Raw genomic sequence first — 144179 nt, forward strand, 5'->3', positions numbered from 1 at the left:
GAACCATACTACCTTATTGATTTCTAAGATGGATCCAGTGAAATACATCTTTGAGAAGCCGGCTCTCACTGGACGTGTTGCCCGTTGGCAGATGATCTTAATAGAATATGATATTCAGTACACGTCGCAAAAGGCTATCAAGGGTAGTGTTTTGTCAGATTATCTCGCCGAACAACCGATCGACGACTATCAGCCTATGATGTTTGAATTCCCTGATGAGGACATCATGTATCTTAAGATGAAAGATTGTGAAGAGCCTCTTGTCGAGGAAGGACCGGATCCTGATGACAAGTGGACCTTGATGTTTGATGGGGCTGTGAATGTGAATGGTAACGGTGTTGGCGCAGTGCTGATCAATCCCAAAGGTGCTCATATACCTTTTTCTGCCAGATTGACGTTTGATGTCACCAACAACGAAGCTGAGTATGAGGCTTGTATCATGGGGATAGAGGAAGCCATTAATTTGAGAATCAAAACTCTTGATATATTTGGAGATTCCGCTCTAGTGATCAATCAGGTCAATGGAGATTGGAATACGAACCAGCCGCATTTGATTCCGTATAGAGATTACACCAGAAGAATACTGACGTTCTTCAAGAAGGTGAAGTTGTACCATGTCCCCCGGGATGAGAATCAGATGGCTGATGCTTTAGCTACTTTATCTTCCATGATAAAAGTTCATTGGTGGAATCATGTGTCACATGTTGCGGTGAATCGACTCGAGAGGCCTGCGTATGTGTTTGCAGCCGAGACTGTTGTTGCGATTGACGAGAAACCGTGGTATTATGACATCAAGAACTTCCTCAAGACTCAAGAGTATCCTGAAGGTGCGTCGAAGAATGATAAGAAGACCCTGAGAAGGCTAGCTGGAAGCTTTTACTTGAATCAGGATGACGTGTTGTACAAGAGGAACTTTGACATGGTCTTGCTCAGATGCGTGGATAGACACGAAGCAGACATGTTGATGCAAGAGGTGCATGAAGGTTCGTTTGGTACCCACGCTGGTGGTCATGCAATGTCAAAGAAACTGTTGAGAGCCGGTTATTACTGGATGACTATGGAATCCGACTGTTTCAAGTATGCTCGGAAGTGCCATAAATGTCAGATCTATGCTGATAAGGTGCATGTACCACCAAGCCCGCTGAATGTCATGAACTCGCCTTGGCCGTTTGCCATGTGGGGCATTGACATGATTGGGAAGATTGAGCCTACTGCTTCGAATGGACATCGCTTCATCTTGGTCGCGATTGATTACTTCACCAAGTGGGTGGAAGCAGCTTCTTATACTAATGTTACCAAACAAGTGGTTGCCCGGTTCATCAAGAAAGAAATCATCTGTCGTTATGGAGTCCTTGAGAGAATCATCACTGACAATGGTTCAAATCTCAATAACAAGATGATGAAAGAACTGTGCAGAGATTTCAAGATCGAACATCATAATTCTTCTCCTTACAGACCAAAGATGAATGGTGCTGTAGAGGCGGCCAACAAGAATATCAAGAAGATTGTGCAGAAGATGGTCGTTACGTACAAGGATTGGCATGAGATGCTGCCTTTTGCTTTGCATGGGTACCGTACTTCAGTACGTACGTCGACCGGGGCAACCCCGTACTCCCTTGTGTATGGTATGGAAGCAGTCCTACCTGTTGAAGTGGAGATCCCTTCTCTGAGGGTATTATTGGATGTCAAGCTGGACGAAGCCGAGTGGATTCGGACAAGGTTTAATGAGTTGAGCCTTATCGAAGAGAGACGGCTAGCAGTTGTGTGCCATGGGCAGTTATATCAGAGAAGGATGAAGCGAGCCTTTGATCAGAAAGTGCGTCTTCGGACATTTCAAACTGGCAATCTAGTTTTGAAGGGGATCCTTCCTCCTGGTACAGATAACAGGGGCAAGTGGACTCCTAATTACGAAGGTCCATATGTTGTGAAGAAGGTTTTCTCCGGTGGAGCCTTGATGCTTACAACTATGGATGGTGAAGATTTTCCGTCCCCTGTCAACTCAGATGTAGTCAAAAAATACTTCGCATAAATTGACCCGCTGGACAAAAAGAATGAAAGAGTCCAGGCAAAAATGGGCATCCTGGCGAACCAGAAAACAGAAAGAAAAGGTTCGGGCAAAAGTTAGGGATAAAAATGAAAAGAATTTGTACACCCGGTAAGTCGAAAACCCGCAAGGGCGACTTAGGCAAAAATGGGTATCCCGGTGGATTGAAAACCCGAAAGGGCGATCCAGCCAAAAGAGGGATTAAAGCGAAGACTACAGTCTGAGTTATTTGTACTTCATCGCGATTCATTCGTCTGCCATCTCGAAAGATGTGATCGGTCCAGTCATTCTTCTCAGAAAGCAAGGAGTTGGGAGGAAAACTGAAGATCTGTGAGTTATAACAGAATTGGGAAATAGTGGATGCCGTATTCACATTGCCATTAGGATAGTTTATTTTCCTTTTGTGCGCAATTACCTCTTTCTAGGAATTGCTTCCCAATGTATTTGCCTTTTCAGGCACGTTTTCAATCAATAAAAGTCGTTATTCAGATAAATAGCTCTCTTGTTTTTATTTTTACTGTTTTGTTTGCAAAAACGGCCGAATTTTTGATAAACATTGCATATAATAAAACATGAAGGCTGAACAATAACTTGCAGAAGGATGAAACATTTGAAAATCATTTTGAATGTTGAGGACACTTGTGTGTATCTTGTCCATGTATCCCCCGGGGCATTGTGTTTTGCTGTATTGCAGGTCGACATCTGTGAGCTTTTCCCCAGCAGATCCTTCTCAGAGCAAGTTTGATATCCGTCAGAGTTGTGTTCCTCTGCAGAGGTGTCTGTGGATGGTACCTTCTTTCCTTAGCAGATCTAAAGATTGCCTATCCTCGGCAGGCCGGTGTTTGCAGATTTCCTCAGCTGAGATCCCCGCTAAGTACCTGGTAGATGTTATCCCCCAGGAGGGTTTCCCCAGCGGAGTTTGTTATGAGGATGTTGTTTCCCAGCAGTCGGGTTTGTGACATTGGTATCCCCCAGCATGACTGTAAGTGCTTCTCCCCAGCAGGGTTGCAATGGTTTACCTCCAGCATGACATGATATGTTATCGTTCCCCACCAGAGTTGTTCTCCCCAGTAGAGATTGGAGTGGGTTTTTCCTCAGCAAGTTCCCCGAGTGGAGCGGGTTTCAATGAAATATTTCTCCAGCAGAGTTCATCCCACCAGCGGATTGGGCGAGTTCCCGTAGCAGAGCTGCATACCCAGCTGAGTTTATTCCAACTCGTGGATTGTGTGGGTCGTCCCCAGTGGAGTAGCAGTTATTCCCCGAAGCAGAGTTTGCCTACCTGAGGTTTGGTGGGATCTTCCCCAGTGAAGTCGCTTTATCATTCTGGCGGGTATTATTCCCGAAGAGTTGCCTGATTTACTCCCCCCAGCGGAGTATTGTTTGCTTCCCGAGCAGAGTCCTCGAGTGGATTTGGATTGTGAAGGATGTTCCCCAGCGGAGTTTATCCTGTTCCTGGCAACAGCTTTGTTCTCTCCAGCATGAGTGAGAAGTCGGTGCTTTCTCCGCAAGGCATTCCCCGATAAGAGTTTCCCCGCAGAGTATTCTTCAAACAGAGTTTCCCTGCAGAGTTGAAGTATTTGATCAGTTTGGCTCTTTAGCCAGTTTTGCATCTTGCATATAGTAATCATTGCATCCTCAAAAATGCGTAGCATTTCCATTCGAAATGGAGCATTACGCCATAGAAAAATTCAAACATATGCATTCATGTGTTAACCCGATCAGACCGTCTCCCCGGCAGAGGCAGCTTCTTGTTCGACGTCTGTACAGCGCTTTTGCTACAGTTGCTCCTGACGGCACTCAGGATTGGTACCCCCAGAGAGGTTTATTTCCTCATCCGTTGGTTAAAGAAAAACCTGGTTCTACCCAGTAGCCTCCTAGTAGATGTGGGTGTGTCTGATCTCTCCATGTAGAGTCTACCTCTTAAGCAGAAAGTGTCCATCCTTTCCTGCCATTTCCCCACTGAGATACATCCTCGTGGATGACGGTTGCTTCCGTTCCCTCCCTAATGGGATGGGTTTTCCCTATTGAGTTCTTTCCTCATTAGGATGAGTCTTGTTTCAGTTTGCCTTTTTGGATCGATCCTAAATTGGCTTCTTGTTGACTGTCTCTTGTGTTGCCCTGGGGCATGAATGAATAGTGGCTTACTAACCGGTACTCATTCATCTTATCCTCAGCGGAATTTATGGGCTTCTACCTACAAACCGGTAGTTGTAAGTCCTATCTTTGTGGTTTTCTACCCAACCGGTAGTTGTAAAATCCCACTTTCATCCCCTAGCAGAGGTAACCTTTGTGGTTCATTCTGTCGGTTGGCTTCTACCTACAACCCGGTAGTTGTAAGTCCTATCTTTGTGGTTTTCTACCTACAAATCGGTAGTTGTAAAATCCCACTTTCATCCCCTTGGTGGAGTTAACCCTGTGTGCTCATCTTATCGATGACTGGTTACTTTCCCGTGGTTTTCTACCTACTAACCGGTAGATGTAATCCCCTCTTTGCAGTTATCAGTATCCAGTTTGCGGTATTGATATTCTTTTCCCCTCTGGATACTTGCCTTGATCAAGCAGTATTGTCCCCAGTGGGTCTTCCCCTTTCTTTTGGGTATTTGCTCCGAGTCAGCAATTTTATCCTCTTTTGATTGGTCAGCTTTTGCATACCTAGTCCTGGTACCCTGATGCCTTTCTTTTCGGTCGTTTATCCATCTAACAACCTACAACCCGGTTATGGATAATCTGCCATGCGAGTATATTATCTACGTTTTGATGGCTATAGATAATATGCCTCATGCACTCTCTGGTCAGTCTTTTGATTGTTTTCTCCAGCAGAGTAAGATTCGTATTCCTTGCGGAATCGAATATCCATCCTTTAACAAGTTTGCTTTCGCTCTCTTCAGGATGATGTCGGTCGTTTATCCATCTAAAAACCGGCAACCCGGTTATGGATAATCTTCCATCCGAGTCTATTATCTACGTTTTGACGGCTATAGGTAATCTGTCTCACGCGCTCTTGGGTCGAAGTCGTCCTCCCCAGTCGAGTAAGATTCGTATTCCTTGTGGAATTGAATGTCCATCCTCTAACAAGACTGCTTTTCTAGCCCTCTTCAGGATGTTGAGTGTTTTTGAACACAAACCAATTCACGTTTGGTCGGTCACCTGTTTCATACCTACAACCCGGTATCCTTGGTGTTCCTTCCTGTTGGCTCGCTGTCGTGACCTTGATCCCCAGTGAGATCCCCTGCAAGTGTGTAGCCTTGCCTTGACATGTGTAGATGCCAGTATTCTGTCAGCACCCGCGTGTGTTATTCTTTGGTGTCGGTAAACACCATCCTCTGGTGATTTCCAGTCATGCGTAGTGTCTGGTTTGCTTTTGGTGTCGGTAAACACCATCCTCCGGTGATTTCCAGTCATGCGTAGTGTCTGGTTTGCTTTTGGTGTCGGTAAGCACCATCTTTCGGTGATTCCCAGTCATGCGTAGTGTCTGGTCTTCTTTTGGTGTCGGTAAACACCATCTTTCGGTGATTCCCAGTCATGCGTAGTGTCTGGTCTTCTTTTGGTGTCGGTAAACACCATCTTTCGGTGCTTTCCCAGTCATGCGTAGTGTCTGGTCTTCTTTAGTGTCGGTAAACATCATTTTTCGATGTGCGTAACGTCGTCCCTTCCCTAGAGAAGTTTCCTCCTCTCCGTTGGTGTCGATAAACGTCGAGTTTTTCCTATGCGTCCGTTGGCGTATAGTTGATATCTTTCCCCACAGGGTCGTCCCCAGAAGAATCCTCCTCTCCGTTGGTGTCGATAAACGTCGAGTTTTTCCTAGTCGTCCGATGACGTCTAGTTGTTTACCCCTCACAGATCATTCATTAATGACTGTTGATTCCCCTCAGAGTTTCCTCCTCTCCGTTGGTGTCGATAAACGTCGAGTTTTTCCTATTCGTCCTATGACGTCTAGTTGTACCCTTCCCCAAGTGGATTTACCTCTCCGTTGGTTTCGATAAACGTCGAGTTTTTCTCATTCGTCCGATGACGTTTGATTGTATACCCTGTTCCCAGTCATTCATTAATGTCTGGTTGATTTCCCAGCCAGAATCCCCAGTAGACGTCCTATTAGGTTTCTGATTGTGGTGCCTTTCCCTCGTGAAGTGGCTTTCTCCTTCTCCGTTGGTGTCGATAAACGTCGAGCGTCTCCCTTTCGTCCGATGACGTCTGGTCGAGTCTTCCCAGTTCATCCGTCGTCCTTTGATGTCTGGTCTCCTTCTCCGTTGGTGTCGATAAACGTCGAGCGTCTCCCTTTCGTCCGATGACGTCTGGTCGAGTCTTCCCATTCATCCGATGATGTCTGGCAACCTCCCCGTTGGTCTTGGTAAACGTCGAGTTTTTCCTGGTCGTCCCAGCTGATTTACCTCTCCGTTGGTCTTGGTAAACGTTGAGTTTTTCCTAGTTGTCCGTTGGCATCTAGTTGAGATTTCTGTTCCCATTCATCGTGTGTCGATGTCTGGATGTGGTTGTACCTCTAACGAAGACAAAAACAGAAAAAAGACAAATCCCAGCAGTGTGCAAATTTCTACGGTTCTTGGTATTCAATCCCTGTTTACCCTGAAAGTCTGACAGTCGTTGCTCTCATCCCTTAGGGTTCCAAGTTGATTGAATAGGGGCAGTTGTAGCACCTCAAATTTGCACCTACCTTGTGTACATACATTTTCATCATTAGGTCATTAGCATAAAAAAGTCCATTGCATAGCATTGCATAGCCATTTGCCCAAGTGCAAGTTCAGCTGACAAATTAGGTCAAACTGGTCAGGAGATCAGGTCAAGCAAGCAAACATGTGTAATTTCCATTTAGACAAGCCCCTAAGGTTGGTTATCAAGTTCATGTGATTATGCGATCATTTTGAAGTGATTTGGCCAAAGGTTGGATGATCAAAGCTCAACTGTCAGGCTGAATTTCATCTAGAACCATAGAAAGTCAACTGTGGTCAACTGTGCCTGATTTAATGGATTTGGAGGAGGGAGAGTGTTGGATATACTTCATTCATGTTGAAACAAGTTTCATTTGACATTTCAAACATCAAGAATGAATAAAATAAAGTCAGATGGAAACTTTCCAAAAATAGAAAGTGACTTGTAATTGAAAATTGCCAAAAATAGAAAGTTTTTCTCCTCAAAATTACATGTTCAAAAATGTTTCAAATGAAATTTTGTTCAACATGAAGGTTGTAGACCTTGCTCTCACCTTTCCAAAAAGTCCAAGAACATGAATTTCTCATTTGTGGTTGAAAAGTTATGGATTGATCATTGTCCAAAAAAGTTGATTTTCAAAGTGGCATAACTTTTTAACCATAAGGCCAATTGGGATGGTTCTTTTTGCAACATTTCTCTCTTGACATGCACTATCCAATACATGCATCATAAACCATGCATTGTATTGCACAAGTTGTCTTCACATGAATATTTGGAATTTCACTTGATTTTTGGGAGGAAAATGTGGAATTTAAAATTGGTGAATTATTTGAACATGGTACCATTTCCATTGGCTCAAAAACAGATTTTTGAGTGAATTTGAAGGGAAATTCATGCACTATTCACCATGCATTTTCATGCATAGGGTGAAAACTCAATTTGCCAAAACACTCCATAATTCATTCGTTTCATTAACATTTGGCTTAAACATGATTAGAGAGTGATTAGTAGAGCATATATATACTCTAATCATAACAGAATTTAGGAGGTTAATCACTTTTTCCCCATTTTTGGATCTTGAAACTTTTTCCCTCCAAAATTTTCTCTCAATCAAAACTTGAAAATTCTCCACATAGCATAGCATTTTTCTTCCATATTCTGGTTTATTGAGTGTAGTGGATGAAGAATCAAGCATTGGATCATCAAATTCGAGCAAAATTTGTGTACATTTCAAGCAAACTCATGAAGATGGAAGTGGAAAATTAATCAAGATCTAGTTCGTTTCAAGCTTCAATTCACACATAAAGCTTCAAGTTATCATCTCAGGAGCTGATTTGGATCATTTAAAGCCTTGGATCGTGCACATTTAGGGACTGCTCTTCAAGAGGTACATTAAGTTGCTAATATTGCTTTGCTTTGCTTGATAAGCAATTTGCACTGAGGTATAACATTCTTGTCTCCATGTAGTCTGGAAGACCTGGCCTGTTACTTGGCCAGGCACCTGTCTGAAGTCCTCCTTAAGAGGCAATGTTTGTGATTGTTCACTTTTGTCCCCATGCAGGTAAAGACCTCTATGAGGCAATTGGTGGAACCCAAGGGATATGCAATCTATCCCCCGCTATTCTGTTGAGTCGTCCCTCTGCTCACACCACTGTGTTGATGCATTGGGACACAAACCCAAGATCTTGTACAATGTACAGTTGTGTCAGAGTCTTGAGTGTAGAAGGGTTCCTCCTTTCTGAACCCACGCTCCTTTGTCTGAAGCTCTCCCTGACCAGGGATAAGAGCTGTGAAGTCTTATCTTCACTCTCCTTTCATCAGCTTCACCTTAGCCCCTCAATGGCAAGGTTAAGAGCTAACGCCACCCTTGTACAAATGACTTACTCTTGCAGTCTTACCCCTTTGATTGAGCCCTTTTGTGTGCATATAGTGTGTGCTACTTGTGAATGCTTGATTTGCTGTTTATTTGTGTTGAATAGGATAGGCTTGCATGATAACAGCTAGGCTCGAGTCGTAGTCTCCCTAGTTGTGTTTCCCCCTGTCATCTGGTTAGGCTAGTCCTGTGTCCCTTCGTAGGGGAACTACGTCGCCCTGATCCTCATACCAGATGAGGTACGTAGGCAGGAGATGAGCAGATCTCTCCGGGCGCCTGTGTCTTTGTTTTGTGTTGTTGTGTGCTTGGAAGCTGATGTAAGTCCATCGAGTGGCATTCGGGTTCCAGTGTGCGTGTGTTTTGGTTCGGATGCTGATATAAGTCCAGTGATTGGCATTCAGGCTCCACGCTTGCCTCCTTGTGTGTGTTTTTGGTTCGGATGCTGATATAAGTCCAGTGACTGGCATTCAGGCTCCACGTTTGCCTTTGCCTGTGTTTGTTCGTATGCGTGTTAGCCTAGCTACGAATGCTCTGATTCTCCTTCGTCCAAAGGAGATACGTATGCATAGGATGCGACATCCTAGCGAGCATGTGTCGTTTCCCCAGTCCGAACTACTCCGACTCTGATGTCTCTGTCTGATGGACTAAGTAGGCCCAGGATGCGATATCCTGCCGAGTCAGTTTCAGTCTGTTTTCTTGCGTCTCTTTCAGCCAGTGTGTGTGTGTTTGAGCAGTGTTTTAGCAACCATTTTCCTTCCTATTGTGCGTGGATCCCGTCGAGTACGACGGATGCGTAGGGGTGCTAATACCTTCCCTTCGCATAACCGACTCCCGATCCCATTCTCTTTGGTCGCGAGGCCATGCTTTTTCCAGGTTTACTCTGAGCGTTTCCTTTCCCTCTTTTGGGATAAATAACGTACGGTGGCGGCTCTGTTGTTCTTGTTTTCCCGCCGGTTTTTCGTGTAATGCGACAGTACCCACACGCGAGGACGATAGTGGGGAACTTCCTTACCAAATCTCTGCGTATCGTATTCTTTCCTTATTTCTCTTTACGTTTTCAACAGTTTTGTAATTTCAGTTGGTGTATAGTGGCTGTACCTTTTGTGATACAATAGTGGAAAGAAAAATTCTTTATCTAAACCCCACCATTGTTCATCATTGATCACATACACACCAACTGTTTGACAAAACTGTCAGTTGAGTTTTTATTCATTGGAATCAGAATTTAGTGTTAAGTGCATTTAATTTGATAAGATTTTGGTGTTAATAATTTCTATCGTTCTAATTCAAATCCAGCAATAAACTCGCGTGTCCGGTTTTCTAGTAGCGGTTCAGAATAAACGGAAGTCGATTCGGGACTATAATTTTCCGCTAAGTTTCAATAACTCTGATAAGATTTTTTAAATCCGTTTATTTTAAAGAGGTGATCTATTCACCCCCCCCCCCTCTCGATCACTAGCCACACCGTCTAACACTATGGTTAAACCTGATGATCATGATCTAAAAGAGGTTCCCATAGTCATCATCTCATCTTTCAGAGATTATTGGATAAAACGACTACTCGTACTCCAAAAATATTCTCAAGAGAGACTCTTGTGAGTGTAGTATCGCGTAACAATCGTATCAAATCTTACACTTGAACAACCTTCACACTACATCCTAAAATAGGACAAGATGGGGTAGGTTATCTAAGGTCCTTGGCTTCTAAGGTTTATATTGGAAGGAGTAATGTCTAACCACGACTACTCGTGTGACATTATTGATCTCAACAAGACCTCCACCAAGTGAATGGGCTTGCAAGTCAACTTGCTAAGGAATAACTCCACACAAGTCAACAAGACTATGCCATTCTCCTATCATAAGTTCACTCGAGTTTGGGTATAGAACTCATCTCACAAGAAACTACCAAGCATACAAGCAAGTAGTATATCAAGCAATTCATACATTACAAACAATACATTCATCCCAAATTTGCACAAAATTATGTCACAAATAAATATAAACATACAATACAACAGGCAAAAAGTAGGCTAAACCCACTAGGAAGTTCATGTCCCCAGCAATGTCGCCACTTTTCTATAGCGGGGTATTCATTACCTTTAGATTTATTGACTAAATCAAAAGTAAACATACAATTCGATTCGCCACCGCACTTTTATTTGTCCAAAGGAAAGGTTAAAAAGCGAACAAAAACCAAGTAAGAAGTTTTATCAAATCAAAAACTAATAAAAATGTCAGAGATCTAGGTAAGGGGGTTGGTTATGAGATGGGAAGGTTTTACGCACCCAAAACATCCTTAATACTCTAAGGGAACCTCTTTTTGCAAATATGTGTTGTAGGTTGGTATTTGTGAAGATATTTGTGCAAACAAGATGGAGGGGATGAGAAAAGAATATACATTATATTTACAATTTTGTTATTTGAATGGATGAACCCATTGCCTACGTACCATCACAAAAGGTAGGATCAAAACCTCGTAGTTCGGGGTAAAAATATCAAAGATTGGCGAATTGATTGATCAAAAGCCTTAATGTTAATACCTCAGGATTGGAATTAATTTTGTAAAACAAATAATGTAATCATCTCTGTTGTTTTAATATGTTGGGTTGAAGAAGTTCAACATCTGGACCAACATGTCATGTACGATGTCACGACATCATACCTGTGACATCGTACATGTGTAGAAAACTGAATGAATTAATTCAGTATATATTCTGGGATTAGTGAGGATATTTGGTGAATATCTTAACTCCCATGTGGAGGTCTTAAAGACTCAATCAGAAGATATATATGCTCAAAATAAGGAGATATATATGGAGAGATTTTAGGATTGAAGACCTTATTTGTAGCAGAATTTTTCTGCTGTATTTGTAACAGCAAAGAACAAGTTTGCTGCGATTTCTGAAGGCCCAAATCCAGTTGGGTGATTAGGTTATAAATAGCATATTGTAACCTAGTCTTTGTAAGCCTCTTAGAATGAATTTTTAGGGGTGTGTGTGAGGTAAACCTCCCAATCTGTGGGAAGGTTACCATGTGTTTCTCAGTGGTAAAAGCTGAGAGTATTTGTAACTCAAAGCCTGTAGGCAAGAGTGATTATGTTCTTGAATGAAGCTGTGAAGGAAGTTCAAGGTGTTTGAACATTACATTGTATTTGTAGTGATAGGAATGGAAACTGGAGGTTTCTATCTAGGAGTTCCTAGGTATAGATTGCATTGGGTAGGGATTAAGTGAAGAGTTGTAAACGGGGGAGTTTAACTCTGAATTAATACTGCTGATAGTGGATCTTCTTCCTGGCTTTGTATGCCCTCAGATGTAGGTCATGTTGGACTGAATTGGGTTAACAATTTCCTGTGTTTGGTTTCCTTCTGTATGTTATAATCATGTGTGCCATAACTAAGCTTGTATTCCAGTCTGTTTATCAAGATAATATCAGACCTGATACAAAGCCTGTAGGTTGAATGTCAATCAGAATGTCTTGACATTCATCGTGAACAGCATATACTGAATAACTGGCAGGTTAGTATTTCTGCTTCAGTTCAGTATGTTTCTAAGTCTGGTTTTCAAGTGGAAAACAGACCTGGCCAAAGGATAATGGTGAAACTGTCTAACTGAATGTCTAGACCGTTGTTCATACAAGCTGATACTGAGTTAGAGGCTGGTTGGGCTTTCACAGTACAACAAAGTTAGCACAATCTGTTTTCAGGAACGTAACAGACTTAGCATATGGTCCTGGACTTGAATGTCATACTGAATGTTGTGACATTCATTCCTGACAGCATATGCTAAATTGTTGGATGGTTAGTTTTTCTGTTTCAGGATTTTTCTCAGGCTATTCTTCAGGAATCCAACAGCTGATCTAAAATCTAGGAAACTAACAACTAAGCTACAATTAATGAACCTAGCAAATAGACTATTTGTTAGCTCCTTAATAAGTGGAGATTAGTTTAACTTGTTACAACCTTTAATTTAGGAAATACAAGTACATGACCAACAAACTGGAACAACGTAACAGATGATGTCCAAATCAGGAATGAGACATCGTGCTGATAACCGTGTAGGAAAACAACAGAAGTGAATGCTATGGTGCACAGAACTAGGTGTTCCTCCATTCTAGGGTGTCATACAAGGAGATGTCGTGACATCTGTGAAAGGGTGCATATTAATACAGAGTGTAATAACTTTCTTGCTGTATTAGGTACAATGTTAGATCAGATGTCATGACGTGGAGTAGAACATCTGAAATCTGACTACGCCAGAATTGCAAATGGTATCAGAGCGGGCATCCTGTTCTGTTTCTGGATGAGATCCATGGGTGATTCTTTCTGGTATCTTGCAAGGAGTTATGATAGCACTGATTTCCCTGAATGGTCCCTTGAAGTAGGTGGATGGACTCTTCATGACAGGAAGTGTGTGTACCTGTATCTGGAGGTTGGCAATTGGCCTTTGTGTGGAACAACTGGGCTAGTATTGAAGCATATTCAAACTTGGTGTGCTGTTGGAGGCTGATCTGGTGAAGTGTGTGTGTTCACAGGTTGAGTTGTATTATGATTTCCGCTGCATAATACCTGGAAAAACTCAAACTCTGATGTAGTTTCCCCTCATGTGAATGAAAGGCTGCTGTATTCAAGATCTCATCATAATCTGCTGAAGATGTCAAAGATACTTGAGTCTCCTCAAGTCCACCCATCATGACGTCTTACTTCAGGATGGTAAGAATCATTTAATCACTGATTCTTTTACTCTCTTAAGTAGTGTATATGAAGACCTTGAAGACTTTCAAGGAAGGTTTGTTCCAAGGAGGTGGAACTTATGTTCTATGTGATGTTAGAACATGTTGTTCAACAAGTATGCAGCTACTGGTTGAAGAGCAGATGTTTTTAGGTATCAAACAAAGGGATACTTCTGTTTGGAACCTACTCCTGACCTGGAAGAGGAGACATCTGGGTGTGCTCAGTTGACAAGGGTAGGGTCAACCGTGTGTGTGCTCAAGAAGGTCACCTTTAGAAGTCTGATCTCTAGAAGTTGAGCTGGTTGAGATGTGACATTGTGCAATCTCCTACTGTTTGGCATATTCCTGTAGATTGATCAGGGTTAGATAGTTGTTCCCTGAAGTACTATGTTGTGTTGGAAGACAAGTCCCCTGGATGTTAGCAGTCAATAATGGGGTACCCTGATTGCTATATCATTTAAGAGGATTGGAACCATGAATCTTGTTATTCAAACACCACATTCAGAAGTGGCAGTTCTTTCAAGGAGTGAGAATATGAAGATTCAGAGGTTGGTTGAGGTAATATGCTCTGGCAATGCATATCTACTATTGACTGGTGTTGTTTGTCTCACTAGTACTTATGGTCAGCTGGAGTCTGATTGGTGTGATTGGAGGAGTTAGTTGCCATTGGTAAGGGATGGTGGATGTCATGTTGAGACATTTGTGTACAATGCATGGATATTGGTGTGGAGTTTCCATGATTGTTAAGTTGAGGGAAAGTTTTGGTTAACCTCCTCAAGTTTGGTCAGCCTAGGTTCTGGTTGGCTGTTGACCTGTGTCACATGGGTTCTGGTGGCTGTGTGACACATTTGCAAGGAAGGATTCTACTCTCTCATTCCTAAGGGTGAATCTAATCTGGAAAGAGTCTCAAGACTGTTGAGGTGCTTGCAAGCAGAAGATGTTGACACAAGAAGTGTACTTTCAAAGTATTCTTATGGTGGAAGTATCTGAAAGGATAATTGGGAAAGGATTTAAGATCAATGTCTACTTGTGTCAAGTACAAGTATTTAATTGATTATCCTTGGAGCTCAAGATAACTGATGTTCTTAAAGATGTTGGAACATCTCTTCTTCAAGACCCTGTGCAGAATCACAGGAAGGATAGTACATTGGGTTATGATCTATCTCTTTGGTGGCAGCAAAAGCGTATGATCTCTGAAAAGGTTTCTTGGCAAGAAACATGTTCAACCTTGGTGTGTATAAGAAGAAGAAGACCTCATAGTCTTGATGGTGGTTACTTGGATCAGTTTATCTCTGATCTAAGTAAGGAAGTGCATTGGCTAATGCACACTATGAAGTTAAGAACAAGTGGCAGCATTCTTAACATCATGGAAACAGCTTTGCTTTAGGAAGTGGAATCCTTGGTATAGCTGAAGGGTCAGTCTCTAACTGGTCCTTCTGAAGACTCATACATCAGAGTGTCTGATGTCTTTGGATAAGAAGCAGGGATTCATTAAGGTGGGAGCTTGGATGACTTAACTGCAAACCTGCAGGATGGAGGTTGTTTACTCAAACTTGATTCCACAATCAAGTCTATGAGAACATTGAACTCTTGTTCTGTGAAGGGAGGAAGTTCCTTCAAGTGGCAGAAGAAGGAGCTGAATTCAACGGCTAGATGTCAAAACACAATATTGTGACATTTGGTTCAACATCAGAGTCTTAGTTGGTGAAGTGGCACATCAACTTGAGATAGAAGGGTCTACAGAGTTGTAGATTGGATACTTCAAAAAGATCGTCCTCGGTGCAGTGCGTTGGAGTTGCTGGATGGAGAGGATGTTACATGTTCATGTCTTAGAAAATCTAAGATGTGTTCAACATGTAGCTTGAAGTTCAAGTCCCACCTGGAAGGTCAGAATATCTTTGGGAGAAGTCTGATAAACGTGGAGAGGTCAATAAGTGGTATCTGACTTTTTCCATATGAGGACTCATGAAGGAGGTAATCAACCAATGGCATTTGGTCTATCTCAGAAGTGAGTTCAAAGAATCAAGATAATCAACATATGGCAGCTGATTATTCTTGAGGAAAGTCTGAGACAAATTACTTTTGAGCAGAAAAGTAGTTAGTTGAAGACAAAAGGAGATGTTTTCTATTCATCCCTTGGAGCTTGTGGTAGGAGTTCTGAGCTATCTATGGAAGATTGTCTCTGGTAATGGGATGAGAGTGTATATATCCCAATTTATGTCTGGGTTCTTCTGGTTCAAGCTGGTGACTCAGTGATATCTGAAGATTATCAAATGGTGGTCTCTGGTATGTTGTGAAGGATGTCCCAACTGATGTTAAAACATCTTGTGAAGTGATCTTCTGTTCTAGTTAGAAGAGAGATTGACACAGAGTGTGGATGTGGTCAGCCAAGAGGGTTTAACAGAGGGTGTGCTCTTGAAGACATGAAGATGCGTCTTATGTTTTCCATTCATCAAGTGGTCTGGAATCTCTTTGAATCAGGAAGTATGTGAAGGTCCAACTTTGGGGTGTTGGATATGATCATGTGTGACCTCCAAAGGAGTAGGTTGTCCATGACAGGGGGAGTTTGTCCGTGTGCTGCAAGTAATCATCAAGCTTGTGGTCTATGTGCTCTCAGATAACTGGGTATGGCACCTTATTAGTTATCAGGATGCTGTGATGTATGCCAAGGCTGAGTGAGCAGAAGAATGTCTGACCGGATGTCATGACATTGCCCTGGACAATGTTGTGATTTCCCTCTGAATCTTAAAGTCATTAGGAATTATGGATGTGAGGTGTCTAATTCTGAGAAATTAGAATATGCCCGATGGTCACGGTTGTGTGGTACAGGGGGAGTAACCATCTACTGGTGTTTGTGATTTTGGCTTTAGCAGTGCCAGATGTCAAGTCTCTACTGGAGGTATGACAGGGGTCTTGGGAAATGTTGAATACTGGCAGAATGCAGGAAAAAGTCGCGTGGAATGTTAACACATCGCGTGCAACGTGTCTGACTGCATATATGGAATAGTCTCCATGCATTGGAACTGCTGTTTTGGAAAAGAAACAATCAAGAGCTATAAAAGGTATTCAAAGAGAGTCTGAGATTTTGTTGGTGATTCTCTGACTGTTTCTCAGCAAAAATTAATGAATCTTGACCAAGCATTTATTCCTACCGTTAATTCCTAAGCACGGGCTGGACTATTTAAAGGATGGATCGGCACTCCTCTTCTCACAAGAGATCCATTCCATTCTCTCGAAACCATAGGGTATGTCAAGGTTTGGGCAAACTGTGCGTGGATCTGGTTTTGTGAAGGGTCCCCTTGTAAATGTTTAGCTAAAAAGGGGGAGAGAAATAGAGTCCTGAGAATGTATCAGAAGCAAGCAAAATACTGTTGTAGCAAACAGAAGTTGGAGTCAGGCAGGCACAAAAGCCACCAACTGAGTATATCACTTGTGTCTTGTGATCTGAGTTAAGAGGACAGTTGTGTCTTGTGATCTGAGTTACATTATCTATGTACTCAGCATTACATATTCTTCCGGAAGCTCTCCTGGTGAGGGGAAGGGTTCTGGTACAACTGATTCCTGTACCTCTACTTTCTCATGTACACCAACTTTGGTGTTTGTGGTGGTAGAGTCAATGACAGAGATGAAGAGCATACCCATATTGGGATGTTTTGTCCAGTGTAATGTTTATTTGTTTTAGCTAAAATTTGCCAAAGGGGGAGATTGTTAATACCTCAGGATTGGCATTAATTTTGTAAAACAAATAATGTAATCATCTCTGTTGTTTTAATATGTTGGGTTGAAGAAGTTCAACATCTGGACCAACATGTCATGTACGATGTCACGACATCATACCTGTGACATCGTACATATGTAGAAAACTGAATGAATTAATTCAATATATATTCTGGGATTAGTGAGGATATTTGGTGAATATCTTAACTCCCATGTGGATGTCTTAAAGACTCAATCAGAAGATATATAGGCTCAAAATAAGGAGATATATATGGAGAGATTTTAGGATTGAAGACCTTGTTTGTAGCAGAATTTTTCTGTTGTATTTGTAACAGCAAAGAACAAGTTTGCTGCGATTTCTGAAGGCCCAAATCCAGTTGGGTGATTAGGTTATAAATAGCATATTGTAACCTAGTCTTTGTAAGCCTCTTAGAATGAATTTTTAGGGGTGTGTGTGAGGTAAACCTCCCAATCTGTGGGAAGGTTACCATGTGTTTCTCAGTGGTAAAAGCTGAGAGTATTTGTAACTCAAAGCCTGTAGGCAAGACTGATTATGTTCTTGAATGAAGTTGAGAAGCAAGTTCAAGGTGTTTGAACATTACATTGTATTTGTAGTGATAGGAATGGAAACTGGAGGTTTCTATCTAGGAGTTCCTAGGTATAGATTGCATTGGGTAGGGATTAAGTGAAGAGTTGTAAACGGGGGAGTTTAACTCTGAATCAATACTGCTGATAGTGGATCTTCTTCCTGGCTTGGTATGCCCCCAGATGTAGGTCATGTTGGACTGAATTGGGTTAATAATTTCTTGTGTTTGGTTTCCTTCTGTATGTTATAATCATGTGTGCCATAACTAAGCTTGTATTCCAGTCTGTTTATCAAGATAATATCAGACCTGATACAAAGCCTGTAGGTTGAATGTCAATCAGAATGTCTTGACATTCATCGTGAACAGCATATACTGAATAACTGGCAGGTTGGTATTTCTGCTTCAGTTCAGTATGTTTCTAAGTCTTGTTTTCAAGTGGAAAACAGACCTGGCCAAAGGATAATGGTGAAACTATCTAACTGAATGTCTAGACCGTTGTTCATACAAGCTGATACTGAGTTAGAGGCTGGTTGGGCTTTCACAGTACAGCAAAGTTAGCACAGTCTGTTTTCAGGAACGTAACAGACTTAGCATATGGTCCTGGACTTGGATGTCATACTGAATGTTGTGACATTCATTCCTAACAGCATATGCTAAATTGTTGGATGGTTAGTTTTTCTGTTTCAGGATTTTTCTCAGGCTATTCTTCAGGAATCCAACAGCTGATCTAAAATCTATGAAACTAACAACTAAGCTACAATTAATGAACCTAGCAAATAGACTATTTGTTAGCTCCTTAATAAGTGGAGATTAGTTTAACTTGTTACAACCTTTAATTTAGGAAATACAAGTACATGACCAACAAACTGGAACAATGTAACAGATGATGTCCAAATCAGGATTGAGACATCGTGCTGATAACCGTGTAGGAAAATAACAGAAGTGAATGCTATGGTGCACAGAACTAGGTGTTCCTCCATTCTAGGGTGTCATACAAGGAGATGTCGTGACATCTGTGAAAGGGTGCATATTAGTACAGAGTGTAATAATTGTCTTGCTGTATTAGGAACAATGTTAGATCAGATGTCATGACGTGGAGTAGAACATCTGAAAACTGACTACGCCAGAATTTCACTTAAGGTCTTTTGTTATCAAAGGGAGAAAACTCAACCTAAACCAACAATCCACCATGTGAGGAGAGCTTCAACATACTAGTGAGGGGTTAATCCTATAATAAGTATGGAAGACTTATAGTCGAATCACTAAGGATAAGGTGAGGTTTACATCAACCACTACGATACCTCAAACCTATGACTAATGTTTATGAAAAAAGGTATTAACAAAGGTGGCCATTAGAACCACAAAAAAAATTGAAGTGTGTTGTATTTACAAGTTAGAAGTATTCACAAAGTGAGGTCAAAGTTGAATTAAGGTTCATTCACAATGAGTATTCATGAAAAGATGTTTGAAAAGTCAAAGGCAAAAGGCATAGGTTTCTAATTTGAAAACAAAGTCAAATTTTGCACATAAATGAGTTTGGCTTGGGTTAGAGTGGAGATAAGAAGAGAAGGGCTAGTCCTAAAGCATTCAAAGATAAGAGAAGAGATAGAACCCTTGGAGTTCCTTTTCTTGAAATCATAAAGATGATTCAAGATGCTCCTTTCCTTTGGACTTAGCAATCACTCAAGCAATCAAAAATATATTTAGATTCAAGCTACTAGGATCTCCATTTGGTTTGTCTCTCTTAACTTGGCTACTCATGACAATGATCCTTCTTACTATCTCAAGATGGAATCCCTATCACACAAGAGCAAACATCAAAAAGTTCACAATACAATAAGAGGAATGGATAAAGAATCAGTTTAGATTAGGGCCCCTTTAATGTAAACTTTAAGATTTAGCATTCTAAAGGCATGAGGCCTAGTTTCTCTTCAACAAGTTTAGAATTCTAAATGCATGAGGCCTAGTTGCTCTTGAACTCCTTTAAGCATGGGTAAGGTCCTAATTCTAAGTCATTTCTCCTTTTTGCATTGGGTTCAAACAAACAAAGACAAAACAAACACAAAGCAACAATATATTTATATACAATAATGAGCTCAAATGAGCAAAAGGAAAATGACATAACATAAAATATGAGCTCAAGTGAGCAAAGTGAAAATGAAATATGAATAAATGAGCAAGAAAGTAAATTCCATTAAAGTAAACTGCAAGAAATTAAATGCTCAAATTAAAGTTAGTAATTAGTGGGTATGTTAGTGTGTCATAAGACAATTTAGCGCTATGTTAAGCAATCGTAAGTGGATTATTGTAGTAGTCACACCTATCTGAGGCTGGTCAATAAAACTCTAGGCAAATAAACACAAGTTAGAGATCATGACTAGTAAGCCAAGCTCCTACAACTTTCCATGCCAAAAGAAAAGAGGAAATGCCTTGTATGGACTTTAGGTTTTTTGTTTGACCAAGAAGCAACCTATCTTGGACACAAAGCAACTGACTTGATCTTGGATCAAGTTGAGTTTGATTTGGATCAAAGAAGGTTAAGCCTCTCATATGTCAAGACCATCCATAAGACATTAACTCATTGGCCAAAATAAAAAGAAATAAGATGAAGATGAAATGAAATGGAAAGAACATTCAAAGGTCAAACCCAATTGGTCAGAAGTGAATCAAATCATCATCAACCAATGTAAAACAAAAGAGAAATGAAGATTAGAAGTAAACAAGTCAAACATAATTTTTTTGGTATTTTTAGAATTAAAATAAATGCAAAAATAAAATGGACAAAATATGGTCAAACCTCAAATTCAATTCAAATCAACTTCAACAAGTCCAATTAAATTCTCATAGGTCTAACATGGTCAAACAAGGTTTGACATATTTTTTCAACAATTTTTGAAATCAGAAACTATTTAAAATCAATTAAAAACAATGAAAAATAACACAAATGAATTAAAATCTCAAATAAATCTCAAATCAAATAAGAAATTGATGAGACCATTTCTCATTGACTTATCATGATCCATATGTGTTAAGACAATATTTTTGGAATTTTCAGATATCAAAAAGTATTTAAACTGAATTAGAAAACTATTAAAAACCAAATAATTCACAAAAAATATTAAATGAAGTCACAAAAATAATTAAAAATCAGAATATGAAACTAGCTTTTTTAAGAAAATTTTTGGTGTTGGTCTCATATTTTTGTGACTTCAAATAAAATAGTTATGAATTTTTTAAATTTAAAGGAATTAAAAGAAATAAAACAGAATTAAGAAAATAACAAATATCCAGCGCTCTTGGATCCATCTCATTAATTGATGTGGCATCATCACACGGTCCTCAGGCGCGGATGAACGATGCTCCTTAGTCAAGCGCGCAACATAGGTATTTAAAACAAGTCAAACAAATCAAAGGCTGAGATTATAATGTTTGAGCCAAACCTGAGGGACACGAAGCATCCACGTGGGAATGGTGGTGGAAACCACCATCTTCTCCGGCCAGAGAACAAACTTCGGCCACCACGCGTAGGGTTTTCAACCTTAACCAAAATAAACAAGCTAGGTACCAAAATGAAACTGGGGTGATGTACATCACCCCTATAACCTTGGATCTTCCTCAATGTTTCTATTTAATGAGAAATTTGAGCTTCAAAATCAAGGTGCACAAATTGAAATGGCACGATTCATGAAATTAAGACCACCACCGGCCTGCCTCTTGCTCGAGGACTTCAGAAAACAGTTCAAACTCAAGCAATTCACATTGTATAGTAAGATCCAGATCAAAATAGTTGAGTGATATACCTCTGAAATACAGCTTTGAACAGCACGATCTCTTCAAGCTTTTGATCCCAATTTGATCTGGAGATGTGATGATGATGCAAGGCTAAGGAATTAAGACTTGAAGATCAACTAAGGATGTTGAAATTCAAGCTTGAAATTGAGAAATGAAAACTAAAATTCCTTTGAGTGAGGTCGGGTTTCCAGTTCAGCACAGTTTCAGATCACCTTGAGGTTGAAATTTGAATGAGCAAGGCCCTCTATTTATAGTTGAACCTGATGCAATGAGGTGATTTGCTCGTGTTCATGAATTTTGGATCCTCCATGCATGGGCCTGTACAGGCGCATGTGAGGCCCAAAAATGGATGGAAAGGCAGATGGTTTGGACGTGTAATTGGAGCTGCATTAGCTTGTGCATGAAGTTACAAAGTGAATTGCATAATTGGACCTAAACATTGAGTTCTTCGAAACTCCTACATGGAAAATCCAAACATGGCGGTGTAAGTAATGGTTGGAAATATCTTGACATAAGGAATAAAAGTTATGTTAGGGAAAAATCCATTTGGAGTTTGGAAATTTATGAAAACTGACATTGAAGTTTGGGGTACAAAACATGTCTTTGAAAAATTTGCCAAAAATAAGCAACTTCAAGCCCTTCTATTTTAATGATTCAAACCTCAAATGGAAAACACCTTCAACATCAAAGTTGTAGATATTTTCAATATAATCAATTTGGAGTTAAATTTTGCATCATTTGGATTGTTAATGAGAAAGTTATGGGCACTTGAAGTTGGACTTTTTTCAAATTCAATGACTTTGGTCCAAAGTGACCTTTAATGTTTTGTATTATCACATGTGTTTATTTTAGGATTATGGAATTTTGTCCAACATAACATTTGAAGTAGACATGTTAAGATTTCCAATGAACGTTGTTTCACCTCAAAATCATAAAAAATAAGGAAGTTAGGTCCTTGGGAAGTTGACCCAAAATTAGGGTTTTAGTGAAAATGACCTATAATGTTTTGAAATGAATGATGACCTTCCGATTTTTATATGGATTTTTGATGAACATGAAATTTGTTCACATGGTTCTTAAGAACAGGTTTACTCTTGGGGTTATCTTCATTTGACAAGCACATAAAACATTGTGTCTCAGTGATCCCCAGTTTAGTCAGATGACTTAACTGGTCAACTTCTCAAGGCCAAACTTCAAATCTTGATGAATGAATGATTAAGGATACTCACATAGGATCATATATGCATAAAATAATTAATGAAAGAACTTACCTTGATTGAATTTGATCATAGGTTGAGGTTGCTTCATGAGCAAGGCACAGTCAAGGCATAGTTGAATTAGGGTTTCCTTGGGAAACAATCCCTAAGCCCTTTGTGTTATCTTGATAAAATTGACAAATTGAGATACTTGGGACACATATATGATGATTAGGAGCTTTGTGGACCATTTTCATGCTTGTTCTCATCCTCATATGGCCACTTCATTGAGCATAAGAGCCTCCTAGGAGTAGGGGATCACATGATCACTTGAGCTTCAAAACAAAAAGGGTTAGTGACATATTTTTGTGCTTTTGGTTAGTAAAAAAAAATAAGAAAAGAAATAATATACAATTCAGGCATGCTTGGTGGTCTCAAACCACTCACACAAGTCCCACCCCTAGGTTTAAGAAGCCAAACATGCTATGATCCTTGAGGCAATGCACCGAGAAATGAGATGATGCCATGAGGGATCTTAGGGTCAAAATAGGGTCTTACACATGTTAAATGTTTGTTTTTCCAGATTATTTTTCCTTTTTTCTTTTTGCATGAAATTGGTGATCACCATAAAACCCTAAAAAAGAGAATAAAATCAATCTTTTCATCTGCATAATGATTTGCCTTGTTTGAATTCTGAAATCTCTTTTATACTCAAAATCATTATGCAGGTTAATCAAACCCATTGAACATAATGATCCAACACCATCTCCCAAATTTGAGTTCCCTGTATTTGAGGCAGAAGAAGATGATGTTCAAGAGATTCCTGAAGAGGCAGAAACTCAGAAGAACTCATCCTGATATGGTAGTGAAGATTAAAGAAGAAGTTCAGAAGAAAATTGATGCGGGGTTTCTGGTGACTTCTACATATCCTCAATGGGTAGCCAACATCGTGCCCGTGCCTAAGAAAGATGGAAAAGTCCAAATGTGCGTGGATTAACGTGACTTGAATAAAGCTAGTCCGAAAGATGATTTTCCTCTACCACACATTGATATGTTGGTAGATAATATGGCTAAATTTAATGTCTTTTCATTTATGGATGGATTTTCTAGATATAATCAGATTAAAATGGCACCCGAGGATATGGAGAAGACAACATTCATCATACCTTGGGGAACATTCTGTTATCGAGTGATGCCCTTCGGTTTGAAGAACGCCAGAGCCACGTATCAACGAGCTATGACTACTTTGTTTAATGATATGATGCACAAAGAGATTGAGGTATATGTTGATGATATGATTGCCAAGTCAAAAACGGAAGTTGGACATGTAGAGCACTTGTTAAAGCTTTTTCAGCGTTTGAGGAAGTATAAACTCCGCTTGAATCCGTACAAGTGTACATTTGGAGTCCGTTCCGGCAAGTTATTGGGCTTTATTATCAGCGAGAGAGGTATTGAAGTTGATCTTGCTAAGGTCAAAGTAATACAAGAGATGCCTGCGCCCAATACTGAGAAGCAAGTCCGAGGTTTTCTTGGTCGTTTGAATTACATTTCAAGATTTATATCCCACATGACTGCCACATGTGCGCCTATATTCAAGCTCCTTCGGAAAGATCAGCGTGATGATTGGACCGAGAATTGCTAGAAAGCTTTTGACAGTATCAAAGAGTATTTGTCTGAGCCTCCGATTCTATCTCTGCCTGTGGAAGGGAGACCGTTGATTATGTGCTTGACTGTGCTTGATGACTCCATGGGTTGTGTCTTGGGTCAGCAAGATGAATCAGGGAAGAAAGAGTATGCCATATACTACTTGAGTAAGAAGTTCACTGATTGTGAGTCTCGATACTCAAAGCTTGAGAAGACATGTTGTGCTTTGGCTTGGGCTGCTAAGTGCCTACGCCAGTATATGTTTAATCATACGACTTGGTTGATATCCAAAATGGATCCGATCAAGTATATCCTTGAGAAGCCTACTTTAATTGGGAGGATTACCCGTTGGCAGATGTTGTTATCTGAGTATCGAGCTCAAAAGGCTATTAAAGGTAGTATCTTATCTGAGTATCGAGCTCAAAAGGCTATTAAAGGTAGTATCTTGGCTGACCACTTGGCACATCAACCAATTGAGGATTATCAGTCTGTGCAGTATGAATTCTAGGATGAGGAGATCTTGTATTTGAAGATGAAAGATGGTAATGAACCTACGCTCGATGAAGGGCCAGAGCCTGGTTCCTGATGGGGTATGGTGTTCGATGACGCTGTTAATTAGTATGGAAATAGTATTGGGGCAGTGATTATTACTCCTCAGGGCACACATTTTCCTTTTACGGCAAGACTAACTTTCAAATGCACGAATAATATGGTGTAGTATGAGGCCTGTATTATGGGTTTGGAAGAGCGTATTGATCTTAGGATCAAGCATCTCGATGTTTATGGTGATTCGGCCCTTGTTGTTAATCAGATTAAGCGTGAATGGGGGACGAATCAACCTAGCCTCATTCACTATAGAGATTATGCGAGGAGGATTTCAACTTTCTTTACTTAGGTTGACTTCCATCATATTCCTCGAGATGAGAATCGGATGGAAGATACTCTTGCTACGCTTGCTTCAATGATTGGAGTGGAATATTGGAATGAAGTCCCCAATATCACTATGATGCGTTTGGATAGACCAGCTCATGTGTTTGCAGTTGAAGAAGTGAAAGATGATAATCCATGGTATTATGATATCAAATGCTTTGAGGAGATTATCCGGCTGGGGCCTCTGTTAAAGATAAGAAGACTTTGAGGAGATTATCTGGCAGTTTCTACCTTAATGGTGATGTGCTTTACAAGATAAACTTCGACATGGTTTTTCTCAGATGCGTGGATAGACATGAAGCAAACTTGTTGATGACTGAAGTGCATGAAGGTTCATTTGGAACTCATTCCAATGGACATGCTATGGCAAAGAAGATGTTGAGAGTAGGCTACTATTGGCTGACAATGGAGTCTGACTGCTGCAAATACGTGAAGAAATGCCACAAGTGTCAGATTTATGCGGATAAGATTCATATTCCGCCAACACTTTTGAATGTTATTTCCTCACCATGGCCTTTCTCCAAGTGGGGAATTGACATGATTGGCATGATTGAACCTAAGGCGTCAAACGGTCACCATTTTATTCTCGTAGCTATTGATGACTTCACCAAGTGGGTTGAAGCGGCATCATATGCGAATGTGACCAGGCAGGTGGTCGTGAAGTTTATCAAGAATTAACTTATATGTCGATATGGTGTGCCTGACAAGATCATTACCGCTAATAGATCTAACTTGAGCAATATGATGATGAAAGAGATGTGTAGCGAGTTCAAGATTGCACATCATAGTTCTTCTCCCTATAGACCCAAGATGAATGGGGTTGTTGAAGCTGCTAACAAGAACATCAAGAAGATTATTCAGAAGATGGATGTTACGTACAAAGATTGGCATGAGATGCTGCCATTTCCTTTGCATGGTTATCGTACATCTGTTCGCACTCCAACAGGGGCAAACCCTTTCTCTCTTGTGTATGGCATGAAGGTTGTGTTCCCCGTGGAGGTTGAGATCCCATCAATGAGAGTCTTGATGGAAGCCAAGTTGACCGAAGTTGAATGGGTCCAAAGTCGTTATGACCAACTGAATTTGATTGAAGAGAAGAGATTAACTGCCATGTGCCATGGTCAGTTATATCAACAAAGGATGAAGAAAGCCTTATAAGAAGTTCAAGCCTCGTGTGCTCCGAGAAGGTGACCTCGTGCTCAAGAAAGTCTTGTCTTTTGCGCCCGTTTCCAGGGGCAAGTGGACTCCAAACTATGAAGGTACATATGTTGTTAAGAGAGCCTTTTCAGGGAGTGCTTTGTTGCTTACAACTATGGATGGGGAGGATTTCACTCGTCCTGTGAATTCAGATGCAGTCAAGAAATACTTCGCCTAAAATAAAATCAGAATAGCTTGTAGGTGTTTAATTGGCTGCATTGTATGGTAAAACACTAGCTAGATTCTAATGTCTTGACTGATGTCATGACATGGTGTGAAGGTGTATGTGTGACTGCATTGTAGGTTAGAATATCTAACTGTACTCTGATGTCTTGACTGATGTCATGACACACTTGAGTAATTACTGCAGGATTAGCTAATACAGGATTTATTGAATGTTAAACTGGATGTTGTGACATTCATCCCTGTCAGCAGATACTGACGAATAGAACAGTCGGTGTTCTGTTAGAACTCAGTATGTTTTTCCAGTCTGGTTATCAAGGAAATACCAGACCTGGCATAAGGCCTACTGACTGAATGTCAAACTGGATGTTATGACATTCATCATTGACAGCATATACTGAACAATAGACAGAGTGGTGTTCTGCTACACTTCAGTATGTTTCTCAATCTGTTCTTCAAGAGGTTAACAGACCTGACTTAAGGCCAAATGTGTAAATGTCAAATTGGATGCTTTGACATTTATTAATGTAAGCTGTTACTATAGAATGGACATTCTGGTCCTGTACAGTTCAGCAAATTTGTACAGTCTGTTTTTAGGAAAAATAGACTTAGCATATGGTCCTTGATGTCAAGCTGAATGTTGTGACATTCATTCCTGACAGCATATGCTATATTGTAGGTTGTTCAGTTTTCTGTTTCAGCTTTTTCTCAGGCTATTCTTCAGGGATTCAACAGCTAAGAGAAAATCCAGGAAATCAACAACCAAGCTACATTTAATGAACCTAACAAATAGCCTATTTGTTAGTAACCTAGATGTGGAATTTGGGGGAACTTGCGTGACCTTAAATTCAAGAGAATACAAGTGCAAAGGCCCAAGTACTGCAATATAAAAGGAAGTCGTTCCTTCATTCAAAACTGGGGTTTTTGAGGCGTGAAGATTTAGTGTGTCCATCATACTTCACTGCTGTATTTTTGTGAGTCTTGTATTAGACATATCTTGTAAGCCAAGCCATTATCACGTAGATGATTGCATTGGCATAGGGTGTTCATTGAGTTGTAAGTGTTGTGTCACTCAAAGCTTTTAAGCGTGAGTGTTGTGTATCTTGATTAAAGATGTTAAGCACAATCAAGAGTTGTTTGAAGTGTGACTTCAAAATTGTCTTTAATATTGATTAAAGGTAGTAATCACTGAGGTGATTGAGGGGGAGTGAGTAGGAACTCTGGTCTTAGTGTAAGATTGAAATTGCATTGGGTAGGGATTAAGTGAAGAGTTGTAAACGGGTGAGTTTAGCTTTGAATTAATACTACTAATAGTGGATTTCCTCCCTGGCTTGGTAGCCCCCAGACGTAGGTCATGTTGGACTGGACTGGGTAAACAATTACTTGTGTTATTTACTGCACTTACTTTTAAGTTCTGCATAATTCTTGTCTGTGCAGAATTGTATGTCATAACAACCTGTGTGACATCTAAAGTCTGGGAACTAGAATTTCAATTGGCATCAGAACAGACACCATGCCTGTTGATTTCTGGGTGAGATCTAGGGAAGTTACTTTCTAGTACCATGGACAAGGATATAGGACACTCAAATAGACCACCCATTTTGGATGGCTCTAACTATGATGACTGGAAGCCTCGTATGATAGCCTTCTTAAGGTCTCTAGATAGCAAAGTCTGGAGAGCTGTCAACAAAGGATGAGAACATCCAACGAAGACAGGTGAAGATGGAGTCAGTGCGCAAATTCCTGAAGAAGAGTGGGACAAGGAGCAAGAGGGATTATCCCTTGGACATTCTAAGGCCTTGAATGCATTGTTCAATGGAATCAATAAGAACATCTTCAGGCTGGTGCACCACTGTGAGATGGCTAAGGAAGTTTGGGATACCCTCAAGATAACTCATGAAGGTACTTCCAAGGTGAGGATGTCCAAACTTCAGATGCTGACCACCAAGTTTGAAAATCTGAGGATGAAAGAGGATGAGACTATTCATGACTTTCACATGAATATTCTTGAAATTGCAAACACCTCTGGTGGACTAGGTGAAAAAATGACTGAAGAGAAACTTGTAAGAAAGATTCTCAGGTCCTTGCCTAAGAGATTTGCTATGAAGGTCACAGCCATAGAGGAGGCTCAAGACATCTGCAATATGAAGGTTGATGAGCTCATTGGTTCTCTCCAAACCTTTGAAATGGGCTTGAGTGAGAATGCTGAAAAGAAGAACAAAAGCGTAGCTTTTGTATCCAATGCTGAAGAGGAGTCAGAAGCAGGATATGCTGGAGTTGATGAAAGCATATCAGAAGCCATAGCCATGCTTGGGAGACAATTCAACAAGTTCGTAAAGAAGATTGATCAAAGGGGTAGACCTAATGTCAAGAACATCTCTTCTGACATCAGGAAAAGATCAACTTATGAAGAAAAGGTCAACCAAGGCAAGGGAATCCAGTGTCATGGTTGTGAAGGGTATGGACACATTAGAGCTGAATGCCCTACTTACCTCAAGATGCAAAAGAAAGGGCTAGCTATCACATGGTCTGAGGGAGATTCTGAAATTGAATCTGAAGGAGAATCTGCTAAACATGTCAGTGCACTAACAAGTGTGTGTGCCACTGATGATGACTCAAGTGCAGATGAACTGACCTTTGATGAACTTGCTGCAGCTTATGAGAAGCTATGTGTCACCAGTGCAGAAGTGCGTGTACAAGGAGAAAAGCAGAAGAAACTCATCAAGGAGCTGGAAGATGAGAGACAGAAGCATCTGACGGTCATAGAGGGTCTAAATGGTGAGATAACCATGCTGACCTCCAAGCTGGATCAAATGACTAAATCCATCAGAATGTTGAATAAAGGAACTGACACCTTGGAAGAGATCCTAAAGGTGGGACAGAAGTCTGGAGCCACATCTGGTTTAGGATTTGTGAAAAAATCCACAGCTGAACTCAAACGCCCAAAGGCTAAAGTTCAAAAATTCAAGCGGAGAATGTCTCAACATCGGGGAACCAGGATGAATAATCATCAGAAGAGGAAATTCCAGAAATGGAGATGTCACCACTGTGGTAGGCTTGGGCATATAAAAGCCTTCTACTATAGGCTTCATGGTTACCCTAACCAAGCCTCTCATGTCAGGCCTAAGCATAAGACATATAAGCACTATGTCCCCATCAAGAAGCGACAATGGTATGCTAGGTTAGCTCACACAGCTCTAAGGGCCTCTACCAGAGAAGATTGGTACTTTGACAGTGGATGCTCAAGACATATGACTGGTATGGAAAATCTATTGGTGGATATTCAACCTCACACTACCAGCTATGTGACCTTTGGTGATGGTGCCAAAGGAAAAATAGAAGGTGTGGGTAAGCTGGACTGCTCTGGAGTTCCAAAGCTGAATAATGTGCTGTTAGTAAGAGGACTAACTGCGAACCTCATCAGCATAAGCCGGCTGTGTGATCAAGGGTTCTATGTTCAGTTTACTAAGGAGCTATATATTGTGACAAATGGTGACAATCAGGAAGTTATGAGAGGATCCAGGTCCAAAGATAACTGCTATCTGTCGGAACCTAAAGTCTCAAACTTCTCCACAATATGCTCCTCAGCCAAGGACGAACAGGAGGTGAAGCTGTGGCATAGACGCCTTGGACATCTCCACTTACGGGGAATGAAGAAGATCATATCCAAGGAAGCAGTCAGAGGAATTCCAAAGCTGCTTATTGATGAAGGAAGAGTCTGTGGAGAATTCCAGGTGGGCAAGCAAACCAAGATGTCACATTCGAAGCTGGGACATCCTACAACTTCCAGAGTTCTGGAATTACTGCACATGGACTTAATGGGACCTATGCAGGTTGAAAGTCTGGGTGGGAAGAGATATGCTTACGTGGTGGTTGATGACCATTCCAGATACACGTGGATAAGCTTTATCAGAGAGAAGTCAGATACATTTGATGTCTTCAAAGACCTGTGCATCAGACTCCAAAGGGAAAAGGACAGTTGTGTTGTCCGAATTAGGAGTGATCATGGTACGGAGTTCAAGAATTCCAAGTTTGATGAGTTTTGCTCGTCTGAAGGAATAAGTCATGAGTTCTCCTCCCTTATAACACCTCATTAGAATGGGATAGTTGAAAGGAAAAATAGAACTATTCAAGAATCTGCCAGAGCTATGATTCATGCAAAGAAGCTCCCTATGCACTTTTGGGCTGAAGCTATGAATACCGCGTGCTATGTCCACAACAGAGTCACCTTGAGAAAAGGAACCTCCTCCACTCTGTATGAAATATAGAAAGGCAGAAAACCCACTGTGAAGTACTTTCATATCTTTGGAAGTAAATGCTACATTCTCACAGATCGTGAACAGAGAAGGAAACTGGATCCCAAAAGTGATGAGGGTATATTTCTAGGATACTCCATTAACAGCAGAGCGTACAAAGTGTTCAACTACAGGACCAATGTCCTGATGGAATCCATAAATGTTATTGTGGATGATAAAGAGGAAGGAATCAATGTCATAGAGGATGTTGAAACATTCCTTGACATTTCAACAGACATTCCAGGAAAGTCTGAAGAAGTACAGGAACCTCCTCCTGAATGTGAAGTAGATGCAACCACCAAAATGCCATCTATCAGAATTCAGAAAGACCACCCTAAGGATCTTATCATAGGGGATCCCAATAGTGGTGTGACTACCAGGTCAAGGGGAATAAGTTCTAATTCTTGTTTTGTATCCAAAGTTGAACCAAAGAATGTGAGAGAAGCCCTGACTGACGAATACTGGATCAACGCCATGCAAGAGGAACTTGAGCAGTTTAAAAGGAATGAAGTATGGGAGCTAGTTCCAAGACCCGAAGGGACCAACATCATTGGTACCAAATAGATCTACAAAAACAAGTCTGATGAGAAAGGAGTAATTACTAGGAATAAAGCAAGACTAGTAGCTCAAGGATACACTCAAGTTGAAGGGGTTGATTTTGATGAGACGTTTGCTCCTGTGGCTAGGCTTGAGTCCATCAGATTGCTGATAGGTGTAGCATGCATTCTGAAGTTTAAACTGTTCCAAATGGATGTGAAGAGTGCATTCCTGAATGGCTACTTGAATGAAGAAGTTTATGTGGAACAACCTAAAGGGTTCTGTGATCCTAACTAACCTAAGCATGTATACAAGTTGAGGAAAGCCTTGTATGGGTTGAAGCAAGCACCTAGAGCATGGTATGAAAGGTTGACTGAATTTCTGACCTCAAACGGATACAGAAAAGATGGGATAGACAAAACCTTGTTTATGAAGGATGAAGACGGCAAAATCATGATTGCTCAAATCTATGTGGATGATATAGTCTTTTGTGGTATGTCAGAACAAATGGTAACACATTTTGTTCAACAAATGCAATCTGAGTTTGAAATAAGTCTGGTTGGGGAACTGACTTATTTTCTTAGAATGCAAGTCAACCAAATGGAGGACTCTATGTTTCTCTCCCAAAGCAAGTATGCCAAAAACATAGTTAAGAAGTTTGGTATGGATAATGCTAGGCACAAGAGGACTCCTGCACCTACACATCTAAAGTTAACCAAAGATGATGGAGGGCCTAGTGTTGATCAATGCTTGTATAGAAGCATGATAGGCAGTCTACTATACCTAACTGCAAGTAGACCTGACATTTCTTATGCAGTTGGAGTGTGTGCTAGATACCAAGCAGAATTGTGTATCTCTGTCCACTGCAGAGGCTGAATACATAGCTGCTGGAAGTAGTTGTTCCCAACTGGTTTGGATGAAACAGATGCTCACTGAGTACAATGTCACTCAAAATGTCATGACATTGTTCTGTGATAATCTCAGTGCCATCAATATTTCCAAGAATCCCATCCAACACAGCAGGACCAAACATATTGACATTAGACATCACTTCATCAGAGATCTGGTGGAAGACAAGGTGATTACCTTGGAACATGTAGCCACTGAACTTCAATTGGCTGACATATTTACAAAGGCTCTGGATGCTACTCAGTTTGAAAACCTAAGGGGCAAACTGGGAATATGTCTCTCTGAGAACTTATAGCAACCACTGATGTTTGGAATGTATTGTTTAATATCTCTGCCTATTAAACAATTGGAACTATGCTCTGATTGGTCAACAGATCATAGCTATGCCACTTGCAACAAGTGTGGCAACAAGAGGGTAAGGAGACACCCTAACGTGAGAAGGCCTATGCACCTGCAGGAATTCAAGGACGCTGTTCATGTAGGAGTGGTTCTGGATGTCAGAAACAAAGTCATGGCATCTGATACGGCTGAACCTACTACAAAGCAAAAGTGGGTGATTACTTGATCAAAGCTGTGAAGCAAGATCAAGTGGGTGCTAACTTGGTTGAAACTGTGAAGTAAAACCAAGTCTGTAGTTCTGTCATTTGTGTGTAATTCTGTTTATGTTGGGTTGTAATTTAAAGTGTTGCTTTGGCAACATTTTTGACAAAAGGGGGAGTAACAGATGATACCCCTGGACAATAGTTTTTTAACAGATATTCATGACAGATTCAAGATTCCCTCCCCTGCAGTTGATGTGTGATGAAGTTTTTATTTAACTTCTGTATGTGTGCTGCAATTAGAAGTGTTTACTTAACTTCTGTATGTGTGCTGTTATGTGAAGTTTTTATTTAACTTCCATGTGTGTGAGTGTGCTGCCACTCTGAGTGTATTAGCTAGGTCTATTTCCTGCTAGATGTGTGATTCCGCTACTATGAACTCTGTTGTGGGGATCAAAGTGTTTTAGCCAAAAATTTGCCAAAGGGGGAGTTTGTAGGTGTTTAATTGGCTGTATTGTATGGTAAAACACTAGCTGGATTCTAATGTCTTGACTGATGTCATGACATGGTGTGAAGGTGTATGTGTGACTGCATTGTAGGTTAGAATATCTAACTGTACTCTGATGTCTTGACTGATGTCATGACACACTTGAGTAGTTACTGCAGGATTAGCTAATACAGGATTTATTGAATGTCAAACTGGATGTTATGACATTCATCCCTGTCAGCAGATACTGAGGAATAGAACAGTTGGTGTTTTGTTAGAACTCAGTATTTATTTCCAGTCTGGTTATCAAGGAAATACCAGACCTGGCATAAGGCCTACTGACTGAATGTCAAACTGGATGTTATGACATTCATCATTGACAGCATATACTGAACAATAGACAGAATGGTGTTCTGCTACACTTCAGTATGTTTCTCAGTCTGTTCTTCAAGAGGTTAACAGAACTGACTTAAGGCCAAATGTGTATATGTCAAATTGGATGCTTTGACATTTATTAATGTAAGCTGTTACTGTAGAATGGACATTCTGGTCCTGTACAGTTCAGCAAATTTGTACAGTCTGTTTTCAGGAAAAACAGACTTAGCATATGGTCCTTGATGTCAAGCTGAATGTTGTGACATTCATTCCTGACAGCATATGCTATATTGTAGGTTGTTCAGTTTTCTGTTTCAGCTTTTTCTCAGGCTATTCTTCAGGGATTCAACAGCTAAGAGAAAATCCAGGAAATCAACAACCAAGCTACATTTAATGAACCTAACAAATAGCCTATTTGTTAGTAACCTAGATGTGGAATTTGGGGGAACTCGCATGACCTTAAATTCAAGAGAATACAAGTGCAAAGGCCCAAGTACTGCAATATAAAAGGAAGTCGTTCCTTCATTCAAAACTGGGGTTTTTGAGGCGTGAAGATTTAGTGTGTCCATCATACTTCACTGCTGTATTTTTGTGAGTCTTGTGTTAGACATATCTTGTAAGCCAAGCCATTATCACGTAGATGATTGCATTGGAATAGGGTGTTCATTGAGTTGTAAGTGTTGTGTCACTCAAAGCTTTTAAGCGTGAGTGCTGTGTATCTTGATTAAAGTTGTTAGGCACAATCAAGAGTTGTTTGAAGTGTGACTTCAAAATTGTCTTTAATATTGATTAAAGGTAGTAATCACTGAGGTGATTGAGGGGGAGTGAGTAGGAACTCTGGTCTTAGTGTAAGATTGAAATTGCATTGGGTAGGGATTAAGTGAAGAGTTGTAAACGGGTGAGTTTAGCTTTGAATTAATACTAGTAATAGTGGATTTCCTACCTGGCTTGGTAGCCCCCAGACGTAGGTCATGTTGGACTGAACTGGGTAAACAATTACTTGTGTTATTTACTGCACTTACTTTTAAGTTCTGCATAATTCTTGTCTGTGCAGAATTGGATGTCATAACAACCCGTGTGACATCTAAAGTCTGGTAACTAGAATTTCATAGCTCGCTAAGTTGAAAACCCGAAAGGGCGACTTAGGCAAAATTGAGTGTCTCGGTGGATTGAAAATCCAAAAGGGCGATCCAGACAAAAGTTAGAGACATGAAAAAATAAATATATATCCCGCTAGACTGAGTACCTCACCCTGGGGCAATCTAGGCAAAAGTTAGGGATTTGGCAAGTAACTGCATCCTGACAAGACTTTGTTCTATAACTGTCCTGTCAAAGATTCTCGCTCAGTCATCATCAACTGAAGCTTCGAATGCAGTGGATTTAGAGTTAGTGAAGAAATGGTCGTTATGTTCAATGTAGCCCTTTTTTCCAATATATATCACCAATTTCAGATTTGTAAAGATCCATGGAGTCTCGCTATTTACGGACTACCATTCTATTAAATAAATTTGAGCCTTTATCCAATTCTTGGCACTCTTATTTGTTTTTGTTTAACAAATGTTTACATGTTTTAATTGATAAATATCATTGTTTTAAACAAATAAAAATTTATAAATTGTTTTAAACAAAAAGAACATTCATAATGACTGAAAGGATAGTCGAAACGTCTTCAGTGCTCTCCCAAGGATAGTACGATTTCCAAAAGGTAGACATTTGTTCATTTTCTGGCATGTTATATCCTCTTCATCAGCTTTCAGTTGTTTCCTCAGCAAGAAGTTGTCTAGAACATTTGGTGAAGAGCTTGAGTCCCTTTTCTTCCCCAGCATGGCACGTGTTGACGAAGGATTCGCTTCCGACTCCCTTAGCAAAGGCAGTTTCCTCTGATGGTTGCCTACTGTTTATGCCCTGCAGGTTTGCTTGACCCAAGTTTGGTAATTTGTATCCCCTCTAGCTTTGAAGTTTTCTTTTGAGTAATGAGAGGTGTTGAAGAAGATGTGTTATTTCCTTCTCCAACATAGCGAATTGTTCTTTCTCCCCCAAGCAGAAATGTCTCTCCAACAGATAAAAGGGAGTGTTTATATTGATGAGTATCTGTTTCGCGGTTGTTCCCCACAAAGTTTCACATCATTCCTTGTTAAGTTCCCTAGTAGAGTTTTTTTTCTACGACATATCTTATTGGTATTCATCCATCTTTTCCTGAGAATTGTTGGAAAATCCTCGACAGTCGGAAGCTGTGACTTTGCCTATCAGCAGCGGTGGTCTATGTATCCTAGCATTAGATCATTCCCACTAGAACCAATTTCTCCTATGGGCCTTGATCTCTTTCTGAAGATGTTGCACCAAATGTCCGTTCGTGGCTCTGGATCCTGTTTGTGTTAGACATGTCTGTCTGTCAGCATTAATCATACATAAATCATGCATATACATGCATAATCATAGCATTCAGATATTCATGCTGCATTCTTTGCCATATTTCTTTTCTTGTTATCTCCTGCTATTGGGGAAATGTTCTTCCCTAAGCAGATGCTCGTGTCTGATCTCTCCATGTAGAGTCACCATCATAGGCAGAAAGTGTCTATCTTTCCTTCTTTATCCCCCACTGAGTTATGTCCTCATGGATGATTATTGTTTCAGTTTCCGCCCCAATTATGTATCGGGTTGGAATTATTCCCCTGAGTTATATCCTCATTGGGTTAAGTCTTGTTAATTGTGTCTTTCTAGTTTGTTCCTAGATTGACTCCTTTATTGTTATTCCCCTATAGTTCACTGTGGATCCGTTGTTCAATTGCTCAGTAACCAGCTATTGTTCATCCCATCCCCATCGTATTTCTGTGGCCTTCTACCTAGTAGCCGATAGTTATAAGTCCTATTTCTGTGGTTTTCTACCCAGTAATCGGTGGATGTAATCCCCTATTTGTTAGTTATCTTTACCTAGTAACCGGTATTGATATTCCTTTATTTTTTGAGTATACCACCCAGTAGCCGGTGATATATCTCTTGGATAGTTGCTTTTATCAAGCAATTCACCCCCGCCGAGTCATCTTTCATCTATCCTTGTTTGGTAATAATTGTTTCTCCTTCTGGTTGGTCATCATTTTGTGCCCAGTACCAGGTATCCCGATGTCCTTTCTTTTCAGTCGATTTATCCTTCATTAACCCAGTAACCGGTTGTGGATAATCTTCCATGTGAGTATGTTATCTACGTTCTGACGGTAATAGATAATATATCTCATGCGCTCTTCAGTCGAATTCTTTTTCTTCCCCAGTTGAGTAAGGTTCGTATTTCCTTGTGGAATCGAATGTTCATCCTGTAAGTCGAGATTTCTTTTTGGCCCTCCTTTCGGATGATGAGTGTCTTGGATGTTCCTAATTCACGCCTGGTTGGTCACCTATTATATGGCCAGTAACCGGTATCCCTGGTGTTCCTTCCTTCTGCTTCCTATTAATGACTTTTTGTCCCCTGTGCAGTCAGATTTTTTCTGAGTTGAGATGTGCCTTTTGGGTCCTCCTCAGATGTTTCACATGATTGATATCGCTCACCCTTATACCGGTCTTAGATATTCTTTCTCCCTAAGCAAGTTGTTTTCTCACCTAGTAACCGGTGATTTGATAACATGTCTCTCTTTGAGTTTATTACCAGTAACCGGTAATATCCCGTTTTTTCTTCCTCGGCTGAGTCCTTTGTGGACATCTTCGTCTGAGTCCTGATTTTTATCCAAAATATCCTTTCTGGATAGTCTTGCTGTATTGGCATTTTCCCGAATACGTGAAATTTTGCGTCAGCTCGAATTTGTCCATCGATTTATTTTCGAGGAATCCCTTCGTGTCTCCGAGCAAGTTTTCTAGCCGTGACCTGCTCATTCATTTTTACCCTATTTTCCCCCATAGTCTCTGTATCCCTAGTGAGTGTGTTACTCCTATGGATTTTTCAGTTTCTCCTGATTTCTTTTCCTTTGTGGCAATTATTCACCATGTAGAGTTTTTTTACATGCATACATTTGTATCATGAGGTCTCTTAGGGACGAATATTCGTCTCTTTGTTATTATTCAAGCCCATTCTACCTCGTTGAGACAAAGATTTTAACCTTCATACCTCCGGATAGAATGACCTTAAATAGGGGCATCTGTAAGACCCTAATTTTGACCTTAAGATCCCTCATGGCATCATATCATTGCTCAGCGCATTGCCTCAAGGATCATAGCATGTTTGGTTCCTTAACCCTAGGGTTGGGATTTGTTTGAGTGTTTTGAGACCACCAAGCATGCTTGTATTGTATATTATTTCTTTTCTTATTTTGTTTACTAACCAAAAGCACAAAAATATTTCACTAACTCTTTTTGTTTTGAAGCTCAAGTGATCATGTACTCCCATGCTCCTAGGAGGCTCCTAAGCTCAATGAAGTGGCTAGATGAAGATGAGAAAAGCATGACAATGGTCCACCAAGATCCTAATCATCATGTATGTCTCCCAAGTATCTCAATTTGCCAATTTGATCAAGATAACCCAAAGGGCTTGAGGATTGTTTCCCAAGGAAACCCTAATTTCATTGTGCTTCAACTATGCCTTGCTCATGAAGCAACCTCAGCCTATGATCAAATTTAATCAAGGGAAGTTCTTTCATTCATTATTTTATGCATATATGAGCTTATTTTAGAATCCTCAATCATTCATTCATCAAGATTTGAAGTTTGACCTTGAGAAGTTGACTAGTTAAGTCATCTGACTAAACTAAGGATCACTGAGACACAACTTGTGATGTGTTTGTCAAATTAAGATGACTCCAAGAGAAAAACTGTTCTTCAGAACCATATGAACAACTTTAATGTTCAGCAAAAATCCATTTGAAACTTTGAAGGTCATCATTCATTTCAAAACATTATAGGTCATTTTGACTGAAATCCTAGTTGTAAGTCAACTTCCCAAGGACCTAGCTTCCTTAATTTTTATGATTTTGAGGTGACACCAAATGCATTGGAAATCTTAATATGTCTACTTAAAATGTTATGTTAGACCAAATTTCATAATCCTAAAAGAAACACATGTGATAATACAAAACATTATAGGTCACTTTGGACCTAAGTCATTGAATTTGAAAAATGTCCAACTTCAAGTGCCCATAACTTTATCATGAAAATTCCAAATGATGATAAAATCAAGTCTAAATTGATCATCTTGAAAAGATCTACAACCTTGATGTTGGAGATTTTTCCATTTGAGGCTTTCATTATTGAAACAGAAGGGCTTGAAGATGCTTGTTTTTGGTAAAAAAATTCAAAGGAGAACCTAGACATGTTTTGTACCCAAAACTTCACATCCAGTTTTCATAATTTCCAATTGCCGAATGAATTTTTTCCCAACATGACTTTTGTTTCTTATTTCAAGAGCTTTCCAACCATTACTCACATTAATTTTTTCGACTTTCCATGAGTGAGTTTCGAAGAGCTTTATGTTTATGTTCATTTTTGCATTTCACATTATAACTTGGTGTGCAAGCTTGTGCAGTCCCTTGTGCATGTCCAATTCCCTTCCATTTGATCTCAGCATTGATTTTCATTCATTCTTGGGCCTTACATGTGCCTGTACAGGCCCATGCAAGGAGGATTCAAACTTCATGCACACGAGGGAAGCATTGTCTTGCATCACATTCCAGCTATAAATAAGAGTGCATTTTCATTCAAATGGTAACCAAGTGGAGATCTAAATTTTTGTTGAATTGAAATCCAAACCCTCACTAAAGGAATTTTCAGTTTTCATTCTCTTTTTCAAGTTTGAATTTCAACATCATTAGTTGATCTTCAAAGCTCAATTCCTTAACCTAGCATCACCATCACACTTCCAGATCAAAAGTAGATCAAGAGCTTGGAGAATTAGTGATGTTTGAAGCTGCATTTCAGAGGTAAAACCTCAAACTTTTTTGATTCAGATCTTGCAATATAATGTGAATTTCTTTGGTTTATGCTGTTTTCTGAAGTCCTCATGCATGAGGCAGGCCAGTAGTGGCCTTAATTTTGCAAATCGTGCCATTCGGTTCATGTACCATGATCTTCAAGCTCACTTTTCTCTCTAAATAGGAACTATCAGGATGATCCATGGTTACAGGGGTGATGTACATCACCTTAGCTTCATTTTGATATCCTCAGTTTTTATTTTCATTAAACTTTGTTTTCCTACGCGTGGTGGCCGGATCTTGTTGGATCACCGAAGAAGATGGTGGTTTCCACCACCATCCCCACGTGGTAGCTTCAGGGCCATTGGATCATGTTGCTATGTTATAATCTCATGCATCCAATGTTTTGACTTATTTTAAATCATTGTGTTGCGCGCTTAAATCCAATACACCATGTGACCGCGCCCTTGAGCCTTTGATGCCATGCCACGTCAGTTAATGATGTGATCCTGTGGCTGCACATTTTTGCTATTTTTCTTATTTTCTGTTAATTCCATTTAATTCTTTTTATTTTCAAAAATTCATAAATATTTTATTTGAAGTCACAAAAATATGAGACCAATGCCAAAAATTTTCTTGAAAAATCTAGTTTCATATTTTGATTTTTAATTATTTTTGTGACTTTATTTAATATTTTTTGTGAATTACTTGATTTTTAATAGTTTTAATTCATTTTTAATTACTTTTTGATATTTGAAAAATCCAAAAATATTTTCATAACACCTATGGATGATGATAAGTCAATGAAAAATAGTCTCATCAATTTCTTATTTGATTTGAGATTTATTTGAGATTTAAATTCATCTTGTGTTATTTTTCATTGTCTTTAATTGTTTTAAAATGGTTTCTGATTTCAAAAATTATTGAGAAAATTTGTCAAAGCTTGTTTGACCATGTTAGACCTATGAGAATTTAATTGGACTTGTTGAAGTTGATTTGAATTAAATTTGAGGTTTGACCATATTTTGGTTATTTTATTTTACATTTAATTTTAATTCAAAAAATACCAAAAAATATGTTTGACTTGTTGACTTGTAATCTTCATTTCTCTTCTGTTTAGCATTGGTTGATGATGACTTGGTTCACATTTGATCAATTGAGTTTGATGCTTGATTTCTCTTTCCATCTATTTCATCTTCATCCCATTTTATTTTATTTTGGCCAATGAGTTAATGTCTTATGGTTAGTCTTGACAAATGAGAGGTTTAACCTTCTTTGATCCAAACCAAACTCAACTTGATCCAATATCAAGTGAGTTGTTTTGTGTCCAAGATAGGTTGCTTCTTGGTCAAGCAAAAAACCTAAAGTCCATACAAGTCCTTTCCCCTTTTCTTTTGGCATGGCAAGTTTGTGGAGCTTGTCTTACTAGTCATGATCTCTAACTTGTGTTTATTTGCCTATAGTTTTATTGATCGGCCTCAGATAGGTGTGACTACTACATTAGTCCACTTACGATTGCTTAACATAACGCTACATTGTCTTATGACAAACTAACATAACTTCACTAATTACTAACATTAAATTTGAGCATTTAATTTCTTGCCCTTTACTTTAATGCACTTTATTTCTTGCTCATTTATTCATATTGCTTTTAATTTTGCTCACTTGAGCACATATTTTATGTTTATGCCATTTTCCTATTGCTCATTTGAGCTCATTATTGTATATAAATATATTGTTATCTTGTGGTTGTTTTGCCTTTCTTTTGTGTGAACCCAATGCAAAAAGGAGAAAGGACTTAGAACTAGGACATACCCATGCTTAAAGGAGTTCAAGAGAAACTAGGCCTCATGCCTTTAGAATGCTAAATTTGTTAAAGAGCAACTAGGCCTCATGCCTTTAGAATGCTATATCTCAAAGTTGACTTCAAAGGACTTCCTTTCCAAAACTTATTCTTTGTCCATTCCTCTTATTGTGTTGTGAACTTTTTGATGTTTGCTCTTGTGTGATAGGGATTCCATCTTGAGATAGAAAAAGGACCATTGTCATGAATAGCCAAGTTAAGAGAGACAAGCCAAATGGAGATCCTGGGAGCTTGAATCTAAATTGTTTGATTGCTTGATTATGTGCTAAGTCCAAAGGAAAGGAGCATCTTGAATCATCTCTATGATTTCAAGAAAAGGAACTCCAAGGTTTTATCTTCTCTCTTATCTTTGTATGCTTTAGGACTAGCCCTTCTCTTCTTCTCCTCACTCTAACCCAAGCCAAAAATATTTTATTTCAAACTTTGACATTATTTTCAAACTAGAAACCTAGGCCTTATACATTTGACTTTTCAAAACCATTTTTATTAATAATCATTATGAATAAATCTTAATCTAACTTTAACTTCATTTTGTAAATAAGTCTAACTTGTAAATATAACTCACTTCAAGTTTTTTTGTGGTTCCAATGGCCACCTTATTAAAACACTTTCAAAAACATTTGTCATAGGTTTGAGTTATCATAGTGGTTGATGCAAATCTCACCTCATCCTTAGTGTTGGATTATAAGTCTTCCATGCTTATTATAGGGTTAACCCCTCACTAGCATGTTGAAGCCCTCCTCACATGGTGGATTGTTTGTTTAGGTTGAGTTTTCTTCCTTTGATAACAAAAGACCTTAAGGCTTTTGATCAAATCAATTCACCAATCTTTGTGATTTTTACCCCGACTACGAGGTTTTGATCCTACCTTTGTGATGGTACGTAGGAAATGGGTTCATCTATTCAAACAACAAAATTTGTAAATATAATATATTCTCTTCTCATTCCTCCAATCTTTTGCACATATTTTCAAAAATACCAATCTACAACACATGTTTGCAAAAAGAGGTTTCCTTAGAGTAATAAGGATGTTTTGGGTGCGTAAAACCTTCTCATTTCATAACCAACCCCTTTACCTAGATCTCTGACATTTTTATTAGTTTTTGATTTGATAAAACTTCTTACTTGGCTTTTGTTCGCTTTTTAGCCTTTCCTTCGGACAAATAAAAGTGCGGTAGCGACTCGAATTGTATGTTTACTTTTGGTTTAGTCAATAAACCTAAAGGTAACGAAAACCCCGCTACAACATCCAAATATTGATTCTGAGATTCATGGCCTCTTCAAGCCCCATAATGCAAGCTTCATATTCTGCCATGTTGTTTGTACACTTGAAAGTCAATCTAGCTATAAATGGTAGATGCGTGCCTTGAGGAGTAGTAATCACTGCCCCAATTCCATTTCCATATTGATTAACAGCTCCATCAAATACCATGCCCCAACGGGAACCAGGTTCTGACCCTTCTTCTAGCAATGGTTCATCACAATCTTTCATTTTCAAGTACAAAATCTCTTCATCGGGAAAATCATACTGTACTGACTGGTAACCTTCAATTGGTTGGTGAGCCAAATGGTCAGCCAAGATACTACCTTTGATCGCTTTCTGAGATCGGTATTCAATATCATACTCTGATAACAACATCTGCCAACGGGTTATTTCCCAGTTAAAGCAGGCTTCTCAAATATATACTTGATTGGATCCATTTTGGATATCAACCAAGTGGTATGATTCAACATATACTGGCGCAGACGCTTGGCAGCCCAAGCCAATGCGCAACAAGTCTTCTCAAGCATTGAATACCGAGTCTCACACTCGGTGAACTTCTTACTGAGGTAGTAAATTGCAAACTCTTTCTTCCCAGTCTCATCTTGCTGACGAAGAACACAACCCATACCATCTTTGAGCACAGTCAAATACATGATCAACGGTCTTCCTTCAACAGGTGGAGACAAAATCAGAGGTTCAAGCAAATATTATTTGATACTGTCAAAAGCTTTCTGGAAGTCTTCGGTTAAATCACAAGACTGATCTTTCTGAAGAAGCTTGAACATAGGCGCACATGTGGCAGTCATGTGGGAAATGAATATGGAAATATAATTCAAGCGGCCGAGAAAACCCATGTCTTGCTTCTCAGTTTTGGGCACAGGCATCTCTTGTATTGCTTTGACCTTGGCAGGATCAACCTCAATACCTTTCTCACTGACAATAAAGCCCAACAACTTACCAGAACGAACACCAAAAGTACACTTACTGGGATTCAAGCGTAGTTTATACTTCCTCAAACGCTGGAATAACTTTAATAAATGCTCAACATGTTCCTCTTCATCAATCGTTTTAGCAATCATGTCATCGACATAAACCTCAATTTCTTTATGCACCATATTCGGAAAATCCTCAGGATCCATTTTAATCTGATTATATTCGGAAAATCCATCCATAAACGAAAAGACCTTGAATTTAGCAGTATTTTCTACCAACATATCAATGTGTGGCAGAGGGAAATCATCTTTCAGACTGGCTTTATTCAAATCTTTATAGTCTTCAAACATGCGGACTTTTCCATCTTTCTTCCGCACTGGCACGATATTGGCCACCCATTACGGATACTCAGCGGTCACAAGGAAACCGGCATTAATCTGCTTCTGAACTTCCTCTTTGATCTTCACAACCATATCAGGATGTGTTCTTCTTAATTTTTGCTTGACTGGCAGGCATTCTGGCTTCAACGATAATCTATGCTCCACAATATCAGAATCCAACCCAGGAATGTCTTGATAGGACCAAGCAAACACATCTGAATATTCTCAAAGAAGATCAATCAACCCCTTCTTAGCATCTGAACACAGTCGAGACCCAATCTTGACTTCCTTCACATCATCTTCGGAACCCAAGTTAACTAGCTCGATCTGCTCTTCAAACGGCTGAATAATCTTCTCATCTTGCTCAAGAAGACGTGACAATTCATCACTCACTTCTACATCACTTTCCTCTTCGGCTTCAAACATAGGGAATTCAAAATTTGGAGAAGGAGAAGGATCATTGTATTCAATGGGTTAGGAACCAACCTACATAATGATTTGATATTTTGATTTTAGAGAAGTGAATTTGTGACCAAATATTATGCAGATGGACAATTATATTATTTATTTATGTTTTTTGTGATTACCATTTTCAGAATAATGCAAAAAGTAAAAACAAACATCATAGACGTGGATGAAGAGAATTAATTTTATTAACGATCAACTTGAAAATTCCCAAACAATGTTCACTTCTCCCTTAGGCCTAGGAGAAGGATTTTTAAAAAATATAAAAGCAATTACTTAGATCGATTCAAAATAACAGGAATATCAACAACAGTCCAATTGTTGCATGTCTTTCCATGCGTCACAAAATTGGTGCAGTCTTCCTCTTTATTGTCCTATAGCATAGCAACTAAGTGTTGTCCATTCCTATGAATGAACCCTCCGCTACGGAAGCTGAGTTGCATCTCTTAAGATCTAACGGTTGACGAGCCCTTCTAGAACCCCAAACCAGTTCTTCCCTTGTTGTCGGCGACCTCTACCACACGCCCCCATTGATCAACACGACCTTCTTCCGCAATTCTCTACACATCTTTCAGAGAGGACATAGGTCCCCCAACTGTCTTCTCAACAGCAATAGATAAGGCTTGGAACGGAGTTCCAACCTCATCCTCAGCTTCTACATATGAGAAAGATGACAAATGGCTAACCAACAACGCCTTCTCACCTCCCACGATCACCATCTTGTCATACTTGACAAATATTAGCTTCTGATTTAGAGTGGAAGTAACAGCTTCTGCCTCATGAATCCATGGCCTTCCCAATAAAAAGTTGTAGGCCGAGTGAATATCCATTACCTGGAAAGTAATCTGAAAATCACTCGGACCTATCTTGACTAGAAGGTCCACTTCTCCAATGATTGTCTTGCGCGAGCCATCAAAGGCTTTGACAATTACTCCAATATACCTCATGGGGGCTCCTTCATAAGATAACTTTGACAATGTTGACTTAGGAAGCACATTGAGTGACGACCCAGTGTCAACTAGCACGTTTGACAAAGCATCTTCTTTGCAATTCATAGAAATGTGCAAATCCAAATTGTGATTTCTTCCCTCCTCAGGGAGTTCTTCGCCGCAAAAGCTCAAATTATTGCATGAAGTGATGTTAGCTACTATATGATTAAATTAATCCATAGTAACATCTTGCTCCACGTACGCTTGTTCAAGAAATCTCTAGAGTGCTTCTCCATTCGCTTTAGAATTCAAAAGCAGAGACAACATGGAAATCTTTGAGGGAGTCTGGAGCAACTGCTCAACCACATTAAATTCACTCCTCTTAATCAGTCAGAGTACCCCATCATCATCGCTATCGGCTTTCAAATTGCTGGATTCACCAGACTTATCCTTTGAACAGACCACAGGATCTACATTAGGCACTTCTGCCTTCTTACCAACAACTGTTTCTTCTCTATTCTCTGGGAACACCGGTCGAAAAACTCGACCACTGTGGGTCACCTTCGTCACATCTACAATGCTCACCACTGAACTGGTTGTAGGCAACGAGACTTCTTGACCATTCTCAATCATCTTAGCATTGTATTGATACAGTACATCCTTATCAGATGCGCGCGAGACTGGGCCCGCTAACCGTATTACCAACGGCGAAACTGACCTACTGCTGACGTTCTTGCTACTATCATACCGAATCACCAACCGCTATGGTTCCTTGAAAACGGGCACTATGGCATTAACATCATCATCTAAATGACGGGATTGAACAATCTGGATCATGCCTTCATCCATCAAACGCTGGATGTCCCTTTTCACTACAACACACCCCCTTGGGTTCACGCTACAAATATCACAACCATCATGGTCATGTTCACAGTCACTCACCAATAAGATATCTTTATGCATTTGCACCAAAGATCTTCGGATAAACCGGACATCAAAAACCTTGAATTCACCTGCACAACCATCCACCATGTTCACTGAATAATTCTCATGAGCGGGTAAAGGATTGGCTTTCACATTAGGCGCGCGGTCTTCAAAAGACACCATGCCACTCTTCATAAGCTTTTTCATCTCATACTTCAGCGGATAACAGTTCTCAATATCGTACCCAGGTGCATCCTGGTGAAAAGCACAGTGAAGTTCGGGTTTATACCACCATGGAAGTAGTTCTGGGATCTGCGGTGGATTCCTCGGTTGAATCAAATTTTTGAGGACTAATGACGGGTACAATTCTGTGTATGACATAGAAATTGGGTCAAAAGTGACCTTCTTCCTCTCAAAATTCTATTGCTGGTGATGACTGTTGTTAGAATTGTTGTTGTTGTAGGTCTTTGTTCTTTGTTGCGGTTGTTATTGTTTGCTGATTTGAAAATACTGGAATGACAAAAGATACTTGATGATGATGTTGTTGACGGGGTGGTGGATTTCTTCTTACTTGAGGCCTCCTCTGCCTCCCACTAGAAATTGCATTTGTTTCACTATCCTTCCTCTCGCTGAAACTACTCCCATACTTCTTGCTTGTTGACGCCTCATCTTTTGACAATCATCCTTCACGGACCCCTTCTTCAAGTCTCATCCCCATATTTTACCATTTCGGTAAAATCACTGGGGGCACTGGAAATCATGCCTTCATAATAAAATGAACTCATGGTTTTCAGAAAGATTTTTGTCATCTCCTTCTCCTCCAAAGGAGGAGTGATCTGGGCAGCCAACTCCCTCCAACGTTGGGCATACTCCTTGAATGTCTCCTTATCTTTCTGAGACATGGACCTCAGCTGGTCCCTTCCGGCGCCATATCCATGTTGTACTTATACTATTTCACAAAAGCCTCACCTAGATCATTGAAAGAGCAGATGCTTACACTATCTAACCTCATATACCAATAGAGTGCAGCACCTGTCAGGCTATCTTGGAAATAGTGAATCAGCAGCTGGTCATTATCTGTCTCGGTCGACATCTTACGGACATACATCACAAGATGACTGAGAGGACAAGAGTTCCCTTTGTACTTCTCAAAGTCAGGCACTTTGAATTTCACTGGGATTTTCACATTGGGCACTAAACACAGTTCAATAACACTCTTCCCAAACAGATCTTTTCCTCGCAGCGTTTTCAGTTCCTTGCGCAGTTCAAGGAATATTTCCTTCATCTCATCCATCTTCTCGGAGACGTCCGGGCCCTCAAATGGCTCGGAATGATAGATGGTGTCCTCTACACGAGGCAAAGTATGCACAACTAGAGGTGGCACGGACATGACCGGGCTAGATGTCGGCATGGAAGCAAAAGTGGGAGTGAAACCTTATAGCAGAAAATTAGGTGGCATTCCCCAAGGGAATCCAGTAGGAAGATTGGGAGAGAAGTGGGCGGTGGCAACAAGCACTGTAGAGGTAACCACTTCAGAGATGACAGTCCTTGCGGGAGGATTGCAGTTATTGGACAAGCTTGAATCTGAGCGACAAGAACTGACTCCATCATGGCAGTCAGTCGGGCAATCTCCTCTTTCAAGTCTCGGTTCTCTTGCTCAATGTGATCCATGATCTTTGAATGATTAGCTCTGGTGTTGTACCGGTGAGTCAGCTTTGCTAAAGCATAGAAGAACACCAATCAGACACCTAGTAAAAACCTGCTTCCACAAATGATGCATGAAATGTAATGATTGATTTTTTTTCCAAGGAACTTACCATATCATTTGAAAATGTATAATATTGAAATGGCAATTGCAATAATTTTGATATGACCAAAAATCTCTTTTTATTTATATAAATTGGAAGGATTACACTGAGTACAATTTCAGAAACCAAAATAAAAGATACCAGGGCCAAGGAGACTAGTCATCCTAAGGATCCCTGACAACATTGTCAGAAGATCTGGCTGAAGACGCGTACTTCCTTTGAATGCGACGAATCTCGATCTCAAAAGAAGCCTTCATCTGAGTCTTCTCGAGGACAAGATGGTCAACAATCTTCTTCCAAGCAACGCAAGGCTGAGGCATGCTAGAAGATGAAACCTCTGGCTCTCTCTGTCTCTTTGTTACTCGGTCTTCAAGTAGCTCGATTAGTGCATCTTTGTCCTTAGACTCCAATTGCAACTCTTCATGCTTCTTGCTCAAAGCACGAAAACGCTTTTCCCACATTTCCTTTTCTTGCTTCATCTTGACGAGCGCGTCTTCTAACTCCTCTACATCTTGGTTAGGGAGAGTTAATGGCTCAACCTCAACCACAGACATAGGTCTTTCGCAAGTATAAGGCATCTTCAACTCCATAGCTCTCTTCTTCACCCAAAGAGTGTAAGCTTCCAAAGCTACACAATTGTGCGGACCAAGCTCGGATCTTCCCTTCCTATGCACATTATGCCAAGCATGCACAATATTCTGCTTAAAATGTTGGGGATCTTTACCCTCTTGATAGAAAAGACCTTCTAACAACATGTTATTAGGTTTGTCTCTCAAGAGGAACCCAAGTTGACGACGAGCCAAAGCAGGGTTGTAGTTAATTCCTCCTTGTGTACCAATGAGAGGCACATTAGAGAATTCACCACAACTATCAATAATATCCAAACTTCTTAAGGACGAATCATACCAAACCATATCATCGTTAGTGAGAGACATAAGTCTCTGAGACCACCTTAGACATTGTTTGTTCTCCACAAAAGCAAGCGTCTGAGGCAAGTGTGAAATAAACCACTTGTACAGAAGAGGAATGTAACAGACAATAGTTCCAACAGGATTCCCAATCAAGAAAATTCTAATGGCATTAACATCAACAAAACCGTCAATGTTAGGGAACAAAGCTAATCCATTGATGAGCAACACAAAGATAGCTTTAAAAGCATCCACACTACCAGCTTGAGCAAAAGTGGTAGCTTCTTTGATGAGGAAAACAGACGACAACCCAAATAACCCTCCTTTCTTCACCCAATGAGCCTCTATCTCAGACTTCTTCAAGTGAAGAGCATCAGCAATAATACTAGATCGAGGAATCTCCTCCAATCCACTAAATGGCACTCTACTAGAAACAGGTATCCCCAAAAGATGAGAATACTCCTCCAAGGTAGGCACAAGCTGAAAATCTGGGAAAGTGAAACAATGGTAGAGAGGATCATAGAATTGCACCAATACACTCAGGAGTCCTTCAACCACATCAGCAGATAAAATGGATAGAAGATTCCTATGACGTTGTTTGAAGTCCAAGGGATCTAATAGAAAAGGTGCTAGCGTCCTTAACTCTTTCAAGTTGGGACATCTGAAACTATACTTCTTAGTGTTCCTTCGTCCACAATTCCTGGTCTGAAAATATTTGCAAATAATATCTCAGTTCCTTGAAATTTTCGTGTGATGAATGTTATGATGCGCATGAATGCATGAATACAACAATCACAAGTAAGGGATCACACACAAGGCAAACAAAGGTCAAGGGATGAATCAAATCATTGTCAAGATCAATCATCCATTTTGGTGGATTATGGTTTACACCTTATTAACACCCAAGTTCCATTAATATTGACAAGACTTGATTGGATCAACCAAGAATCAAGGGTTTGTTGCAAGTCACGAGCATGGAGTCTGGGTAAGAACCATCCCAAAGGAGTGAACTAAGGATACAACCTGTAGATAATGTTCTAAAAAGTTCCCAGAGTCTTAATTCCATCTATCAGATATTACAGGTTAAGATGACTGACTCATCGACCCATAATATTCTCAAGAGAAACTCGTCTGAGTGTAGTATCGCATAACAACTGTTATCAAGTCTACACTTGAACAGTTTCCACACTACGTCCTAAATAGGCCAAGATGGGTTAGGTGTTCTAAGATCCTCAGATTCTCAGACCCAATTAGAAATAGTAATGCCTAACCACAAATAATTGTGTGACATTTCCAAATCCAAAGGAGTCTCCACTAAGCAGATGGATCTCAAGCCAACTTGTTAAGGACTACTCCACACAAGTCGAACATGACTATACCATCCCCCTATCTTAGTTGCACTAAAGTTCGGGTTAGAACTTATCTCACCACTCAGAGATCACCAAGCACAACAAGCAGATTATATGACAGATACATATATACAAACATCACATATATATAAATATATTCACACAAAAAGTAGGCTAAACCCATTTGGAGAATACTCCCCAGCAGAGTCGCCACTTAATTTATGTAGTGGGAAATTCATGATCATCAAGCTATTGACAAGCTAGAGATCAATTAACAAGAGTCGCCACCGCGCTTTTGTTGTTTCCAAGGGAAAAGGGAAAAAGTACGAACAAAACCCAAAAAGTAAGAATTTTTCAAATAAAAACTAATAAAAGTCAGAGATCATATGTAAGGGGGTTGGTTACACAGAGGGAAGGTGTCCTAGGTACTCCTAGGGAGCCCTTTTTGTATGCATATGTGTTTTGTACAAAGTGATGTTTACAAACAAAGAGAATGGGGGCATGAGAAAAGAATTTATTAATTATATTTTGGTGTTTGACAAGACCTTCGGGCTTGTGCCTACGTACCAACATATGAATGAGGGATTAAGACCTCGTAGTTCGTGCTATAAATATCAAAGTGAGTGTGTTGATTTTAACAAAATTTAAGTTTGAAAGGCACCAATGCCTAAAAATGGTTTGAATGAGTTAGTTCTTTTTTGGTATTTTTGAAAGTTTAAGTCAAATATAGTTAAATTCATTTACATGTTTGATTTAAGAGAAATAAGTTTAAAAATGCAATGGCATAAGGCCAAAGTTTCTATCTTTTTGCAAAAACGGTCAAAGTTTAGAACAAAAATAGTTCACACAAAGAAGGTTTCGAAAATGGAGGGAGAGATTTTGAAATAAAATAAATGGGGAGAAGATGAAGAGACTACCCTATATACAAGAACTTTAAAGTTTAAAGTTGAAAAGATATGACCAAATGGGTAGCAATCCAATAGACAAGTATGTCAATAGAAACCCAGAATTCCCTTTGACTTTAAGAATCAAGCTGTAAGACCCCAATTTTGACCCTAAGATCCCTCATGTAATTCCATCATAAGCATAAGCATTGGGATCATACCTTGGCATCCTCCTTACCCCTCTATCCATTCATTATAAGCTGTTTGAGAGAAGTCATGTCAATGATGTCATGACATCTGCCAGAAGGGAGCCTACATCTCAAGGGAGCTTGGTTGATCAACTAAAAGAAACCTAAAGGAATTGGATAATGGCATAAGGGTGGCCAAGGCTAGAAAAGTAGCTTTAGAAGTTCTTATCTGTAGCCTGGAAAAGGAAGAAGTAGAGAAGGCTGGTAAGGATTCAAATGCAAGATCAAAATCCCAATCCAGTGGCAGCTCTGGAAGCTCTGAAGACTCTGAAGGTCAAGGTGAAGATACAGGTGAAAGTGAAGGTGATACTTCTTCTTCTTCTGATTAATGGTTCCTTCCTGTGGTAAAGAATAGTATGATGAGATGAAGATGGTGTAAAAGGTGTCGTAAGGCTGTTCTGCTGTTGCTATATGGATGTTGAAGTTTTTTTGTTTTTTGGCAATTGTGTAATGTGTGGCAGTCCTCATTGATGTCTGTTTTGTAATATTTAGGGCTCTTAAAGAGTTCCTTGGATTTGTTCATTATCTCAGCTATCACAACTGTGTATAATGATGGTTTATACTTCCTGAATATTATGTTTTAACATGCTTAATGTTATAACATCTGATCAACATTCTCTGCTAGACTAATTGACATTTATTTTGTCTAATTGGTCACCTTTGGTCAATTTTGACTAAAAAGGGGGAGAAGTGTTGATGCTGATATGGAAGTTGTTGGGGAAGTGGTGAGATATATATAGCTGTAGGACAGTTATTTTTAAAGGAAGTGCACAGGTGTTAAAACAGAATGTTATTCTGTTTACAGATGTCAAAGAGGATGTCTGATATGGTGCACAGGTGTTGTTGTTGAAGCAGATGTCAGAATGACATTCTGGCTGGTACAGGTGCTGGAGTTACAGTAGATGTTACGTTCGTGAAGACTATTCTGTTTCTATTGCACAAATTTATGGGGAGGAGAAGTACCCTTGTGCATGTGTGCATTACTAGTAGCCATAGCTAGTAATTGTTTTGCTTCTGCTGCTGATTAAACTACTGTTATGTTGTTTAATTGCTGATAGTTTACCTTGTGAACAAAAAGGACAGATATATGTTTTAGCCAAAATTTGCCAAAGGGGGAGTTTGTTGATTCTAAGTGTTGGCAGCAATTTTGGTAAAACAAAGAGTGTTCACAAAATGTTATGTGTGATGTCTTAACATGAGATAACCTATGTACCTGCTGGAGTTCAAGAACATGTTAATGCCTGATTATTTCAGAATGCCACATACAATGCCATGGCTTCTGATATTGGATGTACCTGCCGGAGCTTAAATGAAAGACATGTTCATGCAGGATTGTTTCAGATGACATACACAAGGTCATGGCATCTGATATGGCTGTACCTGCTGGAAGTTATAAAAGGAATTATAGGATTATGAGGGATTTTTCCAGGATGTCAGAACCGATGTCATGACATCCTGTACACAAAACATTCAGTGTGAATATCTGGTGTTTTGTGATTGCATAATTATTGGCAATCTTTGTATGATTGAAGATCTGATTTGCTGGCGCATTCAATCATGGATTACAACCAGATTTACTTATTTTCCAAGGAGATCTAACCAGCTGTTATAAAAAGATTTGATTGGAAAATAGATTTAGGGTTTTTAAGATGTCCAAATCCAGCTGAAAGCTTCTATAAAGAGGGACTTAGAAAACCTGTTTGAACACACAACCAATACTGAGCGAAATATAGAGAGAGAGCTAGGGTTTGTGTCTGTTTAGTCGTGAGACTTGTAGGTCATTCAAGTCATCCATTGATGATTGAATTGGACTGATTTGTGGTTGTAATTTGTCACTCTAAAGTTGTTAAGTAAGAGTGTGTGTCTTCTTGATCAGAGTTGTGAAGAAAGATCAAGACTGTGTCTTCTTGATTGAAACTGTGAAGTAAAATCAAGAGTGTGTAATTGAAAAGTATTTTCTTTTCACAAGGGATTAGTGTTTAAGATCACTGGGGTGTGATTGTAGGGAAGTGAGTGGGTTCTCATATCTAAGAGTGCTTAGGTAGAAATTGCACGGGTAGAGATTAGGTGAGAAATATTATAACTTGTTGAAGTGTATGGAGAGTCTTTGAACTAATTATATTTTAGTGAATTTCCTTCCTGGCTTGGTAGCCCCCAGACGTAGGTGAGTTGCACTGAACTGGGTTAACAATTGCTTGTGTCATTTGCTTTACCATTCTGTGTTTTTATCCATTGTGTGTTAACAGATATTAGTGTCGTCACATTACCTTCGACATCTTATATCTGATACCAGAATTTCAATTGGTATCAGAGCAGGCATCCTGCTCTGGTTCTGGGTGAGATCGAGGGGCAATACTTTCTGGTACGATGGAGAGAGATGGAAGACCTGTTCATAGGCCACCAATTTTGGATGGTTCTAATTATGACTATTGGAAACCTCGAATGGTAGCGTTTATGAAATCCCTTGATAACAAGGCTTGGAAAGCTGTGTTAACAGGATGGGTGCATCCTGTCATTATTAAAGAAGGAGAAGCCACTACTGAGAAGAAGCCTGAAGAACAATGGTCCAAGAAAGAGGATGATCTTGCTCTTGGAAACTCTAAATCATTGAATGCAATATTCAATGGGGGTAGACAAGAATATTTTCAGGTTGGTAAACAACTGTGAAGTGACCAAAGATGCTTGGGACATTCTCAAGACCACTCATGAAGGCCCCTCTAGGGTAAAGATGTCTAGACTTCAGCTGCTCACCTCCAAGTTTGAAAACTTAAGGATGAAAGAAGATGAAAACATTCATGAAATTCACATGAGTATCCCTGAAATTGCTAATGCCTCAGGAGCCCTGGGAGAGAAGATGACATATGAAGGTGACTGCCATAGAAGAGTCTCAAGACATTTCCAACATCAGGGTAAATGAGCTAATTGGTTCCCTCCAAACCTTTGAGATGCGATTGAATGATGGAACTGAAAAGAAAACCAAAAGCATGGCCTTCATATATAACACAGAAGAGGAAAACAGTCAAGATGTGGATGAAGAGTGGGCCAATGAAGTTGCAATGTTAGGAAGACAGTTCAACAGATTGTTAAAGAAAATGGATGTAAGATCCAAGGCAAATGTCAAGAACATCTCAACTGACATCAGCAATAGAAGAAGAGTAAGGTCAGAAGAGAATCCCAAAGAAGGAAAAGAAGTAAAGTGCTATGAATGTGATGGGTATGGACACATTAGAACTGAATGTGGAACGTACCTCAAGAAGCAAAAGATGAGTCTTGCTGCCACCAGGTCAGTTGAGAGTGATACAGAGGAGGCTGCAAATCTTGTGACTGCTTTTACAGGAAGATGGGGATCTGATGAAGACTCAAGTGATGGTGAAGTAACCTTTGAAGATTTGGCCTCTACCTATAGAGAGCTGTGTCATAAAAGTGTAGAGCTGAGCAAACAGGTTCTAAACCAGAAGAAATAAATAACTCAACTTAAGAATGAGAAGGTAGAATACTTGGAAACCATCTCCAAGTTACAAACAGAAGCAGTGGGTCTGAATGCCAAGCTAGTTGAAAACCCACAAGGTGAAAGTCAGAAGATAGCACAACTGGAAAGAGAGAAGGCAGACAATGTGAAAACCATCTCTAAGTTTAAAACTGAAGTCATGTTTCTAAATTCTAAACTAGAAGAGATGACCAAGTATGTAAGGATGTTAAGCAATGGATCTGACTCCTTAGACAAGATTCTCCAAAATGGACAAGAAATAGGAGACAAATCTGGAATTGGGTATACTGACTCAAAACCTGAGAGCAGTTACACTGGTGCCAAATCTCAAGCCAAACCTAAGTGCATCCATAATAAAGGTAAACTTGTGATGTCACATCATATGTTCCAACATCATTGGAGAAAACAGCAGAAAGGGAAACACCAGATATGGAGATGCCATCACTGTGGGAAGTTTGGTCATTTGAAGTCGTTCTGCTATAAACTGTATGGTTATCCTAGGCATACTCATCATCAGAATCACTATCAATCCAGACCCAAACAGCACAGGCCTATGATTAAGAAATAATGGATTCCTAAGACTAAGGTTACTAGTCTGATAGCTCACATTCCTCTCAGAATCTCAGCCAAAGAAGAATGGTACTTTGATAGTGGATGTTCCAGACACATGACTGGAAACCAAGACCTGCTAACTGATCTGCATCATCATACCATAAGCCATGTAACCTTTGGAGATGGAGCAAGAGGTGAAATCAAGGGAACATGTAAGCTTGATTGTCTTGGAGTTCCTAAACTTGACAAAATCCTACTAGTCAAGGGCCTGACTACAAATCTAATAAGCATCAGCCAACTATGTGATCAAGGTCTGAATGTTAACTTCACCAAAACTGAATGTCTAATCTTTGACAAAAATAGTGAAGTGATTATGAAAGGAATCAGGACCAAAGACAACTGCTACATGTGGAGCTCTCAAATGGATTATCCCTTAAAGTATTGGATGAGTATAGATGCTCTCAAGAGTGATGAAAAACAAGTCTGTGGGAAATGTCAGACAAAGATGTCACACCAGAAGCTCAGAGAAGAAAAGGTTATAGGTGGACATATGACCAGTCATAGGAAGTATGGAACTATTGGGACTTGGCCACAGGGGACATTATGCTTATCTCGAAGCAAAAAGGCCAAGAACAATGTGAAGAAGATTGGAATGACACCTTCTTCTACACATATGAAAAGTATAGAAGATGGAAGCAGTTGGGCTAAACTGGGTTGGATGAAACTATTGATGATAGCATACAATGTCACACACAATGTCATGACATTGTATTATGATAACCTGAATGCTGAAACTAGGTCCAAAAATCAGACTCAACACAGATGGACAAAGTACTATTTTTGCTATTATCATTTCATCAGAAAATTCGTGGAGGACAAATTCAGAGGTCTAAAGCATGGACTGGAACTAGCAGACAGGGTTGCAAGGAATTTGGGTGAAATTCAAATTGAATATGAGGGAGGAAAATTAGGGATTTGGACTCTTGTGAAATTATGGCAATTAAAGTGGAAAAATAAAAGGAATAAAAATAGTGTCTGCCGTTTTAAAAGAAAGAGCCACATTAATGACAAATCATTTCCTAGCATTGAAAATAGTATCTATTCCCTTAGCACACACTACCTAAACTCAGCAATCTCCATTTCCATTCAACTTCTCAGAGAAGCTCAGCTAGGGCAAAGAAACTTTTCTCAAAAGTCCTACACCATGTCTCAACATCCATCATCATCTGGTTCAAAATCCTCTCACCATGCAAAAACTCCCTCCATGGAGTTTGTAGATGAAGACGTAATGGACGTTACTCCACTTTGCATGATACCAGGCGACACCCCAGGTCCTTCCTCCAAGGATGGAGATAAACAAGGTAATACCTCTGGTAACTCCTCTCTTCCAAAAGACATGTATTATGCTGATCGTGCCATAAGGAACCTAGTCACTAGGATTCTAAGTGAAGGACATAAAGTCGAAGGGGTTTCTAGCCCTCTGTCCATAAGGGACCCTTCTAATGAGGAAGAACCTCATGCTAATAAAGATGATGACTCATCTAGATCAGAAAAGGAAGTTGCTGGTGAAGGGCTACGCTCTCTAGGTAAAACCCTACCTAGCAAGAAACCAAATGTGTCTCAGGAAAAGGTTATTGACCTAGAGGAAGAAAGCTTTGGTCCATCTGGTAAAACCTAGTGTATCTGAGAAACTGAGAACTAGGAAAGGGAAAAGTGTGGCTAAAATGAGAACAACACGGGTGAAAAAGGCTGCTGGTGTTGGACCCTCAAAATCCTGGAGCAAGGTTGAGGTTAAGAAAAGGAAAGAAAGAGACAGTTCTGAGTCTGAGGAGGATGTCAAAGACGATGTCCCAGACATCTCCCCTGCAAAAGGCAGAATGTTCAGAAGTCTCCTAGCAAAACTGTTGTTGTGCACCTATACAATATTTCCTTCCATTTAGAAGATGGTGCAGCAAAATGCAAATTTGTCATTCAGAGGAGAGTAGCTATTGAAAGAGAGCTTGGAAAAGAGGATGTAGAGGTAAAGGAAGTAATTGATTTAATCAAAAATGCTGGACTAATGAAGACTGTGGTAGCTCTACCCCAATGCTATGAGGGGTTGGTAAAAGAGTTTATTGTTAATATCCTTGAGGATATTTATGAAAAGAGCAGCAGGGAGTTCTGCAAGGTGTTTGTAAGGGGAAAATGTGTGAAATTCTCACCAAGTATTATCAACAAGTTCCTAGGAAGAGGAACTCATGGAGGAGTGGACCTAGAAACTACAGACAATGAGGTCTGTAGGGTTATCACAGCTGGCCAAGTTAAGGAATGGCCTAGTAAGAATCACTTATCAGCTGGGAAGCTCACTGTTAAATATGTCATGTTACACAAGATTCGTTCAGCTAATTGGGTGTCTACTAATCATATATCTACTATCTCCATTAATCTTGGAAGAATCATTCATGCAATTGGAACAAGGGTTAACTATGATTTTGGCAAGTTCATATTTGATCAAACCATCAGACATGCCTCTGCAAATGCTGTGAAGTTACCCATTACCTTTCCCTCCCTTATTTGCGGCATTATCCTGAGCCAACAACCAAGCATCCTGAGTACAAGTGACATTCCAAGTAGGAGAAAGCCCCCTCTATCCATTCATTATAAGCTGTTTGAGAGAAGTCATGTCAAAGATGTCATGACATCTTCCAGAAGGGAGCCTACATCTCAAGGGAGCTTGGTTGATCAACTAAAAGAAACCTGCAAGGAATTGGATAATGGCATAAGGGTGGCCAAGGCTAGAAAAGAAGCTTTAGAAGTTCTTATCTGTAGCCTGGAAAAGGAAAAAGTAGAGAAGGCTGGTAAGGATTCAAATGCAAGATCAAAATCCCAATCCAGTGGCAGCTCTGGAAGCTCTGAAGACTCTGAAGGTGAAGGTGAAGATACAGGTGAAAGTGAAGGTGATACTTCTTCTTCTGATTAATGGTTCCTTCCTGTGGTAAAGAATAGTATGATGAGATGAAGATGGTGTAAAAGGTGTTGTGAAGCTGTTCTGCTGTTGCTATATGGATGCTGAAGTTTTTTTGTTGTTTGGCAATTGTGTAATGTGTGGCAGTCCTCATTGATGCCTGTTTTGTAATATTTAGGGCTCTTATAGAGTTCCTTGGATTTGTTCATTATCTCAGCTATCACAGCTGTGTATAATGATGGTTTATACTTCCTGAATATTATGTTTTAACATGCTTAATGTTATAACATCTGATCAACTTTCTCTGCTAGACTAATTGACATTTATTTTGTCTAATTGGTCACCTTTGGTCAATTTTGACTAAAAAGGGGGAGAAGTGTTGATGCTGATATGGAAACTGTTGGGGAAGTGGTGAGATATATATAGCTGGAGGACAACTATTTTTAAAGGAAGTGCATAGGTGTTAAAATAGAATGTTATTCTGTTTACAGATGTCAAAGAGGATGTCTGATATGGTGCACAGGTGTTGTTGTTGAAGCAGATGTCAGAATGACATTCTGGCTGGTACAGGTGTTAGACTTACAGTAGCTATTACGTTCGTGAAGAATATTCTGTTTCTGTTGCAAATATTTAGGGGGAGGAGAAGTACCCTTGTGCATGTGTGCATTACTAGTAGCCATAGCTAGTAATTGTTTTGCTTCTGCTGCTGATTAAACTATTGTTATGTTGTTTAACTGCTGATAGTTTACCTTGTGAACAAAAAGGACAGATATATGTTTTAGCCAAAATTTGCCAAAGGGGGAGTTTGTTCCTTCCTGGCTTGGTATCCCCCAGAGTTAGGTGAGTTGCACCGAACTGGGTTAACAATTGCTTGTGTCATTTGCTTTACCATTATGTATTTTTATCCATTGTGTGTTAACAGATAGTAGTGTCGTGACATTACCTTCGACATCTTATATCTGATACCAAAATTTCAAGACCTATGTCTATGGTTGTGGTTGAGCCATTAACTCTCCCTAACCAAGATGTAGAGGAGTTGGAAGAAGCAATCATCCAGATGAAGCAAGAGAAGGATATGTGGGAAGAGCGTTTACATGCTTTGAGCAAGATACATGAAGAGTTGCAATTGGAGTCTAAGGACAAAGATGCACTGATCGATCTACTTGAAGACCGAGTGACGAAGAGACAGAGAGATCCAGAGGTTTCATCTTCGAGCATGCCTCAGCCTTCCGTTGCTTGGAATAAGATTGTTGACCAGGTTGTCCTCGAGAAGACTCAGATGAAGGCTTCTATTGAGACCGAGAACCGTCGCATTCGAAGGAAGTACGCGCCTTCAGCCAGATTTACGGAAACTGTTGTTAGGGATCCATAGGATGAATAGTCTCCTTTTCTCTTGTATCTTTTTATTTTGGTTTCTGAAATTGTACTTAGTGTAATCCTTCTAATTTATATAAATAAAAAGAGATTTCTGGTCATATCAAAATTATTGCAATTGCCATTTCAATATTATACATTTGCAAATTATATAATAAGTTCCTTGGAAAATAAAAAAAATAATCAATCATTGGATTTCATGTATCATTTGCATAAGCAGGTTTTTGCCAGGTGTATGATTGGTGTTCTTCTGTGCTTTAGCCAAGTTGACTCACCGGTACAACACCAGAGCTAATCGTCCAAAGATCATGGAACTCCTCCCACGAGGACAATCATTTCTGAAGTGGTTACTTCTACAGTGCCTGCTGCCACCTGTAACACCCCTTTTTCTACCCATTATTATTTAGCATATAATCAGAGTAAATAAGCACGCATATAAAGAAAAGGGCGTCACATCGACGTTTTCGAAACTTAAAACTTTCAAAAACCAACAATACACCTAGTCATTCAAAATAACACATTTCACGCATCATGAATATTCAAGCAATATGCGTTCGCAGCGGAAAATAAAGAATACTCATGTATTTCATAATATGATCCATGTCCCATACCATGATCATTTCTCAATAATCACTTCAAATAAAATAAAACAATTAATGACATAAAGCATATCAAAATAAGATATGAGTTCAATACCACTAATCTAGCCAGTGTTACATGACCAGAGCATTGACTCATTACCAAATTTCAAACTAAATACGGAAACTCTCCAGCTAATCTTGAGCGAGCTACCGTCCACCTACTCCAGCAATACTACTCTGTAGTATCTGCACGATACCAATGTAAAGGTAACATTCAAACAGAAAGGGTGAGAATTCCAAATCAGTATGAAATAGCATAATAAGGCACAATGAATTAAAACACAATTAAAGGATTCATCACACTTTGTATTATCATATCAATGATATTAACAGACAATCATTCCACATGTTTCAAATGTACATCGCACTCACATCAATACATGCATTCAATGATCACATAACTATAGACGACTGTATGCAAGACAATGTGACTCCATGCATGTGGTACCCCGATGTGAACTCAATGTTTCACCGCTTTCCGATTCAATGTCTAGAATCCAAGCCACGCTTCCGATCCGGACAAGACCAAAGCCCTACGTCTGTTTCCAATGAAGGATCACCGCTTAAAACTACGCCTAATCCCAATTAAGGATTAACGTCTACTACATCTGTTTCCAATGAAGGATCACCGCTTAATACTACGCCTGATTCCAAGTAAGAATCAACGTCAGCTCATGTGAACCCACAGTTTCACCACTTCCACAATGAAGTCAACCATGCTATGAATGAATGCACACATACCAACACATATGCAATTAAGATCTATATCATCTTAACATACCACATACCACCATAACTCACAGTTGGTACGTATACACATTCATCACCACATATCATCTATGATTACATATACACATCCATAACCAGAAATCATTCACAATCCAATAATGGTATACATACACATTCGTACAATATTTTATTCACCAATATAGGCCAACCATCAAATAGGTACACATAGATTGCATTCCAAAACGCACACAACAATTAAATATTAATTTATCAATAATATAACAGTGTTAACCGGTTAACGCCATGTGTTAATCGGTTAACGCAAAACAGAATGCGCTTTTTGGCAATTTTTAACAGTGTTAACCGGTTAACGCCCTGGGTTAACCGGTTAACGCAAGATAGAATGCAATTTTTTCAATATTATAACAGTGTTAACCGGTTAACGCCCTGGGTTAACCGGTTAACGCAAAACAGAAAGCTGTTCCTGCGCTAACATGAAACAGAATGCAAATTTCCCCGCATTTTTCATCGTTGGAGGACTTCCGGACCTCCGATTTCGATTCCGTAAGAAGCTTCAAGTTTAGAAAATTATGACTCATCTAAATATATATTCATTCACAGTTTTAGCATAATTTAATCATCACAATTTAAGAGTATTTATCAAGACCTAATAATTCCAAATCATGTCAATTAAGGATTTCAACCTAAAACATGTTCCTACCCATTAACCCAATCATACTAACCCATAATAATAAGGATTTCCCCACTTACCTTGTCAATTTGATGGAAACCTTGACTCCTCTCGTTTTTGCTCTCTTCTTTCTCTATTGCCTTCAATGCTCCAGTGAATTCTAATTCTCACTCCCTTCACCTCTTACTATTTATAATAGTATTCTAGTTGGGCTTAAATCATGATATCCCTCTAATTTAATCACTAGGCCCAATAATACCTAATATTTAAATACCTCTATTTAAATTCAAATAATTAACCACTCACTATGCACACTAGGTCAATTAATAATTATTTAATTATATCTCATATCCACTAGATAATGAATTAATACACCAATTAATTAATTAACACTCCACATAATTAAATTAAAATAATAATAATAATAGTATAATAATTCAATGCTAAAAAAAAATTGGGTTGTTACAACTCTCCCCCACTTAAAAGATTTTCGTCCTCGAAAATTTACATCGAACGAACAACTCCGGATATGATTTCCTCATCTTATCCTCGAGTTCCCACGTAATATTTCCATTGGCGACTCCGCCCCATATCACTTTTACAAAGCAATCTCCTTACCACGAAGCTTCTTCACTTCTCGATCTTCAATCCGCACAGGTGATGTATCATCAGTCAAATAATCCCGTACTTGGACATCATCTAATGGAACAACATGCGATGGATCCGCAATGTACTTCCTCAATTGAGACATATGGAATACATCATGAAGATTAGAAAATGATGGTGGTAATGCAATCCGATATGCCACTTCACCTATCCTCTCGGAAATCTGATAAGGACCAATGAAACGCGGCGTCAACTTACGCGACTTCAAAGCTCTACCAACACCCGTTATTGGTGTGACTCGAAGAAACACATGCTCATCCTTCTCAAACTCAAGAGCTTTCCTTCTCTTATCATGGTAACTCTTTTGATGTCTCTGAGAAGCCTTCATCTTCCCTTGAATCATCTTAATCTTATCTGTCGTCTCTTGAATCAACTCAGGTCCAACCACAACACTCTCTCCCGATTCATACAAACATAAAGGAGTTCTACACTTTCTGCCATAAAGGGCCTCAAACGGTGCCATTCCAATACTCGAATGGAAACTGTTATTATATGTAAACTCGATTAAAGGCAAGAAACTATCCCAATTTCCTCCTTGTTCCAAAACACAAGACCTTAAAAGATCTTCAAGTGACTGAATAGTCCTCTCCGTTTGACCATAAGTTTGCGGGTGATATGCTGAACTCAAACGCAACTTCGTACCCAAAGCACTTTGCAAACCTTCCCAAAATCTCGAAGTGAACCTCGGATCTCTATCCGAAACAATACTCGACGGTATACCATGCAAACACACAATCCTCTCGATGTACAACTTAGCGAGTCTCTCCATCGAATAATCCATCCTCATCGGAATAAAATGAGCACAATTCGTCAGTCTGTCCACCACGACCCAAATCTCCTCACAATTACTCGATGTTCTTGGTAAGCCCGAAACAAAATCCATAGAGATACTATCCCACTTCCACTCGGGAATATATAACGATTGCATCAAACCAGACGACTTTTGATGTTCAATCTTTGACTTTTGACAAGTCAAACATGAATACACAAATTCCGCTACATCCTTCTTCATACCTTGCCACCAAAACATCTTCCTCAAGTCTTGATACATCTTAGTAGCACCAGGATGAATACTCAGGCCACTTCTATGCCCTTCCTCAAGGATCCTCTTTCTCAAATTCATACCATCCGGAACACAAACTCGGTCACGACACCTCATGATACCATTCTCATCAATCTGAAAGTCACCACCTTTACCTTGGTTAATCAATGTCATAACATCGACTAACTTCAAATCTGACCTCTGACCTTCTCTAAGAATGTCACACGTAAGCTTCAACATCCCAAGCTTAACACACGAAGACGTCGCTTCACAAACCAAACTCAAATCTCTAAATTACTCCAACAATTCAAACTCTCGCATCATCAACATAGACATATGCAATGACTTCCTACTCAATGCATCGGCTACAACATTCGCCTTCCCAGGATGATAATTCAAATCAAAATCATAATCCTTCAAGAATTCCAACCATCTCCTTTGCCTCATATTCAATTATTTCTGATCGAACAAGTACTTCAAACTCTTGTGATCACTAAACACATCAAACCTCGATCCAAACAAGTAATGTCTCCAAAGCTTCAACACAAACACAACGACGGCCAACTCTAAATCATGCGTCGGATAATTCTTCTCATGAACCTTGAGTTGCCTTGAAGCATAAGCTACCACTTGCCCTTTTTGCATCAGAACACCTCCCAAACCCAACAAAGAAGCATCGCAATACACCACGAAGGTTTCTAACGGATCCGGTAAAATCAAAATAGGAGCCGTAGTCAATCTTCTCTTAAGCTCTTGAAAATTCGCTTCACACTGCGAAGTCCAAATGAAAGCTTGACCCTTCCTAGTCAACTGCGTCAACGGTAACGACAACTTAGAAAATCCCTCAATGAACTTCCTATAATAACCAGCAAAACCAAGGAAACTTCGAATCTCAGCAACAGACTTAGGAGCTTCCCACTGAGATACAACTTCGATCTTCGTAGGATCCACAGAAATCCCACCGCTCGAAATCACATGTCCAACAAAACTTACTTCGCTCAACCAAAATTCGCATTTAGAGAGTTTAGCAAACAACTTCCTCTCTTTCAACACCGATAACACAACCTTCAAATGCTCTGCATGATCCTCTTCGCCCTTGGAATAAATCAATATATAATCGATGAACACAACTACAAACTTATCCAGATAATCATGGAAGATTCTATTCATATACTCCATAAACACACCAGGTGCATTCGTCACCCCAAAAGGCATCACAGAGTACTCGTAGTGACCGTACCTTGTCCTAAAAGCAATCTTCTGAATATCCTCATCCTTTACACGAATCTGATGATACCTAGACCTCAAATCAATTTTTCTAAACACACAAGCTCCAACCAGCTGATCCATCAGATCATCAATCCTCGGGAGTGGATACTAGTTCTTAATCGTCACTTTATTCAGTTGTCTATAATCAACACATAATCTCATAGAACCTTCTTTCTTCTTGACCAATAGCACAGGTGCACCCCACGGCGACACACAAGGACGAATAAACTTCTTCTCGAGTAAGTGTTCAAGTTGACTCTTCAACTCTTTCAACTCAGAAGCGGACATTCGATAGTGAGCCATCGATACAGGACTAGTTCCAGGAACTAAATCAATCGAAAACTCGACCTCTTGTTCCTGCGGTAAATCACTTATATCTTCCGGAAATACCTCCGCAAATTCACAAACTATTGGCAGTTCTTCGATCGTCCTCTTCTCCTGAATATCCAAAGTTGCCAACAACATAAACAACTCGGCACCATCTTGCACCGATTCATCAACTTGCTTAGCAGACACACCAGTCTTCCTTAGCATCCACCTCAGGAAAATTAACCGTCTTCTCGAAACAGTTGATATACACCCGATTAACTTTTAACCAATTTATACCCAAAATCACGTCGAGTTGCTCTAACGGAAGACAAACTAAATCAATTCCAAAATCCCTACCAAATAAACTCAACGGACAATTCAAACACACATAGGAAGTAGAAACAGAACTCATAGCAGGTGTATCAATAATCATACTTCTACGCATATCAGATAATATGAGATTCAGCCTCTTAGCACAATCCAAAGAAATGAAAGAATGTGTTGCACCGGTATCAATAATGGCAATCAAAGGTGTACCATTAATAAAGCACGTACCTTGGATTAGTCTATCATCGGGTGTGGTCTCCGCACCAGACAATGCAAACACCTTCCCCTTCACTTGCTCCTTCTTCGGCTTACCACATTGCGAACTAATGTGACCTTTCTCACCACAGTTGAAACAAGTTACGTTCGAACCAATTCTACACTGGCTTGCTCTGTGACCCATCCTGCCACAATTGAAACACTTCCCAGAATCTCTACTACACTACGTAGCACGATGGCCTTCCACACCACATTTGAAGCACTTAAGTGTAATCGGAGATACTCCCCCACTTGGCTTCTTGCCAACACTAGATTGTCTCCTCTTGTCATCATATGGTTTTCCCCGATCTTGGTTTTTCCCCTTCAGACTCTTGTAGACAGAAGCACTCTCCCTACTATCCTCGTCATAAATTCGGCTCTTGTTAACCAATTCTGTAAAACGAGAAATCTGTTGGTAGCCAATGGCCTTCTTGATATCATGTCTCAAGCCATTCACAAACTTCAAACATTCAGATCTCTCAGCATTAGCAGTATTGTAATGAGGGCAATACTTGATAAGCTCCTGAAATCTAGCAGCATAATCAGCAACGGTACCATTTCCTTGCTTCAATTCAAGGAACTCCACCTCTTTCTTCCCACGACAATCTTCTGGGAAATAGTCCTCCAAGAAGGTATCACGGAAAAGAGTCCAAGTAACTTCAATGTTGTCTTCTTCGAACCTCTGAAGAGTGTTATTCCACCAATCTTCAGCTTCCTTCTCAAGCATATGGGTACCAAACTGCACTTTCTGAGCATCAGTACAACTCATGACTCTGAAGATCTTCTCAATTGCTTTCAGCCAAGCTTGAGCTTTCTCAGGTGCATGCTCACCCTCAAAGATAGGAGGATTGTTCCGCTAGAATCTCCCCAAAGCACGGAACTCATCATCATCTTCCTTTTGGTTACCGGCATTCGCATTCGCTTGATGGATCTGACCCATGGATTCAGCCAGCATCCTCAACGCCTCAGCAATGGCATCGTCATTCCTGCCTGCAACCATTGTCCTAAACAACCCGAAACATCAACAAACAGTATGGATCGTGTCAGACACACAAATCAGATACCACGGAAAACCTACTACTATTGACCAACTGGTCGACCATGCTCAGATACCACTATGTAACACCCCTTTTTCTACCCATTATTATTTAGCATATAATCAGAGTAAATAAGCACGCATATAAAGAAAAGGGCGTCACATCGACGTTTTCGAAACTTAAAACTTTCAAAAACCAACAATACACTTGGTCATTCAAAATAACACATTTCACTCATCATGAATATTCAAGCAATATGCGTTTGCAGCGGAAAATAAAGAATACTCATGTATTTCATAATATGATCCATGTCCCATACCATGATCATTTCTCAATAATCACTTCAAATAAATTAAAACAATTAATGACATAAAGCATATCAAAATAATATATGAGTTCAATACCACTAATCTACCCAGTGTTACATGACCAGAGCATTGACTCATTACCAAATTTCAAACTAAATACGGAAACTCTCCAGCTAATCTTGAGCGAGCTACCGTCCACCTACTCCAGCAATACTACTCTGTGGTATCTGCACGATACCCATGTAGAGGTAACATTTAAACAGAAAGGGTGAGAATTCCAAATCATTATGAAATAACATAATAAGGCACAATGAATTAAAACACAATTAAAGAATTCATCACACTTTGTATTATTACATCAATGATATTAACAGACAATCATTCCACATGTTTCAAATGTACATCGCACTCACATCAATACATGCATTCAATGATCACATTGTTGGTGTAAGCCCTAGAGGCCAATACTTTTGGTGCTTGTATCGAATTAATAAAAGGCTTTTTCTTTATTATGGTTGGTTAATAAAGTCCCTAGAATAGATAGTCCGTTTAATGTATTAAGTGTGACTTAATCGTGAGAACACATTAAACATAGGGACACTATTCTTAAAGCATCCGTAGTCGAGCTTTAGTGTGAAGTGGGATAACATTAAAGCATTAAGACTATTATGTTTGTAGACTGATGATCACATCTCATGGATCATGGATAAAGAGTTATCAAGTCTTAAACATAGGTATGAATATTAGGAGTAATATTTATACCGGATTGACCCGCTTTGAGAATACTATATAGAAAGTTATGCAAAGTGTCATAAGTTATTCTCATGGTGATAATAGTGTATTCCACTCTTCGACCTGAAACCACTATGGATCCTGGATGTAGAGTCGAGTGCTTTATTGCTGATCCAACATTGTCCGTAACTGGATAACCATAAAGACAGTTGATGGGTACTCCACGAAGCATGCTGAGGGACATGAGTGACCTAGATGGGATTTGCCCATCCTGCATAACAGGATAAATGTCTATGGGCCCAATATTGAACTGGACAAGGATGACACGGTCTATGCCTTGTGTTCAATATAGACATAAGGGCAAAAGGGTAATTATACACATAAGTATTATCACAGAAGGTTTTGTCAGATCACATGACATTTTCGTGTCTTGGCTAGCAGTGATGTGTTGCTAGATACCGCTCACTATTTATTATGTTAAATTCGTGATTTAATATAATTGTCAACGTCACGAAAACCTACAGGGTCACACACAAAGGACGGATTGATGAGAGATAGAGTAGCTAAGGAATACCGTAAGGTACGGTGCCCTTAAGTGAGTTATGGAACGCCGTAAGGTACGGTGTACTTGAGTAGAATACGAAATATGGTAAGGTACCATGGGCTTAAGTGATTTTGGGCATATTATAAGATATGGGCCAAAATACACTTAAGTGGGCTCTTTAGCTTGAAGCCCACACAAGTGGTTCTATAAATAGAACCCTTGTGCAGAAGCATTCAGTGCGGTTGCATTATTTTCGTTTTCTCTCTCTTTCTCTCTCACTCAAAGCCTTCATTCGTACCAGCTAGCACTGAGATTGAAGGAATCCGTTCGTGTGGACTGAGTAGAGACGTTGTCATCGTTCAACGTTCGTGATCGCTCTGTGGATCTACATCAAAGGGTTTTGATCATCACAAGAGATCTGCACCAAAGGTTTCGATCATCACAAGAGGTAAATATTCTATCACTGATCATGACCATTCGTAAGGATCTCTAAAGGAGAAATTTTAATTTCCGCTGCGTATTGGACCGCAATTCTCCTTCACACATAACTATAGACGACTCTATGCAAGACAATGTGACTCCATGCATGTGGTACCCCGATATGAACTCAAAGTTTCACCGCTTTCCGATTCAATGTCTAGAATCCAAGCCACGCTTCCGATCCGGACAAGACCAAAGCCCTACGTCTGTTTCCAATGAAGGATCACCGCTTAAAACTACGCCTAATCCCAATTAACGATTAACGTCTGCTACGTCTGTTTCCAATGAAGGATCACCGCTTAATACTACGCCTGATTCCAAGTAAGAATCAACGTCTGCTCATGTGAACCCACAGTTTCACCACATCCACAATGAAGTCAACCATGCTATGAATGAATGCACACATACCAACACATATGCAATTAAGATTTATATCATCTTAACATACCACATACCACCATAACTCACAGTTGGTACGTATACACATTCATCACCACATATCATCTATGATTACATATACACATCCATAACCAGAAATCATTCACAATCCAATAATGGTATACATACACATTCGTACAATATTTTATTCACCAATATAGGCCAACCATCAAATAGGTACACATAGATTTCATTCCAAAGCGCACACAACAATTAAATATCAATTTATCAATAATATAACAATGTTAACCGGTTAACGCCATGGGTTAATCGGTTAACGCAAAACAGAATGCGCCTTTTGGCAATTTTTAACAGTGTTAACCGGTTAACGCCCTGGGTTAACCGGTTAACGCAAGACAGAATGCAATTTTTTCAATATTATAACAGTGTTAACCGGTTAACGCCCTGGGGTAACCGGTTAACGCCCTAGGTTAACCGGTTAACGCAAAACAGAAAGCTGTTCCTGCGCTAACACGAAACAGAATGCAGATTTCCCCGCATTTTTCATTGTTGGAGGACTTCCGGACCTCCGATTTCGATTCCGTAAGAAGCTACACGTTCAGAAAATTATGACTCATCCAAATATATATTCATTCACAGTTTTAGCATAATTTAATCATCACAATTTAAGAGTATTTATCAAGACCTAATAATTCCAAATCATGCAAATTAAGGATTTCAACCTAAAACATGTTCCTACCCATTAACCCAATCATACTAACCCATAATAATAAGGATTTCCCCCCTTACCTTGTCAATTTGATGGAAACCTTGACTCCTCTCATTTTTCCTCTCTTCTTTCTCTATTGCCTTCAATGCTCTAGTGAATTCTAATTCTCACTCCCTTCACCTCTTACTATTTATAATAGTATTCTAGTTTGGCTTAAATCATGATATCCCTCTAATTTAATCACTAGGCCCAATAATACCTAATATTTAAATACCTCTATTTAAATTCAAAAAATTAACCACTCACTATGCACACTAGGTTAATTAATAATTATTTAATTATATCTCATATCCACTAGATAATGAATTAATACACCAATTAATTAATTAACACTCCACATAATTAAATTAAAATAATAATAATAATAGTATAATAATTCAATGCTAAAAAAAAATTGGGTTGTTACACCACCTGTCGCAACATGCGAAAAAACAACCGGCGAGGAAAAGACAGAAGAGTCGCCACCATTCGTTATTTATCCCAAAGGAGGGAAAGGAAACGATCGAAGAAAACCTGAAGAGATGAAAAGACAAGGTCTCGCAATCAAATCTAGGGTTCGGGAATCGATTATGCGAAGGAAAGGTATTAGCACCCCTACGTATCCGTAGTACTTTACGGGATCCACTCTTGTTGTTCTAGTCTAAAGGGTGTAGGTACATCTAAGGTACTATCTGCTAAAGGAAGGTTAAAAGAAAATGACTCACAAGGATGTCGCATCCACTGCCTACGTATCTCACCTGAGTATGAGAATCAGAGTCTTCGTAGCTCGGCTACCTATGGGCTAAAGAGAAGTGTGCTCGATAAGACATCGTGTCTTATGCCTACGTATCTCATTTGGAATGAGAATCAGAGCAAAACGTAGTTCAGCTAAATACGGGAATAAGGGTCTCGATTGCAACTAGGGTAAGAGAAAGGGAAGGTTTCGATCGCAACGAGGGCGAGAGAAAAGAATCGCAGCAAGGGAGAAAACAAGCAAGGATTAGTTGTTAGTCGTCAGTCAAACTTGTCAAACATTGCGTTTCATGCCTACGTATCTCATCTGAACATGAGAATCAGAGTTGTCGTAGTTCGGCTAACTAAGGGTTAAGGATTGCCGTCTAAACATAGACTTACAGAAGAGGACACCAGCTGTGCAAAGGAGAGTGGGCAATATGTTCAACGTACTAGGAGTAGGTGTCGCAACTCGGTGAATCGAGTCTTAGGCAGTTACCTCTTTGCAATAGAACGGATTGACATGCCACAAGATCGGAGATGCACGGAAGGTCTAAAAGTGGGGAAGCTTTGCCCTAAAGTTGTCATGCAATGTGGACCTATGTGTTAGGATTTACAAAGGGGAACATCTACCTAACGTTAGCATGCAAAGAATAAGGGAATTCTACCTATGTTATCATACAAAGGGTTCTACCTAATGGGTGCTACCTAAACGGAACAAGAGTCGATGGATGGAGTAAGGAGAGGAGCGACGGATAAGGGTAGATGGCGATGCACGAAGCAATCGATTTACAGGTAGATGGCGATGCATGAAGCAATCGACTTACAAGAGGATGGATTAATACGTGCTGGTTCTGTTAAGTTTTGAAAATGATTACTCGATGTTGGATCGAGGTTTTGATCTTGTTTTGAAATGATTATCGGATGTTCATTTTAATTCTTGTATTAACAGATGAATAAAGAATGAAATAAATAAATATTATACACTTTATGGGAGAGGGGTACATTTGTTATGAATGGGGATGGTTCATGGCAATCAAACAATAAGAATATATGCCTCAATCATCATATAAGTAGGCAACATTTATCAAACAATAAGAATATATGCCTCAATCATCATACAAGTAAGCAACAATTATCAATCAAATCAGATAAGTAAACAGGTATATAGTCAAATCCAAGAATCAAAGGATGAAATAATGGAGCATTAAACAGAGCATGGGAGGTATGAACATGTCAAACAATCAAGCAATAGTATGCATGAATGAAAGGAACAAGTATAACTGATAACAAATGAATCAGACAGATGAAAAGATGCACACAAAGGATCCACTGAAATAATTAAATCAAGAAATGAGGTAAGGACCAAATAAAATCAAGATAAAGGCCTCTAATACATGGCATATAAGATGAACAAGGGAGGATCAAAAGATCTCTTCAATTGCCATAAGCAATCCCTAAGTCAAACATCGATCATAAAGAAGTCAACAGAAAATTCAAGCCAACTTAATAAATACCAAATAAATAGCAAATTAATCAAGAAAATTATGAAAAATTAAACTAAGTAAGTTGGGGTCAGGGCATCATCATCCCCCAAAATGATTTGAAAAATAATGAAAATTGGTACATGAATTAATTGAAATAAAACAGAGGTCAAACTAGAAGTCGACCAACAAGACTAGGTTAAAATTAAATCAAGAATAAATTAAAAATGTGAAATAAAAAATCTAAGACAAAGTCAGGTTGACCATGGGGCAGTGGTCAACCTTCATCCAAAAAATCAAAGGCTGAAAATAATTTTAAGATATTAAAATAAAATCAAGAATAAAATGTATGCTAAAATGGACCATTTAGAATTAATAATTAAAATAAAATACTAATATTAAATAAATGCGAAAATAAAAATTAAATAAAATTAAATAAAGCATCAAGCAATATGGAGAATATTTTTGGATATTTTTATGAATAAAGGAAATATTTTAAAATAATTAAAATCAAAACAGAAATTAAAAATGGGAATTAAAAAAAAGAAAATGAAAAGAGAGTGCATCAGTATTGATGGGCCATGAAAGGTGGTGCTGAAAGCGAATAGCGCAGAGCCCAAGATCCACACCATCTATTAAATCAGCATGACAATATTAAAGTGAACATTTTAAATGAAATAAATCATGTAACATGTATCAACTGGTCAGATGTACTTTAAGTGACTAAAAGACAAAATAATAACGAGCGACCACGATTAAAACATAAGTAATAGATCCAATGGTTCATAAGATGACACGTGGTCGTCTTCCTCATTAAACCAGAAACCCTAGTGCCATGCAAGAACACGCAGGAAAATAGTGAGTTTTCTTCAACTTCCACTCAAGAATACGACCACTATAATGCACCAAAAGACATGAACTAAAGCCCAGATCTCAAGTATGAAATGTGAATATTAACATGGTAACTTATTTTAGGTAAAATGGTAGCTTAAACATGGAGAAAAGTTGACAATAAGATGACCACATGGCCACGGATGTGAGCAGAAATCGAAAACACAAATCAACAGAATGACAATGCCTCATGCTGAGGGCTTCAGAAATAGGCATAGGCATATGGTTATCATGGTAATAAGCATGATGATGAGCATGGTAATGGCATGAAGCAAGCATGTAAAACATGATGATGAGCATGGATATATCAATACATGGCCATGGAAGAGGAGTAAGAGGGTTAACTAGTGGAAGTTAGGTCCACTGCCTCTTGATTGTGGAGAGAATAGAAGAAGATGATGCTTCCTTCTTAGTGCATCAGGAACCTCAACTCAAGAGCATGATGACAAATGAAAACTGATATGTGACCTTGCCTTGCTCGAAAATTCAACAGCCACCTTTCATGTTTAGGGTTTATGGCTTAAATATGTGGGTCAAATACCCATTAATGGGCTCAGAAATAAATGATTTGTTCATGGGCAAAATGATGCATTTTGGTTGCAAATGGTGAGGTGGTGTTAGAAAAGGGAAAGAAAAGGCACGTGAGGTTTTGTCCTTATTTAAAAAACTTTTAAGTGAATGAATATACAATGCATGGCCAAATGAGGAAACAAACATGGACTGCAGCATGGCTTGGTCAGGCAAGGAAACAAGAAAACAGTTCAAAGTGGTGACTTTGTGGCCATATATCTTGATGAACAAGCCACCAAATGAAGAAATAATGCAAACAGTTGAAAGATCTCATGGAGCATAGCATGTTTCATGTTGAGCATAAGTGGAAATAATGAGTGGAAGAAGGTGAAAAATGGGCCTCAAGTTCAGGTTACACCATGCAAAACTGGTTAGGCAAGTTTCGCCTAAAATCTGCCTAGAAAATCAAGTCATGGTGCCCACTTTAAGTGAATGTATCTCTCAAACCATGGATCCAAATGAAATGATTCCAAAGGGATGTGAAAGAGGACATGGAAAGGTATAATTGTTGTGAAGAAAACATTTTTAATTGATGCCTTGAAGTGCCAGAAAACTGACCAAGAAGTCTTGACAAACTTTGAAGATCTTTGGACTTAGAAATTTTTCTAAGTGTCCTAGAAAATATGCCCCACTTTGACTAAGCATAACTTTCTTAATTTTGATCCAAATGGAACAAACTTTATACTTCTAGAAAGCTTGCAACAAAAGGAACAACTTTCATGTTGGAGAAAGTTTCAAATGGAGCTTTTATCTTGATGGAAAATGGGCTTAAAGTGAGTGAAATAATCATAAAACCTTGCCCTAAATGGAAAGTCAACCATTTCCAAATTAAGTAACCTTTCCAATTCCTGATTAAATGACAAACCCATGATCCAATATTAATCAAATTTCACATGTAGGCTCCCCTAGGCATGGATTTCGAGATTCCACTCTCAAAAAGTAATGAGTTGACTTTTCTGGCCCCACAGTTGACTTTTCCCAAACTGTCTGATTCCCGATTCCAGTGATCAATTGAAGCACTTCTGGCTCAAATAAAAAGCTGATTTTTTGTATGTAGACCCTTGTGGACATATGGAGGGCCATAGAAAAGAGTTTCAACCAAAGAATCAGAAATAAACTGATTTTATACCAAACCCTAATTTTAGGGCAAAATTGATCGGGAATTGATTGCACTGCTTTCCAATGGATCTTTCTGAGATAATTGTGAGTCTTCCTAGGCCAAGACGCCTCTCCAATCATGACAAGGATGAGCTGCTCTAATTCCAACCAAACATTGCCTGTTACAGGTAGCCTTGAAACCCTAATTTCCTGATAAAATCCAGATGAACACTCTGATAGCTCTGAATCCTTCACTGGTGAACTGAGCACCATAATAAGATTCCTGGAGCCCCCTGAGACCCTTGAGACTTGTATACTTAGAGAATGAAGTCCAATTCTCAATATTGCATTATGTGGGCTCCTTCTGTTAAGGAGTGATCAATCAAAACCTGATTTCCCAGTCACTAATGCAATATGCAATGAGTATGACCTAATATGATGCTAATGAAGTGTGAAACTTAATCCCATGCTGCCAAGAAAAAATGAAGGGTAAATTTTAGGGTATTACACCACCGCCCACTTCGCTCCCAATTTTCCTGCTGGATTCCCTTGGGGAATGCCACCTAATTTTGTGCCAGAGGGTTTCGCTCCCACTTTTTCTTCCATGTCGGCATTTAGCCCGGTCATGTTCGTGCCACCTCCTGTTGTGCACACTCTACTTCGCATAGAGGACACCATCTATCATTCCGAGCCATCTGAGGGCCTGGACGTCCATGAGAAGATGGATGAGATGAAGGACCAATTTCTTGAGTTGTGCAAGGAATTGAAAACGCTGAGAGGCAAAGATGTGTTTGGGAAGAGCGTTGTTGAACTGTGTTTAGTGCCCAATGTGAAAACCCAAGTGAAATTCAAAGTGCCTAACTTTGAGAAGTACAAAGAGAACTCTTGTCCGCTCAGTCATCTTGTGATGTATGCCCATAAGATGTTGATCCAGACAAATAATGACCAGCTGCTGATTCACTATTTCCAGGATAGCCTGACAGGTGTTGCACTCTGTTGGTATATGGGGTTAGATAGTGCAAGCATCCGCACTTTCAATGATGTAGGTGAGGCTTTTGTGAAACAGTACAAGTACAACGTGGATATGGCGCCGGATAGGGACCAGCTGAGGTCTATGTCTCAGAAAGATAAGGAGACATTAAAGGAGTATGCCCAGTGTTGGAGAGAGTTGGCTGCCCAGATCACTCCTCCTTTGGAGGAGAAGGAGATGACGAAAATATTTTTGAAAACCCTGAGTTCATTTTATTATGAACGCATGATCACTAGTGCCCCCAGTGATTTTACCGAAATGGTAAATATGGGGATGAGACATGAAGAAGGGGTCAGTGAAGGACGATTGTCAAAAGATGAGGCGTCAACCAACAAGAAGTATGAGAGTAGTTTCAACAAGAGGAAGGATAGTGAAACGAACGCAATTTCTAGTGGGAGGCAGAGAAGGCCTCAAGTAAGAAGAAATCCACGACCCCGTCAGCATCACCATCATCAAGTATCTTCTGTCATTTTAGTATTTTCAAATCAGCAAACAACACCTATCCAACAACAACAACAATATCAAAATCAACATCAATAACAACAACCACAACAAAGAACAAACACCTACAACAACAACAATTTTAACAACAATCATCACCAGCAACAGAATTTTAAGAGGAAGAAGGTCTCTTTTGACCCGATTCCTATGTCATACGCAGAACTATACCCGTCATTAGTCCTAAAAAATTTGATTCAACCGAGGAATCCACCGTAGATCCTAGAACCACTTCCATGGTGGTATAAACCCGAACTTCACTGTGCTTTTCACCAGGGTGCACCTGGGCACGATATTAAGAACTATTATCCGCTGAAGTATGAGGTGCAAAAGCTTATGAAGAGTGGCATGGTGTCTTTTAAAGACCGCGCGCCTAATGTGAAAGTTAATCCTTTACCCGCTCATGGGAATTCTTCAGTGAACATGGTGGATGGATGTCCAGGTGAATTCAAGGTTTTTGATGTCCAGTTTATCCGAAGATCTTTGGTGCAAATGCATAAAGATATTTGTTTGGTGAGTGTCTGTGAACATGATCACGATGGTTGTGATATTTGTAGAATGAACCCAAGGGGGTGTGTTATAGTGAAAAGGGAAATCCAACGCCTGATGGATGAAGGCATGATCCAGATTGTTCAGTCCCATCATGTAGATGACGATGTTAATGTCATTGTTCCCATTTTCAAACAACCAGAGCGATTGGTGATTTAGTACGATAGCAACAGTAACCAGAACGTCAGCAATAGATCAGTTTCGCCATTGGTAATATGGTTAGCGGGCCCAGTCTCGTATGCATCTGATAAGGCTGTACCGTATTAATACAATGCTACCATGATGGAGAATGGTCAAGAGGTCTCGTTGCCTACCACCAGTTAAGTGGTGAGCATTGCAGATGTGACGAAGGTGACCCGCAGTGGTCGAGTTTTTGGACCAGTGTTCCTGGAGAATAGAGAAGAAATAGTTGTTGGTAAGAAGGCGGTGATGCCCAGTGTAAATCCAATGGGCTATTCAAAAGATAAGTCTGGTGAATCCAGCAATTTGAAAGCCAATGGTGATGATGATGAGGTACTCCGACTGCTCAAGAAGAGTGAATTTAATGTAATTGAGCAGTTGCTCCGAACTCCCTCGAAGATTTCTGTGATGTCTCTGCTTTTGAATTCTGAAGCGCACAAAGAAGCACTCCAGAGAGTTCTTGAACAGGCATACATGGAGCAAGATGTTACTGTGGCTCAATTTGATCATATAATGGCTAGCATCACTTCATGCAATAATTTGAGCTTTTGCGACGAAGAACTCCCTAAGGAGGGAAGAAATCACAATCTGGCTTTGCATATTTCGATGAATTGCAAAGAAGACGCTTTGTCAAACGGGCTAGTTGACATTGGGTCGTCACTCAATATGCTTCCAAAGTCAACACTCTCGAAGTTATCTTATCAAGGAACTCCCAAGAGGTATAATGGAATAATTGTTAAAGCCTTAGATGGCTCGCACAAGACAGGCATTGGAGAAGTGGACCTTCTAGTCAAGATAGGCCTGAGTGATTTTCAGATTACTTTCCAGGTAATGGATATTCACCTGGCCTACAGTTGTTTATTGGGAAGGCCATGGAATCATGAGGCAGGGGCTGTTACTTCCATTCTGCATCAAAAGCACAAATTTTTCAAGAAAGGAAAGTTGGTGATTATGGGAGGTGAGAAAGCGCTATTGGTCGACCATCTGTCATCCTTCTCCTATGTGGAAGCTGAGGATGAGGTTGGAAATCCATTCCAAGCCTTATCTATTGTTATTGAGAAGAGAATTGGGGCACCAATGTCCTCTCTGAGAGATGCGCAAAGAATTGTTGAAAAAGGTCTTGTTGATCAGTAAGGGCGTGTGGTAGAGGTCTCCGACAACAAGCGAAGAACTGGTTTGGGGTTCCCGAAGGGCTCGTCAACCGTTAGATCGGAAGAGATGCAACTCAGCTTCCGTAGCGGAGGGTTCATTCATGGGAATGAACAACACTTAGCTGCTGTGCTAGAGGACAATGAAGAGAAGGACTGCACCAACTTTGTGACGCATGGACAGACATGCAACAATTGGAATGCTGTTGATATTCTTTTTATTTTGCATCGATATAAGTAATTGCTTTTATATTTTAAAATCCTTCTCCTATGCCTAAGGGAGAAGTGAACATTGTTTGGGCATTTTAAATTGATCATCAATAAAATTAATTCTATTCATCCACATCTTTGATGTTTTGTTTTTACTTTTTGCTTATTTCTGAAAATGGTAATCACAAAAGACATAAATAAACAATATAATTATCCATCTGCATAATATTTGGTCATAAATTCACTTCTCTAAAAGCAAAATATCAAATTATTATGCAGGTTGTCTCGTCTTCTTGAGCAAGATGAGAAGATTATTCAACCGTTTGAAGAGCAGATCGAGCTAGTCAACTTGGGTTCCGAAGATGATGTGAAGGAAGTCAAGATTGGGTCTCGACTGTGTCCAGTTGCTGAGGAGGGGTTGATTGATCTTCTTCGAGAGTATTCAGATGTGTTTGCTTGATCCTATTAAGACATGCCTGGGTTGGATTCTGATTTTGTGGAGCATAGATTGCTGTTGAAGCCAGAATGCCCGCCAGTCAAGAAGAAATTCAGAAGAACGCATCCTAATATGGCTGTGAAGATCAAAGAGGAAGTTTAGAAGCAGATTGATGCCAGTTTCCTTGTGACCATTGAGTATCCGCAATGGGTGGCCAATATCGTGCCAGTGCCGAAGAAAGATGGAAAAGTCCGCATGTGTGTTGATTATAGAGATTTGAATAAGGCCAGTACGAAAGATGATTTCCCTCTGCCACACATTGATATGTTGGTAGACAATACTGCTAAGTTCAAAGTCTTTTCGTTTATGGATGGATTTTTCGGATATAATCAGATTAAGATGGCACCTGAGGATATGGAGAAGACCACATTCATTACAGCCTAGGGAACATTATGTTATAGAGTGATTCCTTTCGGTTTAAAGAATGCTGCTGCGACTTACCAGAGAGCAATGACTACTCTTTTTCATGATATGATGCATAAAGAGATAGAAGTTTATGTCGATGACATGATTGCTAAATCGATTGATGAAGAGGATAATGTTGAGCATCTGTTGAAGCTATTCCATCGTTTGAGGAAGTATAAACTCCGCTTGAATCCGAATAAGGGTACTTTTGGTGTTCGTTCTGGTAAGTTGTTGGGCTTTATTATCAACGAGAAGGGTATTGAAGTTGATCCTACCAAGGTCAAAGCAATACAAGAGATGCCCGCGCCCAAAACTGAGAAGCAAGCCAGAGGTTTTCTCGGCCGCTTGAACTATATTTCCAGATTCATTTCCCACATGACTGCTACATGTGTACCTATATTCAACCTTCTTCGGAAAGATCAGTCTTGTGATTGGACCGAAGACTGGCAGAAAGCTTTTGACAAAATCAAAGAATATTTGCTTGAACCTCCGATTTTGTCTCCACCTGTTGAAGGAAGACCGTTGATCATGTATTTGACTGTGCTCGAAGATAGTATGGGTTGTGTTCTTGGTCAGCAAGATGAGACTGGGAAGAAAGAGTTTGCAATTAATACCTCAGTAAGAAGTTCACCGAGTGTGAGACTTGGTATTCAATGCTTGAGAAAACTTGTTGCACATTGGCTTGGGCTGCCAAGTGTCTGTGTCAGTATATGTTGAATCATACCACTTGGTTGATATCCAAAATGGATCCAATCAAGTCTATATTTGAGAAGCCTACTTTAACTGGGAGAATTACCCGTTGGGAGATGTTGTTGTCAGAGTATGATATCGAATACCGATCATAGAAGGCGATCAAAGGTAGTATCTTGGCTGACCATTTGGCTCACCAACCAATTGAAGATTACCAGTCAGTGCAGTGTGATTTTCCATATGAAGAGATTTTGTACTTGAAAATGAAATATTCTGATGAACCATTGCTAGAAGAAGGGCCAGAACCTGGTTCCGGTTGGGGCATGGTATTTGATGGAGCTGTTAATCAATATGGAAATGGCATCGGCGCAGTGATTATTACTCCTCAAGGCACGCATCTACCATTTGCAACTAGATAGACTTCAAGTGTACAAACAACATCGCAGAATATGAAGCTTGCATTGTGGGGCTTGAAGAGGCCATGAATCTCAGAGTCAAGTATTTGGATGTGTTCGGTGATTCGGCTTTGGTTGTGAATCAGATCAAAGGAGGATGGGAGACAAATCAACCCAGTTTAATACCATATAGAGATTATGCGAGGAGGATTTCAACTTTATTTACAAAGGTTGAATTTCATCGTATCCCTCGAGATGAGAGCTGGATGGCAGATGCTCTTGCAAAATTGGTATCAATGATTTTAGTGAAATATTGGAATGAAGTTCCCAATTTATCTATAATGCGTCTTGATAGGCCAGCTCATGTGCTTGCTGTTGAAGAGATTAAAGACGAGAAGCCATGGTATTACGACATCAAATGTTTCCTCCAAAGTCAGGTTTACCCGCCTGGGGCATCTTTGAAAGATAAGAAGACTTTGAGAAGATTAGCTGGTAATTTCTACTTGAATGGTGATATACTATACAAGAGAATCTTCGACATGGTTTTGCTCAGATGCGTGGATAGACACGAAGCAGACTTGTTGATGACTGAAGTGCATGAAGGTTCCTTTGGTACTCATTCAAATGGACATGCAATGGCAAAGAAGATGTTGCGAGCAGGTTACTATTGGCTGACAATGGAATCTGACGTTTGCAAGTTTTTGAAGAAATGCCACAAATGTCAAATCTATGCTAATAAGATTCATGTTCCTCCGACACTATTGAATGTTATCTCTTTCCCATGTCCCTTCTCCATGTGGTGAATTGATATGATTGGGATGATTGAGCCAAAAGCTTTGAATGGACATCGTTTCATTTTGGTGGCAATTGATTACTTCACAAAATGGGTTGAAGTGGCATCGTATGCAATTGTAACCAAGCAAGTTGTTGTAAGGTTTATCAAGAATCAGATCATATGTCGTTATGGTGTGCCAAGTAAGATCATTACTGACAATGGATCGAACTTGAATAACAATATGGTGGAAGCTCTTTGTAAAGACTTCAAGATTGCATATCATAATTCTTCTCCCTGTAGACCTAAGATGAATGGGGCTGTTGAAGCTGCGAATAAGAACATCAAGAAGATTATCCAGAAGATGGTTGTCACGTATAAGGATTGGCATGAGATTCTCCCATTTGCCTTGCATGGGTATCGTACATCCGTCCGCACTTCAACAGGGGCAACCCCTTTCTCTCTTGTTTATGGTATGGAAGTAGTACTCCCCGTAGAGGTTGAGATTCCTTCATTGCGTGTGCTCATGGAAGCCAAGTTAACCGAAGCTGAATGGTGTCAGACTAGGTTTGACTAGTTGAATTTGATTGAAGAGAAAAGATTAACTGCCATGTGTCATGGTCAGTTATATAAGTAGAGAATGAAGAAAGCTTTTGATAAGAAGTTCAAACCTCGTGTTTTTAGAGAAGGTGACCTTGTGCTCAAGATGATTTTGTAGTTCAATCCAGATTCCAGAGGAAAATGGACTCCCAATTATGAAGGCCCATATGTTGTCAAGACAGCCTTTTCAGGTGGTGCATTAATTCTTACAACTATGGAAGGTGAAGAGTTCACTCGTCTTGTGAATGCAGATGCAGTCAAGAAATACTTCTCCTAAAAAAGGAAAAGAACGACTCGCTAAGTTCAAAACCCGAAAGGGCGCCTTAGGCAAAAATGAGCGTCTCGGTGGATTGAAAACCCGAAAGGGAGATCCAGGCAAAAATTAGAGACATAAAAACAGAAAACGAATTTCTTGATAAGTTGAGTACCCCACCTTGGGGAAACGTATGCAAAAATTAGGGATAATGGCAAGTAACTGCATTCTGCTGATCTTCAATAATTTTCGAAGACTTGTTTGAGCACAAGGGTTAACATCGGCTCATCTCCAACAGCGGTCAAGAGCACAATGGATATCAAGATTTGGTAGGAGGATTAAGGATCATTTGTATTCAATGTAACCCTTTTCCATGTAAATTACCATTTTCAACTTTGTAAAATCTATGGAGTCTTGTCATTTACAAACTACCATTCCAATGAATAAAGTTGAGCTTTTATCCAATTGTCCCCAACAAGAGTTTTGGCATTCCCTAGAGGAGTTCGTGCTTCCTCAGTAGATAGATCATCATCAGAAGATGTTTGATCTTTCCCCAATAAATTGCTTTGGTGTCCCCACCAATTGTTCTATCTTTGCCCCCAGTCAGAGTGTTCTCCTGGTTCCTGAGCAGCTTTTTGTTGATTCTTCCCTAGTAGGTTGTCTCGCATGTTATGGTGTTGACCTAAAATTCCCTACAGTTGGATGGTTCATCCTCAGTAGATCTCCTTCCCCAACCAAGGTTGAGCCTTTGGGATGTTAATCTCTCTGTTCTCTAGCAGTTTGTCTCCATGATTTTTGTGGATTGACCGAGGATTGTACCGATGGTTTAATTTCTTTGTGACACCTCTGTATCCTTCGTGATCATTTTATCAGCATAATCACCATATATACATACGCATATACATTCATATAAATTCATGATTTACATATCCTGCATCTTCATATTTGATTTGTTTGAGATTTTGATTCTCTGTTATGGTGGTACTTTATCCCCTTACCGAATCTGGTGTTTGTCCTCTTTTTATTGTAGAGTGTCAGCCCCTAAGCAGAAAAGACTTTAACCTTTCTCTGTTTCCCCACTAAGTTTGTTTCCTCGTGGATGATTGTTATTTCATTTTCCTCTCCAGCAAATTTTCTGGATGGAATTACTCCCCTTGAGTTATATCCTCATTGGGTTGAGTCTTGATTGATCGTTTTCTTTCTAGCTCTTACCTAGATAGATATTTTGGTCCCCTAAGAGTATATTACCCAGTAATTGGTAATATTCTTCTTAGTTTGCAATTTGTTACCTCTTGCCCAATACCCGACAAAAGTACCCTTTTCTCCTCAGCAGTATCCCTAGCGGATCTATTCCTCGAAAAGTATATCCCTTATATGTTCATCCTAACCGGTGACAGGTATCTTTTCTTTCCCCCGTGGAGTCTATCCTTTATATGTTCACTTTAACGAATGACAGATATTATCTTCTTTGGTATTCTACCCAGTAAAAAGGTAGTCGTAATTCCTATTTTGGTTCCTCAGAGAGTTAATCCTTGATATGTTCATCTTAATCGATGACGGGTTTCCTTCTCCTTGTTGGTCTTCTACCCGGTAACCGGTAGTTGTTTCCTATTGTTCCCCTGAGCGGAGTCTATCCTGGATATGTTCACTTTAACCGGTGACGGATTTTCTCTTTTGTGGTATTCTATCCAGTAACTGATAGATGTAATCCCTACTTTTATTCCCCTTTTCAAAGTCTATCCTTGATATGTTCACTTTAATCGGTGACAGATTTTCTCTTTGATCAGTCTTCTACCCAGTAACCGGTAGTTGTACTTTCTCCCCTCGCAGAGTTAATCCTTGATATGTTCATCTTAACCGGTGACGGATCTTTCTCTTCGACGATTTTTTATCCAGTTTTCAATAGATGTAATTCCCCCTTTTGTTGTTCAGTTGGTATATCCTTGATACGTTCATCCTAACCGATGATAGGTATCCTCCTTGACATCCCCAGGCAAGTCTATCTTTGATATGTTCATCTTACCCGGTGACGTATTTTTTCCCTGTTGAGTTTATACTTGATATGTTCATCCTAACCGATGACGGATACTCTCACCCTTGGTCTTCTGCATAGTAACTGGTAGTTGTAAATACTATTTTTCTGCAGTTTTCCCCAGCAAGGTTATTCTTACCCAGTAACCGGTAATGAATATTTCCCCTGGTTTTCCTCAGTGAGTCATCCTTGATATGTTTATCCTAACCGATGACGAATGTACTCTCTGTCAGATCTTTATTATCTCCTTACCCAGTAACGGGTAGTAGATAATAGATTTCTGCTCCTCCTATGTTGAAAGTTTATTTTCTCCCCAGCTGAGTTGAGTGCGCGTTTCCTTAGTGAAATCGTTGTTCCCCTTTACGAGTCGGGTATTTCAGTTTTATCCTGACTTATTCGTATTCCCTGCAGGCGTTGCTTGTTTCCCTGGCTGAGTTTTTCCATTTCATATGGATTCCCTCGAGTCGCCCATCAGTTTTAAGTCGTAGCCTGGCCTACGCATAAGTCCCTTTTATGCCCTCACAGTCTATGTCTCCCTAGTGAGTTTTCCTTATGGAAATGCATTATGCTCCTGCAGACTTTCTGTCTCTCTGATTTCTTTTTCCATTGTGGCAATATTTCCCCACAAAGCATTTGCTTTTTCATTCATATCATATGCATCATGAGGTCTCTTAGGGACCACAATTTGTTTCTCTATGTTGTTATTTAAGCCCATTCTACTGAGTCGACATGAAGATTTTAACCTTCGCCTCCTCAGTTAGAATGTCCTTAAATAGGGGCTGCTGTAAGACCCCAGTTTTGACCCTAAGATCCCTCATGCAATTCCATTATAAGCATAAGCATTCGGATCATACCTTGGCATCCTCCTTACCCCTTTTCATTGGGGTTGATTTGGGAGAGATCACCAAGCACTTTATGATTATATCATACTTGTATATTATCATTTTACTAACCAAAATACCAAAAATATGTCTTTGTATCCATCTAACTTTTTTGTAGGTAGGGCATGATCTCTTTGATTCATTGATCACATCTAGGGTTTAAGACCCTCGTGAACAAAAAACACAACCAGGAATTGATTCAAGGATGGTTATGAACATCATATATGAGTCCCAATGATTTCTATATGTTGTATTGATCAAGTTTTCTTCAAGAGTTTGAGGGTGATTTGCCTTGGAAACCCTAGTTTGACTTGGTATCTTAAGTAACTTCTCCAACAAGATATCTCACCAATTGATCAAATTTCTCAAGGGACACTTCAAATTTCATCATCTTATGCATATATGATCTTCCATGAGCCAAGAAAGTCAAGAGATTAGGAAATTAGCAAGTTGGTTGATGGTGGTTGGCCAGACGAATTCATCTGATCAAAATTGGCTCTCCTTAGACCCTATCTCCTACAATTTTCTAAAGGAGAAGGGCGATCCAAAACGCAGCGAAATTTAAAATTTCTCCTTTAGTGATCCTTATGAATGGGCATGATCATTGATAGAATCGTTACCTCTCGTGGAGATTGTAACCTTTAATGTAGATCTACAGAGCGATCACGAACGTTGAACGATGACAACGCCTCTACTCAGTCCACATGAACGGATTCATTCAATTTCAGTGCTAGCTGCTACGATGAGAAATGAAATGGCAACTGCACAAATGCTTCTACACAAGGGTTCTATTTATAGAACCACTTGTGTGGGCTGCAAGCTAAAAATCCCACTCAAGTGCATGTGGCCCATATCATATAATATGCCAAAATCACTTAAGCGCGTTGTACCTTACCATAATTCGTATTCTACTTAAGTAGACCGTACCTTACGATGTTCTACAATTCACTTAAGGGCACCGTACATTACGGTATTCCTTAGTTACTCTATCTCTCATCAATCCGTCCTTTTGTGTGTGACCCTGTAGGTTTTCGCGGCATTGGCAATTATATTAAATCACATATTTAACATAATAAACAGTGAGCGGTATCTAGCAACACATCACTGCTACCCAAGACACGAAAATGTCATGTGATCTGATAAATCCTTTTGTGATAATACTTATATGTACAATTACCCTTTTGCCCTTATGTTTATATTGAACACAAGGTATATACCGTGTCATCCTTGTCCAGTTCAATATTGGGCCCATAGATATTTATCCTGTTACGCAAGATGGGCAAATTCCATCTAGGTCACTCATGTCCCTTAGCACGCTTCGTGGAGTACCCATCAACTGTCTTTATGGTCATCCAGTTACGGACAATGTTTGATCAGCAATAAGGCACTCGACACTACCTCTAGGGTGCATAGTGGTTTCAGGTCGAAGGGTGGTATACACCATTATCACCATGAGAATAACTTATGACACTTTGCATAACATTCTATATAGTATTCTCAAAGCGGGTCAATCCAGTATAAATATTAGTCTTAATATCCATACCTATGTTTAAGACTTGATAACTCCTTATCCATGAGATGTGATCATCAGTCTATATACATAATAGTCTTAATGCTTTAATGTTATCCCACTTCACAATAAAGCTCGACTATGGATACTTTAAGAATAGTGTCCTTCTGTTTAATGTGACCTCATGATTAAGTCACACTTGATACAAAAAACGGACTATCTATTCTAGGGACTTTATTAGACAAACATAATAAAGAAAAAACCTTTTATTATTAATAAATAATTCGATACAAGTACCAAAAGTATTGGCCTCTAGGGCTTACACCAACATTCTCACCATATGAAAATGATTCCAAGAGAAAACGTACTCTAAATGACATTATAAATAACTTTCATGTTGATACCTAGAGCTAGTTTTGCTTGGAAAATCATTTTCTATGTTGAAACATTATAGGTCATTTTGTCTAATCCCTAATTTGAAAGTCAACTTCCCAAGGCCATAACTTGCTCAAATTTTTATGAGATGAAATATTTCCAAGTTGCATAACCAAATTCAGTGTGTCTACTTCAACTTTTATGTTTGGAGTAGGAGCAAATTCAATTTCTTTGAACATGTGATATGAGGCTACATTATAGGTCACTTTTGACCTATACCATTGATCAAGTGATTTTTCCAAACTTCAAAAATGCATAACTCTATCATTTCAAATCCAAATGACATGAAATTGGTGACCATTTTGAAGTTATTTGAGAGAGATACAACTTTGATGAATACACTTTTCTCATTTGAAGCTCCCATAAAAAGTTAAGCAAGGTGGAATATTGAGACATATGGCTTGAAACTTAGAAAAAATTTGATATGTCAAATTTTTCCAAACTTCCACCTCAAATATCTCCAAGTTCTAAGTTCCAAATTGTCGCAACTGCGAAAAACAACTGGCGAGGAAAAAGAACAAAAGAGTCTCCACCGTTCGTTATTTATCCCAAAGGAGGGAAAGGAAACGATCGAAGAAAACCTGAAGAGAGGAAAAGACAAGGTCTCGCAACCAAATCTAGGGTTCGAGAGTCGATTATGCAAAGGAAAGGTATTAGTACCCCTACGCATCCGTAGTACTCTAGGGAATCCACTCTTGTTGTTCTAGTCTAAAGGGTGTAGGTATATCTAAGGTACTATCTGCTAAGAGAAGGTCAAAAGAAAATGACTCACAAGGATGTCACATCCACTGCCTACGTATCTCATTTGAGTATGAGAATCAGAGTCTTCGTAGCTCGGCTACCTATGGGTGAAAGAGAAGTGTGCTCGATAAGACATCGCATCTTATGCCTACGTATCTCATATGGAATGAGAATCAGAGCAAAACGTAGTTCAGCTAACTACGGGAACAAGAGTATCAATTGCAACTAGGGCAAGAGAAAGGGAAGGTCTCGATCACAACGAGGGCGAGAGAAAAGAATCGCAACAAGGGCGAAAGCAAACAAGGATTAGTTGTTAGTCGTCAATCAAACTCGACAAGACATCGCATCTCGTGCCTACGTATCTCATCTGAACATGAGAATTAGAGTTGTCGTAGTTCGGCTAATTAGGGGTTAAGGATTGCCATCTGAACATGGACATACCAAAGAGGACACTAGCTGTGTCAAAGGAAAGTGGGCAATGTGTTCAACATTCTAGCAGTAGGTGTCGCAGCTCGCTGAATCGAGTCTTAGGCAGTTAATTCTTTGCAATATAACAGACTGACATGCCACAAGATCGGAGACGCACGAAAGGTCTAAAAGTGGGGAAGCTCTGCCCTAGAGTTGTCATGCAATATGGACCTATGTGTTAGTATTTACAAAGGGGAACATCTACCTAATGTTAGCATGCAAAGAATAAGGGAATTCTACCTAAGTTATCATACAAAAGGGTTCTACCTAATGGGTGCTACCTAAACGAAACAAGAGTCGACAGATGGAGCAAGGAGAGGAGCCACGGATAAGGGTAGACGGCGATGCCTGAGGCAATCAACTTACAGGTAGATGGTGATGCCTGAGGCGATCGACTTACAAGAGGAAGGATGAATGCGTGCTGGTTCTGTTAAGTTTTGAAAATGATTACTCGACGTTGGATCGAGGTTTTGATCTTGTTTTGAAATGATTATCGGATGTTCGTTTTAATTCTTGTATTAACAGATGAATAAAGAATGAAAGAATAAATATTATACACTTTATTGGAGAGGGGTACATTTGTTATGAATGGGGATGGTTCATGGCAATCAAACAATAAGAATATATGCCTCAATCATCATACAAGTAAGCAACAGTTATCAATCAAATCAGATAAGTACACAAGTATACAATCAAATCAAAGAATCAAAGAATGAAATAATAGATCATTAAATAAGGCATGAGAAGTATGAACATGTTAAACAATCAAGCAATAATAAGCATGGATGAAAGAAACAAGTATAACAGATAACAGATGAATCAGACAGATGAAAAGATGCACAAAAAGGTTCATTGAAATAATTAAATCTAGAAATGAGGTAAGAATCAAATAAAATCAAGACAAAAGGCCTCTAATACATGGCATATGAGATGAATAAGGGAGGATCAAAAGATCTCTTCAATTGCCATAAGTAATCCCTAAGTCAAACATCGATCATAAAGAAGTCAACTGAAAATTCAAGCCAACTTAATAAATAGCAAATTAATCACGATAATTATGAAAAATTAAACTAAGTAAAGTGGGGTCAGGTCATCATCATCCCCCAAAAAGATTTTAAAAATAATGAAAATTGGTGCATGAATTAAATGAAATAAAACAAAGGTCAAACCAAAAGTCAACCAACAAGACTAGGTTAAAAATAAATCAAAAATAAATAGCAAATTAATCAATAAAATTATGAAAAATTAAACTAAATAAGGTGGGGTCAGGACATCATCATCCCCCAAAAATATTTTAAAAATAATGAAAATTGGTACATGAATTAATTGAAAGAAAACAGAAGTCAAACCAAAAGTCAACCAACCAAACTAGGTTAAAAATAAATCAAGAATAAATTAAAAATGTGAAATAAAAATCCAAAAAAAAGTCAGGTTGACCATGAGGCAGTGGTCAACCTTCATCCCAAAAGTCAGAAGCTAAAAATCAGTTGAAGTTATAAAAATAAAATCAAGAATTAAATGTATACTAAAATGACCCACTTAGAATGAATAATTAAAATAAAATATTAATATTAAATAAATGCGAAAATAAAAATAAAATAAAATTAAATAAGGCATTGAGCAACAATGAAAATATTTTTGGTTAAAGAAAATACTTTATGTTAATTAAAATCAAAACAGGAAATAAATTGGGAATTAAAATGAACATGAAAAGAGGGGGGTGTATCATTATTTGGACTGAGCTGGAAATAAAATGAAGCGCTGATGGGCGATAAGCATGGGGTGTGGAAAGAAACTGGCGAAGGCCCACAGTCCAAAACCAACATAAATCAGGCGTGACAACTTAAATAACGTTTTACTTAAAAAATCATGTGAACATGTTATCAATTGGTCACATTTATTTAAGTTACTAAAGGACAAAAAACACACAAACGGCCAGGATTAAAACACACGCGCTGGATCTAAAGGCTCTCAAGATGACACGCGGTCATCTTCTTCATTGCCAAACCCTAGCGCCATGCCCATGCAGAAAACAGTGGTTTTTTCTAAACTTCAACTCAAAAATACAACTACCATATTGCATCAAAAAACATGAAATAAAACCCAGATCTCAAGTATAAAATACAAGGATTAACATGGTATCTTTGTTTAAGTGAAATGGTGGCTTATTCATGGAGAAAAGTTGACAATAAGATGTCAACATGGACACGGATATGAACAGAAAATCAACAGCATAAATCAAACCACATGAACAATGCTTCGTGCTGAGGGCTTCAGAAATAAGCATAAGCATATGATTAACATGGAAACAAACAATGAAACAAACATAGATGCATCAACACAATAGCCATGGAAATGGAGTAAGAAAAGTCACCTAGTGGAAGTTTGGTCCACTGCCTCTTGACTGTGGAGACAATAGAAGAAAAGGATGTTGCTCTCTTGGTGCTTCAACTACTTCAACTTGCTGAGAAATGGAAAACTGACTTGTGACCTTGCCTTTGCTTTGCTCGAAAATTCCAATGGCCTCTTTCATGTTTAGGGTTTATGGCTTAAATATGGTGGGTTTAATGTTCTTAATGGGCTCAGAAATGGTTGTTTTGGGGTGGGCAAATGATACAAGCATTTGGGTGAGGTGGTGTTAGAAAAGGAAAAGGGCACGTGAGATGTTATTATTTTGGGCAAAACTTAAGTGAATGAGAATATGATGCATGGCCAAATGAGTAAAGGAAAACATGACTTAGTTTGTGCAGCATACAACATGGCTGGTTCGGCAAGCAAGGAAACATTTCAAAGTGATGACTTTGTGGCTTCATAACTTGATGAACAAACCACCAATTGATGAGATAATGCAAACAGTAGCAGGATATCATGGAGCTTGGCATGTTTCATGTTGAGCCTAGGTGGAAATAATGAGTGGAAGAAGGTAAAAAATGGCCTTAAATTCATGTCACACTAATTGCAAGATGGTTGGGCAACTTAGGCATAAAATCTGCCTAGAAATTTCAAGTCATGGTGCCAACTTTAAGTGAATGTATCTCTCAAACCATGGATCCAAATGAGATGATTCCAAAGGGACGTGAAAGAGGACATGGCAAGGTATAATTGTTGTGAAGAAAATAATTTCAATTGGTGCCTTGAAGTGCAGGAAAACTAGCCAAGAAGTTTTGACAAACTTGAAGATTTTTAGACTTAGAAATATTTCCAAGTGTCCCAAAAATATGAGCTACTTTGACCAAGCATAACTTTCTCAAATTTGATCCAAATGGAGAAAACTTTATATTTCTAGAAAGCTTGGAACAAGAGGAACAACTTTCATGTTGGAGAAATTTTCAAATCGAGCCTTTATCTTGATAGAAAATGGGCTTAAAGTGAGTGCAAAAATCATAAAAACTTGCCCCCCAATGGAAAGTCAACCATTTCCAAATTAAGTAACTTTCCAATTCCTGATTAAATGATCAATCCATGATCCAACCTTGATCAAATTTTACATGTAGGCTCCCCTAGGTGTGATTTTAAACCAAACCCTAATTTTAGGGCAAAATTGATCGGGAACTGGATGCACTGCTTGCCAATGGATCTTTCTGAGATAATTGTGAGTCTTCCTAGGCCAAGATGCCTCTCCAATCATGACATGGATGAGCTCTTCTACTTCTAACCAAACATTGCCTGTTGCAGGTAGCCAGGAAACCCTGATCTTCTGATTAAATCCAAATGAACACTCTGGTAGTTCTGAATCCTTCAATGATGAACTGAGGACCATAATGAGATACCTGGAGCCACCTGAGTCCCTTGAGACTTGTCTACTTAGGGAATGGAGTCAAATTCTAAATCTTGCTTTGTGTGGGCTCCTTCTGTTAAGGAGTGATCAATCAAAACCTGATTTCCAAGTCACTAATGCAGTATGCAATAAGTACGACCTAGTATGATGCCAATGAAGTGTGAAACATAATCCCATGCTTCCAAGAAAAATTATAGGGTAAATTTTGGGGTATCACACAAATGAAAATGTGTTTAACATCAAACTTATTCCTCTTGATCTCACTTTTCCAAAGAACTAAAGTTCATGCATTTTGGATGAGAAATGCATAGGTTGCGCATGGCTTAAACAGGATGATATCATTTGGCATGGATCAATCCTCAAGTGCCAATGCACATGTACCTTGCAATCCAATTCATCTTTAAAGCATTTGATCATTCATTTGGACTTTCAAACCATCATTCCATGGGCCTATGCGCGCCCATGCAGCACGGCATCATCATTTTACCAAATTTGGAAAGTGGAAAGAGTGTGCAAATATCATTTGATTTCCCTATAAATTGAGGCCCTTATGCTCAGAATTAGCACACACATTGCCCCAGCTTTGAATCTCCATTGAAAACCCTTCACACTAAGAGGATAACCCTGATAAATTCGTTTAAATTTGGGCTTGAATCTCCACTATTTTGGAATTTAATTCTCCAGGAATCTATTGCTTCTAAGCCTTTCCATTCCTCTCCTGCAAGCAATTGAAGTGAAGTCAAGCACGATTCAGATCAAGATCTAGCAAGCTCAGACCCCCATTAAAGGTAATTTCCAGAAATTTTAAACTCCTCGATTATCCTTGATTCTTGCTCAATTCCATTGATTCTTGAGTTGTCTGAAGTAATATCAATGTAGGCAAGAAGATTGAGTTGCTTTGAGGCCAAATGGAAGCAACTCAGATCATGAACCTCATTTTTCAATTCCACATATCTCTCAATATAGTTGGAATTGGATGAATTGGAGGTGATATTCATGCTCAATGATGTTTTTTCTTTAAAATCATGTCCATGTTTGAAATTTTGGTGATGTTTCATGTTGACCAGTCCGGTGAAGCTCACCGGAGAAGACAACCGGAGCTCTGGCTCCGGTGATGATGTGTCTTGAGTCTGAGCCATGGGATCCAACTTCCACGTTTTAATCTTAGTCGTCCCTTGTGAAAACCACGTTTGCAGCACGTTTGACTAAGGAACACATGGAACGTGTGTTTTGGATCATCAGATTTGCCACCTGAGTTAATGAGGGAGATCTGATGGTCCACGTATTTTTGAATTTTCTGAATTTCATTTTAATTCCATTTTCTTCAATAATTCATAATAAATTTAATATTGATCCAAAAAATATGGGACTTTCACCGAAAAAATTCAAAAAAAAATCTCTTTCATATTCAGAATTAAAATTATTTTTTGGATCATTATTAATATTTTTCATGAATTAATTGATTTTTCATTTGTTTTTAATTGTTTAAAAATATTTTTAAGTGTCCAAAAATTATGAAATTTTTTCCTCCAAGGTCCTTTGACCTTGTTTGACCTATGATAAATCTCATGGCCATTTATTTGGTGTTTTGATGAGATTTTAGGATTTGGACAAAACATATTTAAATTTAATGCATTATATTACTATTTTTAATTGAATAAATGTCATTTTAATTGTGTTGACCATTTGGATTGACTAGATTGAGTTTCTTATTTGTTGTTGGGCCTTGGTAAAGGTTGATTTGACTTTGTCAAGTTAATATTATTGGATTTAGGGGATTGATGGAATAAAAGGCATAAGCATTCTAGTTAGTGAGATTGTAAGTCTCCCCTCTTCCATGGTATTATGTGGAAACTTGGCCTTCTTTCCTTCCTTTGGAAGATGTTTTGGTCAAGGATCCATACTTGTGGCAAGTGGGTTGAGTGTTATCCAAAGAATGTCTTAAAATCAAAAGCAAAACAAAACTAACTACTAACTTACTAACCATTAACTTTTAATTTCAAGTCTTTACTTTTAGCACTTTATTATCATTTGCCATTATACATATCATTCTAATTGTTTATGTTAATGTAATTTTCACTTTGTCCACTTGGACCATATTGTGTGATATACTTTGTTGCTTTGCTTGTTTATGTGGTCTTTGACCATTAATGCACATAATAATAACAAAAACCCTAAAAGACTTTTGAGTGGACTGTTGGTTTGATCTTGCCCAATTGGACTTAGAACTTAGGCAACATCCCTTTGCTAATGGACTTGGCCAATGCCAATTTGTTGAAGAACCAAGTGCTTGCAATTTGAATTCATCTAATACATCATTCAAGATTTATCTAGTTCATCTGCAACATTGATCACTGTTAAGCTGTTATGTTGAACCCGTGACTTGTGGAATTCATCTGTTACATGGGCTATTTTGAAGAAGATCATGAAGTGGATAAGCTTAGATGAGGCCATCTTTATTTGATGCCTTTGGTCTTCAAGATTGATATAATTATGCATTTGTGTGTTGCTTGATTCTAAAATTCCAAGGGAATTTTGGGTTTCTATTGACATACTTTTCTATTGGATTGCTCCCATTTGGTCAGATCTTTTCAATTTTAAACTTTTAATTTTTGTGCATAGGGTAGTCTCTTCGTCTTCTCCCCATTTCTTTAATTTCAAAATCTCTCCCTCCATTTTCAAAACCTTCTTTGTGTGAACTACTTTTGTTCTAAACTTGGACCATTTTGCAAAAAAGATAAAAACTTTGGCCTTATGCCATTGCATTTTTAAACTTATTTTTCTTAAATCAAACTTCTGAATAAACTTAACCATACTTGACTTAAACTTTCAAAAAATCCAAAAATAACTAACTCATTCAAACCATTTTTAGGCCTTGGTGCCTTTCAAACTTAAATTTTGTTAAAATCAACACACTCATTTTGAAATTTATAGCACGAACTATGAGGTTTTGATACCTCATTCATATGTTGGTACGATGGCATAAGTCTGAAGGTCTTGTCAAACACAAAAATATAATTAATGAACTCTTTTCTCATCCCCCCATTCTATTTGTTTGTAAACATCACTTTGTACAAAATGCACATGCACACAAAAAGGGCTCCCTAGGACACTTTGGATGCTAACACTTGCCCTCTGTGTAACCAACCCCCTTACCTGTGATCTCTGACTTTTATTAGTTTTTCTTTGAAAACTTCTTACTTTTTGGGTTTTGTTTGTACTTTTTCCCTTTTCCCTTGGAAACAATAAAAGCGCGGTGGCGACTCTTGTTAATTGATCTCTAGCTTGTCAATAGCTTGATGATCATGAATTTCCCGCTATAGTGTTGCTGAGTTAGCATTCCGGTGTCTCCAAAGTTCCGGTAATATGAGACCGACAATTGAGGTTATGCTCCAATGTTTACAAAATCTCTAGGATGAGAATGAAATCCAACCGCTAGTCGCCAACAGTTCTAGTCCAAATGATGAAATAGTGTTGTTGAACGACTATACAATAGAAAATTCTAGGGATTGATTTCAATGTGTAATTTTAAGTCGTTGAATGCATTTGTGTAGAATTATTAATTATCCTATCGATTGATTATGAGTTTATAATTATACTATTATAAGAATGTAACATATACTATTGAGAAGGTCACTTATCCCAATATGATATTGTGTTATCATACTGTGGGTGAAAATCGGGAAACATACAATTGAAATTGATTTTGATAGAATAAGATTGAATCATTTCTTATCGGTTTAAGATTCTCGTTCTTCACTCTTCACTTAAGTGATCAACTACACCTTAGTTACAAGATGATTCCCAACACAATTATTATGAAGAGAAAAACAACTTTGAAGTAATGAGAGAAAAGAATAGTATTGAGAGAAAGGGGAAGAAATTGATAGACTAATTCTATCTGTATCGGAATACTTCACGTTAGTCCCTTCTTTTACGAATGTAGGGTGACTCCCTATTTATAATGAGACTGACATCACACAATCTCTAAATAAAAAACTGTCATCAACAAGCTATATTTGACTATGTATTGTGATAGCCTTGCCTACGCGTAACTCGTCTTCCCCCCCCCCCCCCTAGAGTCTCTGTCTTCCCAGTGAGTTTTCCTTACGGAATATATTATACTCCTGCAGACTTTCGGTCTCTCTGATTTCTTTTCCTTTGTGGCAATATCTCCCCATAAAGCATTAATTTTGCATTCATATCATTTGCATCATGAGGTCTTTTAGGGACCAAAATTTGTTTCTATATGTGGTTATTTAAGCCCATTCTACTGAGTCGACATGAAGATTTTAACCTTCGCCTCCTCAGTTAGAATCTCCTTAAATAGGGGCAGCTGTAAGACCCTAATTTTGACCATAAGATCCCTCATGCAATTTCATCATAAGCATTAGCATTGGGATCATACCTTGGAATTCTCCTTATCTCTCCTTCATTGGGTTTGTTTTGGGAGAGATCACCAAACACCATGTGATTCTATCATACTTGTATACTATCATTTCACTAACCAAAATACCAAAAATATGTCTTTGTATTTGCCTAACTCTTTTGTAGGTAGGGCATGATCTCCATTGATCTATCAAGTTAATATCTAGGGTTTCAGACCCTCATGACAAAGAGCATAACCATGAATTGATCCAAGAAAGGTTATGAGCGTCATATATGAGTTCTATTGATTACTACATGTTATATTGATCAAGTTTTCTTCAAGAGTTTGGAAGTGATTTTCCTTGGAAACCCTAGTTTGACTGGGTATCTTAAGTAACTTCTCCAACAAGCTATCTCACCAATTGATCAAATTTCTCAAGGGACACTTCAAAATTCATCATCTTATGCATATATGATCTACCATGAGCCAAGAAAGTCCAAAGAATTGAAGGTTAGCAAGTTGGTTGATGGTGGTTGGCCATATGAAATCATCTGATCAAAACTGGGTCTCCCTAAACCCTATCTTCTACAATTTCACCATATGAAAATGATTCCAAGAGCAAAGTTACTCTAAATGACATTCCAAACAACTTTCATGTTGATACCTAGAGCAATTTTTTCTAGTAAAATCATTTTCTATGTTGAAATATGATAGGTCATTTTGTCTAAACCCTAATTTGAAAGTCAACTTGTCTTGGCCATAACATGCACAATTTTTATGAGATGAAAGATTTCAAAGTTTCAAAATCAAATTAAATATGTCTACTTCAACTATGATGTTTGGAGTGAGAGCTAATAAAACTTTTATGAGCATGTGATATGAGGGTACATTATAGGTCACTTTTGACCTATACCATTGAACAAGTGATTTTTCCAAACTTCAAAAATGCATAAATCAATCATTCCAAATTCAAAATACATGAAATTGGTGACCATTTTGAAGGTATTTGAAATAGGTACAACTTTGATGCAAACACTTTTCTCATTTGAAGCTCACATAAAAAGTTAAGCAAGGTGGAATATTATGATATATGGCTTGACACTTAGAAAAATTTTCAACATGTTGAAATTTCCAAACTTCAACCTCAAAATTCATCATGATACAAGCTTCAAATGAAAACGTGTTGAACATGAAAGCTGTGCTCTTGATCTAACCTTTCCAAAAAGTCCAATTTCATACATATTGGACAAGATTTGAATGGGATGTGTATGGCTTGAACATTGCATCATCATTTGGCAATAATCAAACTTCAAGCTTCCATGTACAATTGCCTAGCACTCCAATTTGATTTCAGACTGGTTCACACTCAATTTTGGATCAAATGGAATGATCTCATGGGCCTGCACACACCCATGCACACATGCATCACTCATTGCCAATTTTGGAAACTCATTTTGAAGGTGCAAATATCACATGATTCAGCTATAAATAGAGCTCCTTATGCTCATAATTAAGGACCCATTCGTGCCAGCTTTGATCCCAAACACCAAACCCTTCTATTTGAGAGGATAATCCTGAGAATTTCCTTTGGAAATTGAGTTGGAATCTCACTGTTTTGAGATTCAAAACTCTAGGGATCCAAGACCTTTTGTGCATTCTAATCTACTTTTGCAAGCATCCTGAGCAAGATCAAACACGAGCCAAAGCAAGAACAAGTGAATCCAGACCTGCATTGAAGGTATTTTCCAGAAAATTTCATCTCTTCGATTCTCTCTCAATTCCACTCAATTCTCTTGGTTCTTTGGTTGTATGAAGTCCTACCAATGTACGCAAGAAGATTGAGTTGCTTAGAGGTCAAATCGAAGCAACTCAGTTGAAACACCTCAAATTTCAACTCCTCATATCTTTCTATATATGTGGAGTTAGTTAAAATTGAGGTCAGATTCGTGCTCTACACCATTTTTTCTTTCAGATCATGTCCTCCTTTTTCATTTTCTTGATGTGATGAGTGAACCAATCCGGTGGACCTCGCCTGAGAAGGTGACCGGAGGTCCAGCGCCAGTGATGTGTTGGACAGGTTCTGAGTCGTTGATCTGTTTCAAATTGTTTTAATCTCACGAATTGCTTGTAATTATAATTTGTGTTATGCATTTACTCGTGACTATGGTGGAAAGCACGCTGATGGCCACTTGATCTGCCACCTCAATTAATGAGGGAGATCAAGTGGTCCACGTTTTTTCTGATTATTTGAATTTCATTTTAATTGTTTTATTTTCATTAATTCATATTAATTTTAATATTGATCCAAAAAATATGAGAGTTTCACCAAAAAATTTCAAATAATTTCCTCTTTCATATTCTGAATTAAAATTACTTTTTGGATCATTATTAATATTTTTCATCATTTAATTGATTTTTCATTTGTTTTTAATTGTTTAAAAATACCTTTAAGTCTTTAAATATTCTGAAATTTTTTATCCAAGGTCCTTTGACCTTGTTTGACCTATGATAAATCTCATGGCAATTTATTTGGTGTTTTGATGAGGTTTTAGGAATTTGACAAACCATATTTAATTTAAATGCCTTATTTTAACATTTTTAATTTAAATAAATGCCAAATATTTTTGTTGACCAATTGTAATGACTTGTTTGAGTTTGACTCTTGTTGTTAGGCCTTGGTCAAAGTTGATTTGACTTTGTCAAGTTAATATCATTGGATTTAGGGGATTGATGGAATGTACATTCCATCTCCCAAAATGAATGGATGATATTAATTTGGTAAAAGTCCTCCTTTGACCAATTTGAGTTTTGATCCATTCCCCTCCCTCTTCATCTCATTCCCCTTCTTTATGCATTCATCTCATTTGGCCTATGATATCTCAAATTCCTAAAGATAGTTGATTGAAAAAATAAGATGAGCATGGATGAGATTTGGCCACCTATTTTGCATATTCTTTTTGTATGTGGTATGTTTCATGAACATAGTCCATTATACAATGTCTCAAACATAACACCAAAATTCTATTTCCCGGCCTCAAATAGATGTGACTTCTACATAACTCCAATTACGATTGCTTAACATAGCGCTCAATTTGTGACACGAAAGGCATAGCATTCTAGTTAGTGAGATTGTAGGTCTCCCATATTTCATGGTATTGTGTGGAAACTTGGCATTTTTTCCTTCCTTTGGAAGATGTCTTGGCTTAAGGATCCATGCTTGTGATAAGTGGGTTGAGTGTTCTCCAAAGAATGTCTTAAAATGAAAAAGAAAAACAATACTAACTTCTATCCCATTAACAACTAACTTTTAATTTCAAGCCATTTACTTTAATGTCATGTAATTATAGCCTTTATTCATTTGCCATTGTTCATATCATTCTAATTGTTTATGTTAATGAAATTTTCACTTTGTCCACTTGGACCATATTGTGTGATATATCTTGTTTGTGTATACTTTGCTTGTTTGTGTGGTCTTTGACCATTAATGTACATAATAACAACAAAAACCCTAAAAAACTCTTGTGTGGACTGTTGGCTTGATCTTGGACAAATGGATTTAGAACTTAGGCAACATCCCTATGCTAAAGGACTTGGCCAATGCCAATTTTGTGTGAAACCAAGTGTTTGCAATTCGAAACATCATCTGATATATCATTTAAGATCCCTCTAAGTTCATCTGCAACATGATCATTGTGAAGCTGTTATTTTGAACCAGTGACTTGTGGAATTCATCTGTTACATGGGCTAATTTGAAGAAGATCATGGAGTGGCTAAAGCTTGGATGTGGCTATCTTTATTTGATGCCTTTGCTCTTTAAGATAATATAATTGTGCATTTGTGTGTTGCTTGATTCTAAATTTCCAAGGGAATTCTGGGTTTCTATTGACATTCTTATCTATTGGATTGCTACCCATTTGGTCAGATCTTTTCAACTCTTAACTTTTAATTTTGTGCATAGGATTAGTCTCTTCATCTTCTCCCCATTTCTTTAGTTTCAAAATCTCTCCCTCCCTTTTCAAAATCTTCTTTGATTGAACTTATTTTATTCTAAACTTTGACCACTTTGCAAAAAGATAGAAACTTTGGCCTTATGCCATTGCATTTTCAAATTTCTTTTCTTATATCAAACTTGTAAATAAACTTAACTATACTTGACTTAAATTTTCAAAAAGCCAAAAAGAACTAATCATTCAAACCATTTTTAGGCCTTTGTGCCTTTCAAACTGAATTTTTGTTAAAAGCAATGCATCCACTTTGAAATTTGTATCACGAACAACGAGGTTTTGATCCCCTCATTTTTATGTTGGTACGTAGGCACAAGACCGAAGGTCTTGCTAAACACAAAAATATAATTAATAAATTATTTTCTCATCCCCCCATCCTATTTGTTTGTAAACATCATTTTATACCAAATACATACGCACACAAAAAGGACTCCCTAGAAGTATCTAGGACACTTTGGATGCTAACATCTTCCCTCTGTGTAACCAACCCCGTTACCTGTAATCTCTGACATTTTATTAGTTTTGATTTGAAAACTTCTTACTTTTTGGGTTTTGTTTGTACTTTTTCCCTATCCCTTAGAAACAATAAAAGTGCGGTAGAGACTCTTTTTATTTGATGTCTAGCTTATCCATAGCTTGATGATCATGAATTTACCTCTACAATCCCTCAGCTAACTTGCCTTAAAAAAGGGCTTTTGAAACTTCAAACCTTTCATGCCTTGCTTGCTCTTGATAGAGCATCTTCAGGTGTTCGATCATATCGAACGCTGCCATGTTCTTATGTTGCTTTTGCAACTCTGAGTTCATGGTAGCTAGCATGAGACAAGCAGTTTCATTGGCATCATCGACATGCTTCTTATAAGCATCTCTTTCTGCCTTAGGTGATGAACTCGGAGGTTCCTCTTCAGGAACAGGTTTCTCCAAGACATACAACTTTCTATCATGTTTGAGGATAATCCTTAGATTTCGGTGCCAATCCAGAAAATTTGTCCCAGACAATTTTTCCTTGTCAAGGATTGATCGCAAAATGTTGTTATAGGTGTTTGTTGTCATGGTAATCTACATGAATATAATGAAAATATAAGAATCAATAACATATTTAATTAGGCCTTTGATTAAATATGCTCCCACTATTTTACTCAAAACAAATTACCCTCACCATTAGATTCGGAAAATCCTGTTGGAAGATTTTCTAGTGGGTCGAGATCCACATTTCACTTTGTTTTAAGTCCACGTAGGCTGCTTACACAAAACTAGGTTATTTAGGTAGGAACTCCTTCCAATTGTATCTAATACAACTCTCGAATATTTTAGTTCGGTGAATAACTCCTTATTCCAATCCATCACATGGATCATTTCCAACTCTTGCTTCTAAACATATATAGTCTTATTATAATTTGTTTAGTTAAGTTTGACCCATTGTTTTAGCAATTGGATATTACAGTTATCCCATCGCACCTTACTAATATAGAACATGTGCCTCGCGTAGGCGAAACCTACATTATCCGATACTAGTCTGGATGAATGCTAAAACTTTGAAACCATAAACTTAATATTTAATTTGAGGGAATTTGCAATTATTCTAATATCACCGGCTTATTTATCATATAAATCGTCTCTCACATGCATCAACATACATTCACATGCATCAACATACATAATGAAACAATTATGGCCCCTAGCGCAATTGTTCTCCCAAGCCAATGAGAGAACCTAAGCTAACCTAATAATGATCTAAGCATCTCCACGCAAGATCTTCAAGGTTGTCCTCCTTTGATATTGAATTCTTCTCTTTCTTCATAACATTACATTACATAAAAGAAACTCGTTTTACATACGAGGGAGTGAGATGAGAAAACAAGTTGCATAAAGAGATTAAAAGAGAGGCACGACACACAGGTCATATTTTTTTAAATCCCAAAACAAAATAAAGGAAAACTAAGGCCATAACCGATCACCACAAGACAATAATAATAAACACAATATTATTATTTATTTTAAGTCTTTTAATTAATTAAAACCAAATTAAATTTCGACGACCGATCACACTACGCAGAGTTAGCCGGGGGTCCGCTGCCTGGTCAGTGGACGGGGGTTCCGCTGCCCCGACTGAAATTTTTAATGAACAATTCATTTAAAATCGACGTCGTTTTTTGCATCAACACTTGATACTTTAAAGCACAACTCTTGCGCAGTCACAACCCTAATCGCATAACTCTTTGACAGCACAACCCTTGTGCTGTCATGAACCTTAATACACCAATTTCAGACCGTCAAACACACCTCGATTGTTAATTCAGTATGATTGATCAACACGTCATTGCTTCACCATACTAATATCGGATCAAGAAGAAAATGACCATTGATCGCTCAAAGGAAAACAACCATTAAGTGTTTGAATGAATGAAATAGGAACAATATATCATATACACTGTATTTTGCATCAGGATTACTTATATCATATATATAACTTGATCGATCTCAATTGCGTAACCTATGGACGATCGATGTATCATTGCTTCACCATACTAACGTCGAATTCCGAAGCATAGTCAACATCAATCATCCAAATCGTACACACATGATGTCAAATTTAATTACTCGTTTCTTCTTTGATTCATTCTGTCTTTTAATCGTATTAATACAGAAAATACATAAAATATACAGCTATCAGATGCATGGTTTAGTAAGTGGCTCTAATACCACTGAAGGAGAAGAGCGATCCAAAACAGGGTGGAATTTAAAATTTTCTTCTTTAGTGATCCTTACGAATGGGCATCATCAGTGATATAGTTGTTATCTCTTATGGAGATTGTAACCTTTGATGGAGATCTACGAAGCGATCACGAACGTTGAACGATGACAACGCCTCTACTCAGTCCACACGAACGGATTCCTTCAATCTCAGTGCTAGCTTCCACGAATGAAGGTTTTAAGTGAGAGAGAGAGAGAGAAACAAAATTGCAACTGCACAAATGCTTCTGCACAAGGGTTCTATTTATAGAACCACTTGTGTGGGCTACAAGCTAAAAAACCCATTTAAGTGTATGTGGCTCATATCTTATAATATGCCAAAATCACTTAAGCGTGTGGTACCTTACCATATTTTGTATTCTACTTAAGTACATCGTACCTTACGATGTTCTACAATTCACTTAAGTGCACTGTACCTTACGGTGTTCCTTAGTTACTCTATCTCTCATCATTTCGTCCTTTTGTGTATGACCCTGTAGGTTTTCGCGGCATTGGCAATTATGTTAAATCAGGTATTTAACATAATAAACAATGAGCGGTATCTAGCAACACATCATTGCTACCCAAGACAAGAAAGTGTCATGTGAACTGACAAATCCTTTTGTGATAATTTTAAGACCCCAATTTTGACCCTAAGATCCCTCATGCATTTTCATCATAAGCATTAACATTGGGATCATACATTGGCATCCTCCTTACCCCTATCTCATTTGGTTTGTTTTGGGAAAGATCACCAAGCACCATGTGATTGTATCATACTTATATTTTATCATTTTTTAATAACCAAAATGCCAAAAATATGTCTTTGCATTTGCCTAACTCTTTTGTAGGTAAGGCATGATCCCATTGATCTAGCAAGTTCACATCTAGGGTTTTGAGACCCTCTTTACCAAAGAGCACAACCATGAATTGATCCAAGAATAGTTATAAGCATCATATATGAGTCCCCATGATTTTTACATGTCATATTGATCAAGTTTTCTTCAAGAGTTTGAGAGTGATTTGCCTTGGAAACCCTAATTTGACTGGGTATGTTAAGTAACTTCTCCAACAAGCTATCTCCCCAATTGATCAAATTTCTCAAGGGGCACATCAAAATTCATCATCTTATTCATATATGATCTACCATGAGCCAATAAAGTCAATAGAATTGAAGGTTAGCAAGCTAGTTGATGGTGGTTGGCCAGATGAATTCATCTGATACAAATTTGGTCTCCCTAGACCCTAACTCCTACAATTTTCACCATATAAAAAAGAATCAAGGATAAAAGTTACTCTAAATGACATTCCGAACAACATTCATGTTTAGACCTAGAGCTATTTTTGCTTGGAAAATCATTTTCTATGTTGAAACATTATAGGTCGTTTTATCTAAACCCTTATTTGAAAGTCAACTTCTCAAAGCCATAACTTGCAAAACATTTATGAGATGAAATATTTCCAAGTTGCAAAATCAAATTCAAGATGTCTACTTCAACTTTGATGTTTGGAGTGACATCTAATTCAACTTTTTTGAGCATGTGATATGAGGTTACATTATAGGTCATTTTTACCTATACCATTGAACAAGTGATTCTCCCCAACTTTAAAAATGCATAACTCTATCATTTTAAATCCAAATGACATGTATTTGGTTACAATTTTGAGTGTCTTTGAAATAGATACAACTTTGATGAAGACACTTTTATCATTTGAAGCTCACATAAAAAGTTAAGCAAGGTGGAATATTGAGATATATGGCTTAACACTTAGAAATTTTTTCAACATGTTGAAATTTCCAAACTTCCACCTCAAAATTCTCAATGCTCCAAGCTCCAAATGAAAAAGTGTTTAACATCAAACTTGTTCCCCTTGATCCAAGATTTCCAAATAACCCAAGCTCATGCATTTTGGACAAGAATTGATTGGTCTGTGCATGGCTTTAACAGGGCTGCATCATTGGAGAGAATCAAAACTCAAAACTTCAATTCACTTTGCCTTGCCAATCAAGCTTCCATTCAGACTTCATTTGGAATCATTTTCAACCTTTTTGCATTGCATCATGGGCCTGCACATGCCCATGCACTCGTGCCATCAACATTGCTAAAATTGGACACAACTTTGCGTGCCAGATTTTCCCCCCATTGAAATCCTCTCATTCCAAAGGAAAACCTGATAAATTTCAATTTGAAATTTAAGTTTTAATCTCAACTGTTGGAGCAAGTGTGATCAGATCGTATTTGGAGCAAGCAACATCAAGAACTGTATAGCATTGAAGGTAATTTTCAGAAAACTTCATCTCTTCGATTCTCACTCAATTCTACTCAATTCTCTTGGAACTTTGGTTGTCTGAAGTCCTACCAATGTAGGCAAGAAGATTGAGTCGCTTTGAGGTTAAACCGAAGCAACTCAGTTGACACACCTCAAAATTCAACTCGTCACATCTTTTTATATATTTGGAGTTAGTTGAAATTGAGGTCAGATTCATTCTCTCCGCCATTTTTTCTTTCAGATCATGTCCTAATTTTTTATATTTACTGATTGCTGAGGGTGCACCAGTCCGGTGAGGTCCACCGGAGAAGAAGACCGAAGCTACAACATCGGCCATTGGGTTGGCACGTTTCCCAACCACATGATCTTGCCATTTAATTTAATCTGAGGCGTTGGTTTTGATTACCACGCGTGTGGCGCGCTAACTAGTTTCCATCATGAAGCACGCGTTGTAGTCCACTTTGTTGGTGTAAGCCCTAGAGGCCAATACTTTTGGTACTTGTATCAAATTATTTATTAATAATAAAAGGCTTTTTCTTTATTATGTTTGTTTAATAAAGTCCCTAGAATAGCTAGTCTGTTTAATGTATCAAGTATGACTTAATCATGAGATCACATTAAACATAAGGACATTATTCTTAAAGTATCCGCAGTCGATCTTTATTGTGAAGTGGGATAACATTAAAGCATTAAGACTATTATGTATATAGACTGATGATCACATGGATCATGGATAAGGAGTTATCAAGTCTTAAACATAGGTATGAATATTAAGAGTAATATTTATACTGGATTGACCCACTATGAGAATACTATATAGAATGTTATGCAAAGTATTATAAGTTATTCTCATGGTGATAATGGTGTATGCCACCCTTCGACCTGAAACCACTATGGATCCTAGATGTAGAGTCAGGTGCTTTATTGTTGATCAAACGTTGTCCGTAACTGGATGACCATAAAGACAGTTGATGAGTACTCCACGAAGCATGCTAAGGGACATGAGTGACCTAGATGGAATTTGCCCATCCTGTGTAACAGGATAAATGTCTATGGGCCTAATATTGAACTGGACAAGGATGACGCGGTATATGCCATGTGTTCAATATAGACATAAGGGCAAAAGGGTAAGGTACGGTGCACTTAAGTGAATTGTAGAACATCGTAAGGTACGATATACTTAAGTAGAATACGAAATATGGTAAGGTACCATACGCTTAAGTGATTTTGGGCATATTATAAGATATGGGCCACATACACCTAAGTGGGCCTTTTAGCTTGAAGCCCACACAAGTGGTTCTATAAATAGAACCCTTGTGCAGAAGCATTTAGTGAGGTTGCATTTTTCATTTCTCTCTCTCTCTCTCACTCAAAGCCTTCATTCGTAGCACCTAGCACTGAGATTGAAGGAATCCGTTCGTGTGGACTGAGTAGAGGCATTGTCATCGTTCAACGTTCATGATCGCTCCGTAGATCTGCATCAAAGGTTTCAATCGTCACAAGAGGTAACTATTATATCACTGATCATGCCCATTCGTAAGGATCACTAAAGGAGAAATTTTAAATTCCGTTGCGTTTTGGATCGCCAATCTCCTTCAGTGGTATCAGAGCCACTTACGAAACCATACATCTGATAGCTCTTTATTTTCTGTATTAATATGATTAAAAGACAGAATGAATCAATTAATTAAACGAGTAATTAAATTTGGCATCATGTGTGTACGATTTGGATGATTGATGTTGACTATGCTTCGGAACCGACATTAGTATGGTGAAGCAACGATACATCGGTCGTCCATAGGTTACGCAATTGAGATCAATCAAGTTATGATATAAGTAATCCTAATGCAAAATACAGTATATATGATATACTGTTTCTGTTTCGTTCCTTCAAACACTTAATGATTGTTTTCCTTTGAGCGACCAATGGTCATTTGCTTCGGAATCCGACATTAGTATGGTAAAGCAAATGTCATGTTCATCAATCATACTGAATCAACAATCGAGGTGTGTTTGACGGTCTGAAATTGGTGCATTAGGGTTAGTGATGGCACAAGGGTTGTGTCGTCAAAGAGTTGTGAATTGAGGGCTTGTTGGATCACGTCTGTTGACTGTTTCAAAAGCGCTGATTTTGGCCGCATGACGTTCGTCATGGGCGTGTGACGATCGTAACAAGCTGGACGTGACGGTTGTAACATGCTTTGTGACGGTCGTCACATTCACAGATTCAGAATTCTAGGTGTTTCTGTTATTTTGGCCGCGTGACGTTCGTCATGGGCCTGTGACGGTCGTAACAAGCTGGACGTGACTGTCGTAACATGCTTGTGACGGTCGTCACATTCACAGAGTCAGAATTCTCGGGGTTTCTGTGTGGTGACTGCGCAAGAGTTGTGTTGATGCAAAACAACGTCGATTTCATTTATGAGATCGGTCGCCGAAATTTAATTTGGTTTTAATTAATTAAAGGAATTAAAATTAATAATAATAATAATAATAATAATATGTTTATTATTATTGTCTTGTGGTGATCGGTTATGGCCTTAGTTTTCTTTTATTTTGTTTTGGGATTTTAAAAAATATGACCTGTGTGTCGTGCCTGTCTTTTAATCTCTTAATGTAACTTGTTTTCTCATCTCACTCCCTCGTATATAAAACGAGTTTCTTTTATGTAATGGAATGTTATGATGAAAGAGAAGAATTCAATATCAAAGGAGGACAACCTTGAAGATCTTGCTTGGAGAAGCTTAGATCGTTATTAGGTTAGCTTAGGTTCTCTCATTGGCTTGGGAGAACAATTGCGCTAGAGGCCATAAATGTTTCATTATGTAAGTTGATGCATGTGAATGTATGTTGATGCATGTGAATGTATGTTGATGCATGTGAGAGACGATTTATATGATAAATAAGCCGGTGAGATCAGAGTAATTGCAATTCCCTCAAATTAAATATTAAGTTTATGCTTTCCATGTTTTAGCACTCATCAAGACTAGTATCAGATAATGTAGGTCTCGCCTACGCGAGGTGTATGTTCTATATTAGTAAGGTGCGATGGGATAATTGTAATATCCAATTGCTAAAATAATGGGTCAAACTTAACTAAACAAATTATAATAAGATTATATATGTTTAGAAGCAAGAGTTGGAAATGATCCATGTGATGGATTGGAATAAGGAGTTATTCAACCAACTAAAATATTTGAGAGTTGTATTAGATACAATTGGAAGGAGTTCCTACCTAAATAACCTAGTTTTGTGTAATCCGCCTACGCGGACTTAAAACAAAGTGAAATGTGGATCTCGACCCACTAGAAAATGTTATAATGGGATTTTCCGAATCAAATGATGAGGGTCGTTTGTTTTGAGTAAAATAGTGGGGGCATATTTAATTAAAGGCCTAATTAAATATGTTATTGATACTTATATTTTCATTAAGTTTGTGTAGATTACCATGACAAAAAACACCTCTAACAACATTTTGCGATCAATCCTTGACAAGGAAAAATTGTCTGGGACAAATTTTCTGGATTGGAACCGAAACCTGAGGATTGTCCTCAAACATGATAGAAAGCTGTATGTCTTGGAGAAACCCGTTTCTGAAGAAGAACCTCCTAGTTATGCACCTAAGGCAGAAAGAGATGCTTATAAGAAGCATGTCGATGATGCCAATGAAAGTGCTTGTCTCATGCTAGCTACCATGAACTCAGAATTGCAAAAGCAACATGAGAACATGGCAGCGTTTGATATGACCGAACACCTGAAGATTATCTATCAAGAGCAAGCAAGGCATGAAAGGTTTGAAGTTTCAAAAGCCCTTTTTCAAGGCAAGTTAGCTGAGCAAGCCCCTCTAGGTCCCCATGTGTTCAAGATGATTGGGTATATGAAAAACCTTAAAAGGTTGGGTTTTCCCCTCGGAAAGGAACTTGCGACTGATTTGATCTTGCAATCATTGCCAGATAGATTCAGTCAATTTGTCCTAAATTTCAATATGAATGATATGGACAAATCTCTTCCTGAACTACTAGCCATGTTAAAGACTGATGAGCAGAACCTGAAGTCAAAAGGGAAGTCCATCTGATGATCGGAAATGGAAAGAGACAGAACAAAAGGCCCACCAAGCAGGGTGATAAAGGGAAAGGCAATGAAGTTGCCAAACCCAGACCTACTGTTGCTGCTTTGAAGCCTAGTGGAGGCATAGCAATGGCAGGCACCTGCTTCCATTGCGGTAAGACCGGACACTGGAAGAGAAACTGCCCAAAGTACCTGGAAGATACGAAGAATGGAGTAGAGACTTCAACTTCAGGTATTTTTGTTATTGAAATAAATTTATCTACTTCTTCATCATGGGTATTAGATACTGGATGCGGTTCTCACATTTGTACACATGTGCAGGGGCTAAAAGGAAGTAGAGATTTGGCAAAAGGTGAAGTTGACCTACGAGTTGGCAATGGAGCAAAGGTTGCTGCTTTAGCCGTAGGAACTTATGTATTTACTTTTCCTAGTGGTTTAATAATTCAGTTAGGGAACTGTTATTATGTACCTGCAATTAGCAGGAATATTATTTCCATTTCTTGTTAAGACAAGTTTGGTTTTTCATTTATAATAAAGAACAATTGTTGCTCAATTTATTTGAATGATATATTCTATGCTACTGCACAAATGAGCAATGGACTATATGTCCTTGATCTTGAAATGCCTATTTATAACATTAATACTAAAAGGATGAAACCTAACGAGTTAAATCCAACATACCTTTGGCATTGTCGATTAGGCCACATAAATGAGAAACGCATTTCCAAACTCCATAAAGATGGACTCTTGGACTCTTTTGATTATGAATCATATGAGACATGCAGATCTTGTTTAATTGGAAAGATGACAAAGTCTTTATTCACATGAAAAGGTGAAAGAGCGAATGATCTTTAGGGCCTCATTCATACTGATGTATGTGGACCACTGAACATACCGGCCAGCGGAGGTTTTCAGTACTTCATCAGATTCACTGATGATTTTTGTAGATACGGTTATGTGTATTTAATGAAACACAAATCAGAGTCCTTTGAAAAGTTCAAGGAATTCAAGAATGAAGTACAAAACCAACTAGGTAAGAATATTAAAACTCTTCGATCAGATCGAGGTGGTGAGTATTTAAGCCTAGAGTTTGATGACCATCTAAAAGAGTGTGGGATCCTATCCCAACTTACTCCTCTTGGAACACCCCAATGGAATGGTGTATCAGAGAGAAGAAATCAAACCTTGTTAGACATGGTCCGATCCATGATGAGTCACGTCAATCTTCCAAACTCGTTTTGGGGACATTCACTATTGACAGCAGCTTACACACTTAATCGTGTTCCATCCAAAAAGGTTGAGATGACCCCATATGAGATATGGAGTGGTAAGAAACCACATATGTCTTACATGAAGATTTGGGGTTGCGAAGTTTATGTGAAACGACAAATTTCAACTAAGCTTGAGCCCAAATCTGACAAATGATTATTTATGGGGTATCCTAAAGAATTAAGAGGGTATTACTTCTACAATCCTTCTGAGGGCAAAGTGTTTGTCGCTCGAACTGGAGTTTTCCTAGAAAAGGATTTTATTTCCAAAGGAATCAGTGGGAGGAAAGTAGAGCTTGGAGAAATTCAAGAATCATAAAGAATTGATACACTTATGGAGGAATTAGAGCAGGAAACACAAGTAGTGGTTGAAGAGCAACTTGCTCAAGTAGAACAAGACCAGTGTAGGTCAGGCAGGATACGTCACCTACCTGAGAGATATGGATATCTCATAACTGATCAAGGTGATGTATTACTCATGGATCAAGATGAGCATGTGACCTACCAAGAGGCCATAACTGGTCCCGAGTCTGAGAAGTGGCTAGAAGCCATGAAATCTGAAATGGATTCCATATACACAAATTAAGTTTGAACCTTGGTAGAGCCTCCTGTAGGAGTTAACCCTATAGGGTGCAAGTGGGTCTTCAAGATGAAGACTGACATGGATGGTAAGATACATACCTATAAGGCAAGACTGGTTGCAAAAGGATATAAACAAATTCATGGGGTTGACTATGACAAAACCTTTTCACCAGTTGCAATGCTTAAATTTGTTCGGACTTTACTTGCTATCGTTGCATATCATGATTATGAAATATGGCAGATGGATGTCAAAACTGCTTTCCTTAGTGGGAATCTTCTTGAGGATGTGTACATGACACAACCTGAAGGAATTTACATACTAGAAGAAGCCCAAAAGATATGTAAGTTACAAAGATCAATCTATGGATTGAAGCAAGCTTCCAGAAGTTGGGATCTTCGTTTTGATGAAACAGTAAAACAATATGGATTCATCAAGAACGAAGATGAGCCTTGTGTCTACAAGAAGGTTAGTGGGAGCATGATCGTTTTCCTGGTATTATATGTAGATGACATATTACTCATTGGAAACGATGTCTCTACCCTGCAACAAGTAAAGTCTTGGTCGGGGAAATGCTTTTCTATGAAGGACCTAGGTGAAGCAGCCTATATATTAGGAATCAGAATCTATAGAGATAGATCACAAAAACTGCATGGCCTAAGTCAGAGTACATACATAGACAAAGTGTTGAGACGCTTCAATATGCATGATTCCAAGAAAGGCTTCATACCTATGCAATATGGCCTGTGTCTATCAAAAACACAGTCCCCTTCAACTAAGGAAGAAAGGGATCGCATGAATAAGATTCCATATGCATCTGCAAAAGGATCTATCATGTATACCATGTTATATACTCAACCAGATGTCTCATATGCTTTAAGTGCAACGAGTAGGTACCAATTTGATCCTGGTGATGCTCATTGAGTAGCTGTCAAGAATATCCTTTAGTATTTGAGAAGGACTAAGGACTCATTCTTGATATATGGAGGTCAGGAAGAGCTGGCTGTAATTGGATACACCGATGCTAGCTTCTAGATAGATAAGGATGACTTTAGGTCGTAATTCGGTTATGTGTTTTGCTTAAATGGTGGCGTTGTAAGCTGGAAAAGTTCAAAGCAAGATACAATTGCTGATTCTACAACCGAAGCCGAGTATATTGCTGCCTCAAGTGCAGCAAAGGAAGCTGTTTGAATCAAAAAGTTCATTAGTGAACTTGGCATAGTTACTAGCATTGTGGATCCCATTGATCTTTATTGTGACAACAATGGTGCTATCGCACAAGCTAAGGAGCCTAGATCTCACCAACGATCCAAACACATACATAGGCGTTATCACCTCATTCGAGAGATAATATATAAAGGAGATGTGAAAATATGCAGAGGACCTACACTTGACAATATCGTTGACCCACTGACAAAGCCTCTTGCACAGCAGAAGCATGATGGCCATACTAGATCTATGGGCATTAGGGGTATGCCTGATTAGCTATAGTGCTAGTGGAAGATCGTTGGTGTAAGCCCTAGAGGCCAAAACTTTTGGTACTTGTATCGAATTATTTATTAATAATAAAAGGCTTTTTCTTTATTATGTTTGTTTAATAAAGTCCCTAGAATAGTTAGTCCGTTTAATGTATCAAGTATGACTTAATCATGAGATCACATTAAACATAACGACAATATTCTTAAAGTATCTGTAGTCGAGCTTTATTGTGATGTGGGATAACATTAAAGCATTAAGACTATTATGTATATAGTCTGATGATCACATGGATCATGGATAAGGAGTTATCAAGTCTTAAACATAGGTATTAATATTAAGAGTAATATTTATACTGGATTCACCCGCTATGAGAATACTATATAGAATGTTATGCAAAGTGTCATAAGTTATTCTCATGGTGATAATGGTGTCTACCACCCTTCGACTTGAAACCACTATGGACCCTAGATATAGAGTCGAGTGCTTTATTGCTGATTACACTGTCCGTAACTGGATGACCATAAAGACAATTGATGGGTACTCCACGAAGCATGCTAACGGGCATGAGTGACCTAGATAGAATTAGCCAATCCTGCTTAACAGGATAAATGCCTATGGGCCCAATATTATGACACGGTCTATGCCTTGTGTTCAATATAGACATAAGGGCAAAAGGATAGTTGTACACATAAGTATTATCATAGAAGGATTTGTCAGATCACATGACATTTTCGTGTCTTAGGTAGCAGTGATGTGTTGCTAGATACCACTCACTGTTTATTATAATTGTCAATGTCGCGAAAACCTATAGGGTCACACACAAAGGACAGATTGATGAGAGATGGAGTAACTAAGGAACACCGTAAGGTACGGTGCACTTAAGTGAATTGTAGAACATCGTAAGGTACGGTGTACTTAAGTAGAATACGAAATATGGTAAGGTACCATGCGCTTAAGTGATTTTGGGGCATATTATAAGATATGGGCCACATACACTTAAGTGGGCATTTTAGCTTGAATCCCACATAAGTGGTTCTATAAATAGAACCCTTGTGCAGAAGCATTTAGTGCGGTCTCATTTTTCGTTTCTCTCTCTCTCTCACTCAAAGCCTTCATTCGTAGCAGCTAGCATTGGGATTGAAGGAATCCGTTTGTGTGAACTGAGTAAAGGCGTTGTCATCGTTCAACGTTTGTGATCGCTCCGTAGATCTGCATCAAAGGTTTCAATTGTCACAAGAGGTAACTATTCTATCACTGATCATGTTCATTCGTAAGGATCACTAAAGGAGAAATTTTAAATTCCGCTGCGTTTTGGATCGCCAATCTCCTTCAACTTGATCTGCCACCTCAATTAATGAGGGAGATCAAGTGGCTTACGTTTTTTTCTATCTACTTATTTTTAGTTTAATCCTTTTATTTTCATTAATTCATATTAATTTTAATATTGATCCATAAAATATTAGAGTTTCACAAAAAACTTTCAAATAATTTCTTCTTTCTATTTTGAATTAAAATTATTTTTTGGATCATTATTAATATTTTTCATGATTTAATTGATTTTGTGTTTGTATTTAATTGGTTAAAAATACTTTTAAGTTTCCAAATATTATGAATTTTTTTCTCCAAGGTCCTTTGACCTTGTTTGATCTATGATAAATCTCATGGTCATTCCATTGGTGTTTTGATGAGGCTTTAGGAATTTGACAAACCATATTTAATTTAAATGTATTATTTTAGTATTTTTAATTTGAATAAATGCCAATTAATTGTGTTGACCATTTGTGATGACTTGTTTGAGTTTGACTCTTGTTGTTGGGCCTTGGTCAAGGTAGATTTGACTTTGTCAAGTTAATATCATTGGATTTAGGAGATTGATGGAATGTACATTCTGAAGGAGAATTGCCATCCAAGGCGCAGCGGAATTTAAAAATTTCTCCATTTAGTGATCCTTGCGAATGGGCATGATCAGTGATAGAATCGTTACCTCTTGTGGCGATTCAAACCTTTGGTGCAGATTTCTGATAATGATCAAAACCTTTGATACAGATCCACGGGGCGATCACGAACGTTGAACGATGACAACGTCTCTACTCAGTCCACACGAACGAATTCCTTCAATCGCAGTGCTAGCTGTTATGAATGAAGGCTTTGAGTGAGATAAAGAGGGAAACGAAATTCCAAGTCTCTACTTGAATTTCAGTATGAGTGGAGTGACAATGCTTCAACCCAAGGGGTTCTATTTATAGAACCACTTGTGTGGGCTTCAAGCTAAAAAGCCCACTTAAGTGTATTTTACCCATATCTCACAATATGCCAAAATCACTTAAGTATTTGGTACCTTACCATATTTCGTTTCCACTTAAGTGCACCGTACCTTACGGTGTTCCTTAGTTAATCTATTTCTCATCAATCCGTCCTTTGTGTGTGACCCTATAGGTTTTCGCGACGTTGGCAATTATATTAAATCACGCATTTAACATAATAAACAGTGAGCGGTATCTAGCAACACATCACTGCTACCCAAGTCACGAAAATGTCATGTGATCTGACAAAACCTCCTGTGATAATAATTATGTGTATAATTACCCATTTTCCCTTATGTCTATATTGAACACAAGGTATAGACCGTGTCACCCTTGTCCAGTTCAATATTGGGCCCATAGACATTTATCCTGTTACGCAGGATTGGCAAATCCCATCTAGAACACTCATGTCCCTCAACATGCTTCGTGGAGTACCCATCAATTGTCTTTATGGTTATCCAGTTACGGACAACGTTGGATCAGCAATAAAGCACTCAACTCTACATCTAGGATCCATAGTGGTTTCAGGTCGAAGAGTGGTATACACTATTATCACCATGAGAATAACTTATGACACTTTGCATAACTTTCTATATAGTATTCTCATAGCGGGTCAATCCGGTACAAATATTACTCCTAATATTCATACCTATGTTTAAGACTTGATAACTCTTTATCCATGATCCATGAGATGTGATCATTAGTCTACAAACATAATATTCTTAATGCTTTAATGTTATCCCACTTCACACTAAAGCTCGACTACGGATACTTTAAGAATAGTGTCCTTATGTTTAATGCGTTCTCATGATTAAGTCACATTTAATACATTAAACAGACTATCTATTCTAGGGATTTTATTAATCAACCATAATAAAGAAAATGCCTTTTATTATTAATAAATAATTCGATACAAGTACCGGAAAGTATTGGCCTCTAGGGCTTACACCAACAATCTCCCACTATCACTAGAGTCAATCAGGCATACCCCTAATGCCCATTGATCGAGTATGGCCATCATGCTTATGCTGCGCAAGAGGCTTTGTCAGTGGGTCAGCTATATTGTCAAGTGTAGGTACTTTACATATTTTCACATCTCCTCTATCTATTATCTCTCGAATGAGATGATAACGCCTAAGTATGTGTTTGGATCGTTGGTGAGATCTAGGCTCCTTAGCTTGTGCGATAGCACCATTGTTATCACAATAGAGACCAATGGGATCCACAACGCTAGGGACTATGCCAAGTTCACTAATGAACTTCCTGATCAAAACAGCTTCCTTTGCTGCACTTGAGGTAGCAATATACTCGGCCTCGGTTGTAGAATCAACAACTGTATCTTGCTTCTAACTTTTCTAGCTCACAGCGCCACCGTTCAAGCAAAACACATAACTAGATTGCGATCTAAAGTCATCCTTATCTGTCTGGAAGCTAGCATCAGTGTAACCAATTACAGCCTACTCTTCCTGACCTCCATATATCAAGAATGATTCCTTAGTCCTTCTAAAGTACTTAAGGATATTCTTAACAGCGACCCAATGGGCATCACAAGGATCAAATTGGTACCTACTCGTTGCACTTAGAGCATACGAGAAATCTGGCCGAGTACATAACATGGCATACATGATAGATCCTATTGCAGATGCATATGGAATCTTAATCATGCGTTCCCTTTCTTCCTTAGTTGAAGGGGATTGTGTTTTTGATAGACACAGGCCATGTTGCATAGGTATGAATCCTTTCTTGGAATCATGCATATTAAAGCGTCTCAGCACTTTGTCTATGTATGTACTCTGACTTAGGCCAAGCAGTTTTTATGATCTATCTCTATAGATTCTGATTCCTAATATATATGCTGCTTCACCTAGGTCCTTCATAGAAAAGCATTTCCCCAACCAAGTCTTTACTTGTTGCAGGGTAGGGACATCGTTTCCAATGAGTAATATGTCATCTACATATAACACCAGGAACACGATCATGCTCCCACTAACCTTCTTGTAGACACAAGGCTCATCTTCTTTCTTGATGAATCCATATCGTTTTACCGTTTCATCAAAACGAAGATTCCAGCTTCTGGAAGCTTGCTTCAATCCATAAATTGATCTTTGTAGCTTACATATCTTATGGGCTTCTTCTGGTATGTCAAATCCTTCAGGCTGTGTCATGTACACATCCTCAAGAAGATTCCCATTAAGGAAAGCAGTTTTGACATCCATCTGCCATATTTCATAATCATGATATGCAGCGATAGCAAGTAAAATCCGAACAGATTTAAGCATTGCAACTGGTGAAAAGGTTTCATCATAGTCAACACCATGAACTTGTTTATATCCTTTTGCAACCAGTCTTGCCTTATAGGTATGTACCTTACCTTCCATGTCAGTCTTCTTTTTGAAGACCCACTTGCATCCTATAGGATTAACTCCTACAGGAGGCTCTACCAAGTTCCAAACTTGATTCGTGTACATGGAATCTATTTCGGATTTCATGGCCTCTAGCCACTTCTCAGACTCGGGACCAGTTATGGTCTCTTGGTAGGTCACAGGCTCATCTTTATCCATGAGTAATACATCACCTTGATCTGTTATGAGATATCCATATCTCTCAGGTAGGTGACGTATCCTGCCTGACCTACGCTGGTCTTGTTCTACTTGAGCAGGTTGCTCTTCCACAACCATTTGTGTTTCCTGCTCTAATTCCTCCATAGGTGTATCAATGCTTTATGATTCTTGAATTTCTTCAAGCTCTACTTTCCTCCCACTGGTTCCTTTGGAAATAAAATCCTTTTCTAGGAAAACCCCAGTTCGAGCGACAAACACTTTGCCCTCAGAAGGATTGTAGAAGTAATACCCTCTTGTTTCTTTAGGATACCCCACAAATAAGCATTTGTCAGATTTGGGCTCAAGCTTAGTTGAAATTTGTCGTTTCACATAAACTTCGCAACCCCAAATCTTCATGTAAGACATATGTGGTTTCTCACCACTCCATATCTCATATGGTGTCTTCTCAACCTTTTTGGATGGAACACGGTTAAGTGTGTAAGGTGCTCTCAACAGCGAATGGCCCCAAAAGGAGTTTGGAAGATCGGCGTGACTCATCATGGATCGGACCATGTCCAACAGGGTTCGACTTCTTCTCTCAGATACACCATTCCATTGGGGTGTTCTAGGAGGAGTGAGTCGGGATAGGATCCCACACTCTTTCAGATGGTCATCAAACTCTAGGCTTAAATACTCACCACCTCGATCTGATCGAAGAGTTTTAATATTCTTACCCAGTTGGTTTTGTACTTCATTCATGAATTCCTTGAACTTTTCAAAGGATTCTGATTTGTGTTTCATTAAATACACATAACCATATCTACTGAAATCATCAGTGAATGTGATGAAGTACTGAAAACCTCCTCTGGCTGGTATGTTCAGTGGTCCACATACATCAGTATGTATGAGGGCCAAAAGATCATTAGCTCTTTCACATTTTCCTGTGAATGGAGACTTCGTCATCTTTCCAATTAAACAAGATCTTCATGTCTCATATGATTCATTATCAAAAGAGTCCAACAGTCCATCTTTATGCAGTTTGGAAATGCGTTTCTCATTTATGTGGCCTAATCGACAATGCCAAAGGTAAGTTGGATTTAACTCATTAGGTTTCATCCTTTTAGTATTAATGTTATAAATTGGAACTTCAAGATCAAGGACATATAATCCATTGTTCATTTGAGCAGTAGCATAGAATATATCATTCAAATAAATTGAACAACAATTGTTCTTTATTATGAATGAAAAACCGAACTTGTCCAAACAAGAAAAGGAAATAATATTCCTGCTAATTGCTGGTACATAATAACAGTTCTCTAACTGAATTATTAAACCACTAGGTAAAGTCAATTCATAAGTTCCTACGGCTAAGGCAGCAACCTTTGCTCCATTGCCAACTCGTAGGTCGACTTCACCTTTTGCCAAATCTCTACTCCTTTTCAGTCCATGCACATTTGTACAAATGTTAGAACCACATCCAGTATCTAATACCCATGATGCAGAAGTAGATAAATTAATTTCAATAACAAAAATACCTGAAGTTGGAGTCTCTACTCCATTCTTCCTATCTTCCAGGTACTTTAGGCAGTTCCTCTTCCAGTGTGCGGTCTTACCGCAATGGAAGCAGGTGCCTTCCTTTTCTATACTTCCACTAGGCTTCAAAGCAGCACTAGTGGGTTTGGGCTTGGTAACTTCCTTGCCTTTCCCTTTATCATGTTTGAGGACAGTCCTCATGTCTCGGTACCAATCCAGAAAATTTGTCCCAGACAATTTTTCTTTCTCAGGGTTTGATTGCAATATGTTGTTAGAGGTGTTTGTTGTCATGGTAATCTACACAAGGATTAATGAAAATATAAGTATCTTTGACATATTTAATTAGGCCTTTAATTAAACATGCTCCCACTATTTTATTCAAAACAAATGACCCTCATCATTTGATTCGGAAAATCCCGTTGGAAGATTTTCTAGTGGGTCGAGATCCATATTTCACTTCGTTCTAAGTCCGCGTAGGCGGATTACATAAAAATAGGTTATTTAGGTAGGAACTCCTTCCAATTGTATCTCATACAACTCTCGAAAATTTCAGTTGGGTGAATAACTCCTTATTCTAATCCATCATATGGATCATTCCCAACTTTTGCTTCTAAACATTCATAATCTTATTATAATTTGTTTAGTTAAGTTTGACCCATTCTTTTAACAGTTGGATATTACAATTATCACATCGCACCTTACTAATATAGAACATGCACCTCGCGTAGGCGAAACCTACATTATTCGATACTAGTCTTGATGAGTGTTAAAACTTGGAAAGCTTAAACTTAATATTTATTTTGAGGGAATTGCAATTTTTTCTGATCTCACCGGCTTGTTTATCATATAAACCGTCTCTCACATGCATCAACATACATTCACATGCATCAACATACATACAAACATAATGAAACAGTTATGGCCCCTAGCGCAATTGTTCTCCCAAGCCAATGAGAGAACCTAAGCTAACCTACAACGATCTAAGCTTCTCCAAGCAAGATCTTCAAGGTTGTCCTCCTTTGGCACTGACTTCTTTGCTTTCTTCATATCATTACATTACATGAAAGAAACTCGTTTTACATACGAGGGAGTGAGATGAGAAAGGAAATTACATTTGGGAGATTAAGAGAGAGGCACGACACGCAGGTCGTATTTTAAAAACCCAAAATAAAACAAAGGAAAACTAAGGCCATAACCGATCACCATAAGACAATAATAAACACTTTATTATTATTATTAATTCCTTTAATTAATTAAAATCAAATTAAATTTCAACGACCGATCACACTACGCAGAGTTAGCCGGGGGTCCGCTACCCGGACAGCGGGAACGGGTGTTCCGCTGCCCAGTCAGTGCCCCTTGTAGGGTCGAAGGGGCAGCGCCCCTTGTCGCATTACGCGAAAAACCGGCGGGAAAATGAAACAACAGGGCCGCCACCGTTCGGGACAAGGGGAAACGTGCTCGCTAGGATGTCGCATCCTATGCATACGTATCTTCTTTGACCGAAGAAGAATCAGAGCACTCGTAGCTCGGCTCAGATGACTTCTGTTGACTTTTTAGGGTTTCAGATGATTTGCTCATGGACTGATGAGTTTTGAACCTTCAATTCTTGGCCAAATCACTTCAATATGATCCTTGAATCATATGAACTCATTATACCAACCCTAGGGCTTTGATCTCATGGAGAATGCCCTAGTTGCCTTGCACAATTGAATCTCCTGATGCCAGTCTAGCCTGATGACTTGATGGACTAATGCAATGAACAATGCAATGTTAATGATCTAATATGAAAATGTATGTACAAAATGGGAGGTGAAAATTTGAGGTGCTACAGCTGCCCCTATTCAATCAATTGGGAACCCGAACAGATGAGAGCAACGGCTGTCAGACATTCAGGGCAAACAGGGATTGAATACCAAAGAACCGTAGAAATTTGCACTCCGCGGGGAATGATACAGGATATTTACAACAACAACCAGACAAGGCGTTTACCGACGACTCTACTGGCGATTTTGATTTCTATCAAAGGAAAAGGTACCACCAGACGTCCACGGACGAATGGGAAAAACTCAACGCTTATCGACACCAATGGAGAGGTGACTAGACATCAACGGATGAATGGGAAAGACTCGACCATACGTCAACGGACGAACGGGAGAAGCTCGACGTTTATCGACACCAACGGAGAGGTGACCAGACATTAACGAATGACTGGGAAAACTCGACCAGACGTCAACGGACGAACGGGAGAAGCTCGACGTTTATCGACACCAACGGAGAGGTGGTCACTTCACTGGGAAGGAAAGCAAAACTTGCAACCGGAAACCAGACAGGACGTTTACCGATGACTCTACTGGGGATGGTTGGGGAACGACCAGACATTAACGAATGACTGGGATGAGACTCGATGTTTACCGACATCGAAAGATGATGTTTACCGACATCAAAAAAAGACGACCAGACATTTACCGATGACTGGGAAATAGGATACACAACCAGACGTCAACGGACGAATGGGAAAAACTCAACGTTTATCGACACCAACGGAGAGGTGAATTTACTGGGGAAAACTAATGCAACCAAACGCCAACGGACGATTGGGAAAAACTCAGCGTTTATCGACACCAACGGAAAGGTGACTCCTGGGGAAGGGAACAACTAACAAACGTCAACGGACGATTGGGAAAAACTCATCGTTTAGCGACACCAACGGAGAGGTGAACAGACATCAACGGATGACCTGTGGGGAAGATACAACTAGACATCCACGGACGACTAGGAAAAAACTCAACGTTTATCGACACCAACGGAGAGGTGAATTCACTTCACTAAGGAAGGAACAGATGTTACGAACATCGAAAGATGATGTTTACCGACATCAAAAAGAGGCGACCAGACATTTACCGATGACTGGAGTGAGACTCGATGTTTACCGACATCGAAACAATGGTGTTTACCGACACCGAAACAAGGACGACCAGACATTTACCGATGACTGGGATGAGACTCGATGTTTAACGACACCAAAACAATGGTGTTTACCGACACCAAAGAAAGAACACACGCGAGTGCTGACATGATACTTACTGGTATCACAGGGATGACATCTGCATATGTCAGGGCAAGGCTAAACACTTGCTGGGGATCTCACCGGGGAGAATCAAGCTTTCCTTTCACGGACGGGTGAGGAAATAAACCTCTCTGGGGAATATCAACCCTGAATACTGTCAGGAGCAACTGTAGCAAACGTGTCGTACAGATGTTGAACAATGATCCGCCTCTGTCGGGGATATGGTCTGATTAAGTTTCAACACATTAATGCATATGTTCGAATTTTTCTATGGCGTAATGCTCCATATTGAATGGAAATGCTACGCATTTTGAGGATGCAATGATCACTACATGCAAAAAATGCAAATGATGAACTCCTGCTGGGGAGAAAACTGATCAAATTCTCCAATTCTGTGGGGAGACTGTGTCTGAGGAATACTCTGCGGGGAGTAGCACCAACTTCTAACTCATGCTGAAGAATAGCACTGCTGCTGGGGAACGGATCCCAATCCACTCGGGGACTCTGCTTGGGAAGCAACCAATGGTGACTTACTGGGGACGACCCATCCACAGGTAGGATAAACACTGCTGGAGATAATCTTTACCGAACCTGATCCACTCGGGGAACCTGCTGGGGAAAATCATCAACACAAATCTCTGCTCGGGAGATCTGCCAGGGGAAAACCTTCACCACCCTGATGGGGATAAGCATACACCACCCTGCCGAGGAGAGCATAACTCTGTTGGGGATATAATATTCCAGACCACGCTGGAGATAAACATCCTCAACCCTGCCTAGGAAAAGCGTTCACGACCACGCTGGGGATAACAGTACTTCAAACCAGACTGCTGGGGAATAGAATACTCCACTGACACCCTTGCTGGGGGGTACAACATCCTTCCAACACAGTGGGGATTAATAATCTTTAGCTCAGCTGGGAACTGACTAGTTGGGGAGTAAACCCACTTCCAGGCCTGCTGGGGATAGGCAATCCTTAGATCTGCCGGAGATAGAAGGCACTATCCACAGACGTCTCTGCAGGGGAAAATAGCTCTGATAGCTTCCAGACATGCTTGGGGAAATATCTGCTGGGGAAACGTCTTCAACCCAGCTGAGGAATTCTCGATCTTGACATATGCTGGGGAGACAACTCCCAAACCTGTTTCAACTGCTGGGGAACACCCCATACTCTCACACTGCTGAGGAATCAACTGTGGCATATCTGCTTCAGCCAGGAATCAAAAAGTAACAACCTGCAAAACAGCATGACATACATGCCCCAGGGGTTGTATGGACAAGATACGCTCAAGTGTCCTCAACATTCAAAATGATTTTCAAATGTTTTATCGTTCCGCACGTTATTGTCTAGCCTTCATGTTTTTATATGCAATGTTTATAAAAAATTTGGACGTTTTTAGCAAACAAAACAGTAAAAATAAAAACAATAGAGCTATTTATCTGAATAACGACTTTTATTGATTGAAAATGGGCCTGAAAAGGTGAATACATTGGGAAGCAGATCCTAGAAAGAGGTAATTGCGCACAAAAGGAAAAAAATCTATCCTGATGGCAATGTGAATACGGCATCCACTATTTCCCAATTCTGTTATGACTCATAAATCATCAGTTTCCTCCCAACTCCTTGCTTTCTGAGAAGAATGATTGGACCGATCACATCTTTGGAGATGGCAGACGACGAAGCGCGATGAAGTACAGATAACTCAGACTGTAGTCTTCGCTTTAATCCCTCTTTTGCCTGGATCGCCCTTTCGGGTTTTCAATCCACCGGGATACCCATTTTTGCCTAAGCCGCCCTTGCGGGTTTTCGACTTACCAGGAGTACAAATTCTTTTCATTCTTTATCCCTAACTTTTGCCCGAACCTTTTCTCTTTTTTTTTTGGTTCGCCGGGATGCCCTTTTTTGCCTGGACTCTTTTATTCTTTTTGTCCAGCGGGTCAATTCACACGAAGTATTTTTTGACTACATCTGAGTTAATAGGGGACGGGAAATCTTCAGCATCCATAGTTGTTAGTGTCGCATTACGCGAAAAACCGGCGGGAAACAAAGAACAACAGAGCCGCCACCGTGCGTTATTTATCCCAAAAGAGGGAAAGGAAACGCTCAGAGTAAACCTGGAAAAGACGTGGTCTCGCGACCAAAGAGAATGGGATCGGGAGTCGGTTATGCGAAGGGAAGGTATTAGCACCCCTACGCATCCGTCGTACTCGACGGGATCCACGCACAATAGGAAGGGAAAATGGTTGCTAAAAACACTGCTCACACACACACACTGGCTGAAGGAGACACAAGAAAACAGACAGGACTGACTCGGCAGGATATCGCATCCTGGGCCTACTTAGTCTATCAAGCATAGACATCAGAGTCAAAGTAGTTCGGAATGGGGAAACGACACATGCTCGCTAGGATGTCGCATCCTATGCATACGTATCTCCTTTGGACGAAGGAGAATCAGAGCATCCGTAGCTCGGCAAACACACACACAAACAAACACAGGCAATGGCAAACGTGGAGCCTGAATGCCAATCACTGGGCTTACATCAGCATCCGAACCAAAACACACACAAGGAGGCAAACGTGGAGCCTGAATGCCAATCACTGGGCTTACATCAGCATCCGAACCAAAACAGGAAGAAGAAGGGTCTCGATTGCAACCAGGGCAAGAGAAGGGGAAGGTCTCAATCGCAACGAGGGCGAGAGAAAAGAATTAGTGTTAGTTGTTAGTCAAACTCGACAAGACATCGCATCTCGTGCCTACGTATCTCATCTGGACATGAGAATCAGAGTTGCCGTAGTTCGGCTAAACTAGTCCTGTTGGTTTGTGTTTTTTAAGTGGACGACGTCACTACGCAATCTACCTGATGCTCGACCTTTGGAGACTTACTCACCTGTAGTAGAAGGAGTTGACGTATCCTTAAGAGGGGATAATGTTTGTTTGTGTTTTAGGAAAGCTCAAGCAAGAAAGGAAGTCCTATACGAAGGAACCGTGCTACCTTAATTGTCATGCAAACGAGACTACGCGGAGTCTAGCAAACCTAGGGGATACAATCACACCACACAAACATATACAGCATGAAATAAACACACCAACAAGGGGCTCAAACATCAGGGCTAGGCTTTAGTCGAGGGGTCATATCAACCTCAACAAACAAGCCTCTGTATCGGGGTCAGGTTAGCTCTTAACCTTGCCATTGAGGGGCTAAGGTGAAGCCAGATGAAAGGTGATGAGGGGTGTGCCTCATTGCTTCTATCTCTGGTCAGCGAGAGCATCAGACAAGGGAGCGTGGGTCCAGAATGGGGGGACCCTTCTACGCTCAGGACATAGACTCGACTGTACAATGTACAAGATCTTGGGCTTGGATCTCAATGCTACAACCATGTAATGGGAGCAAGGAGAAGACTCACAGAATAGTGGGGGATAGATTGCTTATCCCTACCTTCCACCAATTGCCTCAAATGAGGACTTTTCCTGCTTGGGACAAATATAAACATACACAAGCATTGCCTCTTAAGGAGGACTTCAGACAGTTTGCCCGGCCAAATAACAGCCGGGTCTCCAGACTACATGAAGAAGAAGGTTCTATACCTCAATGCCAATTGCTTATAAGCAAAGCAATGCAAGTTCTTAAGAGAACTGAGCAACTAAGGGTACCTGTACAAAAGTCAAACAGAATCAGCATCCCATTCATAACCAGACAACAATATAATGACCAATTAACAATCCCAATGATGTGCATAGCACAAGTCCATGTGGACCAACATCCTACAAAACAGCCACATTAGTTTACAAGTATCAAGCAAAATATCCCAAATGTGAAACAATATCCTTAAGCCTTAACTTCTTAACCTGAAAAGGCACAATCAACTTCAAATGTAAGTAACATGACCACTAGGACTAGCCTAGGGTCAAAAAGATGGAAAAATCCTAAAACAGCAACCAATTCATGATCAAAGTCAAGCTATTTCAATAACAAAGGGATCCCAATTGGTCCCATATCCAAACTATGTACACATCTCAATCTATGCAACATGTAAGGCAAAGTGAACAAACATGGATCATATAAGAGCAACCAGCAAGATCACATCCAAAAAAATATCTAAACAGCATGGAAAATTCCACAAAAATTATATCCTAAACAGAGGACATTCAACAAGCTACATGTCAATTTTTAAGCCATTTGGACTAGTGGAACTATGGGAATTAATTCAACATGACAAGGCATGCAAAAACACAATCAAATGAAGCTACAAAATGTATGCTAACTTCAATCTAATGGTAAACAGTGATGGTAAATGGGAAATTAGTAGGACCAAAGCCAAATGATAGCTTCACATGTCAGGAACTATTCTACCAAATTTCATGGTCATATCATTCATCATGCTCATTCTATGCACAAAATAAGGCAAACTAGTTCAAAGGAAGCACTAAGCCTACAAACAGAATTATTGCATTCATATCCACATCAACACAATCCCAAAAATTCTCAAATAAATTACACCTAAACAGGGGGTATTCAAGGTCTACCATGTCAAATTTGAGCTCAATTGGGCAAATGGAACCATGTCAATGAAAATCAACAAAAACAGACACAATTATAGGCTCCAAATCACAACATCAATACATGCTTCCACTTCAAAAATTCATAACTCAATGAAAACAAAAAAGAAATGGATGAGATCAAAACAGGGAGGTCCTAACAGGTGTCTACTACAAGCATGTCAAATTTCATGATCATACAGTACCATATGAGCATTTCACAATGAATCTACCAACCTATGTCACACAAGCTTGCAAATTCAATCATCAGAAATGAAAAATCATGATCAATTAGAAAATGCAATGAAAAATTCCACAAAAATTCATACAACATCTCAACATGTTAATCCACCATCATGCAAAATTTCAATCAATTCTAACAAGTTTAGCTCATGCAAATAATTCTAACAAGTTGACATCAAGAGGTGTGACACACATTGTCACACCTAAGTTCAATAATTCATATCTCCATGATCAGGTATCAAAAATGCATGAAATTTACATGGAAATAAACCTCATCTAGTCAAGAATCATCACAAAAATTGGCAAGAATTTATTTTACATCATGTGCATTTCACAATGGAATTAGTCAAAGGTAGCAAAATATACACATGTGGAAGAAACCCTAGGTCAAATGAAAAATATTCCATGCACAACTTTGACCAATAGGTCAAAAATCATCTACACTCAATGACAAAGTCAACAAAATTATTTTCACAATTTTATGATTTTTCTATATTTTTCTATGATTTATTAAACATGTTATGTAATTTTTTTGGATTTTTAGAATTAATTGAAATTAATTAAATTAAAACAATAATGGCAGAATTGTAATATTCAGTGGCGGGGGCGGTAAACGCGTTTTTCAAATTTTCAAACCAGAAATTGGATCAAACCACACAAATCTCATCATCTTCAACTCAAAGATTTCCAGAAACATGAACAATGGCTCAAGAACGCTAAATCCACGAATCCTAACCAAAATGCATGAGAGTACATCCGTTCGAACCGTTACAACATGTAGATTACAAATATACATTCCAATCAACCTAAAACTTCCTAAATCTCAAGAATCGAGTGATCTAGGGTTTTAGATTCAAACTTCGAGTCGCGATTTCTCAGCACACAATCAACCATTTGCGATTCTAAAAGTAGCATGATGCTCTACGTAATACGCACTTCAACACGCATACAATAATTAAACGAAAGCTTGAGGTCGAAACTTGCACCTACCTGCTATGGCAGCAGCGAATTAGGACGAGTTGGCGCGCGATCTTGTGAAACAGCAACAGTACAAGCTACAGGAAAGATGATGTGAAGCTTGGATTCCTTCGATCTTGCTCCTCTTGTTCAAAATCAACAATCACCATTGAAGTAGCTTGGATGTACAGTTGCTTTAGGCGCGGCTTTAGAAGCTCTTGAGCATAAACAGATGAAGCATTTGATAATACAAGATCACTGCAAAAAAAATCTTCCAAAAGGATCAAAGATTGATGGAGATTTTTGGATTTTTGTGCTTTGAGTTCTTGAATGAATTTGAGAGGATTGTGATGATTTTGATCTGATTTTTGGTGAAAAAAAAATATTCTGTTATGTTTATGGAATGATTAAGCTTTTATATGCTGCTCTTAATCCATGATTAATCAAGTTAATTAATCAAGTGGAAAGATTAGCAAATTGTGCATTTTCACTCAAAGTGGCCAAAATACCCTTTCTCTAAATCAGCCCATATATCAGCTCAAATTTGATTCAAGCAAGTCCAAAATATCACATGTGATGTGTAGAAACAAGTCCCACTTCCATTGGCCATGTATTTTTGAATTTCACCATTTGATAGCAAAATGTCCAATTTTCACACTTCCATTTTTCAAACCAAAACTCAATTTACAAAGCCTATGCATAAAGTGATGATTCAAACACATTCCAAATGCCATTCCTGAGGTGCTGCAAAAAGTCCCATCTCAAAATTCCAAATATTTTGATATTTGGACAATTTTGCCCCTGATCCAATTTAACAGTCCAGTTGAAAAGTGACTTTTTGCATTGGCCACTTTTGGAAAAATCCAATGATGCACCCTTGAAGTACATGTCAAATGGAGTTTGTGCATATAAAGAACTTGCAATTTGGACAATCCATGTGGTAGTTATGGCCTCCTGATTACGGGTCTTTTCTGAAATTCACTGAGCCATATTTTGCAAACCACACATTGGATTTTTGAGTTCTTGGACTTTTTGGAAAGGTGAGAACAAGATCTTCAACTTTCATGTTGGACAAAATTCCATTTGAAGCTTGTATGATGAAGTTATCTTGAGGAGAAAAAGTTTCCATTTTGGGCAGCTGAGATTACAGGTCATCTGCTATTTTTGGAAATTTTCTGTCTGGCCTCCAAATCTTCAACCTTGGTCTTTGGCATGTCAAATGAGACTTATATGGACATGAATGAGGCCTTTCAAACCATTTCCCACCTTCCAATCCATAGAATCGGGCACAGTTGACCACAGTTGACCACAGTTGACTTTCTAGGGTTTCTGGTTGACTGAACAATGACTGGTGACTTCTGAGCATCCAATCTTTGGCCAAACCACTTCAAAATGATCCTTGGACCATATGAGCTTGAAAAATCAACCCTAGGGCTTTGTCTCAATGAAAATGGTACTTGCTTGTTTGACTGACTGATTCTCCTGATCAGTTAGACCTGATTCATCAACTGAGCTTGCACTTGGACAAATGGACAATGCAATGTCATGCAGTGGACATTGTTAATGCTATGACCTAATATGAAATGAATGTACAAAATGGTAGGGTGCAAATTTGAGGTGCTACAGCTGCCCCTATTCAATCAACTGGGAACCCGAATGGATGAGAGCAACGGCTGTCAGACTTTCGGGGTAAACAGGGATTGAATACCAAGAACCGTAGAAATTTGCACACTGCTGGGAATTTTTTGTTTTCTTGTTTTTATTGTTTTTTTTTTCAGAGGTACAAGCACATTGAGACATCGACACACGATGACTGGGATCAGAAATCATCTCAACTAGACGTCAACGGACAACTAGGAAAAACTCAACGTTTACCAAGACCAACGGAGAGGTAAATCAACTCTACTGGGGATAACCAGGAAAGGATACAACCATACGTCAACGGACGTAATGGGGAAAAACTCAACGTTTACCAAGACCAACGGAGAGGTAACCAATCATTAATGAATGAATGGAAAGAGAGTGATACAACCATACGTCAGCGGACGTAATGGGAAAAACTCAACGTTTACCAAGACCAACGGAGAGGTAACCAGACATCCTAGGATGAATGGAAAGAGAGATACAACCATACGTCAGCGGACGTAATGGGAAAGACTCAACGTTTACCAAGACCAACGGAGAGGTAACCAGACATCATAGGATGAATGGGAAGAGAGATACAACCATACGTCAGCGGACGTAATGGGAAAGACTCAACGTTTACCAAAACCAACGGAGAGGTAGAAAACTCAACCAGACGTCATAGGACGAAAGGGAGACTCAACGTTTATCGACACCAACGGAGAAGGAGGAAACTCAGCCAGACGTCATAGGACGAAAGGGAGACTCAACCAGACGTCATCGGACGAAAGGGAGAAGGAGAAAACTCAGCCAGACGTCATAGGACGAAAGGGAGACTCAACCAGACGTCATCGGACGAAAGGGAGAAGGAGAAAACTCAGCCAGACGTCATAGGACGAAAGGGAGAAGGAGAAAACTCAGCCAGACGTCATAGGACGAAAGGGAGACTCAACCAGACGTCATCGGACGAAATGGGGGAAGGAGAAAGCCACTTCACGAGGGAAAGGCACCACAACCGGAAACCGAATAGGACGTCTACTGGGAATTCTGGTTGGGAAATCAACCAGACATTATTGAATGAATGGGAATAGGGTATACAATCAGACGTTCATGGACGAATGAGAAAAACACAACGTTTATCGAAACCAACGGGGAGGTAGATCCACTTGGGGAAGGGTACAACTAGACGTCATAGGACGCATAGGAAAAACTCGACGTTTATCGACACCAACGGAGAGGAGGAATATTCTGAGGGGAGTCATCTGGTATTACCAAATGATCTGCGGGGAATAAGCAACTAGACGTCATCGGACGACTAGGAAAAACTCGACGTTTATCGACACCAACGGAGAGGAGGAATGGACATCAACGGATGACCCAGAAAGGAGATACAACTAGATACCAATGGATAACTAGGAAAAACTCAACGTTTATCGACACCAACGGAGAGGAGGAACGGACATCAACGGATGACCCAGAAAGGAGATACAACTAGATACCAATGGATAACTAGGAAAAACTCAACGTTTATCGACACCAACGGAGAGGAGGAAACTCTGGGGGGAATCATATGGTATTACCAAATGATCTGTAGGGAATAAGCAACTAGACGTCATCGGACGCATAGGAAAAACTCGACGTTTATCGACACCAACGGAGAGGAGGTTTAACTGGGGAAGACCCTGTGGGGAAAGATATCAACTATACGCCAACGGACGCATAGGAAAAACTCGACGTTTATCGACACCAACGAAGAGGAGGACTCTTCTAGGGAGAGGAGGACGCAACCAAATCATCAACGGATGATAGGGAAAAACTCGACGTTTATCGACACCAACGGAGAGGAGGAAACTCTTCTAGGGAGAGTGAGAACACAACCAAATTATCATCGAATAATTGGGAAAAACTCGACGTTTATCGACACCAACGGAGAGGAGGAAACTTCACTAGGGAAGAGTAAACACAACCAAATCATCAACGGATAATTGGGAAAAACTCGACGTTTATCGACACCAACGGAGAGGAGGAACTTCACTAGGGAAGGGACGACGTTACGAACATCGAAAGATGATGTTTACTGACATCAAAGAAGACCAGACACTACGCATGACTGGGAAAGCACCGAAAGATGGTGTTTACCGACACCAAAGAAACAACACACGCGGGTGCTAACGGGATATTGACATCTACAAGATGACAGGGCAAGGCTGAACACTTGCAGGGGATCTCACCGGGGAACAAGGTCACGACAGCGAGCAAACAGGAAGGAACACCAAGGATACCGGGTTGTAGGTATGAAACAGGTGACCGACCAAAGCGTGAATTGGTTTGTGTTCCAAAACACTCAACATCCTGAAGAGGGCTAGAAAAGCAGTCTTGTTAAAGGATGGACATTCGATTCCACAAGGAATACGAATCTTACTCGACTGGGGAGGACGACTTCGACCCAAGAGCGCATGAGACATATTATTTATAGCCGTCAAAACGTAGATAATACACTCGCATGGAAGATTATCCATAACCGGGTTGTAGGTTGTTAAATGGATAAATCAACCGACAAGAAAGGCATCGTGTACCAGGAACAGGTATGCAAAGATGACCAATCAAAAGAGGATAAAGTTGCTTACTCGGAGCAAATATCCGAAAGGAAGGGGAAGACCCACTGGGGACAATACTGCTTGATCAAGGCGAGTATCCAGAGGGGAAAAGAATATCAATACCGCAAACTGGGTACTGATAACTGCCAAGAGGGGATTACATCTACCGGTTAGTAGGCAGAAAACCACGGAAAAGTAACCAGTCATCGATAAGATGAGCACACAGGGTTAACTCCACCAAGGGGATGAAGTGGGATTTTACAACTACCAGCTAATAGGTAGAAAACCACAAAGATAGGACTTACAACTACCGGGTTGTAGGTAGAAGCCAACCGACAGAATGAACCACAAAGGTTACCTCTGCTAGGGGAAGAAAGTGGGATTTTACAACTACCGGCTTGTAGGTAGAAAACCACGACGATAGGACTTACAGCTACCGGTTTGTAGGTAGAAGCCAACAAATTCCGCTGAGGATAATATGAATGAGTGCCGGTTAGTGAGCAACTATTCATTTATGCCCCAGGGAAAAATAGGAGACAACCCAAAGGAAGCCAATTCAGGATCGACCCAAAAAGGCAAACTGAACCAAGACATCCTAATGAGGAAAGAACTCACTAGGGAAAACCCATCCCAAGGGGAGGGAACGGAAACAACCGTCATCCACGAGGACACAACTCGTGGGGAGCGCAGAAGGAAATGACAGACATTTTCTGCTTAAGGGGTAGACCCTACATGGAGAGATCAGACACACCCACATCTGCTAGGGAAAAAGATCCAAGCTGGCAAGATGCTACCAATTGTGGAGTAACAATGCTGGGGATACCCCCTCACTTGCGGGGTCACTTGTTGGGAAAACACCTCTCTCAACCCTGCTAGAGAACCCAATTCTGAAATCGATCCAAGCGATGCTAAACTCTTTCCAACAACCCATTCTTGGTCAATTCACCACGGCCTCGGGCTAATGGATATGCTTGCAATGCAGATGCATGAGTTTTTTTTTTTTAGCGTAATGCCCCATGATTATGGAAATGCCACGCACTAATGATGCAATATGTTATGCTTATCTACATGATGAATGCATAAACACGCGTCTCCTCCAGAGACAACACTGAGGAACTCCAGGAACTGCACTGAGGATCTCATTACCACGTCAACTTCCACCCTGCTGGGGAAAGACAAACCTTGCTGGGGATGATCTCCATCGAACCCGGACTTGCTTGGCGATTACCCTGCTAGGGGAGGCAACCCATGCTTGTCTCTACTGGGGATGATTTTCTCCGAACCCGATCCGCTCGAGGACCTCGCTGAGGGAAAACCATCGACACAAACTCTGCTGGGAAGACAGCTTCAGACTTGGGAAACAGTCACAACTCCGCTGGGGATACGGTAACCTTCAGGCTTGCTGAGGAGGCACCGATCTCGAATCTGCTAGGGAGATGACACTCTCAAACCCATTGGGGAAATACGACCTATCGGACACGGGCCGCCCTTCGATTCGTCGAACACTGGTGTTCACCATCATACCATAGTGTTGACTTTCCACTTTTGAGAACTCCCAGACTCGCCTGGACTCTTCTGATCTATCCCACGAGGATCGAATTCCTGGGATCCATACAAACTTTCCAGTCTTTAGACTTTGAAGAGTCTTCTTGATTAACCCTCCCAGGATCGTCGTCCTTCTTTCGTCGTCCTTTCACTGTTCGTCTATCCCTTGCCCCTGGTTGGACTCTGTGGGGATCTTTTGTCAAAAGGTTTCATATCACTACAGGCCAGCGAATGAAGATATCTAAAAGCACCTGCACAAGAGATTGTTAGATAAAAGCGTGCCCCCGGCGTGCCAACACTTCAACATCTTGGTCACTAAAACTTCCGAATAAGATTTCCAGATTTCAATCTTATAAGCATGCATCGGAAGGGACCTCTATGTTTCAAAATGCAAATATTCTTATCAAAACGAACGGATGTTTTTGTAATCAAAGCGGTAATGAAAACAAAAACAAAATTATTTGACTGAACACGCATTTATTGACTGAAACAAAAAAAGTGGCTCAGAATTGAGCAACACACCGGAAGCAAACCCTGGAAAGAGGTGATTGCGTACAAAGGAAAAAAATCTATCCTATTGGCAATGCGGAACCATGATCTCATCGGGTTCCAACTCGGTTACACCTCACATGTCCTCAAGACTTTCCTCACCTTCTGTCTTCTGAACAAGACGCTTCCGATCGATCTCTGTCGGAGACTAGCCAAGTCATATCTCAAGCACCAACGATCATGCCGGACGCAGTTGTTCGTTTCAATCCCTCTTTTGCCTGGACCGCCCTTTTGGGTTTCAGTCCACCGGGATACCCTTTTTTGCCCAAGTCGCCCTTGTGGGGTTTTCGACTTGCCGGGTGTACAGTTCTTTCATTATCCCTAACTTTTGCCCGAACCTTTTCTCTTTTTTTCTTGGTTCGCCGGGATGCCCCTTTTTTGCCTGGACTCTTTCTTTTTTGTCCAGCGGGTCAATTTTTCACGAAGTATCTTTTAACTGCGTCCGCATCTGCAGGGGAGGGAAAATCCTCATCATCCGTGGTCGTCAGCAACAAGGCTCTGTCAGAGAAGACCTTCTTGACCACGAACGGACATTCATAACTGTGTGTCCGCTTGCCCCACGATCGTTAAGGAGGAAGGATCCTTTTCAACACCATATCTCTCATGATACCCACGAGGTCCAACTTCTCGGTTAACAACACGCTTCATTCACTGGGTACAACTGCCCCGCGGCAAATAACTGCCAGCCTCTTTTCCTCAATCAGGCTTAACGCGTCATACTGAGTCCTTATCTACTCATCCTTTTCAAGTCTACGTCCAACGGGACTCCATGACGAAACCTGGGTCTCAAATGATAGTGCAACTTTCGTCCCAGACCCGAGTGAGAAAGGCGTTGCCCCAATAGATGCACTTACCGGAGTACGACACTCAGGATACCAACTTCGTACTCATCCACCATCGTTGGTGCTTTCAACTGTTATTGGGGAAGCACTAGCTCATTCACTTTAAACTCTCCCCATCAGACATCAGAATCCGTTCGGATTCAGGGTCAGGCCCCTCCTCCGGGATCGGTCACTCTCAATCTTTCGATTTGAGTACCTCGAGATGTCCTCATCAGGGACTTCAAACTTCCTTGGTTGAGAATCATCGATGGGTTGTTGGGCGAGATAACCATACAATACCCTCTTCTTGATTGCTTTCTGGGAGGTATACCGAATATCGTATTCAGTCGACACCATTTGCCCTCTCGCAACCCGTCCGTTCAACGCTATCTCCTCAAGCACATACTTGATCAGATCCATTTTGGACATCCACAAGGTGGTATGAACCAGCATACTGTCTCAGTCGGCGAGCAGCCTATGCCAAAGTACATCAAGTTTTTCCGAGCAGTGAGTGTATTGTTTCACAGTCGATAAACTTTTTGCTTAGGTAAATTGCATGCTCTTTTCGACAAGACTAGTCATGCTGACCCAATACACCTCATAGACCCCTTGAGGGCTGTCAAGTACCAGATTAACAGTTGTTTCTTCCAAGGAAGGTATCATAATCAGAGGTTCCTGCTACTCATTTTCCTTTCCATGCCCCTTGGCAGTCATCATTCCACCTGACCATTTGATTTCTTTTGTTTTCTTTTTTTTTCGGTTCAGGCGTTTCTAGTATTGTTTTTTTCTTTTTTTTTTCTTTTTTTTTTTTAGCAGGATCGACCTCGACTCCTCTTTCGTTCACAATAAGCCTCGGCAGCCTACCGGACAGCACTCCATAAGTGCACTGATTCTGACTCAACAGTGTGAGTTATCCCGACCGGTCAAACAACTTGATCAAGTCCACCGGATGCCCCTCTTCTACTTGGGACTTTGTCATCATGTCATCAACATGGCATTCGCTTTCACAGTGAGTCATATCATGAAACAAAGTCACCGTAGCCCCTTGATCCGTGGCACCGGCCTTCTTCTTCACTAGAGGATAGTCTTCTCTCGATGGTAGCTCGTGCCCCACAACATGGGTATTCCACCCTGGTGTACCTTGATGCAACCAGGTGAAGATATCAACCTGCTCTTTCGACAGGGCTACCATTCTGTTTTTGACTTGCCTCTGAAGCGGCCTCAACTTTCATTTCCCTTCTGACCTCGGCGGTACTTGGGATTACCATCTTGACTCGCTCCTCGTGTGGTTGAATCACCTTCTCCTCTTGTTTCAACAACCTAGCTAATTCCAGCAGATCCCAATCTTCTTCGCCTTTTTCTTCGGCATGATAGATCGGATTGTCGAAGTCATATAGAGGAGTAACCAAATTGTTATCCATGAGATCAGGAGAATGGTCACTTTTGTGGTTGGAACGAGACAAGTTCAAAAGAAAAACGAAAAACATTGCCATTTTTATTTTTTAAAACTGCAAAAAATGAAAAACAGGGGACACCGCTTTTGACCACAAAAACATCCATTTATTACTGATGCAAAATGTTGCAAAATGAGACACATGAGGTGGCCCTTACAATGGACCAGTACGTTTCGGGCAAAACGTATGGCTTTCATGCAAACAAAATTAACACAGAAAAACTACTCTTCCGGATGAGCGACAGTGGTGATTTTGGAGGCCTTCCAATTGCCTGGTACGCACGACTTTATCCACAACTCGAGCTCGCGGTCGCGGTCGATCTCTTCACTCACTGAACAAGCATGATCAGAATTCAGCATTCCTGCACTGACGAAGATGTACGGTGGACGACGTCCTCTGTTTGGTCTAGACGACTCTTGATCTGGCCGATAACCGATCCCAAACATGTCTGCCTTTACCGGTGTTAAGTGGATCCATCAGTTTGGATTTGTTGCCCCTAGCAGGAAATTTGAACAGACGAGCTATGCGCACCGGTTGACACCTACAAAACAGCAAATGGGTTAGTATGACTCACACATGCAGCGTCTGTCCGTACTAGGAATATTCTGTCCTTTGATTCCGGTTTCATCGAGACAGATAAAATTTTATCAACAACATTCTGACATCTGGATGTCTCTCAACCTGAGTCTCTGTTAAAAATAATGGACCCTGAGTACGGACAGACATGAGTTGAATGCAGATGAATGCGAAATGAGACCAATGCAAATGCATGAATGCAGGTTGCTGTGCCGCCAAGTCATCTGAAGACCCATCAAATCTCTGGACCAGTCACAGTCATCGGGACTAAGTCACCATAAATCCGACTTGGGGAGTTCCGAAATAAACGGAACCGGAGATTACATTACTATCACAGGAACATCCACTGAACGGATGACAGCCAGATCCTCTGAACCGGTACTTTCAAATTCAACCCGGGGATCCGAAATAAACGGAACCCGCTGATAAACCACGGACAGAACTCCGGCGTCCCAGAAATAAATGTCCATAATTCACAGTCACCATCAGTACCAAGAGTCACCAACAAGTCACCAACCAGTCAGCAACTGTACCTGTAATAATCAACCCCTCCCACTCACGGGTGTCATCTAGGCCAGGGTAAGGTCAAGAGAAACGCAGCATAAATAACCTTTCGCAGAATATCATCCTGTGCACACCAGATGTATGCACCGATAATACCTCATCAGAGTCTGAACTGCTCGTGATATCAATGTTCCGCTAAGTGGCGTACACCACCCGCTTCCCATGAATCACTCTATTCCTAGGTTTCCTAGATTTCACTCATAGCCTGGGTATTGGGCCTTTTACCTCGAGTAACTCCCACCCCAAACAGAGAAGCACAGCCAGCACAGCAGATGAATATGAATGAATGCAAACATTAATGCAAACAATACATGCAAATAATAAACAATGAATGCAATAAATAACACAGCAAAAAGCAACCAAAGCCCTAACCTAGAGAGCGCTAGGAGAGACTCGCTTAGGGAAGATGGACCAGCACAGGTCAACTTCTACCTTTCCCCAGCAGAGTCGCCAGCTGTCGCATTACGCGAAAAACCGGCGGGAAACAAAGAACAACAGAGCCGCCACCGTGCGTTATTTATCCCAAAAGAGGGAAAGGAAACGCTCAGAGTAAACCTGGAAAAGACGTGGTCTCGCGACCAAAGAGAATGGGATCGGGAGTCGGTTATGCGAAGGGAAGGTATTAGCACCCCTACGCATCCGTCGTACTCGACGGGATCCACGCACAATAGGAAGGGAAAATGGTTGCTAAAAACACTGCTCACACACACACACTGGCTGAAGGAGACACAAGAAAACAGACAGGACTGACTCGGCAGGATATCGCATCCTGGGCCTACTTAGTCTATCAAGCATAGACATCAGAGTCAAAGTAGTTTGGAATGGGGAAACGACACATGCTCGCTAGGATGTCGCATCCTATGCATACGTATCTCCTTTGGACGAAGGAGAATCAGAGCATCCGTAGCTCGGCAAACACGCACACAAACAAACACAGGCAATGGCAAACGTGGAGCCTGAATGCCAATCACTGGGCTTACATCAGCATCCGAACCAAAACACACACAAGGAGGCAAACGTGGAGCCTGAATGCCAATCACTGGGCTTACATCAGCATCCGAACCAAAACAGGAAGAAGAAGGGTCTCGATTGCAACCAGGGCAAGAGAAGGGGAAGGTCTCAATCGCAACGAGGGCGAGAGAAAAGAATTAGTGTTAGTTGTTAGTCAAACTCGACAAGACATCGCATCTCGTGCCTACGTATCTCATCTGGACATGAGAATCAGAGTTGCCGTAGTTCGGCTAAACTATTCCTGTTGGTTTGTGTTTTTTAAGTGGACGACGTCACTACGCAATCTACCTGATGCTCGACCTTTGGAGACTTACTCACCTGTAGTAGAAGGAGTTGACGTATCCTTAAGAGGGGATAATGTTTGTTTGTGTTTTAGGAAAGCTCAAGCAAGAAAGGAAGTCCTATACGAAGGAACCGTGCTACCTTAATTGTCATGCAAACGAGACTACGCGGAGTCTAGCAAACCTAGGGGATACAATCACACCACACAAACATATACAGCATGAAATAAACACACCAACAAGGGGCTCAAACATCAGGGCTAGGCTTTAGTCGAGGGGTCATATCAACCTCAACAAACAAGCCTCTGTATCGGGGTCAGGTTAGCTCTTAACCTTGCCATTGAGGGGCTAAGGTGAAGCCAGATGAAAGGTGATGAGGGGTGTGCCTCATTGCTTCTATCTCTGGTCAGAGAGAGCATCAGACAAGGGAGCGTGGGTCCAGAATTGGGGGACCCTTCTACGCTCAGGACATAGACTCGACTGTACAATGTACAAGATCTTGGGCTTGGATCTCAATGCTACAACCATGTAATGGGAGCAAGGAGAAGACTCACAGAATAGTGGGGGATAGATTGCTTATCCCTACCTTCCACCAATTGCCTCAAATGAGGACTTTTCCTGCTTGGGACAAATATAAACATACACAAGCATTGCCTCTTAAGGAGGACTTCAGACAGTTTGCCCGGCCAAATAACAGTCGGGTCTCCAGACTACATGAAGAAGAAGGTTCTATACCTCAATGCCAATTGCTTATAAGCAAAGCAATGCAAGTTCTTAAGAGAACTGAGCAACTAAGGGTACCTGTACAAAAGTCAAACAGAATCAGCATCCCATTCATAACCAGACAACAATATAATGACCAATTAACAATCCCAATGATGTGCATAGCACAAGTCCATGTGGACCAACATCCTACAAAACAGCCACATTAGTTTACAAGTATCAAGCAAAATATCCCAAATGTGAAACAATATCCTTAAGCCTTAACTTCTTAACCTGAAAAGGCACAATCAACTTCAAATGTAAGTAACATGACCACTAGGACTAGCCTAGGGTCAAAAAGATGGAAAAATCCTAAAACAGCAACCAATTCATGATCAAAGTCAAGCTATTTCAATAACAAAGGGATCCCAATTGGTCCCATATCCAAACTATGTACACATCTCAATCTATGCAACATGTAAGGCAAAGTGAACAAACATGGATCATATAAGAGCAACCAGCAAGATCACATCCAAAAAAATATCTAAACAGCATGGAAAATTCCACAAAAATTATATCCTAAACAGAGGACATTCAACAAGCTACATGTCAATTTTTAAGCCATTTGGACTAGTGGAACTATGGGAATTAATTCAACATGACAAGGCATGCAAAAACACAATCAAATGAAGCTACAAAATGTATGCTAACTTCAATCTAATGGTAAACAGTGATGGTAAATGGGAAATTAGTAGGACCAAAGCCAAATGATAGCTTCACATGTCAGGAACTATTCTACCAAATTTCATGGTCATATCATTCATCATGCTCATTCTATGCACAAAATAAGGCAAACTAGTTCAAAGGAAGCACTAAGCCTACAAACAGAATTATTGCATTCATATCCACATCAACACAATCCCAAAAATTCTCAAATAAATTACACCTAAACAGGGGTATTCAAGGTCTACCATGTCAAATTTGAGCTCAATTGGGCAAATGGAACCATGTCAATGAAAATCAACAAAAACAGACACAATTATAGGCTCCAAATCACAACATCAATACATGCTTCCACTTCAAAAATTCATAACTCAATGAAAACAAAAAAGAAATGGATGAGATCAAAACAGGGAGGTCCTAACAGGTGTCTACTACAAGCATGTCAAATTTCATGATCATACAGTACCATATGAGCATTTCACAATGAATCTACCAACCTATGTCACACAAGCTTGCAAATTCAATCATCAGAAATGAAAAATCATGATCAATTAGAAAATGCAATGAAAAATTCCACAAAAATTCATACAGCATCTCAACATGTTAATCCACCATCATGCAAAATTTCAATCAATTCTAACAAGTTTAGCTCATGCAAATAATTCCAACAAGTTGACATCAAGAGGTGTGACACACATTGTCACACCTAAGTTCAATAATTCATATCTCCATGATCAGGTATCAAAAATGCATGAAATTTACATGGAAATAAACCTCATCTAGTCAAGAATCATCACAAAAATTGGCAAGAATTTATTTTACATCATGTGCATTTCACAATGGAATTAGTCAAAGGTAGCAAAATATACACATGTGGAAGAAACCCTAGGTCAAATGAAAAATATTCCATGCACAACTTTGACCAATAGGTCAAAAATCATCTACACTCAATGACAAAGTCAACAAAATTATTTTCACAATTTTATGATTTTTCTATATTTTTCTATGATTTATTAAACATGTTATGTAATTTTTTTGGATTTTTAGAATTAATTGAAATTAATTAAATTAAAACAATAATGGCAGAATTGTAATATTCAGTGGCGGGGGCGGTAAACGCGTTTTTCAAATTTTCAAACCAGAAATTGGATCAAACCACACAAATCTCATCATCTTCAACTCAAAGATTTCCAGAAACATGAACAATGGCTCAAGAACGCTAAATCCACGAATCCTAACCAAAATGCATGAGAGTACATCCGTTCGAACCGTTACAACATGTAGATTACAAATATACATTCCAATCAACCTAAAACTTCCTAAATCTCAAGAATCGAGTGATCTAGGGTTTTAGATTCAAACTTCGAGTCGCGATTTCTCAGCACACAATCAACCATTTGCGATTCTAAAAGTAGCATGATGCTCTACGTAATACGCACTTCAACACGCATACAATAATTAAACGAAAGCTTGAGGTCGAAACTTGCACCTACCTGCTATGGCAGCAGCGAATTAGGACGAGTTGGCGCGCGATCTTGTGAAACAGCAACAGTACAAGCTACAGGAAAGATGATGTGAAGCTTGGATTCCTTCGATCTTGCTCCTCTTGTTCAAAATCAACAATCACCATTGAAGTAGCTTGGATGTACAGTTGCTTTAGGCGCGGCTTTAGAAGCTCTTGAGCATAAACAGATGAAGCATTTGATAATACAAGATCACTGCAAAAAAAATCTTCCAAAAGGATCAAAGATTGATGGAGATTTTTGGATTTTTGTGCTTTGAGTTCTTGAATGAATTTGAGAGGATTGTGATGATTTTGATCTGATTTTTGGTGAAAAAAAATATATTTTGTTATGTTTATGGAATGATTAAGCTTTTATATGCTGCTCTTAATCCATGATTAATCAAGTTAATTAATCAAGTGGAAAGATTAGCAAATTGTGCATTTTCACTCAAAGTGGCCAAAATACCCTTTCTCTAAATCAGCCCATATATCAGCTCAAATTTGATTCAAGCAAGTCCAAAATATCACATGTGATGTGTAGAAACAAGTCCCACTTCCATTGGCCATGTATTTTTGAATTTCACCATTTGATAGCAAAATGTCCAATTTTCACACTTCCATTTTTCAAACCAAAACTCAATTTACAAAGCCTATGCATAAAGTGATGATTCAAACACATTCCAAATGCCATTCCTGAGGTGCTGCAAAAAGTCCCATCTCAAAATTCCAAATATTTTGATATTTGGACAATTTTGCCCCTGATCCAATTTAACAGTCCAGTTGAAAAGTGACTTTTTGCATTGGCCACTTTTGGAAAAATCCAATGATGCACCCTTGAAGTACATGTCAAATGGAGTTTGTGCATATAAAGAACTTGCAATTTGGACAATCCATGTGGTAGTTATGGCCTCCTGATTACGGGTCTTTTCTGAAATTCACTGAGCCATATTTTGCAAACCACACATTGGATTTTTGAGTTCTTGGACTTTTTGGAAAGGTGAGAACAAGATCTTCAACTTTCATGTTGGACAAAATTCCATTTGAAGCTTGTATGATGAAGTTATCTTGAGGAGAAAAAGTTTCCATTTTGGGCAGCTGAGATTACAGGTCATCTGCTATTTTTGGAAATTTTCTGTCTGGCCTCCAAATCTTCAACCTTGGTCTTTGGCATGTCAAATGAGACTTATATGGACATGAATGAGGCCTTTCAAACCATTTCCCACCTTCCAATCCATAGAATCGGGCACAGTTGACCACAGTTGACTTTCTAGGGTTTCTGGTTGACTGAACAATGACTGGTGACTTCTGAGCATCCAATCTTTGGCCAAACCACTTCAAAATGATCCTTGGACCATATGAGCTTGAAAAATCAACCCTAGGGCTTTGTCTCAATGAAAATGGTACTTGCTTGTTTGACTGACTGATTCTCCTGATCAGTTAGACCTGATTCATCAACTGAGCTTGCACTTGGGCAAATGGACAATGCAATGTCATGCAGTGGACATTGTTAATGCTATGACCTAATATGAAATGAATGTACAAAATGGTAGGGTGCAAATTTGAGGTGCTACAGTTAGCATCAAGGCTCCACCGGAGAAAACCTTCTTCACAACATATGGACCTTCGTAATTAGGAGTCCACTTGCCCCAGTTATCTGTACCGGGAGGAAGGATCCTCTTCAAAACTAGATCACCAGTCTGATAGCTTCGAGGATGCACTTTCTGATCAAAGGCTCTCTTCATCCTTCTCTGATACAACTGCCCATGGCACACAGCTGCTAGTCGTCTTTCTTCGATAAGGCTCAACTCGTTAAACCTTGTTTGAATCCACTCGGCTTCGTCAAGCTTAACATCCAGCTAGACTCTCAGAGAAGGGATCTCCACTTCAACTGGTAGGACTGCTTCCATACCATACACAAGGGAGTAAGGAGTTTCCCCGGTCGACGTACGTACTAAGGTACGGTACCCATGCAAAGCGAAAGGCAGCATCTCATGCCAATCCTTGTACGTCACGACCATCTTCTGCACAATCTTCTTGATATTCTTGTTTGCCGCCTCTACAGCACCATTCATCTTCGGTCTGTAAGGAGAAGAATTGTGATGTTCAATCTTGAAATCTCTACATTGCTCCTTCATCATCTTGTTATTGAGATTCGAACCATTGTCAGTGATGATTCTCTCAGGAACCCCATAACGACAGATGATTTCCTTCTTGATAAACCGGGCAACCACTTTTTTCGTAACATTAGCATAGGAAGCTGCTTCCACCCACTTGGTGAAGTAATCAATCGCAACCAGGATGAAGCGATGTCCATTCGAAGCAGTAGGCTCAATCTTCCCAATCATATCAA

Source organism: Lathyrus oleraceus, chromosome 1 (assembly GCF_024323335.1).
Source record: "Lathyrus oleraceus cultivar Zhongwan6 chromosome 1, CAAS_Psat_ZW6_1.0, whole genome shotgun sequence".
Lineage (NCBI taxonomy): Eukaryota > Viridiplantae > Streptophyta > Magnoliopsida > Fabales > Fabaceae > Lathyrus > Lathyrus oleraceus.